Raw genomic sequence first — 137,580 nt, forward strand, 5'->3', positions numbered from 1 at the left:
AGCTGTTCAGCAACCGCTCTCTCAATTACCTTACCAGGTACGGAAGATTCGAAACTGGGCGGTAATTGGATAGATCTAAAGGATCTAAGGATGTTTTCTTTAAGAGCGGACGCACCACTGCCTCCTTCAATTCGTGGGAAAGTCCCCAGTGCCAAGGGACAAATTTATGATCTCACCCAGAGGGGCGTACTCGTCTGGGACACGCTCTATCAGCCAAGACGGGCACGGGTCAAGGGGGCAGTGGTGGGCCTTCCAGCTTGGAGGAATCGGTCTACATCGGCAGGGAGTATCGATCAAAGTGGTCCAATACTGGACCCGAGGACAGTCGAGGGGCCTCAGTTCCATTATGTATCCCAAATTGGCAGGGAGGTCACGGCGGAGCAGCAAGACTTTCTCTCCGCAAAAAAAAAGCTCGCAAATGCCTCACAGCTATGAGCGAATTTGTATTTAAATTGGTTGTCCCTCTAGGGTTGGTTAAAGACTAAATTGTTCTAAAGAGTTGTGCTGGGCGAGAGCTAGCAGATGCAATGGAAGTGAGAAGTAAAGACTTCTTTGCCGCCTTCATTGCCATCTCATAGGTTTTCATAAACATTCCTATAAGATGTTCTTGAGGCTCCGTCGCGAGCACGCTGCCATACTCGCTCTAGCCGTCTGAGCTCCGCTTCATTTTCCGGGAGCTGCTCAGAAAACCAGGGGTCCGGTTTCGGCGGGGTCGCGAGGGGCTTAGGTGCGATCCTCATCAATGGCCGTCAAGAGTCGGTTATTCCAGTCTTCGACAAGGTCATCTAATGAGTCGCAGGGGGGGGGGCAGGGTCCGCAAAGCCTGACGGAATCTATATGGATCCATCAGCCTTCGCGGGCGAGCCAAAATAGGCTCGCCAACCCGAGCAGGGGAGGAGCGGAAAAGTCAATTTGGCTCTCAGACGTAGTGATCAGACCATGGCACTTCCACAGAGGGGAGCATGATCACATCTAGCCGCACCAAAGATCAAATTCCAGTGGGTGGCATGCTGGTGGATGTGTGGGGCCCAAAACAAACTGGGAGAGCTAGGTTCGCCAGGAGGTATAGGTCCAGAGCGGAAGAGGGAGTGCATCGGCATGGAGTGAAGTCTCCCAAGGACCATAGATTTGGGAACTCCAAGGCCCAGCCCGCCACCAACCCAACAGGTCTGACAGGGTGGTGCTGGTGCGCTGGGGTGGTCGGTACACCAGCCAAGACAGCCAAGTTCTCCTTGGAACCCCACACAAGACCAACCATTCAATACCGGAGATCGCCGGTACTGGCAGAGCTCTGAGAACAACCTCCCGGATTACAATGCTAACTCCCCCCCCGACCCACAGTCCGTGATTGGTGGAGGACGGAAAAAACTAAGGGTGCTATCTCACGTAGGGAGGACTACTTCCTTCCCGCACCCAGGTCTCCGTCACGCAAGCCAGGTCAACCCCCAGCGAGACAAAGAAGTCACGCATGGTGGCGGTTTTATTGCCAATGGACCTGGCATTGCACCAGCACCAATGACGGAGGTGGATAATCCCTGCTCACCCTACCCTCGTCCTTCAGGGATGGGGCGTAGATTGGAAGGGATTCGAGCAATTATTGCATCTCAAGCCCCTTCGCACGTAGTGATATCTAGCCCCACCGCCATACCTCCCAGCCCTTCAATAGTGGAGATCCCAAGCTTCAGGTTAGCATCCCCAATAGGGGGGTAACACACCTCGCTGGTAAATCATCTTTGGGCCAATGGAGGGGGTAGTATTCAATATGGGGAGATGTGTCTAAAAGATAAACCCCAATCCGCCACACCCCGGCTGGGGCAGACGTTCAACCGACCCGTGATCTCTAGTTTCAGTCCCTCTCTCCCTCCTGAAGAGGGTGAGGTGCTGTTGGATCTGTCTGTGATTGTGGGAATATTATATGCAGCATGGGCTGTAAAATGAGGATCGCTAGCCACAGAGAGCCAACTTCGGGTTCAGAAGGCCTGTCTATTCTGTCTCGCCAAAGTGTAATGGAGAAGGTCGATCCTTCTCACAGTGTTAAGGTCCAAGTTGAATGCTGGTATTTCTCCAGGCTGTCCACGGCAAGAAGTTCTTTTGGTTATTATTGTCGTGCGGATATTGGCTGGGGCCAATTTCCTCATCTCCAGCGTGGAATTGCCCTGTTGTCTTATTATGGGGTGGAGGAGTTGTGATGTCATGAAATAATGAGCCCCAGGGTGCTACAGTTCTTATATGTTGTGTGGAGATAAGGTAATGAATCACCTGTAAGCGTAACTTACCCATGGAATTCTGCTATTGCATGCTCTTTCTACACAAATATGCAGTTGCAAAAGCAGAATGATATATATGATGCTGTTGCAAACACATTCAGTCAAAGTTAAGTATTTGTAAGTTTCATTGATTTCCATCAGTGAAAGTTAAGTACCCAGCTTAACTCCCCCACATAAATCAATGAGGTTGCAAAGTTCTTAACTTTGACTGAAACTGCATACCATAATTTTTATTGAGTTGTAACTTTGGCCTTGGACTTAAACTGCAGGAAGATGGGATATATATATATATATATAATAAACAGCGTAACATTAGGACAGGTACACCAAGTGATGCTAGGGATCAGTAAGGTTGGAGAACTAAAGAGCACAAAAGACCCCTGCTGAATGAGGCCAAAGGCCCATCTTGGTCAATATCCTAATCTTACAGTGGCCAACCAGTAAGTAGTATTCAAAGCAGTGCCCATTGGTTCACATTTGTGTGGACAGGCGGAGTCCCCCAACCCCCAGGGCAACCCCCGAGCGGAATAATGACACAAGACAACGTGCTATGGGATTAAAATTGGCCACAACTTTATTAGATTCAGGTGTAGGGAGACCTTGGCTCACTTGGCTCAGGCATTGGGCGTTTATCCTTCCCAGCCCCCAGACGGGGATCTGGAAAATGTCAGGGTTATCCAGAATGTTGGGGATTGGGTGGCTCTGGAGAACATATGTTCAAGCAGATAGCCCCCCCCCCCGTTTTGCCGCCAATGGTGGGGAAGAGCAATGACAAACCTCTCGGCGTATGGACAATGCCTCCCCCCAATACCCCTTTAACGGGGAACCCTGTTATCGCCGCCACACTGAGGGCGTGGAGTCACCGCCCCACGCCCCCCCCCCAATTTAGGAAGATGACTAAAGGATTCTGCCCAAGGCCTGAAACCGCCAAAGTTGTGACAAATTGCTACGGGAAAGGCGAAACCTGCCAGGCAGGGAAATTCATTTCCGGCCCTTCAACAGCGGCCTTAAACCAGTAAGTATTATTCAAAGCAGTGCCCATTGGTTCACATTTGTGTCATATAAGGAGCTCTTTGTTCCAAGGAGAATCCCTGTTCCCTCCGTAAGCCACCGCTACCAGCACTGTTGATGCTTTCTGAAGATTCACCACAGCCCTGTTCAGATATTCTGGAGAACCCAGAGTGCATTTGTGACCTCCATGCATTCATTATAAGTTCTGAAAGAGCCACCACTTATACAACCATTCGTTCTTGGGGAGCATAAAAATATAACTACTCTGAAAAAAACTAGTGGTCCTCATTGTGTAGAGCAGAACTGGGGAATTTGTAATCCCCTCAGATGTTGTCAGACCACAACTCCCATCAACCCTGCTCAGTAGTCATGCTGGCTGGGGCTGACAAGAGTTCAAATCCAGACACATTTGGAGAACTACAGGTGCTTCCCCCTTTCCTGGTGTAGAGAGAGCTTTCTGCAGGCACAGCTGTATTAGAGTGGAGGCTCTTTCAGACCTTATAATGGATGCATACAGAGTAGGCAGATGTGGTCTCATTCATATAATGTCTAAAAGGGAAGAAGCCTCTTCCTGCATTTCAAATTAAAGTCATACACAGAGGCAAATTATTCAGTTATCATAGCTGTGGCTAATTGAAATGCCATGCAGAAAGTTATAAATATTAGGTAGGTAGGTAGGTAGGTAGGTAGACAGATGGGCAGACAGACAGACACTTGTCAGCTGCAGCTCTGTCAGCAGCTGCCATACTGTTTACAATCAACTTAGAGATTTTGGTGTGTGTTTTTTGTGTTCCCTTAAATTGTCATTACTTGTACCCTGCACACTGCTTAAAAAAAACACCACCAGCTTATTGACAAGTATGAATTTGACACATGTTCATATATAGAGAGATTCAGGACACATGGCAATTTTTCCTGTAGGCTTTCATTCTGCTGCTGTGTCAGCAAGGTGATTTCATACCATCTCCAAGGAATAAGTGTGCCATTTCTTGGGGTTTTCAGAGCTCCCTTCGAAGAGGGGTTGATGTTAAGTCCCAAGTGAGAACTGTAGCTCTGTGAGGGAATAGGGGTTTTCCCGGCACCCATAACAAGCTACAGTTCCCAAGATTCTTGGGGGGAAGCCAGAACAGTTTTAAAATGGCATCATAATGTTTTAAATGTATGGTGTGAACATAGCTGTCAAGTTTCGGATTTGAAAATAAGGGATCAGCAGTCTCACCTATCCCGGGGACAGTCACATGTCAGTGGTGGGTGCAGCCAGAAGCAAAAGTGGGCGGAGCAGCAATGTAAACTCCAAGCGGGCTCGGGCTCAGAGCGGAGCAAAGAGGAGGGCAGCCATGTGCTCCGCGAGATGGAGCCCCATCGTCTTCTTGTCTGATCCCATCAAAACAGGAACAGGAAGCAGCAGCTGCTCAAAGGCAGCCAGCTCCGCCCGCCAGCTACCCTATTGGCCGGCTGAGGGGCTCGGCAGCAACGGATAGGGGCTGATGCAGGGGGAGGAATACACCCCCTGTAAGCACGGGAAACGGCTCCCACTTGCTTTGAGGGCTGAGGCTTTTCTCTCCAAGTAGGCGAGGTCTTCCCACCCAGTCCCTGCCCAGCAGGGGAGGAGCTGCTTCCATTAAAAATGGGAAATTTAAGGGAAATAAAAAATAAGGGAGAGCAGTGGGATACTGCTTGAAATAAGGGAGAATCCCGGGGAAAACGGGATACTTGACAGCACTGCGTGAATGTGGACAGAGTATGAATGTGTACCTACGCAATTTGCTGAAGTGCTCCTGTCTGAGGACACGTTTTGCATTTCTTCCCCCATATGTCTTTAAAATCAAAGCCCAGGATGAAGGAAAATCCATGGCCTCTAATGTGGCTGGCAGCCTAGTTTTCTGTCATTCCTGCAATTAGTGATTTGGAACCAGTTCCACTTTCTGAGAGAGGTTTGCCTCTATTCCAGAGCTCTCAAGTCCAGCAGAGGCATTGCTCTTGTGCAATTAGCTGGAAGTGGAACTAAAATGGAAGTTCCACACAGCATTGAATAGATACAGCTCCCTTACCTGGCACTGCCCTTTCTCATGAACAAGAGTCTTCAATAATCTCTACCTAATAAAATATATGCATTTTTTTTGCAAGCATCATTTGCCTACTGCATTGCAAAATTTGGAGAAGTACAAATTTTCTAAGGATGGCTGTGTTTTGGTTCCACGTGTTATTTCAGACAGTGTGAATTAGGCAGGTTCATCTTAAAATGCAAATTGAATTGAACCCCTCCCCCAACCCTGTAGGCCGTATGCCAAATGTGCTACAACTCCTCAAGTTGCTTGTGCAGGTTATAGTTACTTTGTTTGTCAGTAGACAGTTCCTCACACAACCAGATGCCTTGGGCCAGCCCTGGGAGAAAACCATATACAGTGGTACCTCGGGTTAAGAACTTACTGTAATTCATTCTGGAGGTCCGTTCTTAACCTGAAATTTTTCTTAACCTGAGGGCCTTAACTCATGTGGCCTCCCGCTGCCGCCGCACGATTTCTGTTCTCATCCTGAAGTAAAGTTCTTAACCCGAGGGTCTATTTCTGGGTTAGCGGAGTCTGTAACCTGAAGCGTCTGTAACCTGAGGTACCACTGTAAATAAAGGAACAAGCACACCCCATATCATTCTGTTTAGTCCTTGTGGTTTTCATTTTATAGATATGGTGTTTTTTCCCCATTGGAAGTTAAGACATTACTGCAGTTCTGAGCTGCTGCTGAGTAAGGTCTCAAGACTAAGAACTATGCTGATGACAAAATTAGCATACAAAAGGAATGAGATATATAACAATCATGAACATGTTTTATTCAATTTTTTGAGAGATGGGCCTTATTCATCCAATTTTGGAATGACAAAGTAAGAGATTAAACAGCTCGTTATAATTCACACTAATTTAATACTTTATTGCTATGTAATCCTTTTTTCTTACTTTCTAGAATATCATATTTTACTTCCAGTATCTGAAGAAGTGTGCATGCACACGAAAGCTCATACCAAGAACTAACTTAGTTGGTCTCTAAGGTGCTACTGGAAGAAATTTTTTATTTTATTTTGTTTTGACTATGGCAGACCAACACGGCTACCTACCTGTAACTGGAATCATATTTTACTGTAAGCTATATTATTGAAAGGTGAAATTATTGAGTTGTTTTTGTTTTTGTTTTTATTATGTGTTTTTTTTATATATATTGTAATTTTATGTTGTGAACTGCCCCAGGATCTATGAGTATAGGGCAGTATACAAATTTAATAAATAAATAAATAATGAACTATAAAAATCTAAATTTAAAAAGCTGGCAAGAGTATGAGCTGCAAAATGAATGACAAATCTCAGCTAAAGTGAGGCAAGTGCTTCTAAATTTAATCCATTTCAATATACTGTATCCATTCCCCTATGCATCTGTGTATTCTCAAACTAAATCACTTTTATAATGCTGTTCAATGACGGAAGTGAATTTTTTTTATTTTTGCACAAATTTCTATTGATAATGCTTCTTGCCATTAAAATATCATGGCTATTCATGGGTGCTGTGAAAATATGAAATTTAATTAGAACTGTTGTTATGGCAAATTACAAATGAGTTATAGGTTTTCCCCAGTAACAGACAGTGGTGCAAGAGTGCCTTCTATGGACTAGAAGATGTATGACTGTGCAAATTTGTCACAACTCTAGGAATCATTAGAACAGTAAAGGAAATAGCTTCTTACTATAACAAAGAAAGAAAATTGGGGCCAATATTACAATTTATACCAGTGCTGGGGAACCTCCAGCCCACAGGTCCACCAGCCTGCTGACAAATATGATGGGGTGGGTGAAGATGCAACTGATAGAGAGTTGTATTTGCAGGTAGTGATTGTTGGCAGCTGCAAAGCGCTGTGCCTTTGTCCACATCGGAAAAGAAAGCAGTTCCTTGATGTTGTGATGTCAGGAGATTGGCAGGTGGGCAGCCCCAGCTAACTGTCAAACTTATATCATGGCGTGGGGAGGTAAGGATCTGGTCCACAAGCCAGAGCCTGTTCCCCCACCTCCAAATTACCGGTAGGACATCAGCGCCAGCCCAAGACATTTTGCTGCCTGAAGCAAATGACATGTTCACCTGTAGTCAGAAATGGAACTCAGTCAAGCAAATGTGATTGGTATCCATTCACATCATTGTTATTGTTTTAAGTCTACAAATGATACATAACTAATAGTTTTTTTAAAAAAAATTGTCTAGATGTTTCCTTTACATTGAAATGAATGTAAGTTATACAGTGGTACCTCTGGTTAAGAACTTAATTCGTTCTGGAGGTCCGTCTTAACCTGAAACTGTTCTTAACCTGAGATACCACTTTAGCTAATGGGACCTCCAGCTGCCACCACGCCGCCACCCCACACAATTTCTGTTCTCATTCTGAAGCAAAGTTCTTAACCCGAGGTACTATTTCTGGGTTAGCGGAGTCTGTAACCTGAAGCGTCTGTAACCCGAGGTACCACTGTATAAGATTGTTATGTAACTTATGTAACCTACATTAAATAGCAGGCAGAGTGATGAACAATGCAGTATTTGGCAACAATCAAACTGCAGCAGAATGAAAGCAGTGATGAATACACGTTAGAACAGAAATCGCTGCCTACTTACATTCCGGAGGACAGCAGGCTATTTTAGGAGGTGCATGAGCAGTCTGTAGCACACACAGCTCTGATCCCCAACAGAGGGGAGCGCCGAAGGGGGGGGGTGTCAGGAGGAATGGCTGGAGGCGGCTGCTGCTGCTCTCAGCATCTGTCACCCAAACCTATGGTCTCACTCTGCCTCGTGGCATAGATTTTATAGAATTAAACCAAGGCATGTAATCCAGCCAAATTAAGGACTTTTAAATTCCATTAATTCAGCTTTGAAGGTTAAGTAGATGTTTAATTCTCTTGCACTGAAATTTATAGGACGGAACTTTAACTTTGTCAGGATTGTTGCAAACGAGTCCAATTAATTAAGGGCTTCAGTTACCTAACAAAGCTCAAACATACAAACTGGGATTGCTTACCCTTCATCCAGTGCTATTTTTCTAGAATAAGAGGTGCCGGAACTCAAAATGAATGCCTCCCTCTTTCTTTTAGAATGGTCATGGCACCCACCTGAGATGTTCCCCACCCCTGCTTTATAGCTAATGGACTCTGGCAGAGATCTCCTTCGAGCACCAGTTTCCACGTGACTACTGGTGTCACTGTTGGACCTTCTTCTTGGACTTCCTCTGTTACAAGCTCAGAATGCACAGATCTCCCTCTACCTAAGCAGAACCCACATGTTTCTCTCTGACACCCAGATGAGAACAGAGGAGAGACTGCATATATCCAGCATGGAAGGGAAGCAAGAATTTGCATCCATTCTCCAATGTCCATGACCTTCCGATTCTTGTTGTCCTTGATGTCCACATATTGAGCAAAACACAGCAAGGGGTGGAGGAGCTGCATGCAGCAGCAGGCTCTCAACTCCAATGGCAATCCCAAAAGTTGTCCTACAACTGTTCTACATTTTTATCTACCCCATGAGTGGAGATAGCCAGAGCTACTTCCTGCCCACTACTGCCCATGCAATGCAAGCACAGTGGATTGGGGGTTTTAATTGCAGCCTAAATTCCTTCTGCTCTTGCCCCCCAGGGCAACTGAACTGGCTTGTCCCAGGTCACTTTGAAACCTTGTCAATCTTCAAGTGCCCCAAGAAGCTACCTGGGCAGGGCAGGACCCTGATAACCTATCAGAATGATCTTCACAGGGGATTTTTCATGAACACCTCCCCTGACAAATGTAGCCTTGGGATTCAATGATAACACCAAAAATCTAGCTTAAAGCATCCTTATTCTTTCCCTCAGAAAAAAACAACAACCCTGCAACAATTCTTTAAGCAGTTTCTATCACACTGTCAAAATTTGTCGAAGAAAGAAGTATAATGATAAAAAGCAATAAATAATTTTATGAGGCTACAGTAGCAGTATATACTATAAAAAGGAGAAGAAAAAAGATTTTTAAAAATGTTCAAGATGCTTTCTGTTTGCTGTTAAAGCTCACACCATAATAAATGTGCTGGTTTTTTAAAAGGCCACAAGACTCTTGGTTGTCTTTGATAAAAGCACAGCTTGAATGTTCCATAATCTCTCTCTCTCTCTCTCAAAACATTTCAGACCATGAGTAACTTATTAACCACTTAACTCACAGTGGAAGTAAAGGAACTGTATGGTGGATGCTTATTTTCCAATAATGTTGCAAATATTTCCTGGTTCTCAGAAAGCAGTGCACAGAATGTACAGAGGCACGGAGCCAGAAAACATGCCTAGCATTCTATTGCTGCACCACCCACTTATGTCAAACATTTAAAGCGTAATGTGGCATCTGATGCAGATGTGCATCTATCCAGACAGTCTCCTTACCCAAACAATTCCAATCAGTTAGACTGGGTTAGGGATATTTACATACTGACAAAAGCCATTGAACTAAATAAATAATAGGCCCAGTACCAATTCATAAAAAGTACCATGACAAATATATCTTGGAAATAAATTATACAAATATTTCTGTGACAGTTTCTTCCCTTCTATTGACTTGATGGGCTGTTAGTTCCCAAATCCACAAAACAAAAACCAATATGGTTTTGTTTGGGTTTTTTGCTTGACTATCAGATATATAAAGATGCCTTACAGACTGACTGACTGACTGACTCACTCACTCACTCACTCACTCACTCACTGGGACATCAAGCTTACTTAGGTTCTTCCATGACAGACACAGGAATATCTATCAAGGCCAAACACTGATCCAACTAGCTCAATATTGTCTACCCCAGTGGTAGCCAACATGGAGCCTTACGGATATGATAGACCACAACTCTTACCCTCCCTGATGATGAGTTGAGGCTGGTAGGAGGAGTCCAACACTAACAAGATCTAGAGAACATATTATTGTCTATCCCAGCCTACAATGATTGCCAGTGAAACTCCAGGGTTTCAAAAGGGTCCTTTCCAACCCTGGAGATGGGGTTGGAATTCAACTTGGGATCTCCTGGATGCAATACACGAGCTCTACTATGGAACTATAACAACATTTCACATCAACTTTCATCCAGTGACACCCCACATGTAAAAAATACACCCCAACATATTACTCCCCTGCCCCAAGAAGTAAGCACTATGCTGATTGGGGGGGCAGCAACAGGGGGGACGGACAGCTGCAGTATTATCTAACTTTTATGTGCCCCCAAACAATGTACCTTCAAAAGCCTCCTGTTATTGTCTGCTGTTTTTAAATATTTAATCTATAAAAGGCATCATCCAAAACAACAACAACAGTGTAACTTCACGTTTCAGCCTGGAAATGTTCAACAAGAGAGGGTATGCAAGACGCCTGCAGCAGACAAACACCAGCCTTGTTTGCACAGATAAATCAAATTAAATCACGCCAAGATATGAATGATGAAACTGGTAAATGCAGCCTCTGGAAGATACACCCAGATACAGATCTTTCATTACTGCCTACTAGGTTATTCCAATAAAACCAATGGTGCATAGCCCAGTGTCCTCATGCTGCACCGACAGCATGTATGAGCGATGTTTAACAGAGATGTCTCTAATCGTTTATTAATAAGACCTGTTCAGAGTACCGTTGCATAAGATCAAGCGCTGGTGATAATGAGAAGATCTCATACGCAGAAATAGCAAACTCATTCTTCAAGTGTGTAGACACCATACACACACATGAGGGAGACGGCAGCCAGCCAGAGGAGATGCAGAGGTTTGCAGAAGTAGAAAAAGAAACTTTAGAAAAACACCTTAATTGACCAAGAACAGCCCGTTTTCTGTACTTGTCTCTGGTAAATCACTGTTCATATTTTGTTCCTATTAAATTTTGCAGGGATGCATTTTTTAAAAATGTTGTCAGTGTAGGCCTACAGAGACATGTACTAGAAATGCAATTCTTTGGGTTTTCACCGTCTTCTCTGTGGCTTTAAGACAGTTAAATGTCTGAGAGTAAAACTACATGTTCTTGAGGTAGCATGACTGCATAGGGCACACTTGAAGGAGAGAACTGGTGACAGAAAGGGGAGGAGCTTAGTCATCCACATATTTAATGATTCTCTGCTGCAAATATCCACATCCACTATGCCCTCCAGGGCCAGTTCCAGGACCTAGCTAGAGAAAAAAAATGGTCAACGGAACATTTCCAGGGAAGAATCAGCTGATGTGGAAAAGCCCTCCCAAAGGTGCCTTGCACCAGTTCCAGATATCTACCAACAGATCCCAATGTGATTCTGTCCATTCTACAGATTTATGATCTCAAAACTGAAACCGTTGTATTTTACACTGTTTACCCTGCTTGGGGCAAGTGCCACACAGATCGACGGCACAACAATAACAATGCAAAGCTTTGTCATGTAGGATAAAGACAAGAAAGCGTTTACCTTTACTAAGCAAAATTTTGCATCGCTGAGGCGTCTGAATTTTGAGCAGGCAGTCTTCGTCAGCACAGGAGGTAGTCCAGCACCATGCCAGAACTTTGCTACTTGCTGTAAAACAAAGTCTAACTGAATGTACTTCGCAAATTACATCTTTACATGTAATATACAAGGCCACAGTCTGAGATTAAATGGCTTGGTGGTGGCCACCATTGGGGAGCTGAACTTATAAGATACTCCTGTCTTATTTCCATCAACACATGCATGCCTGAATCCATTGGATTGCCCACATGACAAAACTCGGTTTTTCAAAGTGTTAAGACCTGCACTTCATGCCTATCCAGAATCTGCAGCAAACCAAAGTCTAATTTTAAATGAGAATGAAATTGTTTTGACTTCCCAGGAGACAGGCATGAATTCAGGTATTCAGCAAAATATGAAGAGACTTGCCCTTTCTGGAAGACCATTTATTCGGTGATTATGCGAATGAAGTTTCAGTGTTATGATGAGGTTAGGTAGGGGAAATGGGCAGTGCTGAAAAAAGGATTTATGCTGATGCTATGGAAAGATCACTGTAGCTCATTTAGTCCCACAGAGCCCCAGCTGTGGTCAGTGTGAGCTGGAGCCAACAAAGCCCATTGTGCTGAGATCATTAGAAAGTCACAAGGACTGCCACAGCAGGAGAAACTCAGGCAGAGTAAAGAGGGAATGATGTTGCTGTAAACACAGTTACGAAAGAATTACATAAAAGTCTTAGGACAATGTGATACTACATTCCATGCTTTGGTTATACAGATGCAACTACCTTATGCAGAGTCAGGTCTCTGATCTATCTAGCCCAGCACTGCCTTCTCAAACTGGCAGCCTCTGTCCAAGGTCAAAGATGGATCTCCCCAGCCATTGTACCAGACACCATTTTAGCTGGAGATGCCAGAGATTGAATCTGGTACTTAATGCTGCCACCTTGAGATCTTTATTTTGGCCTGCTTAAAAACATGACTAGGCCAGTTTAATGTGTCAAGCTAACAAAAGGCAGCTTACAGAGCAATACAAAAATACAAATTGCAATTGTAAAGTAATATAAGAAAATAGCATAAAAGCAGACACTATAGAAATTGCATTTTTAAACAAAAAAAATACCAGCAATTATGTATGTATAAACTCTGTTTCAGCAGGTCCATCAGCCCCAAAGTAGCACCATAGCAGAGGAAAAGTAGGCTATAAACTAAATCTCAATAAAAAAAATAAGTTATGAATGCAAAGACACTCTGCCACTGAACTGTGGCCTACCCCCAAGCACCGAACTATGCATAATCAATACGGTGTACCAAAAACACATGTAAGGAAGGGTGAATGTGTGGCTTGGTTAAAGGTCTGAAATAAACCAAGCTACAATTTCAGTTTATTCTGGAATAGATTATGTATTTTTCATGAATGGTCTTAACTATAGCATTGTCCAAAATGCTCAAAAGGGCAGCAACGGTTACAGATTCCAGTGGTTTCTTTTTTATACAGGAGTTCTAATATATGCACCCATCAGAAAAGATACTCATTGCATTCTCCTATTACTCTAAACCAACAAGCCATAAGGAATCCATACCCTCCAACTATCAGGATGCTGGGAATCTCAGAAATCATGGGACTCCTGGCTGTGGAGCAGCTATGAACACTTGGTTGGTAATTACTTATGTCTCCTAGATTTAGTACATGTTTCCCCTACCTTGAATAAACAGGTTCAGCTAATCCTACCAATGATGATAAAAGTCTTCCTGACAAGTTCCTTATGCTCAGCATTGATTATATGTAAATAAGTTCTTCTGTTGAAGCCTTATCAGTTAGCAGTTCCAGTTGCTTCTTGACTTTAATTGCCTCTGATAAAGCAAAACAACTTTGGTGTTCCTGTGAAGCTGGAGCTGCCATTCAAATGCTCATGTGGCACTTTCTTGATAAACAAAGGAGATAAGAATCCTTTGCAGCTCAGAGGTGATCTAGAAGGAACCAGAACTAGCCAAGCCAAGCTTCATATCATATTTGACATTCCACTGTAGTTTCCTATTAATCTGATAATGTGTTCTAGTTTTGTTTGTGATCCCCCCATTCCAGTCTAAGGGATATCAGATCTATAATATACTAACTCTGTCATTTCCTAACTTCCAGTTTTGCTCTGGTTTTGGCCTCATTTTATAAAACTAGGCTAGAAGGACGTACATATTGGTTAAAGATATATTATTTTTGCAGCTCTTGCTTGCTGTTAGAAGGTTCACTATTAGCACTCTGCACATTAACCATGTCAATGGATCTCTCACAAATACATGTTTAGTTGTCTTGCTGTCATTGTCAGGGTTGGAGATGTCAAAGCAATAATCTAAAGCTCTGGCCATGTTCCAACCCAAGCTTGCCACTACGAACCTTTGATTTTATTGAAATCCATGGGATTCTCCAAGGCTGCAATAATATGTTTCCTTAAAGGGCACCCTAGTGGCATAGCATCTCTTCCTTTCTGAGGTTGGAAAGAGAGGTCTACCCTTAGAAAGGGAGGTTGGATGCTGGATGCCTTCTGCATGAGGCTGAGGAAAGGTTCACAGCCAGTTTCTTTTCAGTGTCAACACACTGACATCAGAGATGATGAAGAAGAGGTCTTTGGCCCAGTATACCTGAAGGCCTCAGCCCAGTATACCTGAAGGAGCGTCTCCACCCCCAGCGTTCAGCCCATACACTGAGGTCCAGCTCCAAGGGCCTTCTGGTGGTTTCATCACTGCGAGAAGTGAGGTTACAGGGAACCAGGCAGAGGGCCTTTTTGGTAGTGGTGCCCACCCTGTGGAATGCCCTCCCATCACATGTCAAGGAAATAAACAACTACCTGACTTTTAGAAGACATCTGAAGGCAGCCCTGTTTAGGGAAGTTTTTAATGTTTGATGTTTTATTTTGTTTTTAATATCCTGTTGGAAGCCGCCCAGAGTGGCTGGGGAGGCCTGGCCAGATGGGCGGGGTATGAGTAATAAATTATTATTATTATTATTATTATTATTATTATTATTATTATTATTATTATTATTATTCCAGAGACATCTCAGGACAACTTTCCAGTTCCCCTGGCAGGCTCCTGGAATGGGGGACAAACTGCATGGGTTTGGAGTTGCCATAGTATATTTCCCTCCCATTGATACCAATGGATGGAAACAGGGTTCTTTTAGGACAAGAAACAGAACAGGTAACCAAAAGAAGAAAAGGTTCTCACCACCACTACCTTTTGCCCTGCTGGAGTGAAGCTAGCAAGACATAGGAAAAGGTGACCAATTTGCCTTTGGTTCTCCCGCAACCCTCTTTTGGACTGCTTAACTTTGACTGGACAATCACTTTATTTTCAGAGCAGTGTCCTGGGCTTTATGAATCCTGCTTGTTTACCTAGGACAGGCGATTCACACATGCCATCGGACTGTGATATTTCAAAATTATTCAGTTAATTTTAATGGAACTTGGTTTTGCAAATGTTTAGATGCTTAGCATCTCTGCGTTTGTGTGACGGCAGGTAGGTCCAGCAATGGCTATGAGTCACGTTCATTAAATGGGACTGCAAAAATATAAAGCCTAACTTGACTTTCAGGGCACACTTCCCTCATAAGCAGTTTACAAAAATGGTTTCAAAACACATAAAAAACATCACATGCATAGCCTGGAGATACAGCAATTTGCTTTTTCAGTCATGAATTCAAGCAGTAGCAGGAGCCAAGAAAATTAAGCATAACACATTAACCATATGTGAAGTAGGATGAAAAAAACCCCAGAATTCTCTTCAAAACTGACAGTGGTGAGACTTTATATACCTTCCTAGGGAGGAGATTATAAAGGCCTCATGAGATGACTGGAAGGCCCTGTCCCTGATATTGACCAATCTAACAGCTCTTACTGGTGGTCCATTGCTGTACAGCACTGTGTTTTTAATATGCAGTTGGGAGCCGCCCTGAGTGGCTGGGGAAACCCAGCCAGATGGGTGGGGTATAAATAAATTATTATTATTATTATTATTATTATTATTATTATTATTATTATTGCCTCATCTGAGATCCAGTACTGGAAGGGAGTCTGGCTAAGAGGACTACAGAGAAATCCAGAACAAACCACCATTGCATATAGTATTGGCCCTGATCAGGAGAAGTAATCAGAAGTACAGATCAGTACATCTGGAAAGCAATTTATGGGCAGTTGATATCAGTCTTTAACTTGCACTTGCAACAGCTATGGATAATAAAGCTGTTACTCACTTTTCTGCCATAAAAAAAAATCATCTAGGTGAGATAATAATTCATTTCCACTGAATAATGCAGCTGAATTTACTGTCCTGTCATCACTTTTATTATCCCACACATCGTCCATGTTATCAAAGTACTTGAGGATGGTTTTTGTTTAGAAAAAGAGACTTTTGTTATACAGAGTCATAAACTGCATCCTAAGAGTTTAGTCGGTGGTTAGGGTTGCCTCTCAGGCCGGAAGGCCAGAAGCTGAAGTAAAGGTAGGATCTTATGACAGTTCCATGCAGCTGCCAACACTTTTTAGCAACTAAATAACAATTGTTTTCTTGTTTGATTTGGCTGGGCTTTGAGGAAGTGTTCTAGCTTTGCAACATGCCAGGAACTCGAGGTAAATAAAAACTGGAACACTCCAGATAGAGTTATGGTGTGAACAGGGAACAAACAAATAAAAACAGAAGAAGGCGGATACAAAAGGTGACAAGAGTTGACGACTGGAACACACATTGACTATGATGAGACAGGTCAACTTAACTCACAATAGAAGTGGCTGGTTGGGTATGGTGGGGGCCCCCTCTTGGCTTCCGCTTACCAAGAGGAGGAGGGAAGAGGAGCAGGGAGCTTGGTGCGGTAACTGATGGCAGGAGTATTGGATTCGCTGCACATCCAGGCACCAGACTGTGCTGCGTTTCTCTGCCCCTCGCCCCTCGCCCCTGCCCCTCACCCTCTCAGCAAGCAGCAGCATCCTGCTGTGTTAGGAAGACAGGAGAGCAATGGTGCCCACACTGGCTCACCAGCCACTACTGCTTTGCATGCAGAAGGTTTTCTTTAAATCAAATCTCTAGCTCTCAATTCTGTTCCTGTTCTGAAAGACCACATTGGTACAGTCAGGCTGCAAACCATGGAAAATCAAGGCTGTTGCTGAACTTATAGATTATTCCGAATGCTGGACAGACAGGCAGCACAATCAGAAGTCCCACTGTGCTCTATGGGGCTTACTGTCTAGTAAATGGTTTTTTTTGGGGGGGGGGGACTGAAGCCTGCTTTCCTTGTTTGCTGTGTCCTATTATTATTATTATTATTATTATTATTATTATTATTATTATTATTATACACCATACATCATTTTATTTGTAGGCTGCCTTTCCATAGTTCAAACCATGCTCAAGGCAGCTGGAAACATGAACAAATTATATAATTACAAACCTAACAAGGGTAATCATAAACAATACGTAAAATTTCAAAAAGTACACAACCACATTTAACATATCCGCAATATTCCATCCCTAATTGTGAAAGATGTGCTTTAATGATACCTGCAGTCTCTTTCAAAATTTCAGCTGGAATATTATTGGTTCCTCAGCCTAAGAATGCATGGTCCTCTCTCATCCTTTTCCTCACCAGTTCCATTCAATCAACAGCATGGACAAATTAGCAGCAGGGATGTGGAAAGATAGGATGCCAAAGCTGACATACATTCAATTTCAACAACAACAACAACAACAAGTTTGATCTTCTGGTGTATTTTGGTCACAGAGAACATGCACATCTACAATCAATGTATCCCTCAGTGTGATCTGTCTTACATAAAGAAAAACAGTACAGAATTGGTAGCAAAGTGAATTGTTCTGGATAAGTGCAGGTGCTTGAGGGCACTGGCAGTTCATACATCAGCAGTACCTCCATGAATATTTTACATGCCTGTCTACATTTCCATTCAGTAGAAATGATAGGGCTATCTTAGCAGTAAGCACCCAAAGCCACATTACTTTTGCAATGGAGTCTGGAGCACCCGGGACATTTGGCTATCCCCATGCTTGCCTGCAGCATGCTGTTTACCTGGATGATCCTTGTATTGATGTTAAAATGGAACCACATGGAGGCTGGTATTCAACTAAGTGTAACTCAAAATAGGCCTATTAAAATTAATGTGTATTAATTTCAATAGATCTAGTCTGTGTAAAATTTAGTTGAATACCGCCCAAGGATTTATTTTTTGAAAATCCCTTCTCAAATATTGTGGAAGCTCTCACTTTCATTTTTATCATTCGCTGGGATTTTTGCCAGTGTAGCCTAGTTCAATAGTGATTTTCTGAAATGCCTTTCAAAATGTGCTTAGCAATATCCATTGGCAAAAGTAACATATTGTCCCATCCTTACAGGCAAGAGCTATCACATTAAATTCCAGTTCAGTTTCACATACCTGCTTACTGTGCATGCCCATAAATTACTGCTTGATGGGGGAAACAGCCACCAATGATTAACTTCCAACAATGCAAAGATCGGAGAAAGAAATAGCACAGTTTTTAATGTTGCTCTTAAATAAAATCATGAGCAAGAATGCGAGTAGTTCAATATAAAATTACATCACATTCTGAGATCTATTTGAGTTAATATGTTCAGGGGCACCACTCCTCCTGCTTTTTCAAATTCCATATCAAGCCATTTGTCGGCAAGAAAGTGGAGTTCGCATTTTTAGAATATTAAGTGAACAGAGTGGTGGGAAACAAACGTGCAGGCAACTTTGGGAGCTATTGTTAGGCCTAATGATAACTATAGGCAATTTCATGCAAATGCAGGAATTTGCTTGGAAGTTGCTCCTCTTGGTAATTTACAACAACCTTCTTTAGAAGCACAGATGGGGAAGTGTCAACAGCAGCAATTTCTGGCGACCTCTTCCTTTGCAGCTGCGTGGGGCTCTTCTTCAATTGCTAGTAAAACCCCAGGAACAAATTAATGTACCAACTGTCAGATGGGATGAAAAATAAGGCCTTGGATCCACAGGAAGGACGAAAAGGAAGTAAAAAATGCTCAACGGTTTTAAGGTCAAACTAGGTGGCATGGTGACAGCCCTGCAAATATTTTCCTTTGTACATATTCATGATTATTTGTGCTCATGATGCTATCGCAGAGGTCATACGCGATTCCACTTTCATATTATTCCCAAGCAATACATGCGTCCCTCCCACTTTGAGTTGCGCACGTGACCATGCGTACGCGTGGCGTCGTGAAATAAAAAAATAATTCGATTCATACCCAGAAATGGCAGGAAATAACTGGAGAGTCTTTGCTGCTCGCAAGGAGACCCTTCACGGAGCCTGAAGAATATGAATTTGTACCGAGCTCAGACATATTATACTTGAGCCCTAGGTAAGAGGTAAGAGGTGGGTGGAATCCAAAGAAAGTTAGGCATTCCCAACCCTCATTGAAACCCAGGTGAAAGCAGCACCAACTTCAGTATTTAATTCCCGTTGAGTTCAGGAAGGGTGTGTGTAACATGCACTGGATTGTGCTTAGTGCGGTGTAATTTTGTTTATAACAAAGGTTTGCAGCAGCTTTAAGAAATGAATTCCTGCTTAGGAATTTCTGGCTATGCAGCCAGCGAATTTGCTGAAGCTAGCAGAGCTGCAGGCTCAACTGTGTTGCAAGAGTTCTGTATTCTGTTTGTACTGTGTTAATTTATTCTTTCTGGTCTTCAGTGAAGTTATACTGCAAAGGAGTTATAAGCAAACAGGGGCGACTGGGGTGGTTAATGAAAGCTAGAGCATAGCACTCAGGTGGCATCTCACTAAAACATCCCAGTGAAGCGACGGTAGCATATAGAAAAAATACATGCTGTGAGAATCCTAATAAGTGACTAACTGGAAAAGTGACAAAATCCCTTCCAGGTCAGAATGGTTACAAAAATTAGTTGAATATACAGAGCTAGCCAAATTAACAAACAAACAAACAAAAATGAAAGATAATTCAAAACAGGTATTCATTGCAAAATGGGAAGTTTTCAAAACATATCTTAAGAACAATTGTGGTAGTATGAACTCAGTCACTGCCTTTGAGTAACTTCTGTAGCTGTACTAAGTAAGAAACAAGGACACGGGAGAAATAATATTTTATTATAAAATGAATGGAAAGGTTTATAGTAAATCCAAAATGAAGTATGAAGACGACGAGAAGTTAGATGTATTTTAGGAAGATTTATTGTCAGAACATTTGAGTCCATTTTATGTTAACTTTGTATCTCTTGTAACAAATGATGTAAATGTATGGGGGAGGGTTTGCTGGTGTTTAAGCATAATAAATCATATAAAGGGGGGGGGGACATCCCAGTGAAGATGGGAAGGTAACAGAATGTATCTGCCTCTCCCAGGAATTGGATTGCCAGGCTGCAGGCATTGGGTTTCCACAGCTAACTTGGGCTACTTGATTGTTACAGCTAGCAGCTGGAGTGCAAAATAAGAAGGAATGCACACCATAAAAAAGATTTTCAGGACATATTGACTGGCATAAATTAGTTAATGGAAAACTAGATATGGCAGCAGTACAACCAATCTGTTAGGATGCAGTTACAGCTGATTTCTTATAAAGCAGTGGGGCACGGCAGAGGGGTGACCCAAAGCATAGCATGGAAAGGCAAAGGAGGCCGCTGAATCATTCAATATTTGGGGGAGGAAGTCCTTTAACTGTAAGGTATATATGCAGCCTAAGAGAGCAATCTCATCCATATCTACTAAACAGTAAATCCTGTTGAAATCGGTGAGACGTATACTCGGGTCAGTGGGCTAGGATTGCAGCCTAATTCACAAGAGACTGGATAAAAATCTGAGGGATAGCTCAGTCGGTAGAGCATGAGACTCTTAATCTCAGGGTCTTAGGTTTGAGCCCCATGTTGGGTGAAAGTTTCCTGCATTGCAGGGGGTTGGACTAGATGGCCCTTGTGGTCCATTCCAACTCTACAGTTCTATAAATCTATAAAATTGCTTTGGGGAGGGAGGCAAGAGAAGGGAAAGATTCTTTTCTGTGCCCCTACCATTTTGTCAACCTTACATTTCTAAAAGTTTTTCTTTCTTTTATTTTCTTTTTCTTTCCTTTTTTGAGGCTGTGCGCCTCCACACCATATAACACCGGACCTGAAAGATCTTCATTGGCTCCCAGTACGTTTCCGAACACAATTCAGTGTTGGTGTTGACCTTTAAAGCCCTAAATGGCCTCGGCCCAGTATACCTGAAGGATATACTGCCCAAACACTGAGGTCCAGCGCCGAGGGCCTTCTGCGAGAAGCGAAGTTACAGGGAACCAGGCAGAGGGCCTTCTCAGTAGTGGCGCCTGCCCTGTGGAACGCCCTCCCATCAGATGTCAAAGAAATAAACAACTATCTGACTTTTAGAAGACATTTGAAGGGAGCCCTGTTTAGGGAGGTTTTTAATGTTTGAAATTTTATTCTTTTTAATATTCTGTTGGGAGCCGCCCAACAGAATAATAATTATTATTATTATCGCTCCCTACACCTTACATATTTTTAAGTGGTGGAATACAATGCAGAAAAGCTACACACAGAGACACTACAAACATACACACACACTATACTCCATTCTCAGAGCTTCTCTTTGAACCGCTCCTAATTTGTCAGCATCCTTCTTGGCATATGATGCTAAGAACAGTGTACGATGTCCTATAACAACAGAGCTGAGCAGTTCAGTAAGTTACCAAATATTTTACAAGATGCTTTGACCAATCTGAAAAAGAAATTGGCCTTTTAGGCCATATTCTTGAGTTATTTTCGGCTGCTTATTCAGTAACACGTCTAAAAGCTTGCTGCTGCGGCAGCACTGCTGCCTAGTCTCTCCCTCTCTCCCTGCTCTACTTAAGTGTAATCACTAGATAAAAGAGAATATTGGTCTTATGTAGCTGAAACCGAGAGAATGACTACGATTTGAAATTCAAGAAAACTTGAGGTTGAGCAAGTCTGGTAAATTTATAAGCAACACTTTCCCGTATTTTTTTCCTAGCGAGAAGTGTGGACCACTGCCATTATTTGTGCTCTAGGGCAATGTTCAAACAAGTATTCATGATGTACAACAGTTTCATTGCTTCATGCCCTGAGCTTATATGCTGTTCCCCAGTATTTGCAACTTGGGCAAGTTTAGGGGAAACCTTTGACCCTGCAATGATTCACGGACACCTTGCCAAGAGCTCTTTCTGTTTCCTTGTCTTTTCTGTCAGCTTGCACCTCTTACCTCTATCTATTCCTGAGCTATGTGTGGCCTCTCCCTCTCTACGAAGTAGAACTGCAGTAGATTAATTAATTAAGATAACTTTTGGGGGGAGACTAAAGGTTTTTAATAATTAAAATAAGTTTTGATTGATGGAATAGATACCCTGATGTATTGGGTAGAATATATTTTAAAGGTGTTTGTAATAGAAGTACTAATAAAAATTGGCACATGAAGCTAAGACTTCCTCCCCTCTCCCACGAACAGGAAGACCTGCCTCGTCTTTGATGACGTGTGCTATGACACATTCTTGCATAATCTAAAAACAGTCTGCTTTTTGCTTCAGAACTATTATTTTTGCTCATGTACAAGTGTGTATGAATCAGCTAAGATTTCTGTAATCCTGTTATCATTCTAGTCCTAACTTCTCTAGGCCTGCTATCAAGCTACTTCAAGTTCTTCCTTCAAGCCTCACAACAGGCTACACCCATGGATTTGCCATAGACCACATTCTTTGTGTGCCAGAGAACCCAGTTTAACCTCCTGGCATCTCCAGATAGGACTGTCTGAAATTCTGGAGACTGTCAGTTAGTATAGACAATACTGAGCTTGATGTGACCAAGGGTCTGTCTTGATATAAGACAGCTTCCTATGTCCCTCTGTTATGATAACATGCAGAAGTGAGCCTAGGGTTTTGAGCTAAACAGTCCTTCCTCCATCTGAAGAGAGAACATGAAAAGCATCTATTCATGAAACAAGCTGCTGTTTCACATTTCATCCAAACACGGGAAACTGTGGTTTGCACAAACTACCATTTCCTTACTGGATATCAAACCAGGATCTAACTAAGCCTGCATACACATTATCAGCTTCAAACACAGCTAGGTTATTATTTTTTCTCAATTTGGATCAAATGCATCAAAACACAGTATTTCATAAGAAACCACAGGATAGATATATGATGTATATGTCTTGTGGCTAACAGTATACGCTGCTTATCAAACCAGTGTTGGGAGCACATGGATGCAAAGTATGTGGGGGGGGGGTGTACACAGCCTGAAGGAAACAGAAAAATGCAGTACTTTGATTAAATGGTAAACTGAAAAGATTGTTACAAACTACAAACAGAAATTTTACAACACTTTGCATGAAATATAGGGCAGGCTCATAAACCTGAGGCTAACTGCAGCATAGCTTATCATTAGATCTGAATGTGGCCATACTTCCTTCTCCCACCATAGCCAAACAGACAGGATCAATCACTCAACAGTCATCGTCAAGAATCAATAAGGACATTTCACAATTCAGGACACTGTCCTGAAGTGTATGAGATTGTCACAGTTTCTTCATGATTGTTGACCATCTGCATTTTGAATATTCACTATCCCAAGCCCTTTGTAATTAGAGGCCCAATTCAGTCATTCAACCCCGTATGATTAGAATCATGTGATAGGAAGAGCAGGAATGAACCCATAGGCCCCACCTCCTCCATCATGCCAAGGTTCTACAGACAGGGGTGGCGGTGGGTGTGGGCCGCCCCATGTGTCACCACTGAGGGGGGTGACAAAATGCTGGGCAGCACTCACCGCGGGGCCTGCAGCATGCCCGAGCCACACATCTCTCCTGGGAGAGACGCGGTGGCTCAGGCGTGCGCATGCTCCGCACTACCCAAACGGTCTGCCCACTGTTTCCTCCACAGCTGTAGGGCAGCTGAGTGGGAGGAGGCAGGCAGACTCCGGAGGCCCCTCAGTGTGCCCCACCCCTATGGGCCGCTTGCCCCGCCCCTGGGCATCCTCCACCGCTGTCTACAGAAGTAGATAAGGCTCCCTATGGTGGACATTCAGTCCCCAACAGATGTACGGCAAGGGAAACAAGTGACAACAGTACAACAAAGGTGGCAGGACTCCATCATTCCATGAGGAGCAGAACACCTGTTTTAATCTCCTAGCACTGGTTCTCCTTAACATGGTTGGCCACATTTTGATACACACAAAAGGCATCTTTCTTGCCTTGGTTTGGTTTGGTTTGGGAAGGGCTGTAGCTCAGTGCTAGTGCACTTTGCTTTGCGTGCATCTCCAGGTAGAACTGGGAGAAATTACTGTTTGAGACCCTGGACCACTACTGCCAGATCCTCAGTGCAGACATTATTGGGTTGAATGGACTCAGTATGAGGCTGTTTCCTATTTTCCACGTTCCATTAAGAATGAGAGATTAAGCACAGAGACTATTCCAAAGCAGTTTGTCTCACTGCTGACATAAAGGAGGCGTTTTTCTTATTTCTTTTGGGTAAGGGTTCAAAGTAGATAGCCAGCTCTAATTCAAAGGAAGCCTCGCAGCTGAAATCCTTGCAGAATGCTTCATTCATTCATTATTGATAAGCATAGAACCAGTACAGCTGGGAAATAAAATATAGCTTTCTTTGTTCAAAAGAAAGAAGCTTCAAGTTTTCTAAGAGCTAGCATTCATGTAAGTTGCCAAGCGCATCTTAGGCTGTACAGAGACTTTAGCTTTTCAGAGACTTGAAGGCGATGTGATAGAGCCATTGTTGCCTGTGAAACAAACTTTTTATCACCCCTTTACAGTGTCTGGATGTATAGGTTGGGCAGGCTTTCTAAAGCGTGTCTCAATTGACTCTTAACTCTCTCCTTTTACACTTCTATTTATATGCCACCCTTCCTCAAAAATTGATTTCAAGATCGTTCACAATAATGCAACTTAAAAGATACCATAGCCAATAAAATCATAAAACACAGAGATAGCAGCAGTAGATAAAAGCCCAGAGATAAACTATACCTAAAATGTCTGGGTGAATTAAAAGCATTTTTGCCTGGTGCCTTAACGGTAACAGTGGTGGTGCCCATCAAAACACCTCTGAGAGGGTCTTCCATACCTGGGGTGTCACTGCCAAAGAAAAATATCCCATTCCGTTTTCCTCTATTTGATTCTCTGCCTGTGGATAGATGACACGTTTGGGATCTACAAGAGCCATGTGATTGCAAAAATTGCATGCATTGAATACAGAACTGCTCCAAGCACAATAGAGAGGGACTGAGGATCCAATGTTAAAAGGAAAAGACACATGTCTGAGGAGTGCACAGCCCTCCTCTCCACCTGTGGCCTGCCTCCCTGCAGCCCTTCTTTAGTCTCTAAGCAAATTTCTTCCAGCTGTGGCTCCAGTACCCTGCCTGGGGAGGGGGGGGTGTTTGGAGAAAGGAGCTGCAGGGAAGTAAATCAGGAAGAGTTACATACCATCTACATGTATGCCCACTTTGTCTTTTAAGGTAAACATCTACCGACCTCTGAGCACCCATATCTGTACAAGGAATGAGGCAATAACCTACCACTCGGGCCTGTTGAGAGGGGTGATTGAAAGTGGATCATAAAGTACTTTGTCCATTAAATGATTATTATCTTTACATATGAAACAACAGTAGGCAATGGAACACTTGTACGAAAAAGAAAAACCCTATGAAATAATAAATATTATCCTTCTCTTTTGAATATCCCTTATATTTAGCACAATGCTCAACATGGTATATGGTTACCCGATAGCCAAATGGCACCAGTAATTTGCTGTGTTATGTTTAAAGTAGCATGTTATGTTGAAGATGCAGCTTGCAACAGGCATATGCCCTTCAGTTCACCTTTTGGGGAGCTCAGATCCTCTCTTCTCTGAGCAACTTGCAAAATCTGCCACACTGGCAGCTCAGGTAAAAAATGACAGCTGCTTCTGAGGCTGTCACACATGGATCAGCTACACGCAGGTGCTCTGCCTGAAGCTGCTTTGCCACCTCTCCCCCCCCCTCCGCCCCCGCTGTCTTGGATGATGTTTTTTTCCATTGACCCATTTCTTTCGATTCAGAAAATCTGCTTGCTCTGAGTGGGAGAAGCTTAGCTTATGTAAATCCGCTGACAGGTCTGGGTGCAGGCTTACAGGAAGGTCTCTCTCTGGCGGTTCATTTGTGGCTTTAACGCACAAATGGAAGGATCAGATCTCCTTTGTAGTTAGGGGTATCACGAAGGGGGATGTCAGAGAGAAAACCATAAGCATGGGCAAAGCTCTGTCCTGAGCAGGAATGGGATTCATTCTTCTGTTTGTCTTTTGATTGCTTTGCCGTTACTCAAACTCTGTCTACTGCAGTTTGCATTTCTTTAAATTGGTATGCTCCTGGCCGGGGCTGGTGGTTTGTGAACACAACACTGTTGTTTTCCATTCCTCTGGCAGTGTTCTGATCATCACTTACACAATGGGCATCACCAGTGCTTTTTTTCTTTTTTCTTTTTTAAACAATGTTTAGGGGTACTCTCATTTTCCTACTTATATTGAAATACTGCCCCTCAATGAGGCCAAACTTAGATTCACAAAATACCCCTGCATACCCCCAGAAAAAAAAGCACTGGGCATCACTATTTACAGTATGGCTAGTGTTATTGATACCCATCATCAAGTAGCTATTGTCATTTGTGGTAACAATATTGTGATTCGTTTCTCTGCATATTTGTATGATAAAGTGTCATTATCATGTATTTTTGAAAGAAGCAACAGCCCAAAGAAATCAGTAGTGGTGGGACAGAGAATTGGATGCGCTTTTTTATAACAACACATAGAAATAACAACGTTTATTAAACGGTTTGTTAAAATATAATTGTTTGGCTGGGGGTGGAGATAGAGTGCCATATGCAAACTTCAGAAGTGATGGGACTTCTTTATTAGCAAGGTCTGTTCTGCACCTTTTTTTCCTGGGATGGGAAACAAAACAAAGATTTATAATCATGGTCTGCGTGTGAATAACACAGACCATCAGGTAACAAAACCCCATTGTAACAAACAACAGTATATCCAATCAGCACCTTCCATTTCCTTTCTTCTTCCAAAGCTGTGAAGAAAAGTTGCAGAAGAAAAGTTGGCAATTGCTGCAAAATTCAGAGACAGCTGCAGTAGTTTAATAACTGACCAAATTTTTGGATTTTGTCAAATCATTGAAATTGTGGGATTTCTTACTTATTCATAAGTAAATCCCAAAGAGTGCGTTCTTAGATAAGGATTGCATCATTAGTCGAGATCCCAAAATCCCCATACAATTAATTTAAGAATTTAGTTGTGCTACAGAACTGCTGTTAACTGCCTCTTTCAGCTGTGGTTAAATAGCAGGGGGCGGTGATGACCAACAGTTGCTTTAAGTTGTGCTGAGTAATTGCAATGTGTTATTTTTTTAAAAAAAAAAAGCTGGAACCAGATGTTCTTTTGCTCATGCCCTGTACTTGGCTTCTATGACATTCACCATATGGTGCACTGTTTATGGGCCTAATGTTAAGTAACAGTTGGCTGGTATTCAGTTTGAGAACGCTGCTAGATAATTCTGCAGCAGGTGTCCTGTACATATGAAATAGAATGCTATTCCTCCATGCATCAGGAATATTATGTCTATGCCTGTGTCTATAGAGACAGACTGGAACAGTGAGGAGAGGCAGAAATAACACAATTATGAAATGGGATCAAGCTATTTCCACCCATATTTGGTTTGCTGCTGTTTATGCATTTCCTTTCTGATCACTGGGAACCTGCTTTCTTCTAGGGCCAACACAAGGACATTAAGAGTTTAATGTAATACGCTGACATAGCATAGCACAGCCAACCGATGTCTGGGCTCAAGCGAGCTCTGGTAATAAGAAACTGCCTTATAAGAAGAGCCTGCTGGATCAGGCCAATGGCCCATCTAGTCCTGCTTCCTGTTCTCTCAGTGGCAAACCAATTGCCCATGGGAAGCCTGCAAGCAGGATTTGAGCACAAGAGCCCTCTCCCCTCCTGCATTTTCCAGCAACTGATATTCAGATGCATACTCTATCTGACCTCAGAGGCCCCTGCAATCCATGGAGGAGCATAGCTTCCATCATGGATAGACTAATGAATTTTTCTAATCCTCTTTTAAAGCCATCTGAATTGTTAGCCACCACTGCCTCCTATGGGAGAGAGTTCTATAGTTGCATAGTTTTCTCCATCTTGATACTAAGTAAGGCTATTGGTGCATCCAGTTCAGTATTATCCACCCTAACTGGAAGCCTCTCTCTCCAGAGTTTTAGACACAGGACGTTCCCGTTCATACACCTGGAGATGCCAGGGATTGAAAGTGGAACCTTCTGTGAGTGAAGCAGATGCCCTAACTAACATTGAGCTGCTGCCCTCCTTGGTATCGGTGGTGTTAGCGAAAAAGAAGCAAGCCAGGTGTGCTTTCTCCCCCCCCCCTTTTAAAGGATGGGATTGATGAGTGTTGGAAAGGGAGCGGGAACCGAAGAGGAGGACAACTGGAGGTAAAATAAATCACCCACACAGCCTGTAGTCTGTCTTCAGGGGCAAATCAAAGCATTCAGCAATCATATACTGCACCAAGGTGACCGGGATGTTGCATTGTCTAGTCTTGCTTGGGGATCAGGGAAAGAGTGCTGCTTGCAGGTTCGTCTGTGTGCTTTGCTTTCTGTTTATTCCCCTGTTTTGTCCCTATTAAAAAGACATCCTTTCTCAGCTCTTTCTCCTTCCAGCACTCTGTTTTATAGCAATTTTGCTGTCATGAGCGCAATCTGTTTTTGAGTCATCTTGTTGCCATAAGGTCTGTCTTGCTGCTGCCCCCCTCCCCACCACGAAAGCTGTAAATGTAGTTCATGGATCTCGTGTCAGGGCCCACAAAACAGTGTAACAAGAGCCCTGTAGGACTTTCAGCTGTGTGAGAGATAAATGTAGCAAACTGGTGCGCTTTCCATTATTACTCCAAGCATGGTGTAACATCAACTGTGCTGGTGGTATTGACTATGGTGGCAGCACAGAGCAGCAGCTCAGGGAACCACGGGGATGTGTCCCAGGGAAGACAAGGAACATGGAAAAATAGGAGACGGGGCAACTGGCAGCTCTCAAGTTTAAAAAGAAAGTGCTCCAAATATGAAATCAAAGAGCCCTTAATATTGCAAACAGAAGAACCTACTTCTCACCCTTGGCCATTGAGGTACACTGTTTTTTCTTGCATAGTTAGCTAAGAACTGGAAATGATTTTTTTCCTTTTATAAGATAAAATTTGTTTTGTTAAAAAAAAAAGAAACCACAGGCATAAGAATAATGCGTTCTCTTGCTAATTTAGTACAAGGGAGAACATGTGTCATAACACTACCAGTAATGGTACAAGAACATATTCCAGGATTCCTCTCTGATGACGATAACATAAGCGTGTTTGTGTGATAAAAATCAGTAGGAGTCATAAATCAGATCCAAGGCAGGAATCTCTTTATGGCAGGGTTGGGGAACGTGTGGCCCTATAGATGTTGATGGCTTCCTGCTGTCATCAGCCCTAGCCAGCATTCCGTATTCCAGGAACATCTAGAGGGCCACAAGTTAGCCACTCCTGCATTATGGCCACATGGACAAAAAACATGTAATCCCACTTGGCTACCTACACACTCCTTCCTCTATCAAGTTTTTCATTCCTTTAAAAGACATTAGCCAGACTGCACATGTGTGCACCATTCACAACCATCTATACTGTTTGCTTCTTTTCCTTTAGTTTGTTTCTCTCTGTGTACAATCCTTAGCTTCTGCAGTTTTCACAGGGCCTATGCTGACCTCCACAAACCAATCATGGTTAAACCGCCAAATTGCTGTCGTAGTAGCAGGGACCTCTTCGGTGGGTACTTCCTGTTCTGCTTCCTGTTTGGGCACTACTTCCTTCCTGCTGCCAAGAGGTTGTGGAAGATGAGCAAATCCAGAGTATAATTTTCTCTTATAGGACTCTCCACCAGTTGGAATATTCCGGTTGCTAACGGAAGGGTTCCCCCCCCCCCAGGGTGGAAGGAAGTTCATATTGGTACATGCCTTACCATAATACAAGGCCCCAGGATATTACTGCACAGGTAATTCCTATGAAAACTGTCATATCACTAAACGGTCTCTTCTCTTCTATACAGGTGAGCAAAAAGTAATTTTCCTTTAGCTGCTACTACAGGAAAAATTCAAATGCATGAGCCCAAGGGGTAAAGGCCATGAAAATCCACCCCACTCCAGTATGCCTCCATTAAATCAATGGAGGCCAACAGCTGGCTTGTATAAATGTAGCAATTTTTCCCCCTCCAGGTGATTCATGACAGAAGCATCAATCCTGTTGACAAAGACGAAGCCCCACATCCCGCAGCTCACAGAAAGCACGATGCAAGGTTGTACTGCTTCCAGCTAGATAAAAACAGAAGCAAAAATAAATCCATCATACTTGTTTGACTTTTCTCTTGGAATTTAGTACTCTGCTGTCTGTAGTTCATTTCTACAGTATCTTGCATTTGAGCAGCACCATCCTGGGAAATGACTTCAACGGAAGTAACAATTTACGTTCCTAGAGCAAGTAGCACCACAGCCCAGCATCAAATGGGGCAGAGTTCTCAAAGGCAAAGCAATCTTCACCCTTACTTAATGATTTTTCTTTCTGTTTTAGCCATTGCAATATGCTGTGATAGTTCTGCTATGGTTTTCAATTGTCTATTCTATTGCTTCTTTTATTTCTTATATTGTATTTTATACTGAGTTATATGGAATTCAAATTGTAATACAATAAAATGCAACTTGTTCTGTGAACCGCCCTGAGACCTCCGGGTATAGGGTGGTATATACAGTAAATTCAATAAAAATAATAAAAAATGATTTAAGAAATAAAAGAAGCAATAAAAATACAATTAAAAATCAATATGAATATTTCATGCAGACACTCTGCAGACCACCTGAATGAATCTCACAGGCTACTGGTGATCCATGGACCACAGTTTGGGAACCCTTGTACTAACAAAACAAAAAGAGGGAGAGGCACAGTAAAACATTTTCAGGCAAAATATACATTTGTGGCATTCCTCAGAGGACAGTTTGTTGATCTAACTATCCAGTTCCTATATCCCAGCCAGGTCACAAAGATGCAATACATTCAACTGAAAATCTTACACAGGTTTCAAGTCTTCAGAAGCTCAGAAACTAGCTAGATGATGCAGCCCAGGCACCTGCCAACTACTTCCTGCTTCTTCCATGGTCACATTCTATGGGACAAAACTGTGTGTGTGTGTGTGTAGGAACCAGTGAAAGAACAGGACAAGGGTTTCAGTGGATGTATCCAGGATCTCTGCATCAGATCTTTGAGTGGGGAACCTGAAGCCCTATAGGTGTTTTCTGGACTCCAACTCCCATCAGCCCCAGCCAGCATGCCTTATGCCTGTGGATGATGGCAGTTGGAGTCCAACAACATATGGAGGTCCACAGGTTCCCCAACCCTGTTTTAAAGGGACAAACATGATCTCCAGCTTGACAGGTGGCAACATTTTTGGAAGCCAATTTTTGAATGTGCTGTGGTGATTCACCCTGCTTAAACTTACAGGAGAATTTAAGACACTCTTAGTGTAGACTTGTAAGACAGATGGAGCAAACTCAAAAATACAGTAAGTGTACAAAAATGGTGGATGATCTGAATTATAGCTTGGTTTGCACTGAATATTTATTCTGACTATTACAGCCTTTAGCAACTATTAAAGAAATGTTATTCTGACTGTGTACAGTGGACCTCGGTGAAGAAACAGTGGACAACATTAACCAAAACTAATGTGTTTCACGGCTCGGAAACAGCATCAGGAAAGCAAATGAACTAATTTACTTGTATAATTGTATTTTCTTATGAAAGAAACAGGTTGTAAGGAAAGCTGCAAGTGACCCCGGCTTGAGTCTTTAGTGACAAATGACTGCTAATGCACTATTTACAAAGAACTGATGCAATATTACAAAAAGTTGGTCTCTCAAGAGGTCTGTTTGCTTTGCAAAAGCTCATCTGTGTGTCAATGACATGACGCAGTGAGAAAAAAGCATTTGCAAGCTGAAGGTCAGCCAGCTTGGGGGGGGGGGCGGGCGGGGTACCTGCAGTTAAACACTGAATTAGTCTCTCTGCTTGTACTTGACTCGGAACTTTCCATTGTACCCCAGGGCAGGGCAATCTCTTCCAGACAGATAAAGGTTTAATTGACCTGTGACAAATTCTTTTCTCAAACTATTCAAAACCACACTTTAATTACCTTTACAACTGAATTTAAAAGAGGATTGGACAAATTCATGGAGGATAAGGCTATCAGTGATTTCTAGCCATGAAACCTACTATATGCTTCATCTCCACAGCTGGAAGCAATATGCTTCTGAATACCAGTTGCAGGAGGAGGGGACAGTGCTCTTATGCTCAAATCCTGCTTTCAGGTTTCCCACAGGCATATAGTGTCAGGGACTGGCTGGATGGGGAGGAGTGGCGGAAGCTGCCTGACCAAGAGCCCCCCAGGGAAAGCACACAGGGAGAGGGTTTAGATCCTGGATCCTGGTGGTGGTAAACTGGCCACACTCCAGACAAGGGGACAACCAGAAGCTGGGAGCTTGAAGGATGAGGAAGGGGAGGAAACAGGCAGGTGCCACAACACAGGGCAGAGACAGGAATCAGACTTGGCAGCTCCACCCTGACAACTTCTCTGCTTACAGCCTGCAAGCCTCCCATGCTCCCAAAACAAGGCATCCATTGCATGTTACCAGGCCAGGCAGAAACAGAGAGGGATTCTTGGGGACTCGTCATAGACAGAGGGAGGGGCCTGACAGATGAATAGGGGATGAAGGGGGAGTTACAAGTCAATCTGTGCAACTGCTTAGAAGTCTCCATGTGTTCCTTGATAAAGAAATTAACTGTAAGTTAGCCGGTGTTTCACTGCCTTTCTCTGATGACCTGTTTTCCTTGTCAGCTCTCTGACATATAGGTGGCCATTGTGAGATCAGAATGCTGAGCTGGATGGACCATTGGTCTAATCCAGCAGGCTCTTCTTATGCTCTTATGCTCCTGCAACTGGAGATAAAAGGCCCAGAGTCAGCATATGGCTCATATTCTGGTGTTTCCCAGTGCCCTTGACATGTATTCAAATTTACTTACCATTGGCCCCTGTCTTGGCACGCTGAGTAGCAAAAGGTGCATGAAAAAGAGCTTCTCATGGTCACGGACACAAGCAGGCCCAGTGCCAGGCTGCTGCTAAGAGCTGTTCTGAGCACTTTCCAACTCATTTTTATCATGCAATCTGTGGGAGTAGCAAGGGGTGTGCTGGGTATCAGCCAATCTGACTCAGAGGGCAGATGGTAAAACTGAAGGCCATGACCAAGCTGACATCAGGCCAAGGTTCCATTATGATAATCAGCAGCAATGATAGTTCCGTAAGTCGGGTCAATGCACTTAAAGCCACTGCTGTGTCATTAAAATCCAAAAGCATTTGAATGCTGGATTTCTGGTTTAATTCAAAGCAGATGGAAAGTTCTGAAGCACAGAGGTTAGGAGCATGGAAGTCGCATGAAGCAGGGGTCTCACTCACTTTTTGTGGATGCATGCAATTCTGTGCATGCATGTGCTGAATGCCTGAGCCACAAGCACCTTTGCTTGATAAATGTATGGTAAGCGGACAACAGGGGTGGGATGCTTTGGTGGAGTGGTCAGTAGGAGAGAACTAGCTCAGCTATGGGGACTGAAGTTGGCCTCTACTGCAGCCCAGGAGCAGGAGTACTGAGAGAAAGCCTTGTGAAAAAGAAAACCATCACCGACACCAGACTCAAAATTACTCTGAAGGAGGGATTCCAGAGTTAGGGAAAAAATTCATTGTAGAACTCTCCAAAAAGAAGTCAACATGAAGGAAGACTTAGGGGAGACCAAGGGAAACTTGCAATAAAATGTGGAGTGCTCCTGCTCTGGGGTCCAGCCACCCATTACTTTCACCAAGACACTCCATTCTGTTCCATTCTGCTTCTCCTCAAAAGACACTCGATGTCCTATGGGCAATGAACATATTCAGTCCTCACTGATTTCCTACATATGTGTAGGAAGAGCTCTTTAAACAATTGAGTTCTGTAAACCTTAGGGTCCTTTCAAGCCTTCCTCTTGTGTGTGGATTTTGGCTGGATTTTGGTTGTTCTAAACTCAAGGTAACTCTTCCAGGTTAGCGGAGTTTGTAACCTGAAGCATATGTAAACTGAGGCATTTGTAAATAGGGCCAATTGCCCCTATTTACTTCAGTATTATGACTAACTTTCTCTGGGTTGGTACTCTCTCTTCAGTTTATGCTTTGGGTTTATAAAAATCTGAGTAAGCTGCTATCCAATGCTACATTGATCTGCCAGTTACTTTCAGACCAAAGGGGAAGTGTAATGCCAGCCCTCTCTTCACAGCTGTCATTCAGTCCCAGGTGTCACTTAAAAGCACCAGCCATCTCCTTTGGATGCATGTGGGATCTGCTCCGCCCACCCTCATTCAACAATTGACCAGCACATTCAACACATACAGCACTCTTCAGTGGACAAAAATCTTGTCCACACCAGTGCACCGGCAACAGAGTGCCTACACAAAACTGCTATACACGTGTTTTTGAGAAACACTGAGTTGGAACTGCTATGTTGACTGACAGAGGTTGTGGTGTTGAGGTCCGGTAGCCATCATCAAGCTATGCTATGCACTAAAAGGGCATGAAGAAAGAAAGAAAGAAGCTAGTAAGGTTAATAGGCTATAGATAATAAAATCTTGAGCTGATCTTTTCAGTTCATTTCATCTTGCTTTGCTTTGCCTTTGCTTTCTTTTTTTGGAGGGGAAAAAGGATGCCCAGAATAGCAAAAGAGATGGCATTAGGATTTCCTATTCCTGCTGCTGCCAAGAGATAATAAGAAAAAATTGTGTTACATAACATTTATGAGCTTACACAGGAAACTTAATCTGTGAAGACACAATGCGCCTTGGGACTTCCTAAATACCAGCGTTATCTCTGAAAGGAATAAGCACTATTAATTTTACATCCAAAGAATTTGTACATTTCCCCTTCAACCTTCTTTGGATTTCCAGTAAGCATGGCAGATATTAATGGGCAGTAAGATTGAAGTGCTCAAAGGAAAAGTAAGTAACCTAGTAAACTGTCTATATGACCGCGTTGGAAGACCAATGAACTCAAAAAGCCAGAACTGAGCATGGGATGGGGGAAGTGACTTAAAACTGATCAGTCCTTTGATGCCATGATTATATTTCTACTCTGAACTTTGTCCCTGGATATCTCAGTCTCTTCTGGCCAATGAAAATAGAAGATTATCCTGACAATGCAGTATACTCTGTGAGGTTCCTGCAAGAACAACACAGCAAATAAATGAAATAGGAAACATAGACCATAGAAAAGAATGAATATGATTACTTGCCTGGCTTCTGGCACAGGGGGAAAACAGGTTGTTGCATTTGTATTCCTTGTAGTATTCCATTTCTGTTTTGTGGCTTTATAGAATATGCATATCACTAAAAAAAAACCCAATAAAACATATTTTTAGAAAATGACCACAAAAAACAAGTGAGAATGTTTCTGGGTGAAATTAACAGAGAGTTGTATCTGACTAAATTATACTCGGGAAGAGTCAAGTCAAATCTAAGTTGAGTCTGGCCCTCCAGAAGTTGCTTGAACTACAGCTACCATCATCCCTAGCCATTGGTCAGGCTTGCTCAGGCTGGTGGGACTTGTAGTTCAGCAATATCTGATGGGCCAAAGACCCTTCTCTTAGTCTAGTCAGTAGACCAAATGAACCTAGCATATTTTTCCATGAATAAGACACCCCCATGTATAAGACGACCCTCCCTTTTTTACCCAAAATTAAGAAGTTACGTTGTTTAGCTTTGGGGGAGTGGGGTGGGGGAGGTCACTTCCACCAATTGCTCACCCGCCTGCCCACCACTGCCGATCGCTTGCCACAGCCACTGCAGATCACACACCTTGCCGCAGCCACCAATTGTCTGCCCACTCACCTCCACCAACAGCCCATCCTTCCACTTGCCGCAGCCACCAGTCACCTGCCCAATTGCTGCAGACGCAGCCAATCAACAGCAGGCCTTGCCACAGCCACCAACCACCCGCCCAATTGCCGCTGCCAATCTCCTGCTTGCTGCTGCCATTAATCACATGTCCTCCCTCTGCATTAGCTATCCATGTATAAGACGACACCCAATTTTTGCCTAATTTTTTTTAGCAAAAGCATTGTCTTATACACAGAAAAATACGGCAATGGGCTTGTTCATTACCGTGGTGCCTCTGGTTACGTACTTAATTCGTTTCGGAAGTCCGTTCTTAACCTGAAACTGTTCTTAACCTGAAGCACCACTTTAGCTAATGGGACCTCCCGCTACCGCTGCGCCGCCAGAACACAATTTCTGTTCTTATCCTGAAGCAAAGTTCTTAACCTGAAGCGTTATTTCTGGGTTAGCGGAGTATGTAACCTGAAGCAGATGTAACCTGAAGCGTATGTAACGCGAGGTACCACTGTATTTCCATTTATTTCACTGGATCTTTTGTATGACTTAGCTCAGGCATAGGCAAACCCGGCCCTCCAGATGTTTTGGGACTACAATTCCCATCATTCCTGACCACTGGTCCTGTTAGCTAGGGGTGATGGGAGTTGTAGTCCCAAAACATCTGGAGGACTGGGTTTGCCTATGCCTGACTTAACTGGATGCAACCCAGAGAATCAAGCCACTTCTATAGCCAAAGGTTTCTGGGAGCTTCCACCAGTTCCATGTTTGTTCCATGCCTTTCTTCACAATGCTTCTAGCTAAGTGCTGAAAAACACAGTTGGAGTTGCCTTCTCGCTACAGAAATTGTAAGAGAGGTCTCACCACACATGCATTAGTTGTACTGTGAGCCTGGTTTCACCATTAAACCAACCAGACAGGTTTATCAGCCAATCAAACACTAGGTCAAGCCTCTCCCTCCTTGGTCACTCTTGCTTGTGCTGCTGCCACTGCCCCCACCCCTCCACTATCAGTTGGAGAAAGTTAACTAAGTGCCCTACACTTTGGGCACAGAAAGACAGCTCCCAGAATTCTTGGTGGGAAGCCACAGCTATTTAAAGTGATGTCATGATTCTTTAATTGTATGGTGTGAAAGTGGTCTAAATCATACTCCAAGTAGATCCATTAAACTTAAGTTAGCCATTACTAACTGATCAGCTCCATTCATTTCAATGGGTCTACTCAGAGTATCACTTCCTCCCACCTTCAGAGTTGCTCTTAAATCTGCATAATAAAATACTTTTTTAAAAAAATAATATGATCAGGGTTTCTTTAAAAAGGTGACAACACCTGTGATTGCCACATTTTCTTTCCCTCTCTGAGAAAGTGGGAACTGTGGTTAAACCAGCATAGGATGATTTGAAATGTTGCTGAAGGAATAGCATTTCAGACTGAAGCAAGGAGGGTCAGCTGCTGCCCTCACCCGGAGTCAAGCTATGAAATCTTGATGAGCACAAACATTGCTATGGGGGGAAGTAGCCCTCATGCAATCCAGCCCATAATTGCAGCAGGCTTGGACAGGGAGCACATACTCTTGATACTGTAGAGCCATCTAGTGACTCGTTTCTGCAGCTGGACAATAAAACCTGCTGAAAAGGAGCACTTGGTACTTCCCAACAGGAATGGGGACGAATTTTGATGAAGTTGTACTTAAATGTGAGTATACCTAATATGTACTTTCTGAAACAATCCACAAACTAAAACACAGTCATCCTTTGAAATTTGTGCTGCTCTGAATTTTGCGATGCTGGTCTCCAGCCGAGTTATGGGTGTAAAAATGCATCTGTTGGTGAAAATAACATACAAAAATACATTAAATTAGAGGAACTTGCTTTGCAGATACATGTCTTATTATGTCAAATTAATAAGGAGAAATTCACATTTACCTGTTGATGAATTTTCCCAGGGACTTTAAGAAATAATGAGAAGAAGAAGCAAACTGATGTGGAAATGTGCAGAAGTAATCCTGACTGCAGAAAAAAGAAACCAAGGGAAACTGAAATTGAGATGTCAACACAACCCTACTTTCCAGATCTGTTGTTGAACATTGTTATTAAGAAAACTTAGAATAGTTCACTGTTTGTCCTCATCAGTGGTTCCTAATGCCCATTGGGACTGGTAGGGTGGAGGGAAGGGAGACCAACAGGAGGAGGAACAAGAGACAATGACAGGTGGAGCTAATTCATACCAGTTTTGTCCCCATCCTTCTCCCTGCTCAGTTCCACAAGGGCAAAACTGAGACTAAGGAAGAAGAAAAAGATCCCTGGACTGGATGCAAGTACCGGTAAGACGTGAGGCAGGTGGGGCCTGATCAAGGGCAAACTGAGGTCAATGGGGCAGTGCCCTATTCACCCTAATTGACCAGCCTCTATTGCTTTATTTTTCTTAAGGATTCTCTGTAGGGTTCCTGTGAGCTGCCCCTAAAAAAGACCTGGCCTGCAGCTCAGCCTTGACCAAATAGTGTTGAAAGCCCATAACTATTGGAACTAAGATGGCACCAAAAGATCAGATGATGGTCAGAGGACATGATACTTCCCTCTATTGATATAATTATCAGTGCTGTCAAGTATCCCGTTTTTCCTGGGATTCTCCCTTATTTTAAGCAGTTTCCCGCTGCTCTCCCTTATTTTTTATTTCCCTAAAATTTCCTGTTTTTAATGGAAGCAGCTCCTCCCCTGCTGGCCAGCGACTGGGTGGGAAGACCTCGCCTACTTGGAGAGAAAAGCCTCAGCCCTCAAAGCAAGTGGGAGCCGTTTCCCATGCTCACAGGGGGGTGTATTCCTCCCCCTACATCAGCCCCTATCCGCTGCCGCCGAGCCCCTCAGCCGGCCAATAGGGTTAGCTGGCGGGCGGAGCCTGGGTGCCTTTGAGCAACTGCTGCTTCCTGTCCTGTTTTGATGGGATCAGACAAGACGATGATGGGGCTCCATTGCGCAGAGCACATGGCTGCCCTCCTCTTTGCTCCGCTCCGAGCCCGAGCCTGCTTGGAGTTTACATTGCTGCTCTGCCCACTTTTGCTTCTGGCTCCGCCCACCACTGACATGTGACTGTCCCCAGGATAGGTGAGACTGCTGATCCCTTATTTTCAAATCCGAAACTTGACAGCTATGATAATTATACATTGGATTGCTTTAATCATTAGGTATTGTATTTTAGGATTTGGTTTTAATGGTGTGGTTTTAGCTTCGTTGGCCACTTTGCACTCTGTGTGATAAAAGATGATGATGATGATGATGATGATATAGCAACTCTCCAAGGCTTCTGACAGGATCCTCTCCAAGGCCTGCCTGGAGATAGAAGCATAGGATTGTAGAGTTGGAAAAGCCCCAAGGGTCACCTAGTCCAACCTTCTGCAATGCAGGAATCTCAGATAAATCATCCATAGCAGATGGCCATACAACCTCTGCTTAAAAACCTCCAAGGAAGGAGAGTCCACTACCTTCCAGGGGAGCCCATTCCACTGTCAAACAGCTCTTAATGTCAGAAAGTTCTTCCTGATGTTTAGTGGGAATCTCCTTTCTTGTTGTTGTTGTTGTTCAGTCGTTCAGTCGTGTCCGACTCTTCGTGACCCCATGGACCAGAGCACGCCAGGCACACCTATCCTTCACTGCCTCTCGCAGTTTGGCCAAACTCATGTTAGTAGCTTCGAGAACACTGTCCAACCATCTCATCCTCTGTCGTCCCCTTCTCCTTGTGCCCTCCATCTTTCCCAACATCAGGGTCTTTTCTAGGGAGTCTTCTCTTCTCATGAGGTGGCCAAAGTACTGGAGCCTCAACTTCAGGATCTGTCCTTCTAGTGAGCACTCAGGGCTGATTTCTTTGAGAATGGATAGGTTTGATCTTCTTGCAGTCCATGGGACTCTCAAGAGTCTCCTCCAGCACCATAATTCAAAAGCATCAATTCTTCGGCGATCAGCCTTCTTGATGGTCCAGCTCTCACTTCCGTACATTACTACTGGGAAAACCATAGCTTTAACTATACGGACCTTTGTTGGCAAGGTGATGTCTTTGCTTTTTAAGATGCTGTCTAGGTTTGTCATTGCTTTTCTCCCAAGAAGCAGGCGTCTTCTAATTTCGTGACTGCTGTCACCATCTGCAGTGATCATGGAACCCAAGAAAGTGAAATCTCTCACTGCCTCCATTTCTTCCCCTTCTATTTGCCAGGAGGTGATGGGACCAGTGGCCATGATCTTAGTTTTTTTGATGTTGAGTTTCAGACCATATTTTGCGCTCTCCTCTTTCACCCTCATTAAAAGGTTCTTTAATCCCTCCTCACTTTCTGCCATCAAGGTAGTATCATCAGCATATCTGAGGTTGTTGATATTTTTTCCGGCAATCTTAATTCCGGTTTGGGATTCATCCATTCCAGCCTTTCGCATGATGAATTCTGCATATAAGTTAAATAAGCAGGGAGACAATATACAGCCTTGTCGTACTCCTTTCCCAATTTTGAACCAATCAGTTGTTCCATATCCAGTTCTAACTGTAGCTTCTTGTCCCACATAGAGATTTCTCAGGAGACAAATGAGGTGATCCGGCACTCCCATTTCTTTAAGAACTTGCCATAGTTTGCTGTGGTCGACACAGTCAAATGCTTTTGTGTAGTCAATGAAGCAGAAGTAGATGTTTTTCTGGAACTCTCTGGCTTTCTCCATAATCCAGCGCATGTTTGCAATTTGGTCTCTGGTTCCTCTGCCCCTTCGAAATCCAGCTTGCACTTCTGGGAGTTCTCGGTCCACATATTGCTTAAGCCTGCCTTGTAGAATTTTAAGCATAACCTTGCTAGCGTGTGAAATGAGTGCAATTGTGCGGTAGTTGGAGCATTCTTTGGCACTGCCCTTCTTTGGGATTGGGATGTAGACTGATCTTCTCCAATCCTCTGGCCACTGCTGAGTTTTCCAAACTTGCTGGCATATTGAGTGTAGCACCTTAACAGCATCATCTTTTAAAATTTTAAATAGTTCAGCTGGAATATCATCACTTCCACTGGCCTTGTTGTTTGCGAGGCTTTCTAAGGCCCATTTGACTTCACTCTCCAGGATGTCTGGCTCAAGGTCAGCAACCACATTACCTGGGGTGTATGAGACCTCCGTATCTTTCTGGTATAATTCCTCTGTGTATTCTTGCCACCTCTTCTTGATGTCTTCTGCTTCTGTTAGGTCCTTTCCACTTTTGTCCTTAATTGTGGTAATCTTTGTATGAAATCTTCCTTTCATATCTCCAATTTTCTTGAACAAATCTCTGGTTTTCCCCATTCTGTTATTTTCCTCTATTTCTTTGCATTGCTCGTTTAGAAAGGCCCTCTTGTCTCTCCTTGCTATTCTTTGGAAGTCTGCATTCAATTTCCTGTATCTTTCACGATCTCCCTCGCATTTTGCTTGCCTTCTCTCCCCCGCTATTTGTAAGGCCTCATTGGACAGCCACTTTGCTTTCTTGCATTTCTTTTTCATTGGGATGGTTTTCGTTGCTGTCTCCTGTATAATGTTACGAGCCTCCATCCACAGTTCTTCAGGCACTCTATCCACCAAATCTAAATCCTTAAACCTGTTCTTCACTTCGACTGTGTATTCATAAGGAATTTGATTTAGATTGTATCTTACTGGCCCAGTGGTTTTTCCTACTTTCTTCAGTTTAAGCTGGAATTTTGCTATAAGAAGCTGGTGATCTGAGCCACAGTCAGCTCCAGGTCTTGTTTTTGCTGAGTGTATAGAGCTTCTCCATCTTTGGCTGCAGAGAATGTAATCAATCTGATTTCGATGTTGCCCATCTGGTGATGTCCATGTGTAGAGTCGTCTCTTGTGTTGTTGGAAAAGAGTGTTTGTGATGACCAGCTTGTTCTCTTGACAGAACTCTATTAGCCTTTGCCCTGCTTCATTTTGAACTCCAAGGCCAAACTTGCCAGTTGTTCCTTTTATCTCTTGACTCCCTACTTTAGCATTCCAATCCCCTATAATGAGAAGAACATCCTTCTTTGGTGTCATTTCTATAAGGTGTTGTAAGTCTTCATAGAATTGATCAATTTCAGTTTCTTCAGCACTGGTAGTTGGTGCATAAACTTGAATTACTGTGATGTTAAAAGGTCTGCCTTGGATTTGTATCGAGATCATTCTATCATTTTTGAAATTGCATCCCAGTACAGCTTTTGCCACTCTTTTGTTGACTATGAGGGCCACTCCATTTCTTTTACGGGATTCCTGCCCACAGTAGTAGATATGATAGTCATTCTTGTTACTTGAAGCCATTGGCTTGAGTCCTGCCCTCCAGAGCAGGAGAAAACAAGCTTTCTCCCTCTTCCATGTGACAGCCCTTGAGATATTTGAATATGACTATTACATCTCCTCTCAGTCTCATCTTTTCCAGGCTAAGCATACCCAGCTCCTTGCTGGGGACTGAAGGTGGACTCACACTATCAGTCACCCAAGGTTATACTGGCTAGAGCAGGCATAGGCAAACTCGGCCCTCCAGATGTTTTGGGACTACAACTCCCATCATCCCTAGCTAACAGGACCAGTGGTCAGGGATGATGGGAACTGTGGTCTCAAAACATCTGGAGGGCCAAGTTTGCCTATGCCTGGGCTAGAGCAAATGAGAACTGGAGTCTATCAATACCCAGAGAGCCACAGGTTTTCCCCATCTCTGCTTTTAATCAACTTTGTTCAATGCTTTTCTGCTCAGCAAATCCCAAAAGAGTAAAGGTCATATTAAAACAAAACACAGTGAAGTACAATAACATTCCATCCATCCATCAGCAAGCAAGCAATACAATTTAAAGCAGTAAAATCTCAACGTTGGCAGTGCATGGTGAAATACAGGCACTGCATGGTAAGATGTTGGAGGTCAGAAACAATACCTCTAGTGGTCATGGAGTGTTCTGCATAGCTCTTGGCTCCTATTCTCTATCAGAAGCAGAATATATTAGGCAGAAGTAGGTAATTAGCTCATAATATCAACAGCCATGAATGTGTTTGTTTTTTTTCTTATTCCACATCCACATCAAATGGAAGCTATTGTGGTGCAGCAATGGATTTACTGGGACTCCAAGCACATAAAGCTGTTTTAGAAGAATAGGCTTCATTAAACTGGTGGTGACTTTCCCCTCTCAATATATATTTGTGATTCACACTGAAGCCTTACACTAATGGCCCTTGAGAGGTTCACATGGGGGTTTATTCCTGCTCAACGCAAGCATTTGGACTGACTTATAACTCACAGGAAGCACGTGCTCAGCATTTGAAGAGCATATCAAGGGAACCATTTCCGTTTCTCGATGAAGAGCACCAGCCTCCTGCAAGCAGTTTTACTACACCTACTTATGATCAAGTTCTGTGTGGGCCTGTAAGCTGTTTCATCAGTCAGCTGTGTGGCACACACTCTTCCTAGTAGAGTTGTATCTGTCACAGTGTGTTTAATGGCCCTATAAACCAGGAGTGCCTGGTGTGCTCTGGTCCAATGGGGTCACGAAGACTCGGACACGACTAAACAACAACAAACCTTTTAAAAAAAGCAATAGCAGGAATTTCTAAACAGTGCCACAGCTCAGAAATGAATGATTGCTTCGAAAGCAAATATAGCCATGACAACAATTGTGTGATTCTTCTAATGCCCAGTTTTGTTTACTAAGATAAATAATTTGTGGCAAGCCATTCAAATGCCACATTTGCTGGAACGGATGGGAATTTTGCCCTGAAAGATATGGAGGGCACTGGTTTAGGTAGCTATTCTACAGCAGGACAGTTTTTAAAACCTTGGCCCTTTTCTCTTGTACAACAAACCAGTGACACACACACACACCTTACATATAATGAACATGTAAGTGTGTCGACATGCAGCAGTTCTTTGGCCACTGACTGCAGCATGATGACAGACTGGGCTGTCAGAGTAGCAGCATTGGAGGGTGAAGAGGAAGGAACCAGAGGATGAAGACAGAGGCAGAGGCAGGTGGGCAGGTGACCCAAGAAAAAACGGCATAGGTTTGGTGATGTTTAAAGGTGGGGAATAAGTGGCTTTGGCCAGGGGGGTTGATAAGCAAAGCAAGCAGTGTGCAGCCCCTAATGTGAGCACACACAGAGACACATAAATAGGGGAAGGGTGTTATCAAAAAACATCCCAGTGGGAAATGAACATGCTCAATGAGCAAAGAATACTAGCTCAATTTTGGGGAATGGGGATGGAATGCAGTATCCTGGAAGAGGGCACGGTTAGCTGGAACCCTGAACTCCATACTACAACATTTTGTTGCAGCCCCACTTGTTCCCTTTCAGCCTCATTTCCTTATTTGTAAAAGGTCATAGTACTATTGTAGGGATGGCAAAAGTGCTTTGTGTGGTAAAAATATTCTGCATGCACTCAGAGTTAGAGTAAAGGAGAGGCAAGGGATTCTATGGTTTCCCTTCATCCCTTACCAAATCAATCACCACTGCAATGTGAACCACCCTTTCTAATTGTTATATTTAGAGCCTCATAAAGGATTTTGAAAAATAGCCAATTCCACACCTAGCAATTTTCAGGGAAACGAATGTACTATTTGGAGGAAGATATAAATAATTCCCACAGTCATACAACGAAGCTCCACATCCGGTGGTTAAAATCATGTGAACTTATCACCTGGGTTCGCTCGAGTATAGTTTGAGGGCTGGCCTTACAGAGAAGCATTAAGCTCCCCATTCTGCCACAGCCGAGCTTCCCTTCCGGGAGTCCAGGAGCCCTACCCAGGGCTCCAAACACCACAAGCAGGAAATACACCATGACTCGCAAGATTCCTAGAATAGGTAGGACAAAAGTGGGAGGGGAAGGGAAGCAACAGATAATGATAGGATCATACAAAAGACGATCATGATTCTAATGAACACTTCAGGATTCACAAGCGATGCAGTCTGAATGCACAGCTAGAGTTTGTTCTTTTCATATCTATTACAAAGTTGATTCTCTTAAAATAGGATTATATCAGGGCTGGTCCAGGACATTTTGCCGCTTGAGGCAAAACAGAAAATGTCACTGCCTCTTCTACCCCCCACCCCCCACCCCGAGGTGACAGGAGACAGCCTGGGAAAGGAAAAAGGAGGTTGGAGAGGAGCAGTAAGAGGAGGAGCAGGCAGTGACAAGCAAGAAACAAAGGATGTGGTGAATGATGTGCCCCTGGGGGGCCAAAAACTGTCACCCCTCCCAGGTGTACTCAGCCTGCCACCTGAAGCAACTGCGTCAGCAAGCCTCATGAGCAGACTGGCCCTGAGGTATATATTATATCTGGCAGTTCTCAGGAAAGGAACCTATAGTTCTATGGGTGTCATGCACACCAACCATTGTGGAGAGTGGCAGCTCCTCTGCTTATTTTACCATATCTTCAAAATACTACTGGGGGGGGGGAACAACCCTTCTAGATCTACTGACACCAGACTTCTGAAGCTATTTAGCAATGGACAAGACTGTATTTCTTGCCTTACCCTTATGCTTACTGAGAGTTGGTGCTGCTGCAGTATGGGATATGGAAACATCTCTCATCACTACTGCTGCCATAGCCAGTTTCCAACAGGTGTGCATGACACCCATAGAACTATATTCTACTAGACATCACTCCCTAATCACATTGGCCCTGGTAACTGGGGAATGAATTAAGATTTTCTCAGCAATTATATATGGTTTTTGAGAGTCAGGAAATAGAAATAGAGGGCATCTGGGTACCAGTGGCAAATGAGCAATAAATATATGTTGGTTGTGTTTTAAACACATCCTCTTGAAAGATCCTAAGGCTCAGAGGAGAAAATAGCAACTACATAATATTCTGCCCACATAACTCTCCAACCACCATCTCTGATGCAAACCAAACATTCCAAACTGCCATAATAGAAATTGTGAGCACTGGCCCATAATTTCCTTGATTGTCATGCAAGCATTGATGAGGTATGGGAACAGAAGAGGACACATCTTTCTCCCAAATTCATATGGGAACAGCTACATTTTCTTGAGCAAACACTGCCTACCTTCAGCTCTTACTAGTGTTCCTCTTAGCATTGACTCTTGTTCATCGGCCTCACCAACATGCCCACATCTTTTATAGGGAATAAAATGTGCACCATTAAAATATTAGAAGAATGAGTAACATTAAATTACACAGAGCCAGTGGACTAGCTCCGGACCATTGTTTAAAGATAACGATCTCTCATTCTGTGCAGGAAAGAATTTATGCACATAAAAGTAGAATTTAATTGGGCTACATCAGAAATTAGTATGACCAATCGAAGCCTCTCCCCATTTCGTGAATGAGTAATGTACCTCATACTCTGGGGACAAAAGAAGGAAGTTCGCACAAGGCACCAAATTTTGGTGTCACACAGCTTGTTGCTTTAAAAAAATGAGAAGAAACCTCCCTCTGTCCTCCTATTTTAAGTAGAAATGTTAAAGATTGAACCTGGGTCCTTTTGCATGGAAAGCATGTCCTCCTCCATCAGATGAAGGGTCTACTTTGGCCAAAAGTATATACTAGCTTTAAAAACAACTAATTATTTGACAATGAGAGATATGCTCCATACTCAGAAATATGCTCAGCATCAGAGATGAAAAATTCACCAAAGCTCTACCTATATGAGCTAACCATTCTTACTGGATTGCACCATCTTTCACTCCCACACACTTTGGACCCCTTGTTTCCTGGCATTTCCAGTCCGTTGAACCACTGTACAAAGAAAAAGCTGCCAATAACCTGTCAAGACCCCACCCCCCTTTTTTTTTACTTACACAATAAAGCACATGTCTCATTTCTATAGTATAATATGGCAGAGTTCATGAGGAGACTCTGTCATTCCCAGTACATTTCACCTTACTCATTGGATTTACAAGAAGATGAGAGGATGTAAGACCAGAGATCTTTGCTTTTCTCATGCTCCAGCATGAGCCCAAAATCTCAGAGTTCATGATCTGGTCTTTCTGATTATTATTTTGCAAGGGAAAAGTGATACATCCTGAGGAAAGGGTGCAGTTCCCTTTTTCTGACGGCTGTCCAGAAGCCACTAACTCGATTAACCTCCCAGGGACAGTTCTGGGAAAGTGGGATGGTGGAAGGGAGGGCAAAAGACAATATAGCTTGTTTGCCCTGACAACATAAAGCACAAGGCAGCACAAATAGCTTATCCCGGAAGAGTAATAAAAGTTCATGTGCAGAAGCAAGCAAATCCCCCAAAAGGCATTCCAAGCATCTTGCAAGTTAAGAACCCATGGTCAAAAGAATAATGATCAAGGACAGAAAACACAAGAGCACCAGCAAAACAATACCCTTCGTCCAAACACAGAAATGGAAATGGAGAGGTAGGCAAATATGCATAGGAAGCTACTTTATACCAAGGTAGTCCATCTACCTCAGTATTATCTGCACCAACCGGTGACTGTTCTCCTGGGTTTGGGACAGTTGTCTATTGAATAACCATACATTCCGATTTGTTTGTGCGGTGGTTAGATGACATTGAAACAAAGGAAGTGTTATCCCACACTTTCCAGTGCATTTCCCTGTCAATCTCCTTACCCCACTTTTCTTAAAGCAGGTTTGCTGTGTTAGACCTCTGGCACATTGATGAGAACCAAGCAGATTATTATTATTATTATTATTATTATTATTAATGAGTGGTTCCCCAGCCACTCTAGGTGGCTTCCAACAAAATATTAAAAATACGGTAAAACATCAAACATTAAAAGCTTCCCTAAAGTGGGCTACCTTCAGATAGTTGTTTATTTCCTTGACATCTGGTGGGAGGGCCTTCCACAGGGTGGACACCACTACTGAGAAGGCCCTCTGCCTGGTTCCCTGTAACCTCACTTCTTGTAGGGAGGGAACCGTCAGAAGGACCTCGGAGGAGGACCTCAGTAGAGCGGCGGTGGGTGGAAGTAGGTTTGGATCTAATAGCAGACCTCTGTGTGACGTGAAGTAGCTCAGCAAGAATTCCCAGCTCCTGACTGTACACTCCAGTCACTTCTGGTATGCAAAGAAATTCCTGGGCTTTGCACCCTTTGAATATAAATGTATGCATTTTGCACCTGGCTTCAGCTAGTAGGTCTGTAGGTTTTAGCAAAAAAAGCAAAGTAGATACCTCAAGTCTGAAAACCGCTCATCCTCTTAGGTGAGTATTTGATTAAGCCTTTATATTTGTATGTAGTAGCAAAGTAACTCAAACCTTTCATTATGTGAAGAAGAGGCAGGGTAGAAGGGAGGAACCTGGGAACAGTAGTTGTAGGCCACACTCTAACATCTCAACAACAGTGTCAAATAGCATTGTACCTTCCTTGCTTGTATAGCACTTGTGTTATAATGGTGGAGAGACACGATATATGAATATTGATTATGTATCAATTTTGACTGTATAGTGGAGTTAGGGGTGAAGGGAGAAAAGGTCTTGTGAAAGACAGTATCAGCAATTTTACTTCTTGGAACAGAATGTATCGTCTCCTCATCTCTCTCTCTCTCTCTCTCTCTCTCTCTCTCTCTCTCTCTCTCTCTCTCTCCTGCATGGCTGATATTTGATATTCTAAAGAAAACACCTCACACAAACCCCAGGTTAGCTGTTGTGCCTGTCTTCCTGTGAAATGCGCTTTGAAAGCATGGTTTCATAACATGAGAGCTGTTCCATGCCTCTGGGGCAACGATCCAGGTTTTGTCCTTTTCAAAATGGTGCGTGAAGCTGAGTGCCAGGAAATTGTACAGAAACGTACACATACAACACTGCAGAGATCTAGAGGCATTTAGAAGCAACACCGGAAAGTGAGAAAACAGATGGGTTGTGTGCGCCATACTACATAAATAAATAATACGACAAATTAAATAATTCATGCAAAGAGCTGAGCAGATTTACATATGCTCAGCAAATCTTGTAATAGTCAGCTTCCTGGATGGTAGCTCTTAATCTTCTCCATACAGGCATCATCTCAAAATATAAACAAAATGCCTTTTCTCATTGGTGGGTTATTGCTTAGTAAAATTCAAGCAGCAAAGCTACATAATATTGCCAAAAATTGCCTTCAGTAGCCATATAGAACCTTCAAAAGTACAATTCGTCAACAGAATGTAACGTGGAGGCCCTGTGCCTCTGTTCAAAGAGTTTGCTCCCGAACAACATGAAAGTATGGTTCGTTCTTTAACTGTCAATTGATATAGATAATGGGTGGTGCTCAACCAAGTTTTACTCAGGTAGAAATTAATGAATGTGAAGAAGTTAGGTCCATTAATTTCAATGGATCTACTCCACTTGGTTGGCTACCATGTACTGAACACTCTCAAGCAGATGTGGCCTTCCAGATGTTGTAGAACTACAACTCCCATCATTCTTGACCAGTGGTCATACTGTCTAGAGCTGATAGCAGTTGTTGTCCAAAACATCTGGAATGCCACAGGTGCTTTATTTGGATCTAAAACAGGCTCGTGAGGAGAAGAGATGGGGGGGGGTGTCAACAACAACAACAAACTTTATTTGCATAGCCTATAGGCCATTGCATCAAAAAGACACATATTACAGATACTGATAAAAACCATATATAACCAATAAAATGAGCTGAATCGGGATTCGGCACAATTAAAACAAGAATAAATGAGATCTTAATTATGAGGGGGCACTGTTATCATTCAGCTGGCAGCCCTCAATTTCATGGCCCTCTCAGCTTTATTGTAACTATGTTGCAGGGACCTGCTCCCAAAAGATCAGAAAGATGGGATGGACATTTGTCAAGTTATGATTTCTAGTTAAAAATGTTCCCTGCCCCCATGTAGTAAACTGAATATATACTGCCAATAGAAATTCTTTGCTTGCCGGATTCCAAAATAGCAAGATATGAATGAAAAGGCAGCAGAGAGACTGTGCAGAATTCCTCAGTGTTGCATTTAATAACGGGTTCAGCGCTAAAGATCCATCTAGATTTCCCCTATTCCTCAAACCAGCAGGCAATAAAGCCACCACCTGCAATTTCTCAAGCTGTTACATTTTTCACTGACTGAACATGTGAAACATTAGCTGAGAAATCACACCATCCTAGTGGCTGAAATAATTCTGGGGGAAATTCCTTTGGCTGCTTGGGAGGAATGCATCATGCAAGTGCTTACCAGCATTTCATGATGCTGGGAAACTGGTTAATGCTTGACATTTTAGTGGTACTCACATAGTAGGCCTGAAGATATGCAAAGGATAGGTGGGCCTGCAGATTTATAGCTCTATCAAGAGAAAATGCAGGCATCTTTTCACCAGAAATATGTACCTAAAATCAGAGAACATGGAAATGGTGCAAAGCTGCATACTGGCTGGCTGCACCAGAAGGGACTTAAGGCTTTCCTACACTTACGTTTGTTCCGTACCTAGAAAAAATAGGTCTGAGTGATTATTATTATTATTGCTTTACCTGTGCTTTCTAGGCAGTAGTCTGAACAGTTTTCCCCTAGCCCCACTGCTTTCCCAGGGAAAACCCATTCTTTAGTGCTAAATTGGAGCAAACATCAATCCAGAGAAAACCCAAATTGCTGTTTGCTCCGATTGAGTGCAGAAGAGCGGTTTTCCCTGGGGGGCAGCAACGGGACAAGAGGAATAGTGAATAAGCCCTTAGAAGCCTAGGTCACAATATGTGGTTTCGTGTATATTCACAGTATGGTGAAAATATCACCAGAAACCTTTCAAGAGATTTGTACATCCAGTACAGGTTATGCTCCAAAAAACCTGCTGTTTCTGAACACTTACTGCATCACTGGAATGAGCATGACAATTTACTGCTTCCAGTGATGCAAACCCATTAAGGTTTAAAATCCGATTAACAATTCAGTTTTGATAGACATGTACAACCTCCTGCCCCCGCCCCAAATCAGTTCCCAACATCAACACACAGAAAGGATACAGCATTTTCCCATTGAAACTTGAAACGTTTTTGCGTGCAAGTGTAAACAGCAGAGCTGTCGGTGGTGACTTATCATTATAATGCTTGAGAATTTATGGGATCCACTTCAGCCAAGAAAGGCAGGCTCTTCCCATGCTGCTCGTGGGAGAAAAAGAGAGCGTCAAAAATTATTAGCTGGAGAACAGTAACTATGGATTGCAAAACAGTTCCCTCTCTTCTGAAGCAATCTAATTTTATTCTGTGAGAACCATGAGAAGAAGAAGCAGTATTACAATGGCTCTGCTGTCCTAGCCCAGTATCCCCTCCTCTGTTAGTCATCCTCCAGAATGCATTTGTTTATTTGCATTCCTAAACTGCTTAACATTTAAAATTCTCAAGGGGAGGGTGCAAAAATGCAACATAGAAACCACAGAACGACGTCATAAAAACAGATAAGAGGACCCACTCTTTTCAGTCAGGGAAAGCCTGGTAAAAAGACACGCTTTTACAAGGCAATGGAAGCCACTGGTGGTTGCTGCTTCATGTGTGGAAAAGAGGACAACAGAGGGGAATGCCTGTTTTTGCTTCACTTTAATTATGTAACCTGAATCTGCCTCTGTGGGATCGAATCCCACCCAAAGGCAGCGACAGCCTGGACGTTTTGAGAGAAGCTCAAATTTTTCTGATGGTTTTCAGAAATCTTGAAGGAGCCACGCCCCGTTCAAAAGGCTTTTGCTCTTTGTGTGTGAAATAATGCCCCAGTGTGTGTCTTTTTTATTTCTTTGATTGGCTGTTTAGAGTTCTTTAGCATCCGAGTGTTGCCTAGAGAGTTTTTATGAGACAACGAATAAATATAAATAAATGAAATGGGCAGGGGATCGAATTAGAACAGAAATTCAAAATTTTGCAGACAAACTCAAGGTTGGGAATTTTGTCTGGACAGCTCTAGCCCAGGATGAAAGCCGCAGTCGGTTAATTTGGCTGGGAGAGAAAAATAAACATTAGAGCAAAATGAAGGCTGCGTGGTATGTTAATATAATCACCATTAGGGGGCTTGCCAAATAAAGTGCATCATATTTTCAACTAAGTGTTGGGCAATGAACTTTGCTATTCAGAACAAGAATTTTATAGCAGCGGGAGGCAGGAAAGCCAGACACAGGAATGTTGCTCTCCTGGAGGGTTTGGCTTCTAAGAAACATTATCCTCGCTGTTGCATAATATTTAATTTCAATTGACACCCAATTTTCAGTTTTATTCACACCCTAAATTAATTTCTAACTTACGGCGAGGTAATTACTTTTGTCTTCGCTCTCTATCACGAGGGTTCAGTGAAACCTGGATAGAAACTGAAGCACAGCACTTGTTGCCCTGATGCAGAAATGAACCCACAAATGAGGGGTGCAAGGTTATTTGAGGGGGGGGGAAGCCTGCAGCTCTGCATGCACATTCAGCAGCAGCTTTCCCTCCTCCCAGTGCTTCCCCCCCCCATGAAAAATAGGTGGCAAAACTCAACATGAAGTTGCTACAGTAAGTCAACTGGGCGACTTGGGGCAGCCCTGAACAGATGCTGGTTTGACAACAGTCGCGTTAACCACCTGCAGAGGTGCTGAAAACTACAGCAAACTGTCTCTCTAGCTGGTTTGGGGGTTACCTCTGGTTCTAGTGCAGGAAAATAAATGTGCTCCTGCCTCCACCGTTCTCTTAGATTCAGGCAGATGGCTAGGGCAGCTCAGAATGGCCCTCACGCAATTGCATGCACATGTAACGGTAGAGGCCTGGCTGGAAAGCTTAAAGCCAACAAACGCTACACAGGAGATGGATTCAAGAAAAGGAAATACAAACTGGCCCCACCCCATAGCTTGACCAAATGCTGCTAGAAGTGGCTAGGAGCTAGGTGGAGCCATAAATCTTTTAAAAAAAGTATAGACTCACACACGCTGGCCGACTTCCATTCCAACTCGAAATGTATGTTTTGGGCTTCTCAGAAATACGTAAAGGCAAGAAGTGGGTGGGCGGAGTGTTGGCCCGCAATGGCGCCCACCTGAGAAGTGCCAGAACTGCACTCCAACATGCTCCAGCTGGGGTGGGGGAAGCAATGCCTCTTCCTGTCGTACTGGGCCATATAGCTGGGATGCATAAGCCCAGGACTTTTTTCTGGGCGGGGGGTGTGCAGGGGTACACATACCCCTAAACATTTTGTGAATCTAACGGGAGAAGAAACTAAAAAAAATTAAAATTCTTCTCTAGCACGGTGAATCGTCAGTTCCATTGCTACCCCTGATGGCGGCCTCTTTTCCTGTCACGGTGTTTCCTGAGTCTCAGACCTAAGCGAGTGTTTAATGTATGAAGCAGTGTGGAATGTAGATGTGTGGTGTTTTATGGAGGAATCGGAAAGATGTTAAGTGTACACAACCTCATGCCAATGTGGAAGTTACTGCGAGCTGTCAGCTGTGTAATATGAGGTAATGCATGTTCTTTGTACTTTTGTCTATTTACTGTATTTATTTCCCCCTGATTTGAACTACAAAACAGTGGTTTTCTTGAGTCCAAATGAGAGTACCCACAAAACGTTTTTGTTTGTTTGTTTTTAAGGAAAAAAAGCACTTCATAAACCACAGAACTGTGAATTCAGCAGAAGGCTGTGCAATAATAACTGGCATACTCTGGAAAGGCAGAGCTTGTCATATGGATCCAGTTAGCTGTAAGGCTGGTTGCAGCTGAGATAAGCATCCCCCACCACACACCCACACCCACCCACACACCCCAAAAATGTAGAGGAGGCAGCCTTCACCTCTAAACTCCAAGAGGCAGGGTGGAGTGACTTCTGAGTGAAATTCCCAACAAGCACAAGGGGAGGGGTGAAGAGGAATATCTGCAGTTGCACACCACTACAAAATATATCTCCGATCTTTGCACTGGACATTTGCCCATGGATTGTTGATTTCAATACCTACTGGATGCCCTCCAAATGTTTTGGACTACAATTCCAGTGAGCTCCAGTCAGTATGGCCAATGGTCAGAGATAATGTGAAATGGAATTCGCAACATCTGGAGGGCAGCTGCACTAACATGCGATGCAATGAATTCAGACCATATATTTGGGGCACAAGCAATAGGATTGGTTGCTACAAGCAATACTAGCTTAGCATTTTGTATTTATCACAGTTCTCTGTGTAGCTTTGCTGAAAGTCTTGAACATCAATTAGTTGAAATTTGGAAAATCAAATGTTCTCAAACATGCCACAAATACAGAACCATGATGATGACCACTTCTGTCTTTCCCCAAAAGCATGCTTCAATTGTTGATAATCTAAGTCTTTAAATAATGAAGATGATGTCCTAAGGAGAAAGTGGTTGTTTGTTTTGGGGATATTTTTTTTAGCTTGATTGTAAGTATTAGAAAATGCTAGCATCATTCTGAGAAAATTCTGCAACATCCCAGCCTGGCCAGAGCCAATTAAAATCATTGCAAGATGACGTACACGTCTCAATTGGAGGCTGGAGAAAGTCAACCAGCAGGAGTGGAATGATCAGATCCGAGTTGATTTCCATCTGTAAGATTTAACAGATGGGCTGACTCTTCAGACTTACATAAAAACGATTAAACAAAATCCTCATGATGACTACATAATGTCTTTTACCAGACAGGACAGCTGGCAGCAAAGAAGGTTTTTGAAAAATTCCATTGCCCCAGGAATGGAAAACTACAAGATCTTTACAGTTATCAGACTGCACCTCATAGGTCTAGTATAATGAATCCCTTTCACTCTCCACAACTTAACACTAAGATTTCACCATGGGCAGTGAAACAGAGTCAAACTATGGCAGTTTTCTACCCTTCAAAGCTCAAAAACATGGACGGTTTCTTCCAACTGAATCCTTTCTCCATTTTTTAAAAAAATTGATTTTTCTTCTTCTTTATGGGATTGTTCCATTTTGAGTGATTTTATTAATGGTATAAAAAAAACATCACAGAAGAAATATATTTCTGAAATACATCAAAATATATTAAACCTAATCAATTCACAAGGGGGAACAAACAACACACTCTGCTGCCCTCATATGGACATAAATGGAAACTATATCTGAAACAATAATTGTTTTCCCTATTCCTAAAGCTCACAGAAGGAATTTTCATTCGAAAAGGTTATAATAATTTTGGTACTGTTCAGTAAGCTAGAAGTTGCTAACATGGCACCCATGGGTGCAGCAGCAGCACCCTGGAGGTGTTCTCCAGCTGCCCATGTGAAGCTTCTGATCTTCCTATTTGCCAACCAAATGACTCAGGGAACAGACCAGGTGAAGGCAGGTTTAATATGAGCAGAGGCTTGTGCAAAGCTGGGACAAAGGCTCTCGGGCTTCATCCACACCATACATTTAAAGCACACTGTTTAACACAAAGTATACGGCTAACTGAAGTTTACCCCTCACAGAGCTCCAATACTGTACGCAGCAACTTTAACAAGTTGCTTTGCTCCCAGGATTCTTGGGGGAAGTAACATCCTTTAAATGTATGATCAGTATGCAGCTGAAAACACTGGCTTTTGCAGACCCCATCACCCCAAAATGAGCACTCGGTCCTAAAAAGTGCCCACATTCCAGCTACAAGATTTTAACTCGCACCCCTGCTTTTCTCCATGGGAAGCAGGCAGGCAGGCAGCCAGATAGCCAGTGAACTTATACCATCAATGCAAGTACAGTATAAATTATGATTTTGAGGGCACATTATCTATTCCAAAGACAGGCGCAGCAAAAACTGCAGTGTTTATTGTTTATTCTGATGTGGAATATTTTTCATCAGTGCATCTCAGTGTGTTTTATAGTAATCGTTTTCACCTCAGTGAAAAACTCATAGGAATCCCTTGCTCCTTCTCGGCCTACCCCTGAGGCTTTCATGCCGCCAAAGGGCAAATTCAAGTCCCTGATAAGCCAACAGTTGGTCCACACCAATCCACACTGGAGTTTCTTAGCAACACGATGAACCCGCCCCACATCCCTTGACCAGACAGTGGCTGCCAGTCCATATTTGACTCCATTCGCTCTCCCGATCACTTCCTCTTCCGTGTCAAACACTGTGACGCAGGTTACGGGGCCAAAGATCTCGTCCTGCATGCAACTTGAGTCATCGGCAATTTCAGTAATGACCGTCGGAAGCATGAAATACCCATCCCAGTTTCTTGTTGGAAGAGTCAAAGTATCGATCCCCTCTCCACAGAGAATTTTACCCCCTTCAGACTCTGCTTTTCTGATGTGGTTCTTTACCTATTGGGAGCAACAGCAACAAGTCATTTCTGGAAAGGGTTGCAATTTCCAATGTATCCACAAATTGGCTGCAGAAATATTTTATTTATTTATAGGTATGAAAGTATTTTTAAAGCACCCTCATAAAATATCCGGGCAGTTCACACAAAAGAAATGCTTGTAGAAAACCTTAAAAGCATAGTGTAGTAGTTGTGAAAGGTTTCAACAGCTCTGAAGTCCTTTCAGTGTAAAAAAAAAAGTCTCCAGGAGGCTCCTGAAAGTCAGAAGTGAGGGTGCCTGCCAAATCTCTGCCGGAAGATGGTTGCACAGCATGAGACCACTGACACTAAATGCCCCTGACATCTGGTTGAGGCCAGTCAGGGGGACAACTAACAGTGCACCTCCAGACTCCAGTGATTGGGCCAGGGTATAAGGGCTCAAGCAGTGCTTAAGACAGCCTGGACTCAAGGTGTCCAGGGAAACACAAGGCCCTTGAACCTGGCCCAGCAGCATATGGGAAACAGAGCAGGTGCTTTAGCCGATGTGTCACACACTGCTGGTCAGCTGCCCCCACCAGCACCCTAGTCACTGTGTTCTGCACTAGGTAGAGCAGGCACCCCCAAACTCGGCCCTCCAGCTGTTTTGGGACTACAACTCCCATCATCCCTAGCTAACAGGACCGGTGGTCAGGGATGATGGGAACTATAGTCCCAAAACAGCTGGAGGGCCGAGTTTGGGGATGCCTGAGGTAGAGCTTCTGGACCAGGCCCAGGGGAAGCCCTGCATAGAGTGCGTTGCAGTAATCCAGTCTAATCTAAATATGGAACTTTTTCCAAGTGATTTGTACTTCACAGGCATCGCTAAATGTCAACAGCAAGGACATGAGGCGGAGGGCAGTACAGCTTTCGGAGAAGCTTCCTAGCTCCACCTCCCTCTATCGCCTACTAAAGTGGTGGAAGGTGATAGTCCAAAACTTGAAGCTCTTGCATCAGAATCCCAGTTATGCAGGGGGCCCCGACAGACACAAAAGGATCCCTGCTTCAGAGTGTCACCTTCCATGTGTTAGAAGGGCATGGAGCTAGTGCACTCATCTGCACTGCATCTGTTTGCGTATGTTGTTTGGTAACACCTGAAGAGAGCTATAGCGTTACGGATTTCAGGTATTTAACTAATAATGTTGATAGTAATCAATGCTGGGAAAACCTTTGGAGCATTAAAAGTTGATATTGGCTCTTGGAAATAGGAAATGTTATTTTCAATCCTGCTGTCAACATGTTTGGAAAACAAGCTTACAAGAGGAAGCAACATTTTTAATTCCTTGTCACTTGGACAATACATGCAATTCTAACAACCACAGTGCTTAAATTTTGAAAGGTATACTGGGCCTCAAAATCAGATAAAAGTTCTGCCCTGTTCCCCATCCCAAAATGCCTGTGAATTTACAGTGGTGAGAAAAAGCACCCTCTTCATGTCCTGAGGTCCTTTCTTCTCAAGCCAGAAAGAAAAACAGAACTTTATTTGATCACAAATAATCAACCTCGGTTTTTCTTTTTCTTTACCTTTGCTAAATGTTCTCTACTTATCAGTGCTCCCTGGTCAACCGTGGGATCTGAGGGGTTTCCAACTTTCCACTTTTTGATAGCTTCCACAAACCTTCTCAAGAATTCATTGCAAATGTTTCTCTGAACAAAGATTCTGCTGGTGCAGAGACAGATTTCACCCTGGATGGAGAGGCAGGAGGGAAGAAAAACCATCGGTCAGGGATGATCATTACTGTGAATTTCCATATACATATATATATATATATATATATATATATATATATATATATATATATAGACACACACACACACACACACACACACACACACACATATGATTCTTACAATATATGTAAAATAAAAGAATTGAAGCCCGACGTTGGATGTGTGATTTGTCTTAATCCAAATTCATTTATACTTGTCTTCTGCTTTCAATATAGATTGATTCTAGATCCTAGCTGTTCACAAAAGTAGGTGTGGTTACTTACTGCCCCATTCCCCAGCACATGCTACCTGAGGCCCTGGAATTACTCCATCAAGTGCAAATATCAGCATGTGGTCATATTTTTTTGCCCCTAGTACCACATAGACATTAGCTATCTTAACAAATGTGAGCTCCTAACTCCATGTTTGCCCAGATAACAGGGAGGAAGGTCACTTACAGGGACAATAATTAGGTATGAGAAGGGATATTTAACTTTTCTTGTAGCTACTGATTATCTCCTGTCAATGTACACACATGCACACACACACACACACACACACACACACAATCCCCTCCACCAATCAAATTCACTTGTGATTTCAGACCCAGACTGGGGGCAGAGGTAGTAATCTTTTGGAGAAATTTGCAGGGATGAATTGATAGGTGCTCTCTCCCACTCAGATTCTCTGCTGGAAAATCCCTCCCTGGGATGTCCTGGTCCTCACCCTCTCTATTTCCCATTGCAAATATTATTCATCCCGTCACTACCACACATGCCTGTTCACAACAGCAGTGGTGTCCAGCTCATGTGTGAAAAGGCCGTCAGACATTTGACTGACACCACCTTAAATACAAACTTTTACCCAACAAAAGCACTGCAGCAGCCGGTCACTGAGTGAAGAAATATCAAGTAACAGATGTTTCATGTTTGAACCAGCTGAGGGCAGCCTTTTGAAATAGATCTTTGGTGATCACTTGTGGCAGTCTTAACAATGAGTCTGTAAGTGACTGTGGAGGCCAATTCTGGATTCACATGTCCTTCCACAGTGGGAATGCAGCCTATACGGCCACATTGCTGGATGGGGTGAATGAGATGATGAGGGCTGCAGTTTCCAAAACAGTGACTGGATGTTTAAAAATGTTAACCATTTCTGCACAGAAATTTGGAGCAAATTACCCACACAAGCCTGCCATCTGATTGATGTCACACTGTGCTTCCTGCATAATTACTGAACAGCGACGCCACTGAAGTTTGCAATTAGTCAACTTGGAAAACAGATCTGATCAATTTGTGATGCTCAGTTAACAAATGCCATCCCTCTGGATCTTAATGACTAACAAGCTTCTGCACCTGGACAGCCAACATTCAATAGACAAGGGAGCTAAAGCAAACAGTGCATGTGAGGAGATCACTGCAAATTCCTTACCATTTATTGAAGATTTTGTTAAAACTCTGATGGGCAGTGTGAAATCAACACATAATTTGTGCTGCATGTGAAGGGGGGGGGGACACTTATGGTATCTATCATATTCTACAACCCAGCTTTTTAAATGTGTGTGTGTGTGTGTGTGGATAGATAGATAGATAGATAGACAGACAGACAGACAGATAGATAGATAGATAGATAGATAGATAGATAGATAGATAGATAGATAGATAGATAGATAGATAGATAGATAGATCTACGGCATAAAAACAATTAATCAAAACCTCTAGTAACAATTGCAATAATATTTACATTGGCAAATTTCTAAATGTGAAATTTAAGAACTGGGTTCCACTTGTACTGCAATGGCATATAGGCTCTACAGAACTGTGTGTGCAGCCAAGGGACCCTCCAAGCATCCCATTCAACAGCAAATTGCCCAACCAAATAATCAGATCAACCAAGCAATTATTCCTTGGTGACCATATATTCTCTACTGAGGCATCTCATGGCTTTTGATTGTAGCTGAATGAATTTTCCATTGCCTCCCACTGCTAATTCTACCAAGTACTCTCTTACATGTATATGTGATTCCAAGTGGCACTACAGCACTACACATGAGGGTTTTTTTGGGGGGGGGAGGTGGCAATTAATGCATGTTTCATTGCTATCTATCATACCCAAGCACTCTTCTACTGTAGGGGGATTTCTCCAAGTGGCCTTCTGCCACAGGACTATCAGGGTGTGGGCGTCTTTTTGCTGTTGTCGATATGTTCCTCAGATTCTCAAGTATCTCAGATGCATTTGCTTGGTATGGCAACTGGACAACAGTTCCCAACGCGCAAGTGGAATTATATGCATGGCACCAGATAATACCAACACTCACGGGGTGTCAGAAACACCACCTGTGCACTTGCACCAACACATCTATGGACTAGGAGGGAATTCTCAAACAGAACTCAATTGTTCTCTGAACATGCTCTGAGGAAGCTCAAAAAGCACCAGCCAATAATAAATCAAGAGGATTAGCTTATTCATTCCTTTCACTTGATATTTATGTCCTGGTATCCACTCAGTTTGTCCCTTGTGGGATAGCCTTGTAGAAATCAGTTCCCGCATAAAATCCTGTTAGGGAGGGCATGTATGTTTTTGGAGTTTCAAAAGCAAAGCAATGTACACTTAGTATAAAAAGAGACAGGGAGTTGCCCATTTTCCACACCTGATTCGCAAAGCTGGATCTTACAGTAGTAGGAACGCATTCATCTAAGTTGGCATCCTCAAAGATGATAGCTGGATTTTTGCCTCCAAGCTCCAGAGAGAGCTTCTTACAATACGGAGCACTCCTTTCAATGATGCGCTGGCCAGTGAGAGTGCTTCCCGTGAAGGAAATCAATGACACCTCGGGATGAGAAACTAGAGCGTCTCCAGCTTTCGGACCACTCCCAAATATGATGTTCACCACACCTGGAGGAATACCTTGCAGGTAGAAATAAAGAAAACATCAGCACTCTCTTTGTAAACTTGGTAGCATGCTGCTTTAAAGACTATCCCGCGTCCTATAACAATATATACACATTGGGATGCAAATGAGCCAACTGTTTTATTACTATATTGACACTTTACAGATTGATTTACAGAAAATATGACACCCCTATACTAATACATCATTTGGGCAATTACCTGCTTTATTGAGAAGCTTGCACATCATCCAAGCAGTGGCAGATGTCATCTCACTGGGTTTGGCAATGACAGTGTTTCCACACGCAATGGCCGGCGCAATTTTCCAGGTCAGCAAGTAAAGGGGCAAATTCCAAGGACTAATTAAGCCAGCTTTATTTTTATCGTTAATTTTTTTTAAGGAGAGAAATGAAATAAATTGGTTTAAAACGGAAGTCTTGACATTTTGACAAAAGTTGAGATTTTCCCAATACCCAGCATGGCAACACTGCATGCGCTTCAGCTGTTTTTCCTTCTACTCTACCCTCAAGGACCCATTCCAGCTGCTAGCCTACAGAGGAAATATTCACCTGTGTCAGGGGAGGGCAAAAATTTTCAGCCAGAGGGCATATTTCCTTCTGTGCAACTATCCAAAGGACACATGCCTGTGGTGGGTGGGGCCAGAAGGAAAAGTGTGTTTAGAATCATAGAATTGTAGAGCTGGAAGGGACCACGAGGGTCATCTAGTCCAGTCCCCTGCAATGCAGGAATGTTTTGCCCAAGGTACGGCTGAAACCCATGACCCTGAGATTAAGAATCCCATGCTCTACCGACTGAGCCATCCTACCTTGGCAGAGCAGTGCGACTCTTGCCTTCATGCAGTAGGCTACACCCCTCTCTGTCCTCCATCCAAGGTAAGCAAAAAGCATTATGAATTCCAAGACCAGACCATTTTAGCAATGAGAGAGGAGCGGCATGTGCTGCCAGTTAAAATTTGACCCATATGCTCACACTAAACAAACTTTATAGGGCAGTCCAGATTTGAAGATTGAGAGGCAGCCTTTTTTGTGGAATTGATTGAATATGGGATATATATATATATATATATATATATATATATATATATATATATGTGTGTGTGTGTGTGTGTGTGTGTGTGTGTGTGTGTGTGTGTGTGTGACTGGCTGAGAGGCTCAGATGAAGAATTTTTGTTATTTCCTGTTTTGCAACTTAAAAATCAATTACTGACTAGTGCAGAGTGGCAATAGCTGCGATTGAAACATTTGCCGGTGTCTATTTATGGCATACTTGCTTTGTGTGCTTCGGCACCTCCTAAACTATTGGAGGGAATCACTGGGTCCTTACGGAAAGCTAAACCTTTCATTGTTGCTTGCAAATGCTTAATTACACAGAATGTTTCCTTAGATTTGAAATTGAGATTGATCCAGCAAAAGTTAATATTTTGAGTATAATGGAGTCCACAAAGCTTGTATAGGAAGGAGCTGTCTAATACACCAGGATGTTGAGGTATAATGCTGAGAACACCTTGTTGAGGCATAGTAGTAGCAGTAGCAGCAGCAGCAGCAGCAGCAGCAATAATATTTTAAAATTCTGAAGTAAAATTGTGACACCTAGTGGTGTATCTGTGGAATTCCATAAACAGAAAGCACATTTTACAAAACAGTAGAATTAAAGTAGGTTGCGGGGTTTTCCCCCCTTCAGAATATGGGTTTAAAGGCTTGTATTTAAAATGCACAAGTGGGAAATTTATCTGCTCTTCCCATTTACAAAACCTTCATACCCTTACTCCATTGAAGGTTATGGGATGTTGTGTTTTGTTGTAAAATCTATGGTGTGCAAAACTGTAAAAACAAAGAAACAAGGGATGGAGATTGTAGACATATTCTGGGGCATGGCTTGATGTAGATTGGAATGTGATTTAGTTATTTTGTTAAGCTATCTGAAATACTTTATTCAGACCATTGAGCTATGGCCCTTCCTCATGTTGTCCTTGTTTAACCTTTGGGGTGGTAAATTCTGCAGTGGGCTCAGCCTCAATAGATCCTAACGAAGGTGTCAGGGTTGCAAGTGAGCACTACCAGGTCGTGTGCAAACAGCACACTCCATAATAGACCTTACCAATTCCCACAGGTGTTCTCTCAGTATAATGCATACAGCCCACATGGTCCATCTGTGTACATTCTGCTGTCTGGTGAAGGATGGACGACGAAAAGAAACGGAAATTGTATACAGATCGGGGGATGTCCACCATTCTAGCAAACGTAATGGTTTTCCCTGAAACAGAGAACCAGTTGACAAATACCACCACACTTTTGTTATTTAAGCAAGGAATGATAATTAATTGCCCGGCTTTCATAGCTGCTGTTCAGGGGGAGGAGTAAGAGGGCCACAACAACAACAAAACAACACACAGCAAAAGAACAGAGGCTGATGTGATACGGATAAATCCAGAGAAAGCTAGAGGATGTGGCCAGAGAGACCACCTTCCTCTGGTCTCTTTGTCCTAAGCAGCATTTAAGGAGGCCGTGCTTAACAGCTGTGATCGGGGAAGTGCAAGGTGGGGGGCTGTGAACCAGATGAGGAGGCCCCACAGGCTGGCAGTTCCCTGTCCCTGCTCTTTGTGGATACAAGTTTCAAGTCAAGTCAATTCCCCGTCATCTTGAAGATCCACAAAAATATCAGGCCATACATGACAGCTGCTGTCCCCACCCCACTGCAACCTGCATGCAGTTTACAGAAATGTGCAGGGAAACATGCACAATGCACATGCACTTGTACTTGATGAGGCATGCAAGTATTACCTATCAATTATGCAAAATGAAGAGCAAGTAGGAAGGTGAAAACTCAAAGAGAACACCATTTCCTTCACCCCATCACCACTTGGAAGCACAGCCCAAACAGGCTTCTGTCTTTACCTTGATCCTTTGATTCTGCTTGAGCAAATGACTCCAGATCTTCTTCAATAAGGTCTGCCAACTTGCTCAGTATTTTTGACCTTTCCTGGGGGCTTTTGGCCGACCAGCCTGGGAAAGCATTTTGGGCAGCTTTGACAGCTGCCTCCACCTTAAAAAGACAATGAATGGATGCAGTTTGGGTGATGTTCAGCAAAACCAAAATGCACAGTGTATATTAACAGAAATTATGAGGAAAAGGGGGGGAAGGCCATTGCTTCGTGGCAAAGCACGTTTTGCATGGAGAAGGTCCCAAGTTCACTCCTTGGCATCTCCAGGTAGGGCTGGGAGGTACTCCAGTTTGGAACCCAGACAGTCAGTATAGACCAGGGGTCGGCAAGGTTTACCTCGCCTGGGCCGGTTCACTCCAGCGGAGATCCCTCTGTGGGCTGGATTTCGCACAACCTGTGCAGACACGATTTCCAGCATCTGAGCATGTGCAGATGGAATTTTCGACACTGCGGAAGCGAGTCCCCACGCTGTGCTGCACTGGTTTAGCACAACACCCAGGGACTCGCTGAGCTGGCAGTTCAGTTTGTGGGCCGGTTAAACGACCCCCGTGGGCTGCTTGTGGCCCATGGGCCTTGGGTTGCCTACCCCTGGAATCGACAATACTGAGCTACAATGATCAATCATTTGACTCTGCATAAGGCAGCTTCCTATGTATTTATTGTATCACCCTTTCCATGACTCAGTTCAAGCCAGGGCACCATTCCAAGTAGAAAACAGCAGCAGGAATGCACGAGGATAATTCATAAGTATTAAAAATAGGCTCTAGAGCAGGGGTGTGGAATGAGTGGCCCTTCAGATGTTGTTGTGCTTCGACTTCTATCAGTCCCAGCTAGCATGGCCATTGGTGATGGGAGTTGGAGTCCAACAACATCAGGAGGACCACAGATATTGCATCCCTACTCTGGAGCATATATAGATTGCTTCTTAGCTACTTAGATCAACCACAGCCATCAGCCATGTATGAGAGTGTTCAGAATCAGCAGTTATCACAACTGTTCAGGGAAGCTTTTAGCGTGTGATGCTGTATTGTGCTCTACCTTTGATGAGAGCCACCCAGAGTGGCTGGGGCAACCCAGTCAGATGGGCAGCATGCTACTAACAATAAAATAATATTAGAGTTATCTTCTGGGCAGCTGTGAGACAGACACCTCTTCTTTAGAAACAGAAGTTAAGCTATTGCCAAGACTATCAGTTGACTTGCCCAATGCTAGATCTACAAATGTTGTTGGGTCTATAACTTGCACCATCCTCAAACATTGGCCATGCTGGCTGGGAATGATGGGACCTGTAAACTGGGGGCCCAAAGTTGGAGAAGGCTGTGTTAGCCATGTCTAGGAACAATACTCTTCCGTTTGTATGTCATCTTCCAATTTATTACATTAGGTGGCACTGCTGAGCTTTCGTTTTAAGGGTAATAGCAAGAAACCAGCTGTTTCTCCAGTTTGCAAATGTGCTTATGGGCCCCAAAAGATTAGCAACTCCTGTGCAGCCAGGAACAACAGAGACCCAGCTGATGAGCACTGATGACCCAGGGGAATGGATGAAAAACACCAGTGCTGAAAAAGCAGCAGGCCGGTCTAAACAGTCATCTAAAAGTCAAGTTTACACATTTGCCAAAAGCTGTTGTCAAATTTTCACCAACCCTATCATAATGTTTGGGTGAGAAAATGTTATCTTCCAGATGTTGTTGAACACCAACTACCATGAAGTCTCAGTCCAGTCTGGCCAATGGTTAAGAGTTCATAGGAGTTGTGGGGAATCATAGGATTCCCATCCTTGGTTTAGGACCAGTCATCACGCAGACAGAAGCCAGCAGGTTGTGCATTTTCCCAGTCTGATCACTGACTGTTGCTGGCACCTAAATGCAAAAAGTGGGGGCCCTGATCCGCATGAGGAATGCTCTGAGATGTTACAGCTAGGTTTACGCGAGTGCTCCACATTAGTTACCAAGCCTTGAAATAAAAATGGAGCCCAGTGCAAGTTTTTTCCTAAGGAGTACACAAACACCTCCATCTCTAGCTCCATCTATAAATGTGCACGCACATCTGGAGGAGTTACAGGTGGGTAGCCGTGTTGGTCTGCCATAGTCAAAACAAAATCGAAAATTCTTTCTAGTAGCACCTTAGAGACCAACTGAGTTAGTTGCTGGTAACTAACACGAAAGCTCATACCAGCAACTAACTCAGTTGGTCTCTAAGGTGCTACTAGAAAGAATTTTCGATTTTGTTTTGACATCTGGAGGACACAGCCTTGGGGAATGCAAGTGGCTACTTGAAGTATTTCTCTAAACATACTTAATCAAATATAAAATCACCCCTTTTGTTTACATACAGAAGCAAACTAGGAAAGCACAAAGCTTCAGGGAGCAAGTTCAAACTTTAGCAAACCCAGCTAGTTACACTTCAACCATTACTTATCAGTGCTTAGCAAATATTTGATAGACTGGCAATGCTGAAGGTTGAGGTGAAACTGCAAAAACATATATGTGGGTTTGTTTTTTGCAACTTCAGTCATTAGAAATAAGAGATTTTGATTTAACTCGTTTTTCAAAGCCTTAAGGAATAAGGCCCACAATGCATTAGGTGTAAGAGGCCATGAACACATTCCTTGCCTTCTCAGTTCACCTTGTCATTGGATACACTGCCATCTTTCCAGTTTGAGAAACAGCTCATCAAGAAGAACAAGGGGGGAAAAACTTCCAAGGGAAAGCACATTAAACTTGGGCAGGAACATCAAGGGCTTCAACTAGTGGGAAAGAGTTTTGATTCAAAGATTTTAAAGCTTCAAACCAATACCATTAACTAATGCCAGACAGACATTCTATGCAAATATTTAGCAGCATAATACAAAAAATAAGGCAATTTCACCATTCGTTTTTATACTGGGGAAAAGTTAAACAAACAAAATCAGTTGCAAACCATTTTTGTTAATTGTCCAGGCAATTACCCTGTTACCATGAAAAAGGAGTTGAATCTATGCAGGAACTCACCTCCTCTCTGCCACTGTCTGGCACCTTGCAATAAACTTCCCCTGTAGACGGGTCATAGGAATCCAAATATGAGGAGCAAGGAATAAATTGGCCTCCTATATAGTTCTCCAAAACCAAGTGAGTCTTTGAGCCGGCCATTGTGACTCTGTTGGCACGATCTGAGTACTTTCAGTGAGCTTTCAGTTCATAGTGCACATCTATTGATTTATGCTTGTAAGTCAGAGCTCCTCCCTCCCTTTAACTTTATTAACTGGATCCCCGAATGGGAAATTTCCATCTCTCTTCAGACAATGCTAGATACCATGGACATATGCCGATGATAATGCCCAATTCACTTGTTTGTTTTCCAGATTATGATGCCCACACAGGATGATTTTACCATGTACATGTGGTGGTGAGTGTGCAAAACAGGTATTGGTACAACTTTGCATAAAACAGCCTACATGTGAAAAAAAAATCCAAATGCCTCTCTTCATGAAAGACATGATTGATTCAGTGCAGAGACTTCAAATGTGAACATGAGAGGAGGAAACAGGCATAGGAAGTATAGGCTGATAATTATTATATGTAACAAATCACTGTAGCAGGCCTTCAGCTGGGTATATATTAAGCATGCACAACTTTCCCTTTAAATTTATTAATTCATCTTCATTCAAGGGCTTAAGGCTAGTTCCAAAAAGATTTTGATGGCTGTAACTGGTTTTTCATTTACCTCTAGAAGCAGGTATATTAGCTGTTGTTCAGTTAAAATTGTGCAGATGTACTGCATTTTAAGCTATCTGCACCATAAGAATCCCCCCCCCAAAAAAAACCCTACAACTTTAATGCAATCCAGCATGCTATGACCTCCAAATAAGAAAGACTGGGAATTATGTGCATTGAATGCACATGGAAATTATACAATCGATCTTTCAGTGGCCATGAAACCATCTCCCTCCCCCTTAACTTGCATGATAAGCTATCAGGTTCTTCTTTAGTAAACTGCAAGTTTTCCTCTAAAAGTTCAGTAAAATTTCAAAGGATGAAGTGATTCCATTGTCTCCATACCACTCCCTCTACGAGAAATCATCTGGGATGAAGATGGAATAGTTTATGTAGCACACTTACATAGCTCATCAGAACTGGACATTATATAGCTTCATGAAACTTCAAGTATGATACATTACACCAGAGCTTTCCAAACTTTTCACGTTGGTGACACACTTTCTAGACATGCATAATTTTGTGATGCAGTAATTCAGCTTTACTAGCAAACCAGAGGTTAAACTTTCCAGCCCTGGAAGAAGTGTACAGTTTGGAAGGCTCCCTACCAGTGCTTTGGCCTTTTAAAAAATCCTATGAAGATTATATTTATTTAACTAGATTTGCTGGTGCATGACATGGGGAGTGAAAAAAGGGAGCCAGGAGGAAATGCATGTAAAAATGTACACACTGAGCAGCTCTTCAGATGTTACTCCAACAGGAAGAGTAAGATTGATTTAATGTAATGACAATCCTCAGGGTTGCATCTCACCAAGTTATCCCATTTGCGCAAGGACTTCCATCTTCACGACAAAACCTTCTCCACTTTTCATTCTGCTGCATTCTCCTGCTCCCCAATCTGTTCTGGGGTTCCATCAAACCTCCAGAGCAGATGTGGATGTGCACAAGGGGGATATAGGGAGGAGAAATTCTGTTGTGCAATCAGTTCCAGAGCCACTGATGATCTGATGAGGCAAAGTATAGGGGCAGAATTCCTATCCCCAAATACAGTGATGATCACTAACTACAACAACAAAAGATAGACTGATCATCTTCATTTTAGAAGTACTGGCATTGTAGCTCATTTGGACCATGTAATTGATAGGTGAAGAGAAAATCAATACACTTGACCTGTCTTTAAAAGATGGCACATGTAAAGGTAAGATTCCAGGAGTTGCTATAGACTTCTTGGGTGTTCTGAGATGTGCAGAGTTCTTATACACCTTCAGACTTAGGTGTTATCTGCTGGTATGCACCTTTGTCTTTAAAAGTTCACATCATTTGACAAGGGGTCTTGGTTACTGCCTCTCATAACCAACTGTACCCCTTGTGCCAAGATTTTATTTATACAAGACAACATGAACAGAAACAAATATTATGCTCAGGCCAAGCTACTTTATTCTTCTACAATCTAAAAAAATAAAAATAGCCACTACTGGACTAACTAGGGCTACACAAGTAAGTTTTAAATTAATTTGGAACAGAAAGAAATTAATGGTTAATAATGGTTTCTGAAACAGAAGGAAACGGGGTTCTTTGAAAATGTATTTGTATAAAATCTGGAACGCTATAGCCCAATTGAATTAATTTATGAAATAATGTGCAGCAGGTAAGCAGTGCCCCCCACCCAAAAATAATTTGTAAACAATGTTTAAGGCTGGAAGTAACATGCTTTCCCCCCATGATGAATCATTGTCCTTTAACACATCATTCTGATAAACTTTTCATAAAGGTCCTCTAGAGTTACCAATGATGGTTTAAATGGGAAATAGAGTGGAACTTGTGCAGTAAGAAAGCGCAACGTGTATTTCCCTATTGGCATACTGTTTTGCAGCAAGGACAGCTTCAAAATGTTTGAAGAACACCTGGTATTTCATCTCCTCCTCTTAGAAAGGTAATTGCCTTTGTTCCTTCCACTGATATGACTGGATTCATCAAATAAGCCTATTTGGACATATGATTTCATTTGGTTGGATTGCAGAAGTTCTGGCACAGTCGTTATTCTTTTATCTAAAAAGAAGAAGAAGAAGAATTTAAAATTTTCAGAGAAGACATTGGCATTTATCCAAAGTGTACAAATGCAAAGACCTGGAATCAGATTTGAAGGTGTTACTGAGCAGGGTCAGCACACAAGCAATTTTATTTATTTTTTACCTTTCACAGCTAACAGCAGGGGTGGGGAGTGGTAAGAATAGTAAGAGGGAGGGGAGAATTTTATATTGGGGAAATGGCATAGCGAGGAAAGGTTTTTTGTTTTTTGTTTTAAAAAACACCTCTCCTAGCAGCACAGCTCCAATGCAAAATCTCTTGCCCTCACAACCTGCTTTTAAACAAGCAAGCAAAGAGACATTTGGTGATCCAAGCACAGATCCCCCATCATCACATCTAGTTTGGCGCTTACCCTTTTGTGAAAGAACTCAGAAAGACTTCTCTGCCTAAGATCACTGCAAGGTTCCCTAAACGAAATGCTGGTGTGTTTGGAACTTTGGAAAAGAATGGCAACTGAGTGGGAGATATGATAGAGGTTGATGAGATTATACATGGTGTGGAGAAACGAGAGATCCAGAACAAACAAAGGTGTTTTTCACATATTACATAGTTTACAGACTCTGTTGTCACAAGTTGCAATGGGCTCAGATGGCTTTAAATTAAGATCTGACACATTTATGAAGAACTGGTTTTTATCAATAGATATAAGCCATCGTGGACTAAATAAAACCTCTGGGTTCAGAGGCAGTATTCCACTGAACCTTAACTGAGTCTGTGTTCGTGCACACACTAGTGAATAGTAGGTGGTTTGTGTGTGTTACCTTTATGGCCTAAGAACAAGATGCTGGACTGGGTGGACCATTGGTCAGATCCAGCATGGCTCTTCTTTTATTAATTGGGTCTTGTGTAAGAGCAATGGGGTAGGGTATGGCACACAAGGGCTGCCTTCTTTTAGCCATGTTGAGCTTGGGATGTGACTAAGCACATAAAGAGTGAAGAGCTGCAAGCACAGCTCTTTGAAAGTGCACTGACACATCATTCCACGAAGCCGTTTCTGCAGTTAGCTGAAATGCTGCCCAACTGTAAGGTTTAAAAAGTGCACATGCAAAACCTTCACAATTTACGTTCAGGAAGATGACTCTTATGCCACCCTGCCTCAAGAAAAGTTGTGCCACTCAACTGCATAAACAATTCATCACATTACCTACTTGGCATCTCTGAAATACTAATAAATAAATACATAAATAACTTGCACATACCACAGCCAATAATGGCTTTTAAGCAGTATGCATTTTCACACAGCAGTCCCCTCTGAACTAAAGCCACAACTCTGCCTTTCTTCACATTGTACCTTCTACGAAGTTTGGATGGGCACATAAGGCCGAATCAGGCTATTCAAACATGTACCGCTCAAGTGACATGCTGTGGATTAGGGGAACTGAAATGCCGCCACTTTCTGCATTACAACAAGCAGCTGACCTGCCATCTAATTTTCTGAGACAGACCATCTTGTGACAACCTGATGCCCAACCTACTGAGGACTGGGCTGACCAGGCCTCTTCTAACAGATTCCTAAACCCCAATCAAAGCAGGAGTAATACTGGGCTAAACCACTTCCATAAAGGGGGAAAAAAAACCCTGCAGTCAGCTAATTAAAGGATAGCATAAGAAAAGTGCAAATCACCAAGGAAAAATAAGGAAGGCAAGATATGATTGCCATCTTCAAACACCCAAAGGGCTGTCACATGGAAGATAGAGCAAGCTTATTTTCTACTGCTCTGGAGGGTAGGACCCATACCAATGGATTCAAGTTATAAGAAATGAGATTTTGACTATCAGGGACAACTTTGTGACAAAATAAAAAAATTCCTTCCAGTAGCACCTTAGAGACCAACTAAGTTTGTTATTGGTATGAGCTTTCGTGTGCATGCACACAAAAGCTCATACCAATAACAAACTTAGTTGGTCTCTAAGGTGCTACTGGAAGGAATTTTTTTATTTTGTTTTGACTACGGCAGACCAACACGGCTACCTACCTGTAACTAGAACTTTGTGACAGTAAGAGCTGTTAGACTGTGGAACAGTCTCCTTAGGGAGGTTGTGGCCACTCTCTTTCATCGGAAGCTTTAAGCAAAGGTTGGATGGCCATCTGCTATGGATGCTTTTAGCTGAGATTCCTGCATTGCAGGGGGTCCCTTCCAACTCTACAATTCTATGGTTCTATGAGAATTGAGACCTGGACAGAAAAGTGTTTACAAAGATTTTGGCCTGGGAGACAAAAAAAGTGCTAATATTTCTAAGTGGCTGTTGTTCATTTCCTTAAAAATGTTTAATAAAAGAGTCTCATTTTCAAGCTTGACTATTCAAGTAGTCTGTAGTTCATTGTGGGTGATTTTTTTGAAACAAGTGGCTGGAACCTCAATGCAAAGAATATACCACTTCATAATCTGTCATTATAAAGCATGCATACAAACACATGCTATACCTCTGTGACAACTCCTGCAGCTATGGTGGAGCCACTGTAGCGTAACATGAACCTTCCAAGTTCTTTGAAGTCTTTATAAAGTTCCAGAGCAACAGGCCTTTGTGTTTGCAGTTCTACTAAAGCATTCTGTCCTTTAGTCAGACACCTGTAAGGGAAAAAGAGCAACAGTTCCTATACATTGCTATTGGATCTATTATTGTGCCTGTACACATGTGTTCATGGAAAACACACATTTTGGGGAATTAGTAATACTAACTTCGGAATATTTACTGGAGACAAATGCTCACTGCAGACAGGAAGGATTGCATTGGTTAGAATCACTGAGCTTACTTTGGAGAATTTAGCAGTAACAATGAAAACCATTTATTGACAGGGCTTGCTTCAAAAGACAGGAGTGGTCACACTGTGATCACAGCTGTGTTTTTTATTCATAAAATAATTTGAATTTAAAAATAATGGTTTTGTGGCTTGAAGCACAAGTACAAAAATTTAAGCACAAAAGGGGCTAATAGCACATTAAACAGACCATCTTCCCCACATGCCCTGGACTTTATTGTGGAAAAGGGGGAATGAGAATGTTGGAGGAAGAGAGGAAGAGTTGATTTGTACAGTAGGAGGAACCTAAGCCTTCAGGATCCAGCCTACTTAGAAAGAGACTGGGGAGAACAAAGAAGAAAGATTCACATGTACAATACTGGCTTTCCAATCTCACAAGGGCCAAGAGACAGCAAAAATAAGAAGTTGGAAAGAAGTCATACAGTTAAGATGCTAATATTTACCTGCCTTGTGGGGAGGCAAAGAACTGAATTTTCACTATAACTTGGAGGTGCACCAACCCTAAGGCCAGAGTCCATGTCTGAGAGGCTGGACATTACACAATATCATTACACAATAAAAGCTCAGGCCAACGGAATTTTCCTAGGTCCACTTCATTCGTATCAACCAAGTGTACTCCCACAAGGCTAAAGTACAGACACATGGTTACACCAGAGCAAGATATGCTGGCTGGCATCCATTCCCTTTGCAAGGGATCATTTTTAATTAATTATAAATCCCATGGAGTTCAAGCAACCGAAAAAAGTTCCAGTGTTGGTATTCTCAAAATCTCTTGTTGGCACTTCCACAAGATGGAATCTCATACACAGAATTAAAAAAGGCAATTTGGACAGGAATGTGATACAAGCAGAGGGAATATAAAACCAAGAATGGTACTTCAAGCACCTATCTCTCTAGAACTAAGAAAAGGCAGCCAAACGACATGCTCAGAACATCCTTAGCAACATATTTAAGTTTGTTTCAGAATGCTTTGAGATCTAAGATCAACTATTTGCATTTTATCTGCCTATCTGATTATCTCTCTTCCCATTTCCACTAGGCTTAACATGATAGAAATTCGAGTTGGACTTGCTATGCAACATATTTTTCATCAAATTTACTCTTAAAATACTTACTTAGGCTTTTTCTTTGTGACTTCACCTGTACTCTTGTGAAGCACACTCAATAACCTCCTAATAGTGGCAGGCTCGCTTACAGTTTGAAAATGTAAAAGCACCTGAAACAAGAGTTTATTTTAATTGACAACCGTCTTAAAACTATTTTCAGCAGATGACAAAACATGAACAGGACCGAAATGCTTCTATAAATGCATTTTGCAAGCTAAAAGATAAAAGATTTTGCACGAATAGCTGGGAAAGGTTCAGAAAAGGATAAGCAGAATACTCAAGGGGTTGGAGCAACTGACCTCTAAGAGGAAGGGTTACAACATTTGAGGCTTTTTAGTTTAGAGAAAAGGCAAGTAAGGGAGAGGGACAGGATAGAGACATATAAAACTATGTATGCATGGTGCAAAGAAGGTGGATAGGGAAAAGTTTTTCTCCCTCATCAAATTATCCAATGAAGACGAATGTTGGACGATTCAGGACAAAGGGAAGTACCTTGTCACACAGCACACAGTTAAACTATGGAATTTGCTCCCACAAGAGATAGTGATTGCCACCAACTTGGATGGCTTTAAAAGGCAATCAGTGGCTACTAACTATGACAGCTAGGTTCTACCTCCATTGCTGGAGGTAGTATGCCTCTGAATAATTATTGCTGGGAATTACAGGTAAGGGAGAGTTCAGGTTCTGCATGTGGGCTTCCTATGGCCACCTGATTGTGCACTGTGAGAATAGAGCACAATATGAAACAAAGCAGTTTCATTTGCTAAATGATCTCCGTGTGCAAACACAACTTGACTATCTTCTCTTCTTCCCATGGGTCGCTGCCCTCCCCAAATCTACTCTGGAGCATTGAAAGATCCCCCAGAATACATTTAGGGGGTGCATGGGGTGAGTGGAGGGGCAGCCAGAAATCCTTGTTGCGCAGCCAGAAATCCTTGCACTAATGTAAATACTTTTTTGGTTACCACCCAGAGTTCTGGACTAGATGGATATTTGACTTGATCCAAGAGGCTTTTCTTATAAACCCCTTACAATGTTAACCAAAACTGTCTCTTGATTTAATTGTGCAGTCCACATGAGGCCATCTTTCTGTCTCTCAGTCTCAAGTAGTGCTTTTGCCTACCGCCTTAACCCATGATTTTGAACCTTCGAAATACCACTGTAATGAATACAGCCAATCTTCTCCAAGAGCAGCATAATTTCAAGATGTATTCTCTGCTTTAGGATGTGTGCAGCAAAGCAGGGACACATCATTGTGCAGCACATAAAGAATGAATCTGATTAAAAAGCAGGCACATGCATGACTGATAAAATGCTAAAACAAAGAACGCAATGTCTTCAGAAAACAAAGACAGTGCCACACTTACAGGGAATCCTTTGGTGATAGGAACTTCAATATTGAAGATGAGGATCCGAGCTCTGAAACGTGTGCAAGCTTTAATAGGTTCCTTGGGGCAACAAAATATGCACGCAACACTGCAAGAGAGATTGTGAAGAAACAAATCAGGCTATGTGCATCCAGGTTTAAAATGTGGTAACACCAAGAGGCATGCTTAGATGACAAACTAACATGGAAACTGCATCAATCCCCACTGTCATCCTTTGGCCTATACCAGGCTGATGCCTTGCCACTGGCCAATCCTATTTGTGTGTCCAGACTGTGCCAGGGTGAGGTTTGCCCTCAGTTGGACTTGATAGGATTGGTAGCAGCAGTGCTACCAACAGGTACCCTAGAAGTAATGCATTTATTACTGTTTGGGGATTGCTAGCTCTTCTAAAGTGCACATGCATTCTGTTAGGTAGGAGGAGGTTATTTTATGTATGTTTGGGTAGCACATTGCTTTCTACCATATTGTCCCAAATGCTCTACAAAATTCCACATATATAAAACAAAGCACAAAGTAGCAGTTTGTTATGGGTTCTCCAAGTAATTTTTAGTGTGATGTGCGGAGGAAGGTGGTGCTATTTGTTCACAACATTATAAGTCACACAGAATTATGGCTTACTGAGAGAGCTTTCAGCAGCAGTCTTCTAACTCCTTTACCCTCTCTCTAGCTACTTAGTCCATCATGACTAATACGAAAAGTGATCACCCATGTCAAGATCACTAACTCTCTTTATTTTCACATCTCCATCTTTTAAGTCAAATAATATAGATTCAGGTATTCATTCCACTAATTGGCAACAAGTACAGTACAGAGCATCTCTGAGGGTGCAATCCTAACCCCATTTATCTGGGAGTAAGACCCACTGAAATCAAAAGGGTTTCCTCCTGAGTAAATATGGTTAGGATCATGCTATTAAATATTGTTAATAACCAAGTGACCCATTCTCCTGCTTCTCTCCTTCACACATACCCAGCACCACCAAACTGAATTAACCAGTTAAGAGTCCCTTAGTATGTGGACTCCAGTATTGCTCTGCATAATAAACTCCAATGGCGCTTGATTTTATGGAAATTAGTACCTTAATGTAGAGTGCCACTTTTAGCTCTTGTCCCCCCCCCCCCCCGCCCTACACGTATTTATTTGGAAGAAGACAAGAGCTAACTCTTCCTTGGTCATCATAGTCTCTTCGATACTTTCTGCCAAATTTAACCCTTTTCTGCTTCTTTTTTGAGCGCCATCTTCTTTAGTCACCCTTTGACTGGTCAGTCAAACAGCAGTCACATTGTACTGTTTCTGTTCCTTATAGTACCAAGTGTACTAGTAGTGTTAAAATAACTGTTGTTCAGTAGCAGTAAAGATTAAAAAAAAAAAAAAAACCAACCGTGTACACAATCTATTTGAGCACTCTTTTGCCTCCCCAAACTCCAGATGAATATACCAAAAAATTGTTATGCCTGGCCCTTATTAATTTTTTTAACCTAACAATTGCTTGCCTGTGATCAAGACCACTGCCAGTTTCACACTGTCACTTGCACGCAGGCTAGGTGATCCTGCAGTGCTCTCGCTATCCAGGTAGCAAGCCTCCCACACCCTCCCTCCCCAACCGGTAAACCACTGATTATCAACTGCAACGGTTAGAAAGCTTCATGTTAAATATAAACCGTTGCTTAGGCAAAGCCTTTTCTGTACTCACTTGATTTTGATGATATCCATGCCAGTCAAAGTGAGAATAACGTGATCTCCTGCTGCAGCCCAATCCACTGGTTCATCATGTAGGGCAATTCCTAGAAATGAGTAAAACCAGAACTAAACAGTGAACTACCTTGGTTTAACTGCTACAAACAGCTCTGTTTTTGCCAGTTCTGCTGCATCAACCACGACTCATCAGTTTTCAGTATGAATGAGGTGATAGTAAAAGCTGTTGACTAAAACCTCAGACAGCTTTTCTTCTCGGGAACTACCATCATCTAAAGTCACCTTGCCTTACTGAGTGAGTTTTCTGCAAGTCAGTGTTGAGCTATATGCCTGTCACACTGCATGGGTGTCACAATTTTGAAAGTATGACTGTACAAGAATTTAAGAAGGAATTTATTATTTACGGTACAAGCACCCTGTCCGCAAACTTTTAAATATCTCGGTTGTACCTGCTTTCATTTTTCACCAAATGAGTTTTTGTTTGCTTTCGACGTAATGGTGAAACAAATGGGTGTGCTATGAAGCACACTAAACTCTGTACTAAATCATATGTATGAGTTACTGAAGAATTCCTGCACTTATATGCTGATGGCTAAATGCACGAACATCCAGGGCTTTGAAGCATTCATATGGTTGTTGGAAACCGTAACTGGAAAAAGGAGACAATTTTGGAAAAAGTGTTCTGGAAATGTTGTACTTAATCTGAAAGTACTTAACTTTCAGAAAAAGCACTATACTGTCATATTAATTTAATGCTTGATTTTACAAACTTATTGCCTCATATTTGGGATATACATAAAGTAAACCCAAACTAATAATAATAATAATGCCTTGTCCATTAAAGCAGTATAATTGTTCAGTTTAATCTACAATAAAAATATTCTGCAAGTTGTGAAAACCAATAAAGTATAAGCTTGGAATGCAGTCCAGCTATACTATACACATACACATATATACACAGACTCAGCTAATTCTAATGGAAATTCATACTGCTTTGGAATGTGACTTCTGTAAAGAATATTTTAAGTAGCAATCCTATATAAAAATAATGTTAAATGAAATAAATTGAATCCTGACTACTAGGATTATTTTATCACAAATGTTGAAGTATTACAGTCTGAAAAAGGCTGCTTAGAGAAATCTCTATATCACTTTCTCTCCCTCCTTGTCTATGGCATTCTTACTAGACCAGGTATTAGTAGAAAGTTCAACAGTAACATGACAGCAGCTATATTATTGTTTCATTCTAATAACTGAAATAATGTAAAACAAAATAAAAAATAAAAATTCCTTCCAGTAGCACCTTAGAGAGTGAGGAGGGGTATTACTCAGAAGGGTGGTGGGAATGGGTGATTGGCTGATAGGTGTGGAAAACCTGTTGATGACTATTAATGACAGCAATTAGTCCTAAAGGAAAAACCAAGGAGTAATACCCCTCCTCACTCTCTCACTATATATAAGGGTCTGGTGACTTCTATTTCAGTGTATCTGAAGAAGTGTGCATGCACACGAAAGCTCACACCAAGAACAAACTTAGCTGGTCTCTAAGGTACTACTGGAAGGATTTTTTTATTTTTTATTTTGTTCTGACTATGGCAGACCAACACGGCTACCTACCTGTAACTGAAATAATGCAAATTATTTAAGTACTTCCATACGACCTTTCACTCTAAGGAAGTTTTAAACGTTAAAAATGTGTATATAAACACACAACCCGCAATAAAAATTACAAAATATCCAGTAACAATATCTTACTAATAAAATCAAATAGCAGCAATTAAAACAGCTGCAAGGAGTGAGCATAAAACTGGGTAGGTTAAAACAACTAAGAAGAGCATAAAGACTCCAGCCAAATGAAAAGCTTGACGAAAAGGGGGGGGGGACTACCACCTTACATTAAATTGAGGTGAAGCGAATCAAACATATCTAGATAGGGAATTGCACAACTGGGTGTTGCAACTGGGTGCCTTCCATGGCCACCAGCCACATTCAATCAGAAGGCAGCAGGATGTGGTGAAACACCTCTAAAATGATGACAATAGTGAACAGGTTTTTTGTAGAAGTATGTCATTCAATATCTTGGTTCTAACCCCTACCCCAAGTGGAAGCCAGTGAAGGGGGGGGGGAACCCGGAGAAAATATGCTTCAATAAATGTAAGAGTGGTGCAATAGTCCAATATTGATGTCGCCACGGCAGTTAACCATTTCTGCTTTATCCAGGAAGGCAAGCAGCTGCAGCAAAAGTGCTCTTGGACACAGCTGCTCTCTGGACCTCCAGGAGCAAAGCTGCTCTCAAGCAACATTCACAGTTCAGCAGGAGGAATCACCCAATTTTCTTTGAAGTTTTCACATACGACAGTGTAGATTAACACATTCTAAAGCTGCCTGCAGTGTAACCCAAAGGGAGAGCATCCATCAGCCTGTATACTATACCTTTTACAGTGCAAGTTTCATTAGGAGGCATCGCTAGCAGTCGATCTCCAACTTGAACATATCCTGCTTCAATTTTACCAGTCACACAAAATCCTGATCCTTGATCTGCAACAAAAACATTGGTTGGAGAAAGCAAAAGTATCGTAATTTTTCATAAGATAAAAATAGTTGCACAATTGATTTTACAATGTAATACAAAGCGAGTCTTTGATTTTTTCAATAAAACAAGTCTCAAACTTTGCAATAAGAAAACAATAAACATCCAACCAGTAAGTTTTCTGTTTGAAATACCCCATATGTACTCAAATATTTTATGTTCCATTGGGCTACATATCGTGCTTCAGTGGTTTTAAAACTATTTTCTCACCAAACCTACAAATATGTGACTGGCCAGAGATGTTAAAACAGAGGGATTACGGTATGTTGGCACTATGGTTGCCATTCCAGCACCAAGAACTGTACTCTTCTGTAAGCACAGTTCTCAGTTCAGCCAGGGATTCGTAGTGAATGTAGTGCAGGCTGCTCTATTAGGGAAAATGGGATACTGCTCCAAGTATCCACCAACCTGCCTTCTTATTTCCTATGGTTGCCCTATCAGCTTCTTCTCTCTTTGCCTTAGTTTTGCCCTTTGCAGAATGAATAGGGAGGAGGGTGGGGAGAAAACTAGAATTAGTTGGCCCTGCCTGCCACTGGCTCCAGCTCTTCCTACTACTGCCCACTTTGCTTCCATCCTACCAGTACCAATGGGCAACAGCTGCCACTGCATACACAGAATCCTTATTCAATGTGTACCTAACCATTATTGGACTGGAGAACCAGGGTGGAAATTCTTTCAGGACACTTTTGTTCTGCCCTCTCTACGATGAAAGTATCTGGGATGGGGAGTGGGAGAAGCACCCTAGATTCAAAAACCATGGGCCTGGATTTCAAATCTGTGTACAGTGGTACCTCTACTTGCGGACTTAACCCGTTTTGTGGTGCCGTTTGCACCCCGAAAAGTCCGCAACTAGAGCATCTCTTCTGCCCACATGCGCGGTGCGATCAAGTGCTTTTGCACATGCGCTGAACGCGGAAGTAAACACTTCCAGGTTTGCCATGTTCATAAGCTGAAAGTCCATAACAAGAGCGGAACGCAACACGAGGTATGACTGTACACTATTTTATACTAATAAGAAGCAAAAATAATTATAGTTGCCAACATTCCCATGTGCCAATACATCTCCTGAAATTTATTTATTTTCACTTAACAAAACATATAGATTGCTGTAGCAAAGAAAAATCTAAGCCGTTTACATTAAATGTTTAAAGTACTAATTTTAAAAATGCAGAAAAAATCAACAAAATTTAAAAACAAGTACACTGAAAATACAGGCAAGAACAAAGGAAATTAATAAAAGTTACAAAAAGTCTGGCCAATTCTCCCAATTTAAGAACAGCAGTGATAGAAAAAACATTTATAATAGTGGACACTGTGTATTGCAACAAGCTATGCAATGACCCAGCTATACTAGTACATACACTTCAGTCAGTAATGAAAAGCAGGATACTACCTATTCTAAGTAGCATTTCTAGATTAGTTTTTTAAAAATAAATATTTTTAGGAGATTTATTCACCAGTGAAGGGAAATTGTAAGACATAAATTTTATTGTTTTTAATACCTGAACAAAACTTACTAACCTTTAAAAACATCCGATACACATAATCTGAATGGTTTCTCCACTGATCTTTGAGGTGGCTTGAAAGAATCTGTAAATAAATCAATGTGCTCTGTGAATAGCGATGTCCTTTACTTTCTTACAGCAAGCGATATTAATTTGTCTCTACTGCATTCCCCCAGCTGTGTACTGAAACTTCTAAAAATCTTACAGAAGTAAACACATACCTATTTGTTCTAACAAGCATTTTCCTTCATACCATTTGGTCAGCTCACTCGCTTGACTTCTTGTGACAAGATTTTCACCACCAAGCCCGCTTGTAGGGATATAAGCTACATCCGACTCCTGGTTGAGAGAAGTGTTTAATTTGCAGCATGAAATTGGAAAGCAACTTTTCCAGCATTATAAGTAGTATTTCTAAGCTTTTGAAACGCAAACTAAGATTCTTCTTGTGGAAGATAGAAAGCTAATGCTACTTAATGGGTTATATATATATAGATAGATAGATATATTTATTATTACGGCCATTGGCCCATCACGCACGATTTTCCAAACAACATATGTATACTTAGCCTTTCTACTTAAAACTTCGAAAGGACTTTAAAGTAACAGACTAAGCAGTAAATTTACAACATAAAACATCACCCCCTATTTATAAAATTATAAAAAACTATAAAAATTATACTTAATGGGTTACTGAAGTTAATTGGTAAGCCCTGCACTTCACAGAATTTTGAAGGAGCTTTGGAATATTCTAGAAAGTAACACCTATATCAATCTGATCCTTTCATGACATCACTGTATAGAACATCTCTCTCATACACATCCCCACACACCTCGAACTGACCAATGACAATTCCCTTCACACCTCACAAAAGGCAGGGCTCAATAAATCTATTGGTCTTCTGTAAAGCTTTGCTTGGCTTAAACTCTCTCTCCATCCCCTGCTCACCACGGAAGAAAGCAAAGGTGTTCTCTTTCGTAAGCTGAGCTTCCACAAAAAGCATCAGCACTGCCTCACTGCTACTTCTGCAAAAACTGAGAGGGAAGGGAAAGACACAACACCCAGGATGGGTAGTCTCTTTCCCTTCAATTTACTTTTTTTCAGAAAGCAGCAGCAAAATGCCAGCGGTGCTTCTCTAAAAGCTCAACTCTCTGGAGAAAAAAAATACTGCTCATTTCCTCCACAGACAACATGGACAAGAGGAAAGGACACTGTAATTTGTTCTTTTGAAGACAGCATCCAAGTTGAAGTATTGCTCTCCCAAGCAGTGGAAGTGGATATAAAACATCTGTCAGTGGAAAAGCACAGGACTAGAATTCTAGTTTGTTAAAAAGGAATTCTTGGCAGTGGGTAGCAAAGTAAAGTATCAGCCCTTTGAAGAGCTGAAAACCTTTTTGCTAAATGCCAGCATAATTTTCAAGTCATAATTAGCCAGTCACCAGAAATTTTGTCACAGCCCTATCACATATCTTATTCACACATTTAGAATGGGGCAACAGCATTTTGTGGCCTTCCCTGTACCCATAGCAGTGGATATAGTCATTGAAAACTCAGACTTTTAATCAGTCACTTGAATTCTATATCATTTTCTTTACCTTAAAGCCAGCTTGCTTCAGGAACTGCCCGAGCTTACTAACAATCTCCTGAAATCTTTCCTGTTGCCAATTGACCTAAAATAAACACATAATATATCACAGAGGAAAGATAATGCCCAAACACCATTCTTAACATAAGTGAAAATTATCTCTTGCCAAGAAGTAACATTAGCAGTAAGACACCCCAACAAAAAATAATTATAAAATAATAAGGTAACCCAGTAGCAAGAACACTGAGTGCTGACAGAATCACAAAAATCTTCATTTAAGTGTCAGCTAAGCCAATAAAACACTTTGTATGTGTACCATTTTTTCCACAGAATTTCATCAATTTAGAAATCAACAAAATATTACAATTCCCTTGGAAAATAACCAAGCTCCATTTGTAACAACATGTGTGTTCTCTTCTTGCAGAAAATAAATTTTAAGAAAGTCAAGGGAAAATACCTGGTCCATTTTATTGACAGCAACTGCCAGCTGTGTGACTCCAAGAGATCGAACCAACAGTCCATGTTCTCGTGTTTGCCCACCAGTCTCAAATCCTGCTTCAAACTCCCCTCTGCTGGCATCCACCACTAATATAGCCACATCAGCCTAAGGAAGAATAACTGTTACACAGTATTTCTTGGCATTTATTAACCATACACAGCCGATCCCAACCACATCCATAATTTCTTCACAAATACGCTTCCTTTCCCCCTTTATGATAAAATGCATGCATATCTGAGTCACTCCAAAAACTTAAAGCCCCAATAGTGCCCATTGTATTGATACAGTAAGAACAGTGGAAAATGTATGGATCTATTATATATTTGGGAAAGCTAGTGGTTATTTGCTTTGCATTTGGACAATGCTTATGATATAATAAAATTTTACACGATGCTTCCTGAGATCAAGAAGCAGGTTTGTGTCTATGTTTGAAGACAGCTGGGTGCCATTTTGAACCAAGATGGCATACTGAACATTTCAAAACTGCACAGATTTTAACCAATGGTTTAACCACTAAGTACTGCCAGTGAATGAACTGCTACAAAACTCAATTCAATGTGTTATCACTTCTTATTTATAGACAGGTGATGCCAATAAAAAGTCTTTACCATTGCAGCTCCTGTGATCATATTTGGAATGAAGTCTTTATGGCCAGGAGCATCCATCAATGTAATAACTTTTGTCTTTGTCTCAAATTTGGTCATACCTACATCCATTGTCACTCCCCTAAAAATAAAGCACAGGCATGAAGTGTCACTTACAATCCTTTCCAAAGTTTAAAGGTAAAGGGACCCCTGACCATTAGGTCCAGCCGCGTCCGACTCTGGGGTTGCGGTGTTCATCTCGCGTTACTGGCCGAGGGAGCTGGCATACAGCTTCCGGGTCATGTGGCCAGCATGACAAAGCCGCTTCTGGCGAACCAGAGCAGCGCACAAAAGTGCCGTTTACCTTCCCGCCGGAGCACTACCTATTTATCTACTTGCACTTTGACGTGTTTTCGAACTGCTAGGTGGGCAGGAGCTGGGACCGAGCAACGGGAGCTCACCCCATCGCGGGGATTCGAACTGCCGACCTTCTGATCAGCAAGCCCTAGGCTCTGTGGTTTAACCCACAGCGCCACCCACGTCCCTTCCAAAGTTTACCCTGTATTAATAAATGAGTGCTAAAAATACACCACCTTCTTTGGGATAAGCACAAATGAGTCTAATGTGATTATAGAGCCATTCTATGATAAAGGCACCCACAAAATAATTTTTTAAATCATGGTGTATAAGATGACTGGGGGTATAAGACGACCCCCAATTTTTCCAGTTAAAATATAGAGTTTGAGATATACTCGACTACAGATTCTCTACCCGGCGTATAAGACGACCCCCGACTTTTGAGAAGATTTTCCTGGATTAAAAAGTAGTCTTATACGCCAGAACATACAGTATCACCAAGTTGGTACAATTACAGTAGCAATCCTCAGAAATGTGTCAATGTATGAGCTTGCAATATCCACATCCAAGAATGGTCACCATACCAAAGAAGAACAGTCTCATGGCTACTTCATCATGGAAACTAGTCATGCAATTCAGCACTAATTCTGCTACATAAGCAATGGCAACACACAAAACCCAGTATCAATAGCCTTAGAGAAGGATATGTGCAAACTGTATGGAGCATCCTAAGGTCCCCTGGAAGCTGATTACGGGTTCCTTAGTGAGAGTGCAGTAATCCCCCCCCCATGCAGTTATTACATCACAACCAATTACAGTAGAATTTGGGGTATGTTCTTGAGAACTCAATTATACTGCTTCATATAGGATAACACTGTGGCCCAAAAAACCAAGTGTTCACTCCATAAAATGATCCAGAATCTTGAAAAACACATATAAGGAGTGCATAGTGAACAAGGGTTTCATGGCAGAGGCTCAGAACATATAAGTGGTGTTGTTGGATCAGGCCAAAGGTCGATCTACTGTAGTATCCTGTTCTCACTGTGGCCAGCCTAGGCCTGAAGGTTTGACGAGAAGGACCTGAATGCAACAGCACTGCCCCCCACTTGTGGTTCCAAACAACTACTATTGAGGCATAGTATCTTAAACCGCAGAGGTAGTATGCATAGTAGCCATTGATGGCCCTATCACTTTTCCAACATTCAGCTTCAATGGATGGCCCTCAGTTCTAGAATTATGAGCGAGAAAAAAATATTTATGCTTTCTCCATGCCATGCATAATCTTATACAGTTTTTTTCTCAGCTAAAAAGCCACAAATGTTCTAACAGTTTCCCCAAGAAGTGTGGCTCCAATTCCTAAATCATTTTGGTTGCCTTTTTTCTGAACCTCTTCTGACCATAGCTGTCAACTTTTCCCTTTTCTTGCGAGGAATCCTATTCGGAATAAGGGAATTTCCCTTTAAAAAAGGGAAAAGTTGACAGCTATGCTTCTGACGCTATATTATTATTTACCAGGTGAACCATCTAGGACTAAACACAGTGTTCTAAGTGAGGTCACAGGAGATTCGTCTACAGGCAAGTCATTGCAGAAAAGATTCCTTGCATGCAGGAAGTTTGAATAGTTTGCCAACAGCTTCTTTCCTTAATTCACAAGAAGGGAGAACAATTCTATCAGCACAGCACTTATTCCACTAATTTAATCGTATCTTATTCATGCTAACAGTAAACATCAATGTGCACTATTAATACACAATGTGCACGTCTCTCTCTCACACACACACACACGTATTGTATATTGCTCACCTCTCTCTCTCTTCCCCTGTCTCATCCAAGACCCATGCATAAGCAAATGATGCCTTTCCAGCTTTCTTTGATTCTTGCTCATATTTGTGCATAGTTCGTTTGTTCACATTGCCCAGAAGATACAGCAAATGACCCATGAGGGTACTTTTTCCTGCATCAACATGTCCTAAGAACAGGAAATACATGTGGGATTATCTCTGATGGATACATGTTAAAAGCCACTTGAGGGAAGAATTGTTTATGTGTATTCAGATCACTCCAAAAAAAAGATTACCTATTACCACAAGGTTAAGTAGATGTTTTCCTCCTTGTCTCTTCTCCAGCTCAGCTTTCACATCTATTTGCTGTTTTGCTTTTCCGGACTTTTTCACTGAAGTTGGTGTCAAGGTTGGTTCTTCTGATGCTTGAACAGTCTGGGGTGGAAAAGCTGGTTTAGGTAGAATCTCAGTAACCCCCACGTTGGCATCTCCAGCTGAGAGTCCCTTCTGTGGCATATGCCCATTCTCTTCAGCATTCACACTGGAGAAAGCAAAGAATGAACTTTAAGAGAAGAAGAGTTTCACAACTTTACAGAACAAATGAAATTCATTCTTACACGTTCATCAAAACTTTAAAATAAAGGAGCAGAGGCAAGCTACCAAACAGCCACAGGCAGTGGGTAAATACAGACAATCATTTACTAAACAGTGACTTACTACAGTGTGAATGTCAAGCAGTTGGCAGGGCAGGGCAGAATCAGTACAGAAGGGACTCTTCTTCCCTGGAGTTATGAGTAAGCACAAAATTGTGGCAAGGTGCCCTTCATCACTTGATCAGACCATAGCTTGCCAAATTGTCCTACTCAATCTGTGCTAAGTTCTCACTTGGCAAATGGCCATCTGCACTTACCTGCTGAATGGCTTGCTTGAAATGCTGGCTTTACAAATGATAAATGGCATTCCAACTGTTATCTGGTAGGGTACCTCCACTCACAGAAGGCTCTTTGATCCAGTTGAGACTTTGGCTAGCAGAACAGGGAAGGGGGCAATTTTTGCTGATTCTCCCTCTGCCTGCAATACTCCCCGCCCCCATAAAAAACTGCTCCAGAATAGTGGGGAATCCTCCAGAATAACATGGGAGATGGTGTGCAGAAAAAAAAGGAAAATTGGCAAAAGTCACCTCCCTCTCCGCTGCACAGATAGAAGCCTCTGCTGAAATAGAACTATAAGTAGAGAGACACCACATGACATAAACCTCCATGTAAGCAATATTGCTGTGAAGGGGCTGTTTCTGCAAAGATCTATTGGTCCTGCTGCACACAAGGAGCTCTCCACATAGATCTTTGGATCAGGACCATGGTCTGCCAAGAGTAACTCTGAAATGCATACTTTACTCAATTACTCTCAAGAAGACATTGCTGCTACATATGCTTGGAGGCCTACCAGGAGGAGATCTGGCACTGTGTTTGTGATTCTGAGTTTAAAATAGTAAGTCTGTGTATACATACAAACAGAGAATCTCCAACAAAAGTGTCAGGTATATATGCACAAGTATGTGGAGGTATAGCAGAATAGAAAGAAAATTAATAAGTGAAAGGAGTTTAACGTGGACCACCTGTTGAACTTTTGCTCAAGAGCACATCATTTACGTTTGGTTCTTAAGTAGGAGTACATAGTCAGGATTACTTAACACAGGTTTGAGCCATAGCTATGAAGAGATACTGAACATACATACTTGCTTTATAAATTTAGAATGTAAACTATGAAGACTCTAGCAAGATGCTGACCATGCAAGATTGAAGTTGCTCCATTCGTTTTAACGTAGATGTTCGATCACAAGATGTGGTCATATTCATGGCCCTAAATACAAGTATGTTGCATTCAGACTATCTGTTACTTCCACTTTACTGATTTTATTTCATAATTCCCCCTCTTCAAACCTTATTCTCTGGTTGAGAATAACTGAGTAAAGAACACATTTCAGAATTACTCTTAGCAGACCATGGCCCTGATCCAAGGGCCTGTGTAAAGAGCTCCACGTTTGCAGCAGCGCCACTGGATATTTGCAGAAGCAGCCCCATGCATTCTATTACTTGCCTTGCAATTTATACATGAAGAGTTATACAGTATCTGCTTGTAGGCGGCTCTTTAATCTAGCAGAGGCTTCTATCAGTGAACCAGTCCATTGTCAGTATGGCCGTCACAGGTCTACAGATGGACACTATAAAACCTCTCCTTTTTCCCTCTTTCAATCATTATGCCTCAAATAACTGAGCTTGCAACAATTCAATTTGCAAAGTTGTATTTTAAACTAACCTCCAGAAAATTTTGCACCCTATGAAACAGATTATTTTAATGTGGCTAGCTGTTCTCTCTGTGCTACTCAGAGTGAAAGATTTTTTTTCAAAAAAAACTCACGAATGCAAGATGCCTTTTTCTGAAAGTAATTATGAGTCAAACAAGAAGCCATGCTGCTCAGTTTTATGACATATTGACTAAATTTCTGTAAAAATAGACCCCAAAAAATCTTGATACAGGTGCATCAATCTGAAGGAAGATGATGCCTGTGTACCTTGCAAGCGGTGAAAGGCTTACCATGGAACTTCAAAGCCAGTAGTTTGTCTCTTTCCAGACACAGTCATTTTGGTAACTTTTGGCACGACATCAGATTCAATTCTGTTTGTCTGGGAATCTCTGACTTTTCCTAGTAGGAGAGAAAAGAATGCATGTATAGCATAAGTACAGTGCAAACAGACTGAATCTTCAGTGTAGTCCAGTGTGTTATCTTGGTAGATTTAGCAACTGATAACTTCTAGCTTTCTAAAAATCAGGTTTGCCAAAAATAAAAATTTGTATAGTTGTATCCAAGTAAAAAGCTGCTTTTGTAGCAATGTAGACTATACATGTGAATATTCAGAGCAGCTTATTAATTTTTTTAGCCATCTTGAGCTTTTGAAAGCAGAAGAAAAGGAAATCTAAAATTAACAAATATTTATTCTGTATCTATGCCTTCTATCTCAAAAGGTGTGCCAAAACTTGTAGCCAATGCCCATCATATTTGGTATCCTAATAAAGGATGTTTTCTTATGTAATGGCTGGATGTTTTTGAAACTCCCCTAACTTCATATAGGAGAGGTTCTCATTTTTAACCTTCTATTGATGCTGTATTTGAGATATCCTTTTTAACATTTCCTCCCCATTCCGACTTAGTTGTACTGCCCGTGTTTCTCCTTTTATCAAAAGTTGAATGTAAAGCACACAGTTATATTTGTCTGAATGCACTTACAATTGCTTCTCCCTGTATGTGTTCCCAAATAATGAGGTCCATCTTTCCAGACATTTGTTTCTTTTTGCAAACTTCTGAGTTTGTGTGTTTCTGCTGCAGTATTCTAGGTGTTTTTATTCCACTGCGGCTGATGTGGCTTTTTTAATGGGTCCTGCTTTTTCTTATTATGTTATTTTATGGTTTTATATGCATTTTGTGGTTTTATATTGTAATCCACCCTGTAATCTTCATATGAAGGGCGGTGTATAATTTAATTCAAGCCAGATATTGACAGGGAAAGGGAATGACATTTTCCTAAAGGATAGGGTGGCACAGCAGTTTGCAGCATGGAGCCACAACCAAGTGATTGCCTACTTTTATGCCATTTCAACTTTTGCAATTATCCAGTCCTTAAAAGAAATACACACATGCACAAACAAAATCTTTCAAATCCTCAGTACTGCAACATTTTTTTTTTAAAAAAAAGTATGTTTGAATAATTTGCATAATTTATTCAACTTAACGGAACGTAGATTTCCTTGGTTCAGAATTTATTTAATGGTCCCAGGGCACAAATATCCTTCACAGTATTTAGTCATCTCTCCCTCTCACCCACATTCCAGTGTGCTGTACTTGGTTCTACTTTGTTAAAGCTGTGGGCTGCACTAATGGTACATTTCAAAACTAGTGGGTTTAACATGTTAACAGAATGTACTGAGCAGAGGAAGTCTCTCATCCTGCCCGTCTAACGCTGCCCTAGATTCCCTTGCCTACTGTTGAACTGGGGTCATCACCTAAGTGTGTGAGTAGGTATGGCCTCGCTCTACTTCGAGACATTCAGCAACTTGAAAGCTGTTTTTGAATAATTCCCCCAGAAAGAAGAATGAGTTATTTAGAAAAAGGTTATTTCCTAAATACAAGTTACACCAGGGGGTTTCCAAGTAAAAGCCCTGTTGCTTTCAGCTGCGACTTCTTTATAAAGCTTATGAGCCTGTTCACACACGGTAATTTCTTGTTCAAGTAAGATGTTCAGGGCCCCTAAGTAGACACACTCATGTATGGTGTGTGTGGCAAAGAACCAGGCAGGCACACTTTCAGAATGGTAGCAATTTCCATAACTGCAGCAACCACAATAACTAAGAGCCACCTGGATCTCACAGTGCATTTGTCATGCGAGCAGAGCCTCAAGATAGCCTGCAAAGACACACAAAATGCTCTGAGTTTAGAAAAAAAATACTTTGAAAATACTACATACAGATTATCTAAATGACTCCCCCTGCACCCAAGCGAGTTCTTAAGACTATAGGAGTCATCTGGAGCACGCCAAATATCCATAAAGTCCAGCATTCTGTTCTTACTGTGGCCAGCTATCTATGGGAAGCTCACAACCAGGGCCTGAGGTAACCTAGAGAGGCTAGCCAGATCCAATTCTGTGAAATGTGCCTAGATAACATGCATCCTCTTCCTGATATAATCCAGCGGGCTATCCCAAAGTCATTCCCATCAATGTTTTGTCCATAAATGTGTCACCTAATGATAAAACATTGCCTACCACCTACTGAAAACAGAGAGCAAGATTCAAACTTACTGTGCTATTGTTACATATGGAATCGTCGTTTTTGTGCAAGGAGTGGTGCATAAAGAGCAACTGTTGCAGAGCAGAGCTGTAGACCTTCCTTTTTGTTTGCATTGGGAAACGGCCATAGCTGTCAACTTTCCCCTTTTTTGCAATGGGAAACGGCGCTGGAATAAGGGAATTTCCCGGAAAAAAGGGAAAGTTGACAGCTATGTTGCAGAGTATGATAAAAGTGGTTGTGTACCATCTTTCACAACAACAAGACAAGCCCTGGATTCAGCTCTAAAACTAAGAACAAGGTTCCATTAGCAGAATGGCTTGTGAGAACAGGGTGCCACAACTGGTTATCATCCAGACTGACTACATACTCAGACGAAAACAGAGGTTTTTAACTGATTAGTGCACATCTGACACACATGGTGTGCATTTACACTACACAATAGAATCAAGAGAGTTCAGTATGAAAATGTCACTGCTTGCAAGAAAAACACACACAAAATCAGATATTGCTGTGTGTAGCTTAAACTTGTTCATGGGATTCTTCTTCATTTTACAACTGCATTGCTCTAGTTACATGTGAACCACCAAATAAATATCGTTCAGCAGGGTGAAACAAGCTACCTGCCCAAATTGACAGAAGATTTAGGGAAAAGAAAACGCATAGGAGCATAGCAAACAAATGAAACATGACTAGCAGCCCAAGATAAATGAAAGTCCAAGCTGTATAAGATAAAAATGAAGATGTCCACAGTGCCTAAGTGGTCTAATAGGTTCGGTTCCATCTCAAGCAAACTGTTGCCTTCAAGCTGTGAGAACAATATTTCAGGAATCATTTGCGCAGTAAACATGCTTCCCAAAGGCCGTCTCTGATTATCTGATTCTCACATTCTGCTATAAACCACAAATGTGTTTGTGGTGTTTCCTTATTCAACGTATCTTACTAAATGACTCCAATGCATGTTTCATTGACAATCAGGGAAAACATTGTGTGATGATATGCGCAGTTGTCTGACCATAAATAGGCATGCAAAAAGCAGTGTCAGCACTAAATGGGGGATAGCCCTAACAACATTTCTCTACAAACCAGTTAATCTAAACTGAAAGTTTATGTAGTCCAAGGTAACGTTCCAACACAATTAATAGAATTTCTGTTGAGGTTCTGGTTCGTTATGAGTATGTAAAACTGAAAGTACATGTAACGAGTCGATACTTTTACTGCAATTCAGTCATGTTTCCAGAAACGAAGTAGTATCAGGCAGCAAATCTGACGTTACAACACCAGAGGATGGTGCTTTAACTGAACAGTTACCAGTGTGCTTTAGAAATCAAAGATAAAACCTTTAGGCCTAACTTATGTTCACTGATTTCATTGTGTCCACTCTGAATATGGTTTAGTCCGGGGGTCTGCAACCTGCGGCTCCGGAGCCGCATGCGGCTCTTTTACACCTTTGCCGCGGCTCTGGGGCTCCGGGGCGGATACGCCTGTCCACTTCTCCAGCTGGCCAGCGGCAGCGGCCGCCCTCCTGCTGGCCGGCGGCCCGCCCTCCGGAGGCTGAGGGTGCTGCTGCTGTGCTGCTCTGCTTATGCGTCGTGCCTCGTTTCTGCCAGCGCAGGCGCAGCAGCAGACAGCAGCAGTTTCCCTCCAGAGGTGTGGCTGCTGCTGCTGGTGTGGAGCTGCTGCTGGCTGCTGCATCGAGGCGACGACGAGGTAGGCAGCTGTGGGCTGGGCCAGGGGCAGCGGGTGGTGGGCGAGGGCGAGGGGGGAAGCCCTCCTTTTAAAAATGGTTGAGGAAGCTGCGCCTGTTTCCCTGCCGCTGCCTCCTTCACTCCTGGTTCCGCTCGCAGCCTCAGACCACGCTCTCGCGGGCGCGCGTCTCTCTCCGCCCCGGAGCAAGGCCGGGACTCGCCCTTGCCCGGGACCCGCGTCTCAGGAGCCAATGGGTGCATGTGTCGCGAGGGGGCTTGGAGGCTCCTAGGAGCCCGAGCACACACAGCAGGGACGTGGCTGCTTCAAAAGGCTGCATGGAGGAAAAGGCAGTTGTGCGTTCTTCCGCAGCAGCGTCGAGCGGAGCCGCCACCGGACCTCACCAGGCAAGGTTAGTCACATCGCCCCCGCCTTCCAGGGCGCAAAGCTGGGCTGGCTGGGCAGAAACCACCATCGAGCTCTCTGCCTGCCGTGGGCGGGGGGCTTTGCAACCCCCCAACGAGTCCCTTGGGGTGGGGGACTGGGACTGGGGAGGGGGAGTCCTCTGCCGCTGCTTCCTCAGGTGTGTTGCTTAGGCTGCCGGGCGGAGCGCAGGAGCGCAAGTTGGCCGCCTGCGCCGCGCCCTCCAGCTGTGGCCTCTCCAAAGTGGCCTCTCCAAACGCGCGGCACAAAGAGCGGCGCCTTAGCTTTGCCCCGGTTTGGTTGGGCAGCCTGTGGCTGGAGGAGATCCGGGGGATTCCTCCTCGGCAGCTGAAAGAGGGGCTTGTTCTCCCGCGCTTTCTTTTCTCCCAGTTCTAGGTCACTCGACCCACAATAGCACTTCTTTAGTCTCCTTGCCGCACACGCTCTGGCAACTTTTCAGGCTCCGGCTTGCGTAAAAACTGGGAAAGCTTTCTCTCGCTTCCTTCCCCCCTCCCCCTCTCATTTCCTTCCCCCCTCCCCCTCCGATGCTGCTCTCCAACCACCTACCTGCTTGTCACAAGTTTTGACACCCCCCCCCACTCCTTGGAAGGGTTTCATTATTGGAGCTGAGCTTGTCCCCTGCTGAGGTAAATGACTTATTGCTCTGCTTCAACCGGGGTGGTTGGGTGGTTGGGCTGGTAAAGAAAACCAAACCTGAGTAACTTATGCAGAGGCAGAATTTACTAGGTGGGGGAGAAGCCCCTGTCGTGACTTCCAGGTGTTTGGAAGCACGGACAGCCCACCAAAAAGAAAACTTGTGAAAATGCTTCCTTCGCGAGGGCAAGGAGTAATAGGGGTGGAGATGGGCCGAAAGTCCAAAGGAAATGATTTCTTGAAGGGGGAGGATGTACTACGGGAGGCAGAATAAAGGGCTGGTTCTCACAGAGACATGGGTAGGAGAATGACGCCCCAAAAGGTTGCAGTTTTTCCTCTGTCCTGAGTGTGTGTTAGGGGAGCCTTGACAAAGCACTTGTTGGCATGGAAGAGAGGAGTCCTAACTTGGATCTGTGTTCATGTGCAAAATCTATCGCCATTGTCATTAAGGGGGCAGGGAACTCCCCTAAAAAGGTTTGAACACTATGAACTACTACAGCCACCTGTATGCAAGTCAGCACAAACATCACAGGCTTCTCTGGTGCAATTCTGTGCTTTATTTAGCAAGAGAGGAGGTTGGAAGAGGTGAGCATAGCCTCTGGTCTGGAATATTAAGGGTAAAAGACACTAAGATTATTGTAAAAGCCAGCAGTCTTCAATTAGACATGGGACAAACATTTAACACAAGTGTGCAGTTGAGGACTCATTTTTTAAAAAAAACAACAACAACAACAAATCAAATATTTGTATGCTGTTGCAACCCACCCTGGATCAGGCTGTGACCTGGTAGTGGTCCCCAGGTTGGATAAAAATGAATGATTTAAAAAAAAAAAAAATCAAAAAAATGGATTATTTTTATTTAAATCAGATTTTTTTTAATTTAAATCAGATTTTTAAAATTTAAATCGGATTTTTAAAAATAAAATGCAGTGTTATATTTGTTTTAAATGTCGCAGTGGTTTTGCGGCTCCCAGTTTCTTTTTTTTTCTTCAGAAACGGGTCCAAGTGGCTCTTTTTGTCTTAAAGGTTGCAGACCCCTGGTTTAGTCAGAGGCAATCCTAAATCTTAAACCATGGGTAGGCAAACTCAGGCCCGGGGGCTAGATCTGGCCCAATCGTCTTCCAAATCCGGCCCGGGAATCAGCATGTTTTTACATGAATAGAATGTGTCCTTTTATTTAAAATGCATCTCTGGGTTATTTGTAGGCCCTGCCTGGTGCTTTTACATGAGTAGAATGGGTGCTTTTATTTGGGTTATTTGTGGGGCATAGGAATTCATTCATATATATTTTTCAAAATATAGTCCGGCCCCCCCACAAGGTCTGAGGGACAGTGGACTGGCCCCCTGCTGAAAAAGTCTGCTGACCCCTGTCTTAAACTCATGATAGCATCCACATGAGTGGGAGTCTCAAGTTTAAGCAAATGTGTCTGCAAATCTTCACAGGCTTGTCTACACAGGAATAAAAATTACACTAGCCTGTGGCTTTTCTATTATGAGGAAAGCATTTCTTCATTCCAAAACATGTTAAATGATAAAATTTCATACAGAAAACAGATGCCCAAAATGCACATAGGGTTGGGACTTTGGGGGGGGGGGACAAGGTTGCCACTGAAAACCAACAGTCCCAGTTCAGTTCTCTGCCTTGACATCTGTACCTCCAACTTACTGTGTCCAGATGTCATTATGATTAACATTCCCCAGCTCCAATAACATGGAGTGATGGGTGTCAAAATAAAATTTAAAAATTCCTTCCAGTAGCACCTTAGAGACCAACTAAGTTTGTTCTTGGTATGAGCTGTCGTGTGCATGCACACTTCTTCAGATACACTGAAACAGTGTATCTGAAGTTTCAGTGTATCTGAAAAAGTGTGCATGCACATGAAAGCTCATACCAAGAACAAACTTAGTTGGTCTCTAAGGTGCTACTGGAAGGATTTTTTTAATTTTGTTTTGACTATGGCAGACCAACACGGCTACCTACCTGTAACTGGGTGTCAAAATGTTACTGTTACAAAAAAAAGTGCACAACCCAGGCTGCTGCTTTTGGTGAAAGCCTTGTGCATCTTATGTTTAGTTCTTTCCGCAAATTCTCTTGTCCAACACAATGTTGCTGCATACACTCAGCATGTGTGCTATTAAAATATATTTCACTTTGCCCTTCTAGATGAGCTATAGTTTCATGCATGATTCATCATCAAGTATTTCCCATAATAAGCTCTGTGGACAGAGATCAAACCACCCAGTCCTAAATACTATGGGGAATGACACCATTCCTCCCACCACCTAATAAACGTAGATTTCATACACTACTGTCCAATATTTTTGCTACATTATCCACAAATTAAGTATGGAAAAGAACTGCAGTTTCCCAGCTCATTATAACTTTATACTTTGTAATAGTAAGTTAACCATTCTAGGGACAATAAGAATTGACAACTTGAATAATTCAGCAACTTCAAAAGATTTTCAATTTTTGCACATCTGACAGCAAGTTTAAATTTAACCAGCAAACCAAATACAACTTTCTGTGATGCCATTACATTGGATGCTATCTAAAAAAGGCAAAGCTAACTAGAAATTAAAATAAACACACACTGTTCTCCTTTGCACATGTAAATGAGATCAAGATTTCATACAAAGATTTCATACCTTTTAAGTGCACAAAAATAGAAGACAGATGAGTTGTAGTTATTGAAACTTAAAATAGCAAAATAATTTATTTTATAAATCCCCATCCAGTGAGCTTCCTTTGGCTTAGAAATGGAAAAATGAGCCAGCAGTTTGAAAATTTCAGTCTACATTGTCTTTCTAATATCTCTGCCTTGCTAAATGTTGAGCATTCCCCTCCCTATTATCTGCTCTTCTCATTATTATTGCGTGTGAAAATCCACCAGTTCCCAAGGACAGTATCACCTATAAATTTTTAACGGCAACACTTACAATGTAATTTACACCAGGAGGGACAACCTGTGGCCCTATAGCTGTTCTTGGACTGAAACTCTCATCAACCCCCAGTCTGGCCAATGGTGAAAAAGCTAAAATCCAACATCTCACAAGGGTCCCCATTCCTGTTCTACATCTCTTACACATATAACCACGTATACTGGATTTGTTAATTCATGTATTTTTCAATAATAATTTTTATCACACCAGAACAGATTTCTGAATACACTGTAAAGTCCAACACAAGTTCATGCTTTTTACTTTCACCATTAATATGTATGCTAGCAGCACAATTATTTTGTAGTACTGAGACCTCTTACCTATATACTCAGATTAGTTTACGTTTCAAGCGACTTGAATGATAAATGAAAGTCTGCTAATAATTACATCACACATGTACCTGTCCATTAAACATCTTTTTTTTGTGTATCGGGGAGATTACAACTGTAGCATCAGAGCCAACTCTGCACATCCAGGCACTGTGGTCTAAACCACTAAGCCTCTTGGGCTTGCTAACTGGAAGGTCGGCGGTTCGGATCCGTGTGATGGAGTGAGCTCCCATTGCTCTGTCCCAGCTTCTGCCAACCTAGCAGTTCGAAAGCACACCAGTGCAGGTAGATAAATAGGTACCACGCAGCAGGAAGGTAAACGGCATTTCCGTGTGCTCTGGCTTCCGTCACGGTGTCCCACTGTGCCAGAAGCGGTTTAGTCATGCCGGCCACATGACACGGAAAGCTTGTCTGCGGACAAACGCCGGCTCCCTTGGCCTGAAGCGAGATGAGTGCTGCACCCCATATTCGCTTTTGACTGGAATTAACTGTCCAGGGATCCTTTACCTTTTTTTTTTACCTTTACCTTGTATAATATACGTAGGCCTAGCCTAAGTATTGTGCTAAGCCAAACCATGGGAGCTCACACATTCATGCTAAGCACTGGGGCTTATGAAAGCTAGGGCCACGCATTCCATGTTCCAGGCTTAGTGTGATAAGCGAAGCAGGCCATACACAAGCATGGATCTGAAGTTGCCCCTCCAACTATATAAGGGGATTGTTGTTTCTGTCACTACCATTACATTTGCAGCTCTCTGCCACACACACACTGCACCTTATGATTCCTACGAGTCCCTCAACTCAAACCAGATTTATGGGAGTTGAGAAATCAAGAACTGGAAGTTGCAGGATTTGTCTGGCAATGCATATAAGAGCATAAGCACTGGCAAATGCTGCTGTTCGCTTATTTAGGAGTATTTATATTCACGTCAAGTCTGAGGTGGCTTACAGTGTATTTAAAATAAAATAAACAATAGCTAACAGATAGTAGGTTGGAGCAAATATGTATTTATGTTACTCCCAGACCTCAGTGCTCCAACTGCCCCCTCTGCTGCTTAATCTCTTGGCCTGGAAATGGCTTCCCAAGTAGCCATATATTAGTCCCTTATAGGCTAGAGCTTCACCATTAGGCTATGCTCATTTCTATATTGCAACACTAGAATCATAGAGTTGGAAGAGACCACAAGGGCCATCCAGTCCAACCCCCTGCAAAGCAGGAAACACCATCAAAGCATTCCTGATAGATGGCTGTCAAGCCTCCGCTTAAAGACCTCCAAAGAAGTAAACTCCACCACACTCCTTGGCAGCAAATTCCACTGTCGAACAGCTCTTACTGTCAGGAAGTTCTTCCTAATGTTTAGGTGGAATCTTCTTTCTTGTAGTTTGAGTCCATTGCTCCGTGTCCGCTTCTCTGGAGCAGCAGAAAACAACCTTTCTCCCTCCTCTATATGACATCCTTTTATATATTTGAACATGGCTATCATATCACCCCTTAATCTTCTCTTCTCCAGGCTAAACATACCCAGCTCACTAAGAATGGCTACAAATGCTGTTGACCCAGAACTGCAAGAAGTTTCCTTAATGTTAAATAGGCAACATCACCATAATCTACCAGTATCTTTCAGTTAAAATAAACATGCTGTGATACACCATGTTTGTAATAAATGACGAAGGCAGGCTCAAAGTTCAGTTAAAAACAGAAGTGAATTTATCCAAATGCCCTAGAGCACAATATTCAACCTTTTCATATCTAGGACCTCCACCTCCCTGAATCACAAGCTGCAATAGGGGACCCACTTCACGTTTTTTTACCCTTACCTACTTCTCTCCTTTCTTCTTAACGGTGACTAAATTCAAAGCTATATTTTAAATCGTTGTACACAGGAGGGGGGTTGTTTGTAGATTCAGCTCATCATGCCAGGTGAGAGAGCCACACCTAGTATCTTCTTCTACCCATCTATTAAAGTTAAAATAACTCGCTTCCTCTTTGCATTTCATCACCTCTCTTCCCCCACCCCGATTAGGAAGGAATCCAAACAAAAAGAATATACTGGTGGTACCAATGGTGCTGGACACTTTAGGATGGAGTACAACCCACTTGTGGATCATAATCTACTGGTTGAAGATCAGTGGCCTATGGAGCACCCAGACCACATGGGAAGTTAAGACTCTTGAATAAGGCAAGTACAATTACGATAAGAGAGCACGTGAAGGAATATACAGAATGCTACCCAAGATAGTTTCAGGAGAAAAAAATAGCCCAACCAACCCTTTTGTTTTTCTGCTAAATTTCAGTTTATAAGATGGATCATGATTTATTTTCCTTTTTTAAAATGGTTTGTGTTTCCATATTTTATTTTCAATTTTCAATAATTTAACAATTTAACATCCAAATTACTTACTTATTCATCCCTTCTAGACTTCCCATCCCACCCCTGGTTTCCACTTTCTCCCCTTTATTACCTTACACATCTTTAATTTTCCATTCAGTTACAAGTCCATTAATAATCCTAATTCACATTCCTTCATAGATGCTAGGTCAATCCTAGGATTGTGATTTATTTTCCATGTATGAAGTAAATTCAGACAAAGAGGTTCATTATATATTTTTAGTGCCAGGCGAAAACATTCCTCTTCAACCAGGCCTTTGGCTGATTAATATTCTACAGCCTTTTAAATGTGTCTGTGGGAGGGGGCGTTATTGTTTTGTTGTTTCTGTTTTAACTATTTTTTGTGCTTTTATCTTGTATTTTTATCTTGCGAACCACCCTGAAATACATTGATGAAGGGCAGTATGTAAATCTAATCAATACTCCTCCTCCTCTTTATTAAAAAAAAACTCCACAAAACCACACTAATTTTCTTTCTATACAAAATTAAATAAGGAGCAAACACAGTTTGCCATTCTATATTGTTGGTAGGCTAGATTTATATACAAGAATGTCAATAACAGCAGCACCAAGCTGAAGGACATTAAAAATACTGAATAGATGTTTTCACATTCTTTGCTATCTAAATGCGTTAGCAGTAACACATTGACAGAAAGAAGTATTTGAAATCAGAGTGTGAAACTGCTAAAGCTGCTTTGAATCTCATTTGCAAAACGTAATACAAAGCTGTATCAATGCAGTAGGCTGATTAAGCACCTGAACTAATCAGCCCTCATAGCTTTATGATATCGAATGTTACCAATTTAATCAACAATGAAAACATTAGCACACATCATATGTATGGTGACACTTATTGTACCTTATATATAGAAAAAGCTATTACAGCACTTGATTAAAAAGGTATCATCAGTACAGTGAACACTATAGCTAGGCCTTGCATCATGAATGTATACTGAACAATTGAAAGCTTATTTGTAACTTTTTAATGGTTTGTATTGTATGGGTTTTTTTGTTTTATTCTATAAACCACTTTGATCTATTTTTGACACAGCAGTATATAAATATTGTTACATATAAATAAAGGTAAACTTACAAATGTGCACAGGTTGCTGTTTTTTTTTAAAAAAAACTCAGGGTCATGGTATCAGCTAACTGGTTTTAAATAAAGGAAATACTGAATTATGGTTGCACTTTAATGCACATTTATTTGGGTGCCAGTCCCACAGAAGTTAATAGAACTTACAGCTGATTAAACGTGCACATATAAGGCTTTAACACCTGCTGAGAGAGGAAAATGTATGTCCTTGTGGGTGAATCCCCATAACTAGTTGTAGCCACTGAATAAAGTTCACAGGTCAGTTAGGAAGATTTGGAACTGAGGCTCCATACCACACAGAGGCAATAACCATCCTGTGCTAAGAAGCTTCAGTACCACTCTCAGGAATTTTAATTTAAAATATTTCCTATGTGATACAAAAAAAGAAGTAGGCCGAGAAGCAAGCAAAGGACAAAGAATTGGCCAGCTTCATAGAGTCCTTCCTACTGTGCCAGATTCAAGACAACCCTTTAAGCTGATACAACTCTGCGTCCAGAACTTCAGAGTATAGAAGCTTTGTAGGGAGTCAGACAAATGGTTCTCCTCTTCGTATGACACCAGCTTGCCAATGGCTCAGTAGAGATTTCTTCCTGCCTTCAATGACCCTGTAATGAGAAACTTTAAAAAAAATAATGGACCTTTTGCATGCAAAGCCTGTGTTCACTGAGCTATAGCAGTCTGCAGCTGTGCCGGGCATACCTTAACCCATAGCTCTTCAAACAAAAAACCCACTCAATTTCTAATACATAAAACTGCATACACTACAATTCACCATCGACAAAGATTAAAATATGTGTCAGGGTAAACTTTGAAAGCTCTCTCTTCTTTTTAAAATCATGGTGCAGTATTAGAAGAATCACAAAACTGGAAATATTTTTGTATACTAAAATAATTAGAACAAATTTCTCCCAATTAAAAAAAAACTAAACGAAGAAAGACCACCAGATTGAGGCTCCCAACAGCATGTGCAGACAATGCAAAGTTTTAGACAGTGTCATAAAACATTAGGATATACTGTACTACCAACCTTTGGTTGGATGCTATATTAAAAATCTGACACTTGTGTTAAATTTAATGTGCACTTAAGAAATTAAGTTAACTTTCAAGAGTCTAATTCAAAGCACCTGAGGTCTAGAAAATGGGTAGGGATATGGTAGATATGCTGTAAGAGTGCACATCTGTACCAGTGTTGGGAAAATATTGAGGGTGAGGGGTTGAGATAACTGGTGTAAATTCATTTCTGATTTGTTTCCCAATATAATGGAAATTCACAAAGCTAAAATTTTGAATATACACAAAGCAATGGCTCTTGGTAGCTAGAATGGTGGCAAAGCGATAAAACTAAATGCTCTGGAAAGGTAAGAGCTCCTAAGAGATTAAACAGATTAATCAAATGATACATCTGGCAATACATGAAGTATTGCATTTATCTCTAGAAAACTCTTTACAGACTAATGAAAGAATTCTGACTACTTTCTTAGATAGGTTCAGTGCTTGAAGTTCTAATGGCATCAAACTTTTATTCTGAATACTCTTGAAAATCTTACAGAGAAAACTGTTACATGTGATAGTTTTAAAGGCAAGTTTTGTTTCCAAACGTTGGATATCAGAAAACATAAATATAAAAAGTATGGGATTAGTAGAGTGATAATTCAGGATTTTTATTCAAATGATATTAGAAGGTGCAAGTTGCAGCTCACAAGACTGCAACAAAGAAAATGCCATACAATACTAATAATAATAATAACAGCACAGTGGTACCTTGGTTTGCAACCGCTTTGGATTACAACTGTATTGGATTACAACCACGTCAAATCCGGAAGTGCATGTCCCTTTTTTGGATTACAACTAATTTGGGGGGGGGAGGCACCTTGGGTTACAACCTGTTTTGGTTTACAACCAGACCTCCGGAACGGATTATGATTGTAAACCAAGGTACCACTGTAATGTAAGAATGTCTTCACACAGCCCCATCTTCCAGTTGTAATGCAGGATCACAATTCTGGATTTGCATGGTCAGGGTGGAGTAGGGAAGCAAAAAGTTGCACAAGAGCAGGGATTATCAATGAGAGGGAGAAGAAGGGAACATCAGAAAGCTATTTTTCCTTGTTAAAACTGGTTGGTTTGTTGGTTAAAAGAAACACCAACCCTCCATGTTTCTCCATCCCTGTTTCAGTCAAATTCTGCTGTTGTTTATTATTCACAAGCAAACACCCATATATGCACAACATCCATCAACTGAACGTAACTATCTCTAACTGAACAAGCTACCCAACAGGCTTGTTCAAAAGATTCTATTCATCTTCAAGATATAGCATATATCAACGCTGGGTGTGTGCACAAAGCCAGCTGGAGAATAGCAAAGAGGACAGGGCAAGGAAATGAGGGTGATCTGCATGCAAGAGAAAGTTGGGGACAGGGGAAGGGGGGGAAGAGGTGGTACAAATGGGCTTGCAAAGAAAGGAGGGAGTAGGAGGCATGGGAACAGGGGTGAAGATGAGAGCAGGGAATGAAAGGCTTTGAAGGAAAAGAGAAGGCAGAAGGTGGAAAAGGTGCTAAGCAGTTGCAATGTGTAGGAGAAAGAAAATGCAGGTTACCATGGGGGGGGTGTTTGTGTGCGGGGGGGGGGGAGATTGCACAAAAGGAAGGAAGGAGAGGCATGGGCATAGTGGTGAAGGTAAAAATGGGGCTGCAGAATAGAAAAGTGGTTTCAGAGAGAGATGGGGTTGGGATGGTGAAAAGCAAGCTTAGTAGTTGCATGGGGTGGGAAGGGGAAAGCTATGTGGGAAAACTGGCAGGGGGATTAGCGTGTGAAGTGAGCAGGGGCACAGCCCCTCGTAGTAACAGGAATGCTGTACAATACATGAAATATGCATATTAAGCTGAGTCTAGAAGATTGGGTTTGGATGTGACAGGCTCAAATCCCTGCTCAGTCATGAAACTGAGTAGGCTTGCAGAGGTCACCATCTCTCAGCCTTTACAGTTGTGAAGATAAACACAAGATAAATGCATGTAAGACAGACAATATGATAGCCAGACAACAATAACCAGGAAGTGGTTTTCTACAAGGACCAAAAGAAAAACTCTTATTTATAAAATATAGATTATTCTTCTGCTTCTAGGCGCTAAAATATTGGGACCTACTCTAAGCCTTGTGACAAAAAATCCAAACAAATAATTCCAGTAGAATACGTATAATTGCTCTTATCTTTAACATAACAAATCCTAGATTTTCAAATATTAACAGGGTTTGTTTAAAACATAACTATGTAATAACAGAAGAGAACACTAAACATTATTTCATTATTCAGCCATACATAGCAGCACATTTCCACTGATTTCCTGTTGATATGCAAAATAAATCTGCTCTAGCTTTTAAAGTGGTGTTCTTTCAAAATCTAGTATGCTAGCTTTAAGACTGCAAGATAAAACATCTCAGGGAAAAAGTCTTGGGAGTGTCATTTTTTCCAGTGTAGGTGTATATACAAAGTGAAGCTCAAAAACATTTTAAAATGTTTCTCACTGCTTTTGACATAAGCCACTTCCTTTCTAAAGCCCACACACAGCTGTATTAAACAGAATGTGACTCTTGTTACAAAATGTTCCCCAAAAGAGACTCATATGGTCCTATTCACTACCCCATATTTTACTAATGTGAAATAAATGACTGAAGCTTTTATTAAAATAGCTACATTTAAATTATAAGGAACTTTGATATTAGGCATAAACTGTCCAAAGTACGCTAAGTAGTAGTCTGCATCAAATACGAATTCTTTACCCAGAGAATTCACTCTTAGCTACTTATCTGTTCTCCATGCATTTGGACATCTCTTAACACATTGAATCAAGATGGCAGAATGAACTTTTTAAACCTGAATTGATTTTAATCAAATTTTGCCATGAAACGGGATCATATGACATCTATCCTTAAATATCAGCCCCAGCTGCCTCCTTAGGTTGCTGACTTTGGGCTCTAAGTACTTGAAATATCATTTTCCCTATTACAGACTAACTCATGCTATAAAATCTGTGGCTCTGGTCATAGTTCCATCTACAGCTACAGTATATGGCATGACTGTATGGAACAGAGCCTTTTCTGTTGTGTTATCCCAGACGTACAATCCCCTCTCCATGGAGATACAAATTGTCCACTACATTAGCTGTATTTAGGCAACAAATTGAGATGCAACTGTTTCGTTGGGCCTATGGTACACTAACAACACCACAAACCAAGACAGGAATTTTATGATGCTGTAGTAGATGCCTAGGGGCACAATGCATTGGATTTTGGAGGTCATATATCACATATCAGCCTGGAATCTTTATTAAACTTGCATACAACAATATTATCTTATCTGTATGACAACGGTTTTCCAATACAAAAAGTAGGCTAAATCAAATCTCATTGCTCTTTTTCAACTACCGCAATTTGTCAGCAATACCCATATAAGCAACAAGAAGATTTTAGCAGTAACAGAATGTAAAGCAAGTGGCCACAAAGTGGAAAAATATAATGGATCTTGTGTAGATATATGACCTTTAGACAGGAAGGAAAACACTCAAGTGTTGAGTCACATGAATATCCTCCCCATCTCTTTTGCTTTTTTTCTGAGTTTTAGCTATTGAATCCATGTGCATATCTTCAGTTAAAGCACACTTCTTGTAATATCAACTAATCAATACACCCATGCACCATCTGATATAGACAAGCAGCAAATTCCTGAGTTTTAATGCACTTAAATTGTTTAAGAAATAGACACTAATTCACAGAACTATGGAAATCTCTCTAAGTTTTAAGGCAAATCTCTTTAATAGATGTTGTCACAGATTTAATTGTCATGGGACCAAGGGTTTTACCCATATTTTTGAAAGGTAGGCAGGGAAACAAGAGACCAAAACTGCAACACACAGTGTATACAGGAATACCCATTTCACTCCTGCTCCCACAGAACCTATTTTACCTATAGCTCGGAACCTCAAAGAACTACAGACAGAAAGCCGTGAAGACTGAAGTCAGCAGTTCTAAACAAAATATAAAAAATACAATAATGGCAAAGATAGATTTTCTACTTTTGGATTGTTTTAGTGTTTCTATATAGCCTTCAGAATGACCATGAAATATAAGTAACCAAACTATTCAATGATATTTAAACAGCTTTCCAACAAAACAAAGAGTGGGCAACCATTATTTTCACTTCAGTTCCAATTACTAAATTCAGGCACACTAAGGGAAAGAATACTTTTTATTTATTAATTCCACAAAATGTGAGTGGAAATTTAAACTATTTTCAGAGTTTTTAGGAATGAAAATATACAATTGTGGGGTTTTTTTTAATAAAAAAACCAGTATTAATGGAGAAGCCACCAACACAAGGTACTGTAAGTATCTGAACCCTCACACCAAGACACAGAAGACGGTGTGCACTGATTACTGATCCTCAAATTAAATTTATTATATATATATGTATATATATATTTCATGAAACAAGCTACAGGTCAATTTTACTTTAAAATTTGATTTTGAATACATAAAAAATCTAAGATGCTGATTTCACAATGCTTTGAATATTTTGACTAGCACATTTTAGATGTCCAAATAGTTTTTTACAGTTTTAAAATATACACTATTAATAAAAAATGTACCATATATACACATGCAAAAACAGAGGCTGGCTTCACAGCAGTAAAATGTAAAGGCATGATGCATGTTTGCAGAGATCAGGATTTAAATTTGCTGCCTCACCTCCAGCTTGGGTATGCATGCATTGTACAGCATGCTGGTTGTTATCATAAAAAGGTCAATGCACACCACCAATATAGCAACCCACATGTTCTTCATTTCCACAGTACTTTGGGCTTATAAGTTACCACCCCTCTGAACTGAAATGAAATTGTAGATTCAAGACATGGGAAAAGGGACAGGTGGATCACTATAAAGGAGAGAGGCAAGCAGCAGCCTTGCACTGTTATCTAACAGACACAGCACAACAATAAGTTTGCACATGCCTTTCAGCCTGCCAGGAGGGAGAGGATAAATTTATTCAGCTCCATGTCAAGCCCCTGCAAGGGGTGCAACCATATCCAAAGGAGAATGGATCATGTCCTAAGTTATCTGAAGAATGTGTCAATCAGAAATATTTTCAAAGTTAAAAAATATTTTCAAAAAATCTAGGAAGCAAAAATATAGCTACAAAACAACACAAAGTTCATCTTTGGTCAACCATTATTTTATATACATCTACATCATTAAAAAAAACCTGCAGCATCATTGCACTATTATATCAAAATATACAGTGTTTACAGATTTACTTAATGACCATTTCAGAACCTGTCTAAATAGGTAGTCCATGGCTTCAAGCTGTGGTCAAATGAGTGATGGACTACACTACAATTATTCCAGTCAAGCTGCCTAAAACCACACCTTCCACAATCTACCACACTAGTCCACCTGCATCACAACAGCCTCTTCCCCTCATTTTCTATGGAATCCCATACAATTACATGGGATGACTGGGAGAAAACTTTAAGCAAAACTGACAGAGGAAGAATTCCACTGAGCAAGAGAAACTGGAAAAACACTATTTTTGTCATCTGATGCAGTAAGCATTTGGAAATAGTGCTATTTAAAGAGACTGCTGAATTGTGACAGTGTCAAATCACAACAATAAAATAAAAAAATTGCACCAAAATGCAATGGAATGTACATTACAATAAAAATATACTTTCAAGTTAAAAATCAAAATTATTTTACATACTGACATGGCTGCTTGTTTTTTAAAGCATATAAAAACATCTCTCCAATAAATATATATTTTACCCAGTGAACTAAATACTGTAATAGCTGCCTGTTAAACACAAAAGTTAAGATAGGGTGCTCACTGAAAATACAGCAATGCATTATGTTCTGTTCAAAACACTTGATATTATCAAAAACATACAAAGTCTTAACTTGGCATATGCCTATATATAATCCTTGATGATGATGATAATAAAAAGACAAGTCTGTAAAGCAGCAGAAACTGAAAGCTAATAGACAAAAAAATATATAATCTTATCACCATTTGAATGAGATTTAAGATACCAGTGCTCAAAAGAATAGTATTCTACAACATAAAGTTAAAAAGATTGCAGAACTGGGTGTTTTGGTTAATAATTAAGTTATTCCTCAGTTGGACAGAGAACTAACATCCTGATTATTCTATATTAAAAACATTGGGGAGTTTTAGCCTGAATCTTTTAAAGGACCACTTCACACATTACACTTTTTGCAGGTACATGTAAAATATTTTGCTTATACCTTAATAAGTTTTATAAAGTGATCACATGGCTGGCATATGTCGGCTTATTGGTACAATATAAGTTTGAACTAGGAAGACAGACTGGGCTGTGGTTCCATGCTATGCACCTATATCACAGCAAACACACATGACCTCCTGATTTAATATGAATTGACCAAAAAGCCAGAGAGTACAGGAAAGTACAGTAATGCCAAATAATCTGTGAGAAAGAAAAAAATAAATATGACAACTACCCATTTAAAAAAATTCCACTAGCTGTGCTTTTGAATGTATACTTCTGGTCTCACCAAGTTTGAACATGATGGCAAGCCATTTGTAAATTAAATATTTTTGCCATGGGGATTTCAAAAACATGCACTGACAAATCAATTTTTCGAAGAAAGGGACAGATTAAAAACAAAGGAAACAAAGCTCTAATGTGCCACAAGGCAGCTACAAACAGTAACAGTGCCATATTAAACACATTAGACATTAAAAAACATTATGGAAATTCATTCACAGTAAGTATTTAATAATTTGGTCCCCAGTGTAATTTTTGTTTAAGATAATCCTGAAACCATAAATATGTTGTTTCTAGCAGGAGCTAGCACATTCTTTCTTAAAAATATTTTTTCAATATTAATTATTTAGAAAACATCCAGCACCTTAACACATTATTCCAAAGTTGAGGTGCTAAAGATTAAGATCTACCTCTATCAATTATAGAATAAAAGGATAAAAAGGACTAGAATTCAGTGCATCTGTTCAAAAACTTTACTACAAAAGTTGGTTAACCAAAATTAACTGACAATTGTCTTTGCATTTAAGACATCTATTCCACTTTGCCGTCCAAGTCAACCTGTTCAAATTATCTTTTTTAATGTAAAAATAATCAAAACTGCATTAGTTCATTGTGCTGTTATCTAGTGAAGGCTTTCTTTTGGCCTAATTTTACAATGTCATCTGGAGATGGCGATTTGAAGTCAAAAGGTGTTATTGCTAATAAGGGTCCAGTTTCATTAATTTTTACTTCTTGCATTTGCCTGCTGTATAAGAAAGCCTTATGAAGATTAACTGTTTGACGCTTACATCTCTTTGGGGGATAATGGAGACACAGAGTTATAGCAAAGGCTGATGGCGTTGCAGAGAGGGCCTTTGCCCATGAAACAGTGCCTTCCAAAATATGTGACCTCTTTTTCATTTGGTTCTTCTTCTTTCCTTTAGCTACTAACATTTGTCGTCTTTGTTCTGAAAATAAAGCGTCTTTTTCTGGAAGTGGAGTACCTGACTGTACATGTACATGTTGAGGAGATAATGTTGATTTTCTAATAAGAACACTTAGATCAATATCTGAATTCACAGCTGTAGGTTGCACTGTTTTAGGTATACAAAGCTCAGAACAGCTGCTTGTTGTTCGAGGCTTATCCAATGCAATTGATTTTGCAATTAAATCTGAAAGTGATAAACTCTCAAGCTCTTTTACTGGAGAAGAGTTGGAGAATGTCAAGGAAGATAAAGATCCTGACAGTTCTGTCATTCCAGATGAAATTTGAGGTTGGTTGGCTGGTTGGGACAATGGTGAAAGTCCTAATTCCAAGTCTGTGAAACCTGCTGATGGGTTGCAAAGATCAGATAAGGGTTGAGGCTTGTTTGAATTACTTCCTTGGTGTTCCTGTAGAAGATCAGCCAGTGATGGGCTTTGAGACACGGAAAATGTTAATCTATTCGCTTTTGAAGAGGTGCTGATATGCCCTTGGAAGCAGCCCTTACTGTGCGAAAATGAAGGGGCATTTCCAAATAGTTCAGCCTTTTTACTGAGCTGGTAACTTCTCTTGCTGTCCAGCATCAAATTTCCAAAAGCATTTATAAAACCAGGAGGATTATCCAAACAGCTTTTGCTATCATGATTGTAGTTTTTCTGGAGAAAAATTAATGCACTATCTTGGGCATCTGCTGAATCACCTGTTTCATTAAGCCTGACCAGGCCCTTCAAGTCCTCAACTCCTTTAAATTCAGATTGGTTCCAAGACACATTTTCTGAAGAACTTTCCTTCAGCAATTCAGCCTCTGAACTAAAGCATGCATCACTTTCATCGCAATATTTCCAACTTGTGCTGGTGTTGTCAGTTGGTGGGAGTGTTACCTGCTTGTTCAGTGGTTTATAAAGTGACTTATCATTGTCACTGAATGGTAAAGGAAGAGCTCCTGAGGAGTTACAAAAGGATTTTTTCTTTTTTACTGAAGGTGTTTTGACATATTTGGGTCTGAAGACCGTTTTGTCACTTGGAGCTGAAGCATTACAAGATTCAAAATTGACCACAGGGTTGCTGAGACTAAAGCACGATTTAGTGGTATCTAAAGCATTTTCAATGGAATTAGTCAAGTTGTTAGTGCTAGAAAATATTTCTGAGCAAAATAAGCCTTACCTTACAAGAGCCAATAATTCCAAGAGAGACACAGGGTCAAAGCAAAAACAGTTCCAATTTGTGGCGAAGCAGGAAAGCCAACAGGAAAATAGAAAAAACACAGAAAGGCATTTAATTAACAAACATTATCCAAACTGTATTAGATGTGTAAATCACAGTCTCATGAATTCAGTTTACTAACAATGCTAAATAGACAACTCTGCAGTTGAAACTTAGCACTGCTGTCGGGTCTGCGTTAGGGTTGCTCACAAGTAATCAGGTATGAGTCTCAACTGTCTTTTAACAGTTTAATGGTGCAGACTATTTACAGTGCAGAGAACATGAAAACCATAGCTGTCAACTTTTCCCTTTTTTAAGGGAAATTCCTTTATTCCGAATAGGATTCCTTGAAAGAAAAGGGAAAAGTTGACAGCTATGGTGAAAACATGACCATCCTAGTCACTCGCAGAATCCGGGAGTGCCGGTTTCTGGCTGTGACCCCAACATAAGAATTTTGGCACCCCAAAGAGCCACCTCCCCGGTCTCCTTTTGACCCCTCTGCACAACTGGGGCGACGGAAGTGGCGTGCTCCCCTCAGAGTGAAACTCATGAGGCGTGCTGGGGCTCTCAGCAGCATCTCCAAGCCCTTGTCTCACCTGGCTGTTTCCAGCCTGCCCCTCCCCGCTGGAGGAGGTGCCGCTTTTCCTGCTTGAAGAGGTTTCAGTACTGAGGTGGTGTCGGGGCTCTCGGTACATCGACAAGACCTCCTGCCCTGCCGAGGGCAGTTCCCTGACAACTACTAAGCTAGAATATGCCACATTTTTCAATATTATCTCTCTAATTACACAAACTGCATCAAATTGATAACTTAACCATTACATTATATAATTTTTGTTCAAATTATTTAGTACATGTATATATAGTGCTAATGATATTTACAGATCCTTGGAAGACTACAGATTAACAGTACCTTAAGCATTTATCACAGGATGCCTCTATATATGTAGCTTAGTCATTTAAGTTATTAACAAACAGAAATGGTAAAAAGAAGCAAAAAACTTCCTATACGGCTGCCCCTTATGGAAAAGAACCACACAGTAAATCACACCAAAATTAAACATAAACATACCTTTTGTTGCCTTCCCTGCAATTATGGCATCCTCATTCTTGATCTTATTTTGCTTATTGTCTTGGGCAAGTACAGAATCCAAAGCTTGTTGTACATCAAATTTACTGCTCAATACTGCTTCCACCATCACTTTCTCAGGCACAGACTTTCCAAGCACTTCTCTCATGCGATCAAGGCACAAATCAAGCTTAGCTAAAAAAAAGGACAAGGAATCTCATACAATGGCTTTAAATAAATATGCACAGTTGCATTAAATTTTGAAGCAGTGTACTCCAAGTTTTCTTAACCAAATCACAACCATCTTTATCCAGGAACAAATATCCATTCTCTACCCTTTTAGAGAAGTGGTCCCCAACCTTTTTGGTATGGTGACCCACAAGTCCAAATTTATTGTCACATCAATTTTGGACCTTATGACTTCGGCAGTTGTCAGTTTCATACATTTAAACTGTTTCTGCCTATTTTATAACAGTTATTTAAGAGATCTAAGCAAAAAGTAACTTAATGCCCCTATTTATGTGGAATTTGTTGAAATGTTTATAGCACTTACAAACTTATTCACAGATTTGTTTATGAGAATGTAAGAATACCAAACATTTGACTGTAGGATATTTCTTAATAAGTTAATAAAAAATTCTTTTAAAAGTATTGCTACCGAGTGTCAGATCCAATGAAGTATGAATATTTTTAATGGACTTTATCATGAATAACATCATTTTGGAACAGGTAAGTAGCCGTGTTGGTCTGCCATAGTCAAAACAAAATAAAAAATAAAAAAATTCCTTGCAGTAGCACCTTAGAGACCAACTAAGTTTGTTCTTGGTATGAGCTTTCCTGTTTGTGCATGCACACGAAAGCTCACACCAAGAACAAACTTAGTTGGTCTCTAAGGTGCTACTGGAAGGATTTTTTTTAAAAAAATTTTTGATTATTTTGGAAGGTATCAGTGGGAGGGCTGAGTTTGCATTTTACCAAAAGGCATAATGCTGGGTTTGATGGTTGCCAGACATAGCCTCAGATCATTATTGATAAAAAAATTACTATATTTCATCCTCATAGCAGTCATTGCTGAAAAATCTCACAAAGATGCAGGCATTACTTAATCAGCAAGTGCAAGATATTCAGTGATTACCAGGTAATTTGGGTAAAATGAAAGTCAAAATTCAGATCACCTCACTTCTGAAAAATTATCTTTGAGGGTCCTATCAACTGATAGTTCGATGAATTGTTCTTTTTGCACAGTTTTGTGACATCAGCTGCAAATGGATTTCAAGCCCACTCAAAACTCTGTTTCTTCAGCAGAAAAAATTCAACTAGCAAACTTCAAATCACCCTTGCCTAAACATGTAACTAACCATGGTTGCAGATCTAGTGATAGATCACCACAAGGTGGTTATACACAGAGCTGTCTTCAGTGACTGTTGCAGCTTCATCTCTGATGAGCAGGCACTGAAGGCAGAATCTGTGCATCAGAGGCAAGCTGCAGCTGTCATTCAAAACAATTCCCTGTACAAGCACTTTGTGATGAACTGTCACCAAACCAGTTGCCAGCCTACAGAGGGTAGTACCAAGTGTTAAAATGTAAGAGTTGAGCCTTTTCAGTGTTCCCTTTTAAGTGTCAACACAGCATTATAACATGCCAACAAAACAAAAGTTGAAATAGGTATTCTTATACCTGTTAAGAACAAACAACTATAATTATTCTGGGTTTGCACAGGCTTTGTAACCCATTTGCAGGTCCAACACACAAGTTGGGAAGCACTGACATAGGACATTGTATTTTCCTAAGCAGAATAATGAAGTTGTCAGCTTTTAGGACTTGAATATTTATCAGCATAGGTATCATCCAGAAGACAAACAGCATTTACTCCCAAGAGGAAAATGCATATATTCAGCATTAAACAATTCAACATAATTTGATACGTCACTTAACAGTACATTTTAAGAATTTACAGATACTGTAATTAACTTCTAAGGTAAATCACATCTTCACAGGCCTCAGGATTTAGCAGATGGTTAACCACAACTGCAAGCAGTAAAAGTGGAGTGCTATTAAAAATCTGCTAATTACAAGCCTTTAGCTCTAAGAACTGTGAATCGCTTATTTTAATTCAATACCCTTCTAAAAGCCTGTCCACCTACTCCAATCTACATGATAGAAGTACAGTGAAGAGTAAGCAGATCTGAAGAGGAACATCCAAAAAAACTGAAAGAAATATAAGGTTATCCAACAAAAGCTCCGGAAAAGGCATTAGTAGCTTGAGTGTCAATAGCTGAGCAACAGTGACGTCTTCTAGGAACTGTATTCATGGTGTTGACTACAGAAGGAACTTGCAACACCAAATCCCCAGTATGCTACCCAGCCCAAGTGAGGTTGGTCTAACAGTAGCCCTCAGGCCCTCATAGCAGCCATCTCTGTACAACCATCTCTTTACTGGGGGTGGAAGGAGAACAGACGATGAGCAGGTAAGTGAAGGTAAAGGGAGTGATTTGAAGTCTCCATCAGTCCATATCTCCACCCAATAGTCTCCACTCATTAAATCTAATAACTATTATGCAAACTTCAGAATATGACATTACTGTCACATGCACATGTTTTGGTGTTAACGCAATCACTTCAGTTTATTAAGTCAGTGTCATATATATTTACAATTACCTTTTTCAGCACCTGTTAGCTCGTGACTTGGAATACAATCATTGCTATGTTCTGCTTCATAATCATATTTTTCTTCTAATGTCTCGGCATATGCAGTAGGATTATCGCGTCTTGAGTAAATGAATTGAGCAGCTATAACATAAACAAAGAGTTCAACCGTTTTGTTCAATTCCCAAATCCTAAGACATTTTGTACCATTTAATAAATCAAGCTATTTTTTAACGTTTACAGCAAAGCAAATATTTGCTATCCTAACTATTCATAATATGCTTTTCTGTAAATGCTTCAGATTTCTATGGTATATCTTACTGTTGCCAATTCAGTTTCCTATTATGATCCTATTATGATCAACACAAGTTGGCTTTAGAGGACTTCCATCTTTCACAGCAATTTGTTTTTAGTGAAGTTATATGGCCACAGCAATATAAAAGCGCAATGGACACCCACCAAATCTCCATGTCCTCAGGGCGCTCCTCCTGAAGTTTTTCTGGGGGTCCATAGCATGGTTACGGCACTCCCATTCCTGACAGCGCCGGAGTCTCTCGGAGCCAAGAGATCTCCCAACTGGTCAGAATGGTGAGTCACCGGAAGTCCTAAAATTAGTTCAGTTAATCATAGAATTGTAGAGTTTGTAAGGGACCGTATCATCTAGTACAACCTCCTGCAATGCAGGAGTATGCAGTTGTCACATAGGGAATCAAAATGTTGTTCAAGTAGAAATACTGTAGGCTACTGTACTGGAGATGAATTCTAAGCTAGCTTCTAATAATGATCTTACACAAGTGACTTTAGCAACTTATGCCTCCACTCTCCCTTTCATTCATTACCTTGCCAAACTATACACAATTTTTGATGAAAGCCAATACATTCCCTCTAGGTCAGATGGCACACCATACATAACTGGCCAAATATTAAACTAACCTGTTGAAGGTGAAATGCAATAATCATCCTCTACAGACTGTCCATAAAGATCATCTTCTTCAAAGTCTAAGAAGCAAGAAACAATTTCCTTATAACTGAATTTAAAAAGTTTTCTTGTATACATTCTTATAACAAACATTAAACTACATTATAGCTCAGGTGCATCACCTTCCAGGTTATTCTACCCAGCCCTCAGAACTTTCTGCAGACCATGTTCTCTCCTGAAGCCATGCTCTGTGTCCTCCTTGTGCACTTTTGCCTGGCTAGAATGTGTCTTTGAATAGTGATAATGATGGAGGTGTGCGGAAATGTCAGACTTTTGAGATTTAAGAGGGTTTTATTTCCTAATAATGTAATTTAAATTATGATTTTAGGCCTCAAAGATGAAATACAGGGAAATCAAATTCCTAAATTTTTAAAGTCAAAGTTTAACAAATATTCTTCTCTAGTAAAGTCGTCCGTGACTGGACCTAACAGTCAGGGGTCCCTTTACCTTTAAGTAGAATAATTAAAAAGGAAACACATGAAAGATACGTAACATGAAGGTATATGACAACAAAAGGGCAGTAATTAATCCAGAGTAATGTTAAAAATAGAGTGTGCAGATAGGATATAGAATATTATTATACTATAGAGGAATCATATTGGATTTGCCCATCGGATCTTAAATTATTAAAGACAGATATTTCTAAATAAAATTTAATGATTTACAGCACAACCCCAACCATATCTATTCAAGAAGGGTAGTAGTCAAAAGGTTCTGCAATACATAAGATTACAAATAAAATCCCTTATAATTCATTTATACATACTGAAATGCCTACTCTGACTTCATATGAAAGATAGTATGTCATAGATATAGATGTATGGCACATAGCATGTGACAGATTTTATCTTGTTGATATTATTGGAGTTTTTATACAGTGTTTTTTCATTATAGGTGTGCAGCTGTACAGTACTTTGCACTAACACATACCGGTATATTCTCACATTTGTTTTAAGTACAGTACTTAAAAGCTCTACATGAATTGTGTAATCACATAAAATTGATTAAGCACTATGAAAAGGTTTTGGGGGAATATTTAAACATAAGTTTTTTGAGGAGCCTAAACTTGGACCAGTGCAATACATGGATGCATCTTCAGCAGCAGTTGTAAAATCAGATTGTTTATATACATTGCAATTATGTGTTTTCTACACTGAAACTGACAGGATTTTCCAACACCCACCAATCAACCGCCCCTGCTAGCAGGCAGTTTGTGCATCATGTGTGCCCCTTTTCCTTATATTGAGGAAGTGGAACCTGTGGCCTTCCTGATGTTGTAGCGCTGCAGCTCCTACCATCTGTTACCACAGCCTATGCTGCCTGGAGATGCTGGGAGCTAGTGCCTAGCAGCAACTGGAGGGGCTTCGGGTTCCCTATCCTTGGCTTGGAGTACTCCAGAGGTCCACCATATCGAACCACGAAAGGTCCTTACTTCTCGCCAGTTCTTGAACCACTTTAACCCATCAGCCATCCCCACTGCCACACACACTGCAGCAGAGTCCCTTTCTAAATGGTTGAGCTTCTGTCAACAATGAGGGCCATAGGTTTCAGGCCCCCACCAGGTATGCCAACAGGTGTCCTTCGTGGTGAGCCGTGGGGCAAAACAGGAGGGAAGGACCCGAGCTCCTCTCCAACGAAACCCGACCCGCCTCGCACCAAGCGGCCTCCCCATGCTTAGCCATGCCTTCTCTTTCAGCCCCCCCCCCCTTCCCCGCAACGTGCCTCTCGGCTCCCTCCACCGCCGCGACTCCCTCAGCGCCTGGCCCGAGACCCCCAGTCGCCAGGCAGGTCGTGGGCGTGCTAGTGACGTCACTGCCACTCTCTCCGAGAGAGACTCTCCCCTCCCACCCACCCCCCATGCCGAGCGAGGGGCGGGGTGGGCCTTCCAGCGAAGCTGGATGCAGAGGAGCAGCTCTCCCTTAACACAACAACTCTCTACCTTCGTCGTAGTTATAGCCACGCACGTTCCTGTGCCGGGCCATGGCGAGCGCGCCGATGGCGACCTGAGGTAGTTGAGAGAGGCTAGGCCCCCTTGACACCACCTTAGACGAGGCGTCTGTAGCGTCCCCGGGTCACCATGTTGTTGGTTTGGGCCTACCAGTTCTGCCGCTGCCCCGCCCTCCTCGTAGGCAGCTTTTCGCGCATGCGCTACTCTGTATGTATCTCTCTCTCCTCCCCTCACCCCGACCAAGTACGCGCACGCGCGAGAGCCGTCGCTGCCTTTTAACGGCTGGCGGCGCGCGCGTGTGTCAGACGAGTGGAGCGGCAGGTGGGAGGGGCGCGTGACGTACTGCCCCCGTCCGGTCTTGGCGTGTTGTTGTTTGTTCGCGCTTTAGCTGGCCTACGTCAGCTAAACTGTCCGATCGCTGAAAAGTCAAGCGGCCAATCAGAGCCAGGCTCGCGATGACCGCCCTCTACTTAAAGCCGCTCTCAGACGTCAGCGCCGCGTGCGTTGCGAGTTGAGGGGGGGGGGGTAGTTATGGTCTTTCGACGCCACTCTGAATTAGGCGGGCTCACACGAAGACACCTCCTGCATCAGTATTATTCCTAATGCTCATTCCTGCGTTCCACGTCAAGAGTTAGGAGTACCCACGACCAGACGTGTGTCCTTCAGAGTTAATGTGGCCCTCGCAAGGTCTTGATTTTGTTTCTTTTTGCATTTTATATGTGGCTAGGTAGGTGGCAGACGAGCCAGCCAAGTAGCCCTTGACTATCCAAATAAGAGGTATTTTATTAGTTTATGACGTTTCGAAAATCATTGCCTTCCTCTAACCAGCTGAGGACAACAAATGGTTTACCCTCCGGATGAGGTGGGTTAGGCTGAAAAAGAATGACTGTCTCAAGGCCACCCAGCAAGCTTGGTGACTGAGGTAGCAGAAAACACTTCCCTGGGAGTCTTCTTACTGGACTCAGTGGTGCTTACTTCTGAGTAGACATGTATACAGAATGGTCAAATCATGGAGGGAGATTTGAAACCAAGTGCCCTCATTCTAGCCTTAACACTTAAGTTTTAGCTACACTGCTTCTCCCCAATAATGAAAGTCCAAAGTAGCTACTATAATTTTTTCAGTTTTATAAATGACAGTTGTACTGGTGGTAAAGAATAGTACTTTGCTCACAGGACCCTCATTTCAAATCTCTTTTTTAAAAATTAGCCTACCCTATGTTATGCAAGGAGGCAGTATGTCACTTTGCTTTAGCTTACATTCTCTGTTTGCAAAATGTTCGTGATAGTATTTTACATAGTTACTGCACCAAAAAGATGGGGGAGGAATGTTTTCATCTGGTGCAGAAAGGATAAAAATTTTGGTGCCAGGCAACTCTGGGGAAGGAAATCCACCAAATGGGTGCAACCCACCTTACCTCAGATGGAGGAAGGGGGTTGGAACAAGTCTTCAAAGAGAAGGGAGAAAGATCCTAAGGAGCATAGAACTTTAACAGTAAACACTAGCTTCATTCAGTGAACCTGATAACCAGGGGGAAAGAACCAAATCATCAGTTTGTTGGCACGTTTAAATTTCACAAGTCTTAATCTATTACTCATTGCTAGAACAATTGTGCTATCTTTGAATAATCTATGACAGATGCATTCCCCATTTTATAAATCTACTTGAAAACCTATCTGATAAAAGATCATCCCTGCAGTATAATGATTTTGTTTATATCAATGTGCTTGTCACTCTGCCCTTGAAAAAAAAATTATAGTAATACCACAAAGTTGGGTGGATATTGAAAATATGCAAGGCCTTGATAATGAGACACACTACCCACAACTTTTAAGAAAAACATGCTAAGAAAAAAAAACCCTTCAGGCAATTTTCTTGTAGTGTTAAACACAATATGCCTAAATATTTCAGTATGTGTGTTTATGACCAAAAGAGAAACAGGTGGGTGTCACATGGTGCTTGTTTCCATATAGGAAAAATGCCACATGTGAAGTAAACCTTTCTGGAAGTCTTCATAACTCACACAGTTACAGAGAGGAAGATAAATACTTCACCCTGCAAGCTAGTGTATTTTGGCTTCAATTCTATTTAGTTATCATTCTCACATCTTTACTTGGTGAACAGTTCCTGTGCAATGATGGACTGATTTTCTCTTTGTTCATCTGCCCACTGTACTTTTCTAATGAGGGCTCTTGCTGTCCCACTGGGCTGCATACACACAATACTTTTAAGGTACATGGCTTCCCAGATAGAAATCTGGATACTAATCTACCCTCTTCCCTGAGCTACAAGTCTCTGCAACCATAACAACCTTCAGTTACTGGGATTCTTTGTGGGAAGCCATGTCCCAAGTCAGGAGGCTTTGTTCTGAGGAACAGCTTGTGGAGGGTCTTTTTGTGTCTGATGTTACACTTCCTGCCACATACACAAGCTCCTGCGTGTGGTGTTTGTTCTAGTGGGATTTCTATTGACATTACTGTGTTCTGAACTATGGTTTTGAATGGGTTTGCAAGGGTCTTAGCACTGAGGATGTGATGCCACCGAATATAACCACTCCCACATTCCTCTAATACCAGATGTCACACGCCCATTTGTAGCCAGTGGAAGGCCTTGCATGGTTTTACTGTGCCACCTGCACTTCTCAAACCACTTACAAGTGCAGGCCTTCTGGGTGTACCAGTCCAAGTTAGTCTGGCAAACTTAATGTGAATAGATTGCCAACAGGAGGCCAATAAACGGCCATTTTATTAATGCTGCAAATACACCTTTCTAATTGTGCTCACAGGTACACAACTATCAAAATATTAAAAAATTGTCCAGTAGCATCTTAGAGACCAACTAAGTTTGTTCTGGGTATAAGCTTTCGTGTGCATGCACACTTCTTCAGATACACTGAAACAGAAGTCACCAGGCCCTTCTATATAGTGGGAGGGTGGGGTGGGGTTTTTCTCAGGAGGGTAGTAGGAGATGGGTGATTCACTCAATGGGTATGGGTACGCAACTATGTTAGAAAAGGCTTGTTGAACTTGGATGTACGCATAAGGCCATCAGTCACTTCCTTCAGAAGAACAGAGATGGTTGAGGGCCTCCACCCCACCTGTGGACATTCTAGTTTAAATCAACATTTTCCTATTCAGAGGTGGGGAACCTTTTTGCTGCACAGGCCAAATCCTTATCAAAATTAGCCTTAAGCCAAATTTGACACATAGGTGGTTCTGTCCACCTGTTAATCACCTGACATCACAATGGCATCAAGCTGAAGTTGCTTTGAAGTCCTGAAGTTGGGACTTCAAAGCACCTTGCAAGGCACAGTTAAAACAAAAGCCCCCCCCCCTCCATTTTAGCAGAGGATTCTATGCAAACCTCTTCCTGAAACAGTCTACACAGTCATGTACCACTGTTTGCCCCATAATTAAGCAAACAAATATGGAAATCTAAATGGCCTTAAACTCAGCTCAATTTCAACGTTCTGTAACCGAGGATAGGATCAGACTGCTAATATTAAGATAATAAAGCATGCTAAAATGTACTAAAAAGCTAGTCAGTGATAAACGGCAATAAACATTGTCACATCACTCAAAAGCAACATGTTTTTATTTAAAAGCCATGAAGATTCCAATTATGTTTTCTGAGCAGTTTGCAAAATAAAATGGCTTCACCCCCAAATAATATTAAAGCATTATTTTGCATTGAAAATGCTTTTTAACCAGTTTTTCTTGACTTCAGCAAAATCTGGGGATATTACAGATATTAAATTAACCTGTATTCTATAATAGTTGACTGGCTAAGTATCTGTAATCTCTTTTCATTCTTTTTGCTATACATATTATAAAGTCAAAGTTTGAAGTATTGTATCTAATCAGTCACACATAACACACCATGTCTTAAGCAGGCAACTGGAAAGTAAAGAGACAGTAGAACAGCCTTTGTTTAAATATTTAATTGATGCACCTTGACCATAATGTAAATAAGGAAATATTAAGTTATCAATTATAGATAATTGTCGTAAGATAACAATTAGTATTGGGAGCAATTCCAGTGATTTCCCCCCCCCCCCGGCCAAGAATCCATGTACTGGGCACAATGCTGCCTAATTTGGCAACTGCTGTTGAACTGAGATCTAACAAAGTAACACACATAAATAAATCAATGATACTTGCCTCACTGACCAGACTGGTGTTTAACAGCCACTGTGCCACTGTGGTCTACAGTGGTACCTCTGGTTAAGAACTTAATTTGTTCCGGAGGTCTGTTCTTAACCTGAAACTGTTCTTAACCTGAGGTAGCCTACCACTTTAGCTAATGGGGCCTCATGCCGCCGCGGCGCAATTTCTGTTCTCATCCTGAGGTAAAGTTCTCAACCCGAGGTACTACTTCTGGGTTAGCGGAGTCTAACCTGAAGTGTCTAACCCGAGGTGTCTGTAACCTGAGGTACCACTGTAATGGATATATCTTTGACTTTTCTCTTGTCTCCAGTGCTATTCAAAGTTAGAAAATCATTACTACAAATAGGCAGGCTTTGCCTCCTGTAAAGTGAAAATGAGATAATTACTACTAACTACTGAGTAAAAGAAAAGGAAAGTGGAAATGTCGGTTGGTTGCTTGGTTGACTTCTGAATATACATGCCTAGATATGATTGAGTATAAGTCCTAGAGAGTTCAGTGAAACTTAGAATCAGAATCATAGAGTTGGAAGAGACCACAAGGGCCATCCAGTCCAACCCCCTGCCAAGCAGGAAACACCATCAAAGCATTCCTGACAGATGGCTGTCAAGCCTCCGCTTAAAGACCTCCAAAGGAGGAGACTCCACCACACTCCTTGGCAACAAATTCCACTGTCAAACAGCTCTTACTGTCAGGAAGTTCTTCCTAATGTTTAGGTGGAATCTTCTTTCTTGTAGTTTGAATCCATTGCCCCGTGTCCACTCCTCTGGAGCAGCAGAAAACAACCTTTCTCCCTCCTCTATATGACATCCTTTGATATATTTGAACATGGCTATCATATCACCCCTTAACCTTCTCTTCTCCAGGCTAAACATACCCAGCTCCCTAAGTCGTTCCTCATAAGGAATCGTTTCCAGGCCTTTGACCATTTTGGTTGCCCTCCTCTGGACACGTTCCAGCTTGTCAGTATCCTTCTTGAACTGTGGTGTCCAGAACTGGACACAGTATTCCAGGTGAGGTCTGACCAGAGCGGAATACAGTGGTACTATTACTTCCCTTGATCTAGATGCTATACTCCTATTGATGCAGCCCAGAATTGCATTGGCTTTTTTAGCTGCTGCATCACACTGTTGACTCATGTCAAGTTTGTGGTCTACCAAGACTCCTAGATCCTTTTCACATGTACTGCTCTCAAGCCAGGTGTCACCCATCCTGTATTTGTGCCTTTCAATTTTTTTGCCCAAGTGTAGTACTTTACATTTCTCCCTGTTAAAATTCATCTTGTTTGCTTTGGCCCAGTTCTCCAATCTGTTAAGGTCATTTTGAAGTGTGATCCTGTCCTCTTGGGTATTAGCCACCCCTCCCAATTTGGTGTCATCTGTGAACTTGATCAGGATGCCCTCAAGCCCATCATCCAAGTCATTGATAAAGATGTTGAATAAGACTGGGCCCAAGACAGAACCCTGTGGCACCCCACTCGTCACTTCTCTCCAGGATGAAGAGGAGCCGTTAATGAGTACCCTTTGGGTTCGGTCAGTCAGCCAGTTACAAATCCACTGAATGGTAGCATTGTCTAGCCCGCATTTTACCAGCTTCTTTACAAGAATATCATAGGGCACCTTGTCAAAGGCCTTGCTGAAATCAAGATAGGCTACATCCACAGCATTCCCTTCATCTACCAGGCTTGTAATTCTGTCAAAAAAATGAGATCAGATTGGTCTGACATGACTTATTTTTCAGAAACCCATGCTGACTTTTAGTGATCACGGCGTTCCTTTCTAGGTGCTCACAGACCATTTGCTTAATGATCTGCTCTAGAATCTTTCCTGGTATTGATGTCAGGCTGACTGGGCGGTAATTGTTTGGGTCTTCTCTTTTCCCCTTTTTCAAAATAGGGACAACATTTGCCCTCCTTCAGTCTGCTGGGACTTCGCCTGTTCTCCAGGAATTCTCAAAGATTACTGCCAGTGGTTCTGAAATCACCTCTGCCAGTTCTTTTAATACTCTTGGGTGTAGTTCATCTGGCCCTGGACACTTGAATACATCTAAACTAGCCAAGTATTCTTGTATTACCTCCTTACTATTCTGGGCTGTGTTTCTCCTGCTGAATCATCTGCTCCATATTCTTCAGGTTGGGCATTGTTTTCTTTTTTTGGAGAAGACTGAGGCAAAGAAGGCATTGAGGAGTTCTGCCCTTTCTCTGTCTCCTGTTCACATTTCACCATCTTCTCCTCTAAGTGACCCCACTGTTTCATTGTTCTTCCTTTTGCTACGGACATACCCATAAAAGCCATTTTTATTGCTTTTAACCTCTCTAGCAAGCCTGAGTTCATTCTGTGCTTTAGATTTTCTGACTTTGTCTCTACATGTGCTGGCTATTTGTTTGAATTCCTCTCTGGTGATTTCCCCCCTTTTCCATTTTTTGTACATATCCCTTTTAAATCTTAAAACAGTTAAAAGTTCTTTAGATAGCCACCCTGGCTTCTTTAGGCACCTTCCATGTTTTTGTCTCATTGGTACTGCTTGAAGTTGTGCTTTTAATATCTCCCTTTTAACAAACTCCCATCCATCATCAACTCCCTTTCCTTTTAGTATTACTGACCATGGGATCACACCCAGCGTTTCCCTAAATTTTCTGAGGTCGGCTTTCTTAAAGTCTAGAATTTGAGTCTTAGTATGCTTGGTTGCTCCTTTCCGCTGTATAATAAACTCCAGAAGAGCATGATCACTCCCACCTACCGGTAATGATCCTGCCACTTCTACCCCACTTACCAAGTCATCACTATTGGTTAAGACCAGATCTAAAGTGGCTGATCCTCTTGTTGCTTCTCCCACTTTCTGGACAATGAAATTGTCTGCAAGGCCAGTGAGGAATCTGTTCGATCTTGTGCTCTTGGCTGAGTTTGACATCCAACAAATATCAGGATAGTTGAAATCCCCCATTACTACTATCTCACTTCCTTTTGAATGCTTGGCCATCTGTTCACAGATTATGAATGCATTTGATTATTTCTAGACTTGATTACATTTCTAGACCTTAGTATCAGACTCCTTGGTCTTTACTTCTACTTCCGTTACATAAGTGCCAGATATAATACAAGATCAGTAGTTTGTTAAGGGTGCTGGGAATTCTAACTCCATAATAAAGTAATAAAGTGATAGATTGGGACTGTATCACTCCAGATGGTTGATGGGGATGCCTTTTTAACAATTCCTTTCAAGTAAAAGAACTAAGCACACAAAGAAACAGATTTTGAATGCTGCCCTATGTGAAAATAAATCTCCCTTCCAATAGGGGATCTCAATAACATCCCAGTAACATCTCTTCCACTTTCTTAAGTCTGCAGAATTCCTGACTACAGTAGGGAAACCCACATACATGAACTTCTACTGTACACAATAAACTATATTGAACAAAACTGGTAACATTTCTTAGAGGAGGCAATGAATATGTCCACCTCTAATATGAGTATACATTAAGGTATATCCTGAAAAGTGTCCTTCAGTTTTTGCCATGTTAGGCTCCCAAGGTTGCTTACAGTCATATAACGTAGAATAAAAACCACAGAAGCAAACAAAACTAAAACAAAAAACCAACTAGAAAAATAGAGCAACATCTAAGAAAAGAATAATAATCACAACTACTATTCTTTCAGGAGGTCCAAAGGAGTATGCAGCATGGGAGACAAGAACAAAGCTCTGGGAAAAAAAGAACAAAGCTCTGGAAAACCATAGCCTGTCAATAGAAGATTGGGATCCAGGTATATGCGTGCTCTCATATGTCCAGTCATTTAAGCTAGTCTTCAGAGGCTCTTTTCTGGTTACCCAGCCTTTAGCAGTTGGCCAAGTTCAGGGACCAGATCTTGGCTGTGCTGATGCCCCACTTGTGAAATACTCTTTCCAGATATATCTTATCAGGTGCCTCATCTGTTAAATTTCACACGGCAGGTCAAAAGGGTTTCATATGACCAAGCTTTTGATTGCGTACTAATATTAATTTCGTTTACAGGTGGGTAGCCGTGTTGGTCTGCCATAGTCGAAACAAAATAGGAAATTCTTTCCAGTAGCACCTTAGAGACCAACTGAGTTTGTTCTTGGTATGAGCTTTCGTGTGCATGCACACTTCTTCAGATACACTGAAACAGAAGTCACCAGATCCTTAAATATAGTGAGGGAGTGGGGAGGGGTATTACTCAGAAGGATGGTGGGAATGGGTGATCAGCTGATAGGTGTGGAAAACCTGTTGACGGCTCTTAACGGCTGCAATTAGTCTTGCAGGGAAAGGCAAGGGGTGAGATGGCTAAAGATAGCTTTGTTATGTATAATGGGATAATAATCCAATGTCTTTGTTCAAACCAGGTTTCTCCATGGTTTTAAGTTTGGTGATTAGTTGCAATTCAGCCACTTCTCTTTCCAGTCTATTTCTGAAATTTCTTTGTATTAAGACAGCTACTTTGAGATCTTAATTTCGTTGTTATTTCAGAGCTTTTACTGCTGCTCTTTGGCATTATGTGCTTCTATGGTTTTATTTTACTTCTGTTATTTATAACAATCCATATATGTGATGGATCATACAGCCACCCTTACCCAAAGAGACTTTCCCTTCCTTTCCTCTCCCCTACAGTCCTCCATACACACTCAGTTGTGCTCTGGAGGATCTTCCAGCCCTTTGGAGTAGATTTTGGATGATGGCCAGTGGGCTGAAAGAGAGGAAAAGGAAATCCCATTGCTGAAGCAGAAGACTAGTGGAGGCAAATGGACACTGTTGGATGTCAACCATTGTGTTCACGTACTAGAATTTTATGGTGTTTCTTATAAAGTTATTCCTTAGAAGCCAGAGTAGAAACAATTCAAATTATTTAAATAAGTAATTAGAGCAAAGTCTCTTCTCTCAGTGAACTGTTTTAAAAAAAACTGTTTTAAATCCCAAAGCATATTAACTGCATGTTCCCCTTGAACTCAATAGGACCTACTTCTGCATTGGCATGTTTAGAATTGGGCTGTTAGCCAGTTAACTTCTGTGCTCCTCTGATTCGAACTTTTTTGCTCATGCAGTATTAAGCAGATTAACAGAGGGTGACAAGGTTAAGCATTTGCAAAAACTATTTACACATGATCTCTTTAGATCAGCAGCACTGGGGGGGAAACTTACACTGTTTGGGGTAGTGAATGGATGGAAGTGTTACTTCAGAGTAACACATTTTCTGCACATGAGAATGCTTAAATTGACAGTCTGTTCAAGGGATATGCATATGCGATTATTTATAGTCTCTTGATGAATGCGCCTATCACACACTTCATTCTGTGAACAAATAGTTTTCCTGGGTTAGAAAAGTGTGTGTTTGTAAGCATTGTCACATGGCAAGTTGTACCTGCTGAGAGGGATAAGGAACAACAGCTTGTTCCCTCCTAGGAATGAAGAGCTATAGTTATGGGCTGGCTGTGTTGTTTTTCTCTTCACAACAAACCCTTGATTCTTGCATGACAGGAGATTTAAATATTTTATAGCATACTATGCAAAACACTCAATAGCTCATGCTTCAGTACATTGCTGAATGAATTAATCTGAACATCAATAGGTAAGATACCAAGAACTTGTGTTTTGCGAAGCAGGCAAAATGTGGGTTTTGTTTCCAGATCATGGGATGGAATGAACACACACGTAATGAATCTGAATGAAAAACAATATTCTGTTGATATGCTCTCTGATACTGGGAATCAATACATGAGGTTTCCTATTTAAAACACAGTTCTTATAAATGGCCAGATCTGCTCAGAAAACTCTTCTTGCCACTATTGGATGAACTTCTCTATTCTGATATGTTTCTTCCTCCTCACCTTAATTTAGTTTGTAGACTCCTTGAGGTAGGGAACATATTTTGATGACATTACTGGCACACTAATGGCACCATATATTTATTTTTAATGTCTGCTCCTTTCCTCCTCTTACTCCTGCCATGAAGAACAGATACAGTACAAGCTATATAACAGTTCTGCTGTTAATATTATAAATATTTTGCATTTCAAATAGATCCCTTAAAGTGGTATGAAAATTCATGATTGTTAATAATAAATAATAGAGGTCAGGAGGAATTGCCTGCCTGTTTTGTTATCCTCTATTTCCATATCTTCAAAATGCAAGGGAAAGGGGCATAGGAACTGGAAATTATGTTTTATAGACCTTTACAGGAACAGTATTGCAAAATTATGTGGCAGCTCTTTCATGTTTTGTTTGGATTTTTTTTAATAAAAAAAAAATAGGCCCAACAATTAGCTTTCTCCAAAGTCATTACTGATATAAGCTGCCTGAAGGTCTGAGATGTTTTCATGGTAACAGTGAATGTACCTCTCAACAAGAAGCAGTTTTTATAAAGCTGCAGCCTTCTTTTGTGGTTGGAATCTTATGGGGGGGTGCGCTTTAGAAATGCAGCAGGTGTTATCTTACAACTTAACACAAAATGTAGCAGATAAAGCAACCCTATGTGCCAAAAAAATATATATATACTGTGTATATATATAGCAAGACATGGCTCTCTCTGTTTTCCACCTATTAAACCCAGGAAGATTCTGGAACTCATCCCTGCAGGTGGGCTGGATGGGGTTGAACTGAAACTTAACCCAGAGAAGATGGAAGTCTTGTGGGTTGGGAAATTGGTCAATCTAGATGGAGGCGTACAACCAGTTCTGGGTGGGTTTGCACTCCCCATGGAAATGCCAGACTTGCAGCCTTGTGGTTTGCAGCCTTGTAGTTCTAGATTAGTCACTATTAGGCTTAGTCATGCTGGCCACATGATCCGGAAGCTGTACGCCGGCTCCCTCGGCCAATGAAGCGAGATGAGCGCCACAGCCCCAGAGTCGTCCTCGACTGGACCTAATGGTCAGGGGTCCCATTACCTTTACCTTTATGGAGGTCCAGGTTACAGTTGTAGCCAGGGAAGTCTTTAGAAGTATAGGAACTGCATATTTAGAGCACTTGAACCTCAGCCTTAGTTACTCATGCACCACTTATATGCAGGCTTAACTACTAAATTGCACTTGTGGAGTTGCCTTTGAAGACAATTCAGAAGCTTCAATTGGTGCAAAACTGGCACCTGGTTGTAGTCAGAGGCAAGAAGATTAGAGCACACAACAACAGTCATGCACCAGTTGCTGTTTCTGGGCCCATTTCAAAGTTCCCGTGTTAACCTTTAAAGCCCTAAGCAGTTTTGGACCAGATTAGCATAAGGACTTCCTTCACCCATACTATATTATCCATTTGCTGAGATCTTCAGAGGCCCTGCTGGTTTGCCTGCTGCAAGATTGATTAGGTTAGACTGAGCAAGAGATAAAGGGGTGTATCCAAAGAATACATTGTGTGACTGCAACTACTTTCACACACACAAGGTAACTTCCACACACTTCTCCCCCATGCACCCCACAAATCTGCTCTGGGGTTCCCCCTAAGCCTCTGATTTTTGGGAAACAGAGGTGCACTGAGTGGGGGGAGAAGAAAGGGAGAAGTTCCACTGAATGAGCAGAGCTTGTTCTGCTCTTGGAATGACTTTGTTGGATACAACATAGAACCTTCTCCATGTCAGCCCCACAGTTTTGAACTCTACCAGGGGATCTGCGTTTGGCCTCTGCAGTACAGGCCTTCCAAATGAGTCTTAAGAAATAGCCATTTCTATAACACATTCTAATGATGGAGCCAGCAGTGAAACGCTGAGCTGTCTCACAGACAAATTCCATGGAAGTTTATTTGGAAGTAAGGCCCATTAAGTACAAAAGGCCTTATTTCCTAGAAATTGTTTAGAAGATTTGTATAATTAACATGTTTTATGGAACTATTTGAATTAGGCTTTAGGCCAGAGGTCAGCAAACTTACCACGCCTCAGGCCAGTGTCTGCAGCACCGAGGGCGGGGGAGCATGTGCCCATACACGGGTGCACACTTATTTCTGGCACACTTCCGGGTCAGAGGAGCGCTGGAAATAGCTTGTGCGCATGTGCACAGGCCTCATCCGACCTGGATGTGCACTGGAAATAACACTTGCGCATGCGGACAAGCTATTTCCGGTGTTCCTCCGACCCAGAAGTGGACAGCCACACCACGCTGCGCTGGTAAGAGTGGGCAGTGGCAGGGGTTGCCGGGGGCTGGATAAATGAGTCCTGTGGACCGTAGTTTGGAGACCTCTGCTTTAGGCTTATCTTACAAGCTGATTTATTAAAAATGTTGGCTATGCTTGATCTCATCATTTTAATGTACCTTAATGCATCTTATTTTGTTATGTATGCTGCCTTGTGTTGTAAAAACAAGAACAAAAAGGAAGTATCTTCTGAAAGAAGGGCTACAACAGACTCTCAGCCCAAGGTATTTTTGTTTTTGTTTTATTGCTATCATGCCTTTTGCATAAGCTCCCCAGCACCATCTCACTATTCCTGCCAATGCTTTTCTTATGAGTCAGCTGAAAACCAAAAGTGTTGGGTTTTTAAAAAAAACGAAAACACATTTCACATTTCTAGGCCAACTTTATTGTACAAATGCAGGTGATAGTTGTGAAAGCCTATTTTCCAGGCTCAGCTATTATCTAACCAAGACCTATTGTATATTCTGGGGTGGTCACTGCTGCATTTGTCTGGCCATTGGAGGTGGTAGGGATAGTCCCCCCTAAACGGAAACAATGACTAACAGCTGCACTAGTGGGGCAGATCCCAAAGGCACTCCAATCATAACCAGAAGACTACTGGTGCATAACTTCCAGGTGTCTAATCAAAACTGTAGAAGCTACAAAAATATGACTACTATGGTCCTCCGCTTTAGTAGCAGCAGATGATTTGGCCCAAGTCAGCAGATGATATTGACCCCATTACAGATGATTTGGCTTAACATTAGAATCATCTGAATAATGATGAAAGTTGCGGTAGCCGCAAAGGAAAGAATTAGGAATAGTGAGGGTGGGAACTTGAGTGTTAGTTGGCTTAGAAGAAAGCAACGGATGAAACTGCTTGAAACAGTATTTCGACTGAACACAGTGGGAGAAGCCACACTGTGCTGCTTGGATTCAGGTCTCAGTAAACAGCTTCCTTCTCATCTAGCCCCAGACTTCAGAGCCATTATACTATTGAAATTCAGGCAGGGGCGTTTCTAGCCCCCTGGCTGCCAGGGGCGGCAAGCCAAGAGGCACCCCTGGAGGCGGGGCATTGCGGCATGTGCATGCGTCATGACGCACGTGCACAGCGCGATGCCACGCCCCTGCGGATGCCCCCGCAGGGGAAAAAAAGGAAAGCAAAGCGGGCGCTTGAACGCGCCAGCTTTGCTTCCTTTTCTCTCCCTTTTGGCGCCCAAAGGGGCGGCCGAAAGGGGGGGGGAGAAGCAAACAGGCGCGTTTAAGCGGCCGTTTGCTCCCCCCCCTTTCCCTTTTGGACGCAGCCCAGCCAGCGCCGAAAGAAGCGTCCGAAAATGAAAAGGGGGGGGGAAGCAAACGGGCGCTTTTCTCCCCTTTCGGCTGCTTAAACGCGCCTGTTTGCTTCTCCCCCCCCTTTCGGCCGCCCCTTTCGGCTCCGCAGCCCAGCCAGCGCTGAAAGGGGCGGCCGAAAGGGGGGGGGAGAAGCAAAGCTGGCGTGTTTAAGCAGCCGAAAGGGGAGAAAAGCGCCCGTTTGCTCCCCCCTTTCCCTTTTGCCGCCGTTCGTTCTGTCGCCCCAGGAGCAGCAGCACCGCACACACTGTGCGCTGCTGCTCCCACGGCGACGGAGCAAGCGGCGGTGAGCAGGGTGAGCAGCGGCGGGTGGGGGTGTCAAGCGGCGGCCCCTCCCACCACTCCCCACGCACCACCGGTCACCCCGGGAGGAGCAGCGCTGCACGGACGGGGTGCTTGCTCGGCCGAGCGAGCACCCCGTCCGTGCAGCGCTGCTGCTCCCGGGGTGACGGAGGGAGCGGCGGCGCGTGGGAGTGATGGGAGGGGCCGCCGCTTGACACCCCCACCCGTCGCTGCTCACCCTGTCACTGGGGGCGTACCGCCCCTACCGCCCCTCCCCAGCGACGCCCCTGAATTCAGGCAGGGCTATGTCACAGGAAGGTACTCATCTAATGCCAGTGCTCTGATAGCATTATGCTAGAGATGGATTTCCCAGTTGTTTTTCCCTTCCTGCAATTCTTAACAGGCCCCATCTTGTTCTTTCTAATACTGAACTTGGTAGTCCCATCATTCCTACCATCGGGGAAGTGAAATGTGGCCAACCACAGATAAGTTAAGCACTTATGGCGAATAGGTGGGAGCAATGAGGACTATTCTTCCTTTCCCTTTCTTCAGACAAATCAACCTCTCTCAGCTATAGAAGCAAAAAAGGGCTCAGTTTGGCGCTAGGATCCAGCTCTAAACCTGAAACTCTTTGCCCTGTGTAGCACACACCCAAGTTCCATACCATGGCATGTCCTTGGGGGTGAAACTTAAATTTTGCAAATTTCTTCAGGGAAGTATCTTAAAAGTATGTTTCTGGGTGTGAGGAATTCAAATCTGCTATTTTTTGTTATTGGACAACATTTAGCATGGTAAGTCTTTGATGAAAAAGCACCACTGCTTTTGGATAACCAAAGAACTTTAATTCTACCTTCTGAAAATGTCAAGTAATGCTAAATGCTACTGCCACTAAATAATTATATTCATATATAACATAACTGCAAGTACTTGGCAATCATTTTTAATGATTTCTATGCAATTTTACACAGATTTTACTTACCAGCAGAACTAAATTATTAATTTAACCAAAATATCTTTTGAATTCCCAAGTCATGTTGTAGCTTTTCAGCACCCTTCATCTTTGGAATTTGAAAGTTGAAAAATTCAACACACCCTATACTACAAGGTTCCTGTTGCAGACTGATTGGAGGTAAAGTGAAAGGGAACACTCATGTTAGGGGCTGGGAATGCACCAGAAGATTCTGAGCCCAGCTGTTCATTGTTGTTTAGTCGTGTCCGACTCTTCGTGACCCCATGGACCAGAGCACGCCAGGCACTCCTGTCTTCCACTGCCTCCCGCAGTTTGGTCAAACTCATGTTAGTAGCTTCGAGAACACTGTCCAACCATCTCGTCCCTGTTGTCCCCTTCTCCTTGTGCCCCCAATCTTTCCCAATATCAGGGTCTTTTCCAGGGAGTTTTCTCTTCTCATGAGGTGGCCAAAGTATTGGAGCCTCAGCTTCACGATCTGTCCTTCCAGTGAGCACTCAGGGCTGATTTCCTTCAGAATGGATAGGTTTGATCTTCTTGCAGTCCATGGGACTCTCAAGAGTCTCCTCCAGCACCATACTTTTAACATACTTTTGAGACGCTTCACTGAATAAATTTGCAACGGTTATTGAAGCGGTTCATAATATTACTCAGCTACAGAATGCTACAATAATGCTATCACTGATTAATTTGGCTATGCACTTATTCAATATAATATAAAATGTCTTATCACTCAAATGAAGAGCTCATTTTCGTATTCACTGTTTATACAAGGTCCTGTACATACAAAGATCATCAACATCCAACATTGTTGCTTTTCCTGTACAGTATTTACCATAGGGCAGTGTTTGTTTTGTTTTGTGGTTTACCAAGCTTGTGCGAGGCAATGGCAAATTCTAATGGGACTGGCTGGCACAAAGTGATAATGTGGCATAGAGCATGCCCCAGCATTCTCTGCAACTCACAAGGCTTCCTCAGGCAAATTGAAGAAGAATTAATTGAGGGCACAAAGCTTGAAAGCCAGTGCTATAAAGCAAACAAAATAAATGACATCTACCATGTTAGTCAAACAGACCAGCACATTCTATATGAGACTTTTCTTCAGTATATAATATATCAGGACATGACACTTTAGTCAGTTGACAACTGTACTACGTTCTGTATTCGTTTGGTGTCTATAAGGGCCTCTGTTCACCAACACAGAGGGTGGTCAGTATTCCTTTAGGTGAAGATCAACTAGTTCCTCTGTTCTAAACAGTTAAGAATAGAGTTGCTTATAAATGTAGGAAATGCTTTCTGGAATTTAGCCAATATAAGTTTTTGATCTTCACTTGATCTTTATTTTCACTAATCCTTTTCTTTTTGTGTTCTTTCCTTTTGTTGATCTGCCAAGATTCTGTCACTCTTGTTCTTCCTTCTCTGTCTGTCTTGGTCTTGCTCTAAAAATATCTTTGCTAAGTTTAATTAAACATTTTACCATATTTGCCAAGAGCAAGTTCCCATAGTGACATAGAATTTCTCATCGAAGTGACCTGGAAATTAATAAGGGTTTATTGTAACCTTTAGGATTTTATTTTCCAAGGTTTTCATATTTTTCAGGGGTAGGGTGGGGTGGGGAATAGGCTCCTTACATCACTCCAGGCAGTTTGTTATGATCCCCATGTCAGTCTCCAGGCTGTTGCTGTTATTCATTTATTTATTGCCTGACCTCTGCCCTAAGGTCCCAGAGTGAGTTACAACATCAAAATACAACATTAAAAAAAGTTTATAACTTACAATCATAAAAAATACAATCCTAAAAACAGACACCCCAAGCGTCATCTTACAATCCTAAAACACATACCCCAAGTGTCAAAAGCCGAGATAAATTATTGCATCTTCAGCATATTTTTGCATCAGCATCCCTCTCTCCCCTAAACAAGAAAAAAAGATTTCCCCCCTGTCTTTTTGTGGCATTTGAGTTGGTCCTTACTGTGGTTTGGCCATTGTGAGAACAGCATGCTGGACTAAATGGGCCATTGGCCTAATCCAGCAAGCTCTTCTTGAATTATTAAACAAAAAAATAGCAAAAGGATGGGTTGGGATACAGTAGAAAGGCCCCACTATGGGCCATGGAATAACATCAGAAATGTAGGAAATATAATTTCAGAATTATAATAGGAACTTTGATTTCATGACTCATGATATTTATGTAGCCCATGCTACATGTTTGTACTATGGCCCCCCAAAATTATGTTTGACCCCTTCCGGAACCTGCTGAGCTCTGACTCTGTCCAGTTACTAGCATTTTTAATTCAAAAGTTGGCAATCCTAGAGGCTGGTTAAGCCTGTGGGCTTGGCAGGCCCCCTTTATAAACACGAACCACTATAGCACATTGAGTTTCCAGTATACCATATGTGGTATGAACATATGTGATCAATATCATGGGAGGAGTGTTTCTAAGACTAAGGTGAAACTGAGTCTCCTTTGTTATTTTTGCTATCGGATCCCACATGTTCTTTAAGTAATTTTGCCATATTTATAGTATTTGAATTGTTTGTTTGGTATGTTATTATATTTTTGTTTTGCTATGTTGTTATGAATTTTTTGCTATGTTATTATTACGGTAGATTGGTTTTGCAGTGTTTGTTTGAAATATGTCCCTGTTTCTTTGTTGTGAGCTCCTTACAGCATGATTTTTTTTGTGGGAAAGCGGCATATAAATCATGAATGAACAACAAAGAGTTTACCTCCTGGTTTCCACCCTTTATGACACAGTTTAAATATGCCAACGTTAACATTTTTGAAATCCTGGTATGAAGAGTGTATTCATTCTGCTTCCTGAACTGGACATCCGTATGTCTCCAAATGTTTTGAAAACGGTCTTTTAAGTCAACATGTTCTGAGATTATAGTGGGTTTGTTTCCTGAGACTGAAAAACTTGAGAAATTGCTGACTAGCCAGCAGGAGGAACAGACTTGTGGGATTATGTTTGCGTGGCTGCAACTACTTGTGAATGCTAGCAAAGAGAAGGATGTGGCTTCTTATGTGCTGGGAGAGCAGAGGATGATTCAGATTGGGGTTCTGCATAAGGCTCCCATACCTAATAATCTGGCCCTGAAGGGTCAGGTATATAAAACTGATGTTAGGAAAGTAAGTTGTGTTTCCTACAATAAAAAAGTCATTCTTTATGGGGGGATAAAAGAAATCCTGGATGGTCTCCAAATGTCAACAAGATTATAATCGGCTAATTTGTTTCAGGAGGAATTTGACAGTTTGAACATTTTACCGTAAGCCACCATCCCTCTCCTTCCTTCAGCCACCTTCCCTTCCTCCTCCATTAATTTTGGCAAAGTTAATGGCACAATCTCCATCGTCCTAATACTCATATGCACACAGCACCTTTGGGCAGAGAGGCATGTATTTTACTCTGTCAGGCAGCATCACAAAGGATATTATTGACCAAAGAGGAAGATTTCCTAATGAAGCTATAATTCATTGAAATATATGATACCTGCAATTACATAAAACATCCTTTTGTTTTGTTTTTGTTTTGTTTTTTGTAAAAAAGAAAGCCTCCAGGCCTTTGGTTTATTTTTTCATTTAGACATTCAGACAAGCCCTTCTGCTCCTTATTACCTACCCCCAAGCTATGAATGAGTTTGGGCGTTCATCAAATCCCCTGCCTCCTGGTTTCACCCACTCTCATCCCACATCTGCAAACCTGAAAAGCCAATTCTTCTGGCTGACCTCTTCTTCCCCATCCCATCTTTGATGTCAGCATTGCTGCATAAAAATAACTCAGTGAAACACTTTTTAAACAAGGGAATAAAAGAAGGCACTTTTCTGGTAGATAGCTTCAGAAAGCGTTTGGGCCACAGCAAAACAATATCCACTGCTGGTTGCAGTTATGTTTCTGAAGACCAGTTGCTGGAAACTGCAGGAGGGCAGAACAGTCAATCTCTCTCCACAGGAACCTTTGAAAATTGTAGCTCTGGCAGGGAAACAACTCCCAGAATTTTGGTTGGGAAGCCATGAATGTTTGTTATGGTGTGAATGTGGCCTGGATCTTGTCCAAACTTTATGGTTCTTATACTCTTCCTCCGAACAGTTGGAAAAAGTGAATTTCACACACTGGTGAGGCAGTCACGCTCACATGCTCATAAGCCACATTTCACTCCTACAAATGTGGAGAAAAGGCAGGACAGAACTCCCTATGCAGGTAAGTCAATGAGGGCACAAGGAAGCCATACTGCAAGGTGTGACTGACTTGTGACTGTTTCCCATGTCTTCCCCGCTTCCACCCCTTGTCATGCCTCGGCTGCCTTGCCCTAACACTCTTCTCCAGTAGTGGGGAGCAGTGCCTACCTCTCACACAGGGACTCCATGGCAGCATTGCTGTTGTTTCCATCTCTATGGGCAGGTAGCGGGAGCAGCATAAGCGAAGGCTGAACATCAGGGAATGCATGTGATGTATGAGGACAGCCAATCAGCCTGCCCAACCTGGAGAGGGTCCAGTGCAGGCCTCCCCACATAGGAATGGAAAGATGCTGGTGACTGTCCTCTAACTTTCTGATTGTTTATCCGTGCTTTGCTTTTCATACTGTCACTGATAACACAATTCACAAAAGAAAAGAAAGAAACCACACAAATCAGTTCTGTTTGTTTGTAGAGATGACAGTTTAGGCCATGATGGAAAGAACATAAATCAATGAGCACGTCTTTCTTTCCATGGGCGTTTGATAACATCCTCTGACTGTAGGCCAAATATATGTCAGTACAATTTACTGTGGAATATAATGTCAATAACATATAAAGCGCTGTCTAATTAATAGGAGTGGGGTTTTTTCAGAAAACAAAAAGATCCTATTATGTAAACCAGAAGAGCAATGCTTCTTTCCTTTTACAACTTGCTAAAAGAAACGACAAAAATACCACATATATATTTCCAGACAGGAATAAAGGAAGAACTGCTTAAGTCAAGAATGGGGATCCTCGGATCCTCCAGATGTTGTTGGACTCCAGTTCCCATCAGCCCCTGCATGGCCAATGGTCAGGTATGATGCAAGCTGTAGTCCAACAACATCGGAAAGGCATTTATTCCTCACCCCTGCTTTAAGTCTTACATATGAGCCTGCCTTGTATTGAGTTACCTTATTGGTCCAGCAGCCCTGGGACCAGGGTCACCACCTTGAAGAAAAATTGGGAGGGGGGGCAAACAAAGATGGTTATATGGGAGGGAGGATGGGAGGCAGGAAGGAAGAAGGGACAGCAGAAAAGACACTTGAAACTAAATAGTGAAGCTCTGGACAATGTCTCTTGCTGTTGGTAGTACATGTGGCAAGACAGACTGTGCGCAACACACACACATGCAAACTTTGCAGAAGTAGCCAAAGAACGCAAATCTCAGTTTCTTCCTCTTGTTTGGAACGTTGAGGTGCCTGGATTTCCTCTGGTCGTTCCCCACCCCCGCTGCGCAGGTGCCCCTTCTAGCTTCAGTTGCAAGCCCCATAATAAACATTTTTTGAGGTTTTTGTCCAATCCCAGCTCTCTTTTCATCCAACAACCCTTTTACAAGTTCGTTACAGGGCTTGTTGGAAAACGAAATCCAAACATGGCAAAGAAAGAAGGCAGCAATGCTCATCACCTTGGGAGGAGGGGTTGGCTCTCACAAATATTTTGGGGGGGGGGCGAAGGGACCTGGCCCCTAGGATTTGGTGCCTATGCCTGTGACCAATTGGCAATCCCTTGAATTGGGAATTCCAAGGACTAAGCCAGGGACCTTCTGCATGCAGAGCAAATCATCTACCCCCGAGCTATGAAAATAGCATTCAGATAATAGTGTGGTAATTAAGAATGTTGGTTCAGATAACTAAGGCCTAAACTAGAGGGCAGGAAGCATGAATGTTTAAATACAGTTACTGTAGAAGAAACTTCCAGATACACAGTTTCAAAAGATGTGGGAGTTGAAGTGAATGGTGATGAGATTAAGATCATTGTTCCATCCAAAGCAAGTACACTTTTCATCAGATAAAAGGAAAAAAGGAAAGTAAATTGTTCTGAAGATATCTCCAGTGTGCTATCTATAAACACAAAGGTCACAATCCCATCAAAGTACATCAGAGCAGAATCTTAGATGTGTTTAAAGTAAGCCCCACTGAAAGCAATGTGCCTTACTCCCTGTAAGCATGTATACAGAATTGTAGCCTCAAAGTCCTATTGCTTTTCACAGAAGTGAAGCAAATTTATTTCCAATAGGACATAAAAGTGCTGAGCTTTGGCTAGATTGTGCCCTAGATCAACTTGGACAGACCTTTCAACTTGCCATTGAAAAATAAATTATAAACTAAGATTGTACATTACCAAGTAATTTGGAATGTGGTTTCAGTAAGAGGCAGGTGTATGTGTTAAAAGCCATTTAATAGATTCAACTTGCAATAAAAAAGATTCCAGCTAAGCATTAGGAAGAGATTTCTGGCAGTAAGAGCTATTGAACAGTGGAATAGACTGCCTCAGAAGGTGGTAGATTCTCCTTCATTGGAAGTTTCTAAACTGTGGTTAGATAGCCATCTGTCAGGGATTCCTGCATTGCAGGGGGTTGGACCAGGTGAGCCTTGGGGTTTCTTCCAGCTCTACGATTCTATGATTTTAGTAGGCTCCTGTGAGATGACATCATTGTTTTTCTTTCAGCATTCATTGTATAGTCTGATTATGAAGAGAATCAGGTATTTTCTCATGCAGCCTTCATGCTCGATGAAGAGATAAGAGTTTGAACCACATAAGGAAGAAATTGGCCACTGAAAAAATGATGGGCATTGACTGTGATTCCTTTCTCTGCCAGCTAAGCTTCTCAAGGTGCC

At 41.9% G+C, this 137,580-nt stretch overlaps 2 protein-coding genes across 4 annotated transcripts; both read right to left on the bottom strand.

The window, feature by feature from the left end:
• Positions 1-55,453: 55,453 nt before the first annotated feature.
• ALDH8A1 (aldehyde dehydrogenase 8 family member A1) lies at positions 55,454-66,698 on the bottom strand. Its single transcript, XM_033143828.1, has 7 exons — positions 66,495-66,698; positions 63,458-63,605; positions 62,661-62,816; positions 60,765-60,914; positions 60,304-60,560; positions 57,471-57,632; positions 55,454-55,932 (listed from the first exon to the last, which is right to left on the bottom strand). The coding sequence occupies exons 1-7, from the start codon at positions 66,630-66,632 to the stop codon at positions 55,468-55,470; spliced, it is 1,476 nt and encodes a 491-aa protein (XP_032999719.1). The 5' UTR covers positions 66,633-66,698; the 3' UTR covers positions 55,454-55,467.
• Positions 66,699-68,608: 1,910 nt separating this feature from the next.
• Positions 68,609-116,074, bottom strand: HBS1L (HBS1 like translational GTPase). 3 transcript variants are annotated; one of them, XM_033143829.1, is made up of 18 exons: positions 115,867-116,071; positions 113,882-113,947; positions 112,961-113,092; positions 110,305-110,496; positions 87,729-87,837; positions 85,430-85,674; positions 85,156-85,321; positions 83,020-83,137; positions 82,370-82,516; positions 81,923-81,997; positions 80,551-80,668; positions 80,346-80,414; positions 78,668-78,772; positions 76,233-76,323; positions 74,519-74,627; positions 73,161-73,261; positions 71,710-71,854; positions 68,609-69,245 (listed from the first exon to the last, which is right to left on the bottom strand). In XM_033143829.1, the coding sequence occupies exons 1-18, from the start codon at positions 115,907-115,909 to the stop codon at positions 69,234-69,236; spliced, it is 2,043 nt and encodes a 680-aa protein (XP_032999720.1). In that variant the 5' UTR covers positions 115,910-116,071; the 3' UTR covers positions 68,609-69,233. The 3 variants fall into 3 exon arrangements, with proteins under 3 accessions (XP_032999720.1, XP_032999723.1, XP_032999721.1); XM_033143832.1 differs by lacking the exon at positions 68,609-69,245 and adding an exon at positions 108,661-109,191 and having other exon boundaries at positions 71,704-71,854; positions 87,729-87,831; positions 115,867-116,074; XM_033143830.1 differs by lacking the exon at positions 68,609-69,245 and having other exon boundaries at positions 71,704-71,854.
• Between the last annotated feature and the right edge of the window lie 21,506 nt (positions 116,075-137,580).

This window comes from Lacerta agilis, chromosome 3, assembly GCF_009819535.1.
Source record: "Lacerta agilis isolate rLacAgi1 chromosome 3, rLacAgi1.pri, whole genome shotgun sequence".
In the NCBI taxonomy this organism is placed as follows: Eukaryota; Metazoa; Chordata; class Lepidosauria; order Squamata; family Lacertidae; genus Lacerta; species Lacerta agilis.

What these genes read in the sequence shown, in the direction of transcription:
- ALDH8A1 (XM_033143828.1), bottom strand. Translation starts at nt 66,632, where the DNA reads ATGGCCGGCTCAAAGACTCACTTGGTTTTGGAGAACTATATAGGAGGC. An exon ending in GAGAACACCTGTGGGAATTG is followed by an intron (nt 60,915 to 62,660) that starts GTAAGGTCTATT and finishes ATAAAAATAAAG; the next exon opens with CTGGCTTAATTAGTCCTTGG. An exon ending in GATCCAGCTTTGCGAATCAG is followed by an intron (nt 57,633 to 60,303) that starts GTGTGGAAAATG and finishes CTCTCCATCCAG; the next exon opens with GGTGAAATCTGTCTCTGCAC.
- HBS1L (XM_033143832.1), bottom strand. Translation starts at nt 115,909, where the DNA reads ATGGCCCGGCACAGGAACGTGCGTGGCTATAACTACGACGAAG. An exon ending in TGAAGCAAGCTGGCTTTAAG is followed by an intron (nt 80,669 to 81,922) that starts GTAAAGAAAATG and finishes TCTCTCAACCAG; the next exon opens with GAGTCGGATGTAGCTTATAT. An exon ending in TGAAACTTGCACTGTAAAAG is followed by an intron (nt 76,324 to 78,667) that starts GTATAGTATACA and finishes ACTCATTTCTAG; the next exon opens with GAATTGCCCTACATGATGAA.